Here is a 139459-nt window from a genome sequence, read left to right on the forward strand (position 1 = left end):
CCCCAACCCTGGTACTGCCTCCCTTGTTTGCTGACTTCTCATTTTCTTCTTTCTGAAGGAAACTGTTGAGCCCACTGACATTTTTTTGAGTTGACAGACAAACCACAAAAGGTATCGCTTTCCATAGTCTTTCCTTTCTGACATCCACAAACCTCAGCCAAAAGCAGGGCATCAGAAGGGGGCCAGGAGGGTGACAGGTGGCAGGAGAAAGCAGAAGGGGTCAAGTTCAACTAGACTGCCTGACTGGAGGGGGGCGGGGGGGAGTGGAGAGGGGCTCGGGCCCAGCCCCCCTCCACCCGAGCCCCTCCTCCCCCGGGCCACCGCAGCTGGTGAAGAGCATCCTCAGAAATGGACCATTGTGACCGAGAGGGTGGGGCAGGGGGGGCGAAGGACAGGCATTTCCATAAGAAGCCTTCTTGGAGTGTAGTGGAGAGGAACCTTGTTTAGAAGCAGCCTTCCCAGAGCCTGAGGAATAAATCTCCTGGTCCCAGTTCATTGACTAGCCCCACTCCCTCTCCCAGTCTGCGGTGGGAGATGGAACAATTCACTGGGGCAAAGCTCACGCCCTCTCCTGCTTCCTGGAACCTGACAGGTCCTTGGGACTCTGGCCTCCGCTCCCCGAACCCCCAGCTGGCTAAACCAAGTCCTGGGGTGTAGAATGATCGTTCTGAGAGCGGCTGTCATTCCCTGTGAAATCACAACGGCTGCCCGTTGTGGAGAGCTGACCAATTTAGCAGGCCATGGGCTTCCGGGCTGTGGGTGTTGTGTCCCCGTTTTGCAGAACTGATTAGATGTCCTGGAGGAGAGCGACTTGCCTCTGGTCATCAAGCTAGGAAGTGGTGGGTCAGGATGAGAGCCCAGGACCAAGCCGTGTTCACAGTCACGGAGATCCAAAAGGAAGGAAGAAGTGGCTGGGCTGGGTGGGACGCACTGGGGAGGAGAGGCTGGCTGGGGAGCAAGGGGCAGCTTCAGGCGCCAGAACCCCTGACCAGGCCCCCAGGCTCCTGCGGTTGGGGGACAGAGATAGCCTCCGGGCCAGAGGCCACCTCTCGCTCACATAAAGCCGTCTACACGAGTCTGAGCACAGACCTAGCAGCGCGGAGCAGTGAGCTCTGGGCCAGGGAGTTAGAACTTTCTGGAGCACCTCCCCCAGCAGGATGAGCTGAAGACCACCAGGGAGGTGTTAATGAAACAGAGAAGCTGCGAACAGACCCAGGAGGGATTCCAATCTGACACCTCCACCCCAGCCCCTGCCAGTAATGAGCCGGGACCTGTCCTTCTCCCCAGAGGAGCCCAGGGGGGTGGGGCAGCAGGAGGAAACTCCCCAAACATCCTGGAACTTCAGAGACCTCCTTTCCTATCATCGTCATCACCATTATCATTACTTCGGCTGCCCTGAAAGTGTTCACCTTTATTGAGCACCTACTGTGTTCCCAGAACCGTGCTGAGTCCTTTTTATACATCCCATTGTTTATGCTCACAACGACCCCTATGAAAGGTACTGTTCCTATCTCCACAGATGAAGAAACTGCAATTAAATCAGGTTAAGGGATGGGCCTGAGGCTGACCGAATATGTGGACCCAGGACTGTCTGACTCAGAAGTGTGTGTGTGTGTTTTGATATTCATTATTTGGCTGCGTGGGGTCTTAGTGGCTGCCCACAGGATCTCTGCAAGGTCTGCGGGGCAGCGGACAAGTTCTCTAGTTGTGGCACGTGGGCTCCAGAGCAACAGGCTCAGCAGCCGTGGTGCAATGCCTTAGCTGCCTGATGGCATGTGGTGGCTCAGTGATAGAACCCACCTGCCAATGCAGGAGACTTGGGTTTGATCCCTGGGTTGGAAAGATCCCCTGGAGTGGGAAATGACAACCCACTCCAGTATAATTCCCTGGGAAATCCCGTGGACAGAGGAGCCTAGCAGGCTACAGGCCATGTGGTTGCACAGAGTCGGACACGACTGAACGACTTCAAAAACAAACCAAACAAAGTGGGAAATTAGTTCCCCGACCAGGGATGGAACCCACGTCCCCTGCATTAGAGGGCAGAGCCTCAACCACTGGACCAGCAGGGACGTCCCTTAGAGGTGTGTTCCTGATGCTTTAGCTACTTTGCCTGTGAGAGGACCCAGGCAGTCCTCAGGAGGGTAGGTGGGGTGGAAATGCCCCCGTCTGGGGAGAGGCCTTGGGGCGCCGAGGTCAGGCCCACTCCTCCAGGAAGGGAGGTGTGTGTGCCCCAGGGCTAGCGCTGGGAGTTCCAGAACTGGGGAGGAAAGAGAGCAAGGGCCCAGCCCTGCGGCCTCTGGGCTCCCTGCATTCTCACGGGGCCTCCGCTCTATCTGTGTGCAGTGAGGACTGGGCCAGGGCTCTGGAAGGCCCTCCAGCTCTGCTCGCTGCCTGGGGGAGGGGATGGAAGGGGTGTTGGGTGGGGAGGTCTAAAGTAGTGGGCTACATGGGGTGGGGGGCTGGGGGTGGTGCTCGGAAGACCCCTGCCTCCTGGCCCCGGAGAAGGGTGCTGAGCAGCTCTGAGAGCAGAGTCCTGTGTTTGTAAACATCATTAATCAGGGATTAGCAGATGGGCATGCTAATTGCACCTGTGGAAGTCAGAGACCTCAAGGTTGATTACATTTACAAACTGTGGGGCTCCCTGGCACCCGGCCCTCCCTGTAGGAGTAGGGGGACTCTAGTTGAGGATCCCAGCCTGGGGCGGGGTAGGGAAACTGGCAATATAGCCTTCTGTATGGGGGAAAAAAAAGATGCCAGCCCTGGAGGGGGTAGTGTTCTCTGGGAACCCCACCTTCTGAGACCCTGCCTCTATTGGCTGGGAGACCCTGACAAAGAGGAGCCTGGGAATGTCATTCCAGCCCCCGCCTCTTCCAGCTCCCTCTGTTCTCCCCAGGAAACCATTGTGTCTTGCAGCTAAAAGGGGTCCTAGAGCCTCTGGGGGAAACTGAAGCCAGGGTGGTGGGAGGGCAGGGTCCAGTGTCCTGACCTCTAGGTCGGCCCCCCATGTCGGCTGTGAGAGCATCTCGAAGTCCGAGGAAATAGGGCCGAGGGCTTTACATGCACGATGCCCCCACGTGGACACTGTTGTCGTCCCTATTTACCGATGAGGAAAGCCAAGGTTTGGAGAAGTTAAGGACGTGGCCACCTTCACACCACTGCCAAGCGTCAGAGCTGGAGCTCAATGCGCACACTGCTTGCCAGCCAAGGTTGTGTCCTCAGCCACCATCATGCTCTCCTCCGGCCGCACCCTGACCCTGCTGCCCTTCGTACCCACGGCCTCAGCCGCCCCAGCTCCCGGGTGTTGAACCACACTAGCTGAGCTGAGCAGCCTCTATGTACCTGGCACCTGAGATCACGTGCAGAGAAGCAGGCCTCAGCCTTGGCCTCAGGGCCTTTCTTCATTTGGGGAGTGAGTGTCTGGGTTGCATGACAACTACGCATCTCTATGTCCTGGGCAGGTAATTTCAGCCACAGTTCCCTCTGGTTCAAGTGAACCTGTCTTCCAGAGGACAGCCAGCCTGCTGCCTGGGGGCATGAGGCAGGAAGGAGCCACCTGGGCCCCGCTGTCTCCCCGGGGGAGTGGTCCTGGAGGTGACCCAGACCACACGGACTCAGAAAGCTGACGGATAGCAGGCCCAAGGTTAGATAGGGCTCTGGACACCGCAGAGGAGTCGGTGGGCGGGAGAGGGCTCCGGACCCCGAGAACACCCAAGCCTGCTTCTAGGTTCCATGCTGGCTTTAGTTCTGGAGAGCAGAGCTCAATTCTGCCCCCCAGCATGGGGGGAGCACCAGGACACCTCAGTTTGTTTTCACCAGATCTATTAGTCTGGGATCTCCGGAGAAACAGACCCAATAGGAGAATCGGAACCTCTCTCTGCTGCTGCTGCCAAGTCGATTTGGCTTCCCAGGTGTACAGTGGTAAAGAATCTGCCAGTGCAGGAGATACAAGATGCAGGTTTGATCCCTGGGTGAGGAAGAGCCCCTGGAAAAGGAGAGGACTACTCACTCCAGTATTCTTGCCTGAAAAATCCCATGGACCGAGGAGCCTGGCAGGCTCCAGTCCATGGGGTTGCACAGAGTCAGACATGACCAAGCACGCAGGCATGCGTGTGCACACACACACACACATATGCACACCCACATATACATATACACACCATATATAAGGAATTGGGTCATGTGATTATAGAGGCTGAGAAGCCCCAAGTTCTGCAGGGTAGGGCTGGAAACCCCGGGGGAGCTGATGATATAGTGACCATCTGAGGGCCAGCAGGCTTGAGACCTGGGAAGAAGCCATGTTCCAGTTCCAAAAGGCAGGCAGATTCTCTTACTTGGCGAAGGGTCAGCCTTTCTGTTCTACTGGGGGTCCTCAACGGATTAGACAAGGCCCACCACGCAGGGGAGTGCAATCTGCTTTACTCAGTCCAGCAAATCTCATCCAAAAATACCCTCACAGAACCACCCAGGATAATGCTTGACCAAGTATCTGGGCACCCTGTGGCCCACTCAGGTTGACACATTTACCTGAACCCTCACATCCAGGTTTGAATTATGACGTGCCAGTCCTGGGCACACAGTGCTGCAGTTTACACAACGCTTTATCTTTACAACTTCCCTGTTAGGGAGAGGGTAGCTGGAGCAGGTGTAGATGGCACTATCCCCATTGTACAGATGAGGAGACCGAGGCAGGGAGGAAGCCAGAGTCAGGGCTGGAGATCCAGCATCTTCTGAAGAACCTTGGGGACAGGCAAAAGCTTGCTTGGCCCAAACTTTCAGGTATGCACTCAAAAGCACGGGTGTGAACGACTTGGAAGCAGTTGGACATATGTGGTACTCTGACAGCCAGTGATTCTCCAGCTGGCTGTATACTGGCCATCAGCTGGATAGTTCTAAAAAAAAAATACTGGTGCCTGGCTTCTTCCCAAGAGATGCTGATTCAGTCAGCCTCGTACCTCTGCACACCTGGACTATTCAAGTGACCCTCCCATTCCCTGACCCCAAGAGACTAGAGACCACACAAGGGGGACCGCCCTGGTGGTCAGAGGTTAAGACTCAGCGCTTCCACTACAGCGGGAAGGGGCTTGATCACTAGGCAGGGAACCAAGATCTCACTTACCATGTGGTGCAGCCAGAAAAAAGAAGAAAAACAAAAACACACTAGCCTCTTCGTCGAGAGAGCAGAGGTGATGCGGGAGGCAGCGTCATACACCTGAGATGGATGGAGGTCACATTTGTGTGGCAGTCAGGGACAGAGCTCAGGGAGAAACCTGTGTGATGGAGATCTATGGCGTGTACAAAGGACGGGTTCTTCCTCCTTTTTGAGAGGAAAAGCTCTGACTTTAAAGCCATCGTTGTCCCTTTTATTCATTTATAATTTACTTTTTAATTGGAGGGACTCCCTGGTGGCTCAGACGGTAGTCTGCCTGCAATGCAGAAAGACCTTGGTTCAGTTCCTGGGTCGGGAAGATCCCCTGGAGCAGGAAATGGCAACCGACTCCAGTATCCTTGGCTGGAAAACCCCATGAATGGAGGAGCCTAGTGGGCTGCAGTCCCTGGGGTCACAAAGAGTCAGACACAACTGACTTCCACTTTCACTTTTTAATTGGAGAAAAACTGCTTCATAATGTTGTGTTGTTTTCTGCTGTACAACAATCCAAATCAGCTGGAATTATACGATTTTTTTTTTTTTGGCTGCACCAGGTCTTAGCTTCAGCACGTGGGATCTAGTTCCATGACTAGGGATCAAACCCAGGCCCCCTGTCTTGGGAGCACAGAATCTTAAGTACTGGACCGCCAGGGAAGTCCCATCTTTGGCTTTTTTAAAACTGAAGTCAGTGTCTTTCTAAACTGGCATCACCATTAGAATTCGAGATGAATCCATCCCACAGAGAATACGGCAGTACTACTTACCAAGCACCTACAATGTCTAAGTTCTCCTGCCTCTCTCCTCCCTGCCACCCAGGGAGGCAGCATTATCCCCGCCCACTACAAGCAGGAAGGTGAGGAACTGGCCAAGGTCACGGGATTAGGACCTGCACCTCGGGTGGCCATCCCCCAGACCCACGCTCCCAGGCAGTGCTGCTCAAGGGCTGATTCCACCCCGCTGGGGACACAGGGCAGCGTCTGGAGACGTTTCCCGTTGTCACAGCTCAGGAGAGAGAGGGTGCTTACTGTCACCTTGTGGGCAGAGGCCAGAGATGCTGCTGAACACCCTACGATGTACAGGACAGGCCTTCACAAGTTACCCGGCCCAGAACATCAGTAGAAACCTAATGGGTCCCCGCCTGGGCTGCAACTGAAACCCAACTGGGGGAGCTTTAAAAATTCGGATGTTCGGAATTTCCCTGGTGGCTCAGCGGTAAAGAATCCGCCTGCCAATGCAGGGGACAAGGGTTGGATCCCTGATCCGGGAAGATCCCACAGGCCGCGGGGCAACTAAGCCCATTCACCGCAACTACTGAGCCTGTGCTCTAGAGCTGGGGAGCTGCAACCGCTGAGCGCTCGTGCCACAGCTTCTGAAGCCCGTGCACACAGCTAGAGCAGCCCTGCTCTCCGCAACCAGAGAAGAGCCCCAGCAGCAGTGAAGACCCAGCACGGCCAAAAAAGAAAATAAATAAAATCCTTTAAAAAAAACCAGAAAGTCGAATGTTCATGTTGCACACTGACCAATTACATCAGGCTGAGAGGGGTGTCAGCTGTTCTTCAAAGCTTGCCAGGTGGTTCCAGTGAGCAGCCAAGACTGCTCTAAGGTACTTATCCTAGTGGCTTCTGCTCCACTCATGGGAGCCTGGGAAAGGAGTACCAAATCTGTCTGGGCTGTACAATAAACGGCAAATCTGCAAGGTCCTCACCACCTCCCAGAAGCAAAAGCCAGAACTCTGGTTCGCCAGGTCCTTCCATGGAGGCCGACTAACTGGTGACTCACCCATGGTGGGTACTGGAGGGCCAGTGAGTTGATAGTTATTTGCTAATCTTTCCCCTGCCTCTCTGGGGTGGGCCACAGCCAGGAATCTCCCCAGGTGGCTCCAAGAGCTTCCCAAAGGGACTGTGGACCAAAGGGCAAGGCTGCCACCTAGTGGAGGAACTAGAGAGAAGGGGTGCCTGCTGGATATCAAGTGATGTTTCACTGGATCCAGACAACAGCCCTGGGGGTGAGAAAGATGAAGCCGTGTGTTCACAGGGTTTGAGCCTGCATTTGCACCTGTCTGGCCCACAGGAGTACCCCGGGCTTCCCTCTGCCTTCTCACACCCGTCCAAGAGGAAGAGGACCCTGGATGGGGCTGCCCGATGCCCTTCTTTCTGATGTCCAAAACTCCCCTTCACTTCCAGGCGGGACCTGGGAAGAAACAGACCCTCTGTCCCAGCACAGCGTAGAAATTAACAAGCTGCCATCTCCAACCGCAAGTCCAAAAAAAATGGGAAACTGAACTTCCTGTGGCCTCTACTGCAAAGCTCCTAGATCCCCAGGACAGTGCTTTATAAACAGAGGCCTGATACCCACTCAAGAAGACAAGAGACTCCAGCACATTCGAGGGTGTGGGTGCGTGCACCCCAGCACACAGACACCATGGACAGTCCCGGTTAGCCCCCGTCTTGGCTCTTCTTTTCTGATCCTGAGGATAGTCCTGGGTGCTGAGCCACTCTGGCTGCTTCAGATGAGGCCGAGGGATCCTGGGGGTCGTGGAGAAGTTGCTCTCTCCTCCCTTCCACTGGGAACCCCTTCCTCTGGCTGCAAATGGAGTGAAGAAGGATTCCTGCACAGACAGACAGAAGGACAAGGGTGGACACCTGGAGGAGGGGCCATGGGCCAGGCACTTCTTCACTTCATCCTGAAGAGGCTGTAGGGGGCTTCCCTGGTGGTCCACTGGTTAAGAACCTGCCTGCCTATGATGGGGACACAGGTTCCCTCCCTGGTTTGGGAAGATTCCCACATGCTCCGCAGGGCGATGAAGCCCAGGCACCACGGCCACTGAGCCTGCACACAAACAAGAGAAGCCACTGCAAGGAGAAGCCTGCAACCAGAGTGACCTCTGCTCACCTTAACGAGAGAAAGCCTTTGGGGAGCAATGATGGCCCAGAGCAGTCGAAACTTAATTTTTAAGAAGATGTAGATATGTTCCTCATTTGGCACATATAAGCAATTCGGACACAAAAAGATTGAGAAAGGTATTTAGGATGAATTGAAGCAGCTGTATGCGTGTGATCAGAGGCACAGAAGGACAGGGAGTGGAAACTCACCTGCGGCCACGGAGACGTTTAAGGACTCGAGTCCAGGAGGCAGCTGCCGGCCAGGCAGGATGGTGAGGAGAAGCTGACAGCAGGCCTGCACTGCCCGGGACAGGCCAGAGCCCTCGTTCCCTGCAGAGCAGGGGGGCCAGAGGGTTATGGAGGCCCCAGCTGGGCAGGCAGGCACTCAGGAAGCTTTCATCTCAGCAAAGGGCAGGGACATCTACCTACCCAGCACGAGGAGGGTAGGCCGGTCCCAGAGGAAATCCAAGCAGCGAGTGATGGGGATCTTGGAGGACAGGGCGATCTCAGGCCCCGGGCAGCCCACTGTGCCAGCCACGAGCCAGCCCTGCCGGGCTCTGGCCTGAAAGGGGGGAGGAGAAATCAGTCCTTCAGTGGAGCACCAGCTGGGAGGAGCCTGGCCTTGCCCATCTAGTCATCCCCTCGTTAAACCGCTGGATTCAGTCAGTAGTTATCAAGCACCTAGAGTGGACAGGCTCTGTGCTCAGCACTGGGGATAAGGCGATGAACAAAACAGGCCCAAACCCCAGCGTCGTGGCAGGGAGGTCAGGGAAGCCTCACTGAAGTGTAGACCTGCAGGAGGTGAGGGGAGGGAGCACCACACAGACACCTGGGGGAGGAGATACTCTAGGCAGAGATCAGTAAGGGCAAAGGCCGAGAGGCAGGTGCTTACCGGGCAAGCGTGAGGAACAGCAGAACAGCCAAGCGGCCAGTGGAAAGGGAGCTGCTGAGACAGGAAAGGAAAAGAGAAGCCACGGGAGGTAGGACCTCAAGGTGACTGGAAGGCCTTTGGCTTTCACTCTGAGAGAGGCAAAGCCTTTGAAGGGTTTTGAGCAGAGACGCTGTGACATGGTCTGACTCACGTCTCTACAGAATCACTCTATGTTGAGAGCAGAAGCAAGCAGACCAGTTAGGTTTCTGCAGTGACCCAGGCAGAGATGATGGTGGCTTGGACCACAGTGCTAACACTGGAGATGGTTAGAAATGGTCAGAATGTGGAAATAAGGTCAAGGTAAAAATGAAAGGATGTGCCTTAACAATGTTGATTTTACATCCTTTTCTAATCTCTGGGGCAAACCTGAACTACCCGCACCGTTGTCGTCAGCTGCATGTGCAGGACTGGACAATCACATCCTCCTAAGACAGGTGGGATGTGGGGGGAGAGAGCAGGAAGACCCAAGGAGGATGCCAAGGCCGAAACAACTGAAGGCAGGAGGAGCTGCCGTCAACTGAGCTGGCTAACTCTGTAAAAGGAACAGGAACATTTGGAAATCCTGTTTGAAATGCCCATTAGAAAAAAGAGCTGTTGAGTTGGCAACTAGATATGTGAATCTGAGGTTCAGGAGCAAAACCCAGAAGGATATATATTTGGGAGGCATTCGTATCTAAATGGCAATTTAAAACCATCAGATTGCATGTGACAAACAAGAAATAAGTATGTACAGAAAAGGGACCCAAGGACTGAGGAGCCCTGGGGGATGGTCGGGGAAACTGCTAAATACAGGGCAATACTGCCCCCTTGTGTCCAGCAAGGGAAACACAGTTCAGTTCAGTTCAGTTGTCCCTCAGTCGTGTCTGACTCTTTGCGACCCCATGAATCACAGCACGCCAGGCCTCCCTGTCCATCACCATCTCCCGCAGTTCACTCAGACTCATGTCCATCGAGTCAGTGATGCCATCCAGCCTCTGTCGTCTCCTTCTCCTCCTGCCCCCAATCCCTCTCAGCATCAGAGTCTTCAATGAGTCAACTGTTCGCACGAGGTGGCCAAAGTACTGGAGTTTCAGCTTTAGCATCATTACCTCCAAAGAAATCTCAGGGTTGATCTCCTTGCAGTCCAAGGGACTCTCAAGAGTCTTCTCCAACACCACAGTTCAAAAGCATCAATTCTTCGGCGCTCAGCTTTCTTCACAGTCCAACTCACATCCATACATGACCACAGGAAAAACCGTAGCCTTGACTAGACAGACCTTTGTTGGAAAAGTAATGTCTCTGCTTTTGAATACGCTATCTAGGTTGGTCATAACTTTTCTTCCAAGGAGTAAGTGTCTTTTAATTTCATAGCTGCAGTCACCATCTGCAGTGATTTTGGAGCCGCCAAAAATAAAGTCTGACACTGTTTCCCCATCTATTTCCCATGAAGTGATGGGACCAGATGCCATGATCTTTGTTTTCTGAATGTTGAGTTTAAGCCAACTTTTTCACTCTCCACTTTCACTTTCATCAAGAGGCTTTTTAGTTCCTCTTCAGTTTCTTCACTTTAAGGGTGGTGTCATCTGCATATCTGAGGTTATTGATATTTCTCCCGGCAATCTTGATTCCAGCTTGTGCTTCTTCCAGCCCAGCGTTTCTCATGATGTACCCTGCATAGAAGTTAAATAAGCAGGGTGACAATATACAGCCTTGATATACTCCTTTTCTTATTTGGAACCAGTCTGTTGTTCCATGTCCTGTTCTAACTGTTGCTTCCTGAACTGCATACAAATTTCTCAAGAGGCAGGTCAGGTGGTCTGGTATTCGCATCACTTTCAGAATTTTCCACAGTTTATTCTGATCCACACAGTCAAAGGGTTTGGCATAGTCAATAAAGCAAAAATAGATGTTTTTCTGGAACTCTCTTGCTTTTTTGATGATCCAGCAGATGTTGGCAATTTGGTCTCTGGTTCCTCTGCCTTTTCTAAAACAAGCTTGAACATCTGGAAGTTCACAGTTCACGTATTGCTGAAGCCTGGCTTGGAGAATGTTGAGCATTACTTTACTAGCGTGTGAGATGAGTGCAACTGTGCGGTAGTTTGAGCATTCTTTGGCATTGCCTTTCTTTGGGATTGGAATGAAAACTGACCTTTCCAGTCCTGTGGCCGCTGCTGAGTTTTCCAAATTTGCCTGCATATTGAGTGCAGCACTTTCACAGCATCATCTTTCAGGATTTGATATAGCTCAACTGGAATTTCATCACCTCCACTAGCTTTGTTCATAGTGATGCTTTCTAAGGCCCACTTGACTTCACATTCCAGGATGTCTGGCTCTAGGTGAGTGATCTTTTTTGTATAGTTCTTCTGTGTATTCTTGCCACCTCTTCTTAATATCTTCTGCTTCTGTTAGGTCCATACCATTTCTGTCCTTTATCGAGCCCATCTTTGCATGAAATGTTCCCTTGATATCTCTAATTTTCTTGAAGAGATTTCTAGTCTTTCCCATTCTGTTGTTTTCCTCTATTTCTTTGCATTGATCACTGAAGAAGGCTTTCTTATCTCTTCTTGCTATTCTTTGGAACTCTGCATTCAGATGCTTATATCTTTCCTTTTCTCCTTTGCTTTTCATTTCTCTTCTTTTCACAGCTATTTGTAAGGCCTCCCCAGACAGCCATTTTGCTTTTTTGCATTTCTTTTCCATGGGGATGGTCTTGATCCCTGTCTCCTGTACAATGTCACGAACCTCCTTCCATAGTTCATCAGGCACTCTATCTATCAGATCTAGGCCCTTAAATCTATTTCTCACTTCCATTGTATAATCATAAGGGGTGTGATTTAGGTCATCCCTGAATGGTCTAGCGGTTTTTCCTACTTTCTTCAATTTAAGTCTGAATTTGGCAATAAGGAGTTCATGATCTGAGCCACAGTCAGCTCCTGGTCTTGTTTTTGTTGACTGTATAGAGCTTCTCCATCTTTGGCTGTAAAGAATATAATCAGTCTGATTTCGGTGTTGACCATCTGGTGATGTCCATGTGTAGAGTCTTCTCTTGTGTTGTTGGAAGAGGGTGTTTGCTGACATCCTGGTGTTGGCTGAAGACAAATGCTGACGGACCAGGGCTTTTGCTAAGGTTTGACAGAGGATGAGATGGCTGGATGGCATCACCCACTCGATGGACATGAGTTTGGGTGAACTCCGGGAGTTGGTGATGGGGAGGACCGGCGTGCTGCAATTCATGGGGTGGCAAAGAGTCGGACACGACTGAGCAACTGAACTGAACTGTCCCTTCCTTCCTAGACATCAAAGGGCGGTTTTTTGGTGGTGGTGATGATGCTGCTGGTGGTAGTGGTTTGGGGGTCTGTTTTCTTTGTTTCTTCATTTGTGGGAGGGACCAGGGGAAAGGGATAGACTAGTCCTTATTCAAAGAGCCTTTCAAACTGCTTCCCTACAGGAGGAAGCAGGAACCACTGGTTTCTCACGAGTGAACATTTACTTACTAGATGGGCTCCCCTGGTAGCTCAGATGGTAAAGAGCCTGCCTGCAATGCAGGAGACCTGGGTTCGGTTCCCTGGGTTGAGAAGATCCCCTGGAGAAGGGAATGGCTACCCACACCACTATTCTTGCCTGAAGAATTCCATGGACAGAGGAGCCTGGCAGGCTACAGTCCATGGGGCCTCAAAGAGTCGGACACGACTGAGCAACTAACACTTTACTTACTAGGCAGTGAACTGAAAGTCACTCAGTCATGTTGACTCTTTGTGTCTCCATGGACTATACAGTCCATGGAATTCTCCAGGCCAGAATACTGGAGCGGGTAGCCTATCCCTTCTCCAGTGGATCTTCCCGACCCAGGAATCAAACCAGGGTCTCCTGCATTGCAAGTGTATTCTTTACCAAGTGAGCCATCAGGACGCCCCTAGGCAATGAAGCACTGAGTAAACCAGCACGAGGAGCAAAAAGTATGCCTCTGAGAGGAGTGCAGTGGAAGTCCCTAACGGCAGATTCTGCTCCATGCATGCTTTTTAAAACTCCAGATCCTTCTCTCCTCAAAGCGATTTAGATGGCTGGATGAATCACAAGCTGGAATCAAGACTGCCAGGAGAAATATCATCATCAACCTCAGATATGCAGATGATACCACTCTAATGGCAGAAACTAAGAGAAACTAAAGAGCTTCTTGAGGAGGGTGAAAGAGTGAAAAGGCTGGCTTAAAACTCAACATTCAAAAAACAAAGATCATGGCATCTGGTCTTATTACTTCATGACAAATAGAAGGGGAAAAAGTGGAAACAGTGACAGGTTTTATTTTGGAGGCTCCAAAATCACTGCAAATGGTGACTTTAACTATGATATTAAAAGATGCTTGCTCCTTGGAAGAAAAGCTATGACCAACCTAGACAGCGTTATTAAAAAGCAGAGACATCACTTTGCCGACAAAGGTCCATATAGCCAAAGCTACAGTTTTTCCAGTAGTCACGTATGGATGCGAGAGTTGGACCATAAAGAAGGCTTCAAATTGTGGAGCTAGAGAAAACTCTTGAGAGTCCCTTGGACTGCAAGGAGAGCAAACCAGTCCATTCCAAAGGAAATCAATCCTAAATATTCACTGGAAGGACTAATGCTGAAGCTCCAATGGCCACAATACTTTGGACAGGGAAGCCTGGCGTGCTGCAGGTCTGTGAGGTCGCAAAGAGTGGACACGACTTCGTGACTAAACAAACAAGAAAGCGACACCAACACGCCCCCCTCCCCCCACCCTTTCCTCCCTCAGCTGCTGGCCAGGAGGCCCTTGGAGAGACTGAGCTTGGCTCATTTCTTCTCCTTTACTGACACACCCCCGCTTCCCCCGCGCCATTACCTGTAAAAAACCGGCCAGGTCATCAGTGGAGAACACGTCCATCACCTCCATAGCCCCGGCGCTGGCCTTGCTGACTACTGGAGTGAGCGGGCAGCTGCAAGGTTTCCCCATGCCATCATATGAAGCTGGGTAACCTCAGGCCCGGTGCTGTGCCCTCCCCCATACCCCAAGGGTTAGGGGGTAAGAATTCTGGCGTCGGGGAGGCCTGGTTGAGGGACCACCCAAGGGTCAAGGTGCTTAGGAACTCGGCTGCGCCTCCAGATAGGGACGCACGGGGAATAAGGGGCGTCCGTGCCTGTTTCTCCGGCTGGTGATGACCTTATCCACTCCGAGGAAGTGAGCGGAGCGCAGCACGGCCCCAAGATTCCGGGGATCCTGCAGCCCCTCGAGGACGAGCCACAGCTGCTGGGGGTCGTCTCCTGGCCGGGCCGCCTCGGCCTCGGCCCAGGGCCGGGGTCGCAGGGGGCTCACTTCCATGCAGACGCCCTGATGAACCTGGTGACGGCACAGGGCGTCCAGCTCCCGCCGCCGTGGCCGCAGCACCGGGATGGCCCGCGCCTCGGCAGCGCGCAGCAGCTCGGCCCGCTGGCCCTGCAGCCCGGACCTGCAGGCCTGGAGCAGGAGCCGGGCGACGCGGCGGCGGGCGGCCTGCAGCGCCAAGAGGCACGGGGACAGGCCAAACAGGAGCTCCGGGCCCCCGGCCGGCCGCGGCACCAACACCAGGTCATCCAGGGGCAGGCGGCCGAGCTCCTCCCCGCCGGGCCGCCCCCCGCGCCGCGTCGCTTGGGAGAAAGGACGCGTGAGGGGGAGGCCGCAGCAGGGCCAGGTCGCGGCCCCGACGGCCGGGAGCAGCGCCATGCTCGATGGCCTGGCTGCATCCGCAGGGGCGGTCACTCCCGCTGGCGCCGTCCCCCACGTGAGCAGCTCCGCTTCCGCGTCTGGACGCCCCGCCCCCGCCCGGGAGCCGCAAGGCGCATGCGCGGAGGCCGGGCCGTTCCCACGGCGCCCCCTGGAGGGCCGGCGGAGCGACCACCATCCACCGCCGAAGCGAAGGGGTGCTCGCCGCGGAGCTGACCCGACCGCGGGCCGGGCGGCGTCGTGCACCCTCCCTCCAAGGCCCCGGGAGGCTGGAGGACCTTTCACCCCGGCGCCAGCAAAGGACACTTTAAGGCGATGTGTTGGATTTCCTGTCCAACCTGGCTGGGCGTAGTGACGCCCTCCACCACCGGGTGCTGGCGGTTTTCCTCCGGAGCTGCTTCTGCATCCAGCCCCTCCGCGACAACTCCACTGCCTGTCAAACCTCAGCAGAAACCCCACCGATGACTTCCGATCCCATGGCCCTGATTCTCTGAGTGACAGCTCTGGCCTACTGACAAGCCAGCTGATGCCCTTGGCCGCACAGGTTAAGGGTCAGACTCCTTGCTCAGGACCCAGACCCCATGCCCTCACCGAGATCCAGGCAGGAGCTACCTTTTCAGCCTCACCGTCACTCCTGCACTAAGTTCTGTGCTATTCCAGCCCTTTGTGCTCTTTGGGGCTTCCCTGCCTGGCGCGCCCTGCGGTCCTCTCTTTCTGGCCAGAAATTCCTACCCATTTTCCAGACCCAACCGAAAGGTAATTCACACTCCAGGAAGGATGCCCCCAATCCACCCACCTTCCCGCTCTCCTCTAAGAAACTCTGAGACAAGCATTCCTCATCACAGGAAGGGGTAAGAACTGAAAGACACTTTTGCAGCCAAGATTTTTTAATGCAATTTTTCTTTTTTTAATGATCACAGTGAAACCCACTTGGGAGGCAGGACCTGGTATTCTGCTGCCATAGTCAGAGTGGAGGGAGGACCCCATGAGGGGTGGAGAAGCCGCAGTGGCGCTGGAGAACTGAGATGGGGCAAAGAAGGGGCGGTGGGAGAGGGAGAGAAGGACGCCTGGAGCCCCAGTAAGCATTCAGATGGAAGGTGAGGGCTTCCCTCCGCGGCCTCATCCTCAAGGGACGGTGGGGATGGGGTTCAGGAAGATAGGGGAAAGCCCCACTTTTGGCCACAGTCCCTTCCCCAGGCCAAAGGGAAGAAGACAAGGGCAGCAGACAAAGGCCAGGGAGCCCAAGAAGGGGACTGAGAAAGCAGGAGCAGGTAAAACAATCAGGGGACACCACCTCCTCTCCCCTCACCCATTCATGGTGGAAACAATTTGACATATAAAAACCTCAAGTTTTCTAGCCCCTGGTGGGGGTGGGGAAAGGAAGTGGAATCCAGGAGTTCAGAAATCAACAGCCCCAGTCCAGGGGCAGGTGCCCAGCTGTGAGGGGGGTGAGGGAAGGAGGAGCTCCCCACAGGGCACTAGGTCACCTGCTCCGTGGGCCTCATCTGGATGTCTCCAATCTGCAGAAGGCACAAGGCTTGAGGAAGCCGGGACGCTCTCCCCACCCTCTTAAGGCCTCCCCACTCTCCGCCTCTGGGCTGGCTGGGCTCCTCCAGACAGACAGCCAAGGCCAGACTCACCTGGACATGTGGGGGCGTGCTGAGAACATAGATGACAGCCTCGGCCACGTCCTCAGGTTTGAGACACTGGGAGCACCGGGGGAAAGGGGTGAGGCGAAGACAGAATGATCCAAGATCCTCCCCCGTACCAGGGAGGTCCTCTCCAGCATCCATGTTCCCCCAACCCAGGAGAGGCGACGGGCTGGCTAGAAGGGCGAGGTCTGAAGGCCAGGGCTCCCTCGCCTTCATTTAGGGAGTGGGTGGCTTCATTGGGCCCCACCTTCATGTGTTCATAGGTGGCGGCTGCCTTCTCGGGGTCCTTGTCGTGAAGTTTGAAGGCAAACTGTGTCTCCACCACTCCTGGAGAAATGCACTGGGCCAACAGAGAGAGCCTGCTCAGGAGCTGAGCCCTGGCCTGAGGTCAGGCCTGGGGCAGCGGCTGGGAGGGAAAGGACGGAGGCCACAGGGCCCCAGCCTCACAGGGACGGCCACCCAAGTTCCAGCAGCCACCTCCGCCCTCCAAAGCTGTCACAGGAGGGTTATCAGAATGATTCCTACCAGCTACCGGGCCGTTACTAAAAGCCAGGTCAGCTTTACAAAGGGGCTTCCCTTAAACCCTCATAACCTGCTAGGTGTTTTATCTCCATTTTACAGCTGGGAAGACTGAGGCATGGAGAGGCTGAGCAAGCCACCCAAGCTCGGGCAGCCTTCCCGGGGAGAGCCCCAGTCCTGCTTTCTGGCCGTGGCCTCCCAAGGCCCATTGTGCTCCCTCAGCCTCACCCCTCCGCCCCCGCCCCCTCCTCTAGGTTCAAGTCAGCCCCTCTCCCGCCTTAAAGGCAGAGACCCGGGGGGACTCGAGGACTGAGCAGGGCCACGCAGGCAGCAGCAGAGCCGGGGAGGCCTGTGCCCGGGACGGACGCCGGGCTCTGGGGCCACGAGTGTGTGCGGCGGGAAGGGGCCGGGGTCAGGTCGCCCCTCACCGTGGCTCGGATGTGGCTCTGGGCCTGCCGGAGCTCTTGCCTCAGCCCCTCGGTCAGCGCGGTGACAGCATGCTTGGTAGCGCTGTAGAAATGGGTCTCGGCCGGGGGTGGCACTCGGTGGCCGCTCATGCTGGGCGGAGGGCGGGAAGGGGAAGCAGAGAGTGACGCCGGGCTGCCTGCTGGACCAGCTGCCCCCCCAGGCGCCTTCTGAACGTCAGGGACTGTCCCCCCGCCACTCATCTGGCTTATCCACATTGACAGCTCCTCCGGCCCCCTCTTCCTCCAAGGCCTCCCTCTGTGGACCCCAGGATTCCCTCTTCAGTCCACGAAGGCTGTCAAAGCTCTCTCCCTTTCACCCGTGTGGTCCACTGAGAGGCTTCTCCTAAGAGTCTATGGCACGGAAGCCGTGTCTCCGCGGGCGCTCCCATGACAGAGACTGCAGCCTCTGTGCCACCGGGTGAGGTTCCTGCTGCGGCCTGAGGGATGGAGAACCCCAGTCCCGGGAGGGCCCCCAGGCCTCAGCCACCAAGGGGCCGAGCTACCCCTTCCAGCCAACGAGGGGCTGGCGTTTGGCATGTACTCCTTTCCCCACTGGAGGAGGGCATGGCAGCCCACTCCAGTTTTCTTGCCTGGAGAATCCCATGGACCGAGGAGCTTGGCGGGCTACAGTCCATGGGGTCACAAAGAGTCAGACAGGACTAAGCAACTAAACAACCACAACATTCTTTCCCGCCCCCCCAGTCGTGCCATCTGGGTGTTAACTGGGTGTGAAAGCCCTGCTCTACCACCGGGGAACACTGAGGTCCAAAGAGGTCAAAGGAGCCGCGGCAGGTCACTCCGCTGGGAGGGTGGGGGCAACCTGACCCCAGCCCCCGCCGTCCGCCGCACCTGTTGATGTTGATGATGTGTCCGTCATCCACCTTCCGCTCCCGCATGGACTGGTAGGCTTCCCGCGTGCAGATGCTAAGGGCCAGCACGTTCACCTGCAGGCCGGGGTGGGGGCAAAGCGTGTCTGCATCTTTGGGCCCGTATGAGCAGGTGATGGAGCCCCAGAGCACTCTGGGGTGGGGGGCATCCCAAACAGGGCCGGGTCCTGCCCTAGACCAAGGACAGGCCAGCGCCGCGGGCCTTGCGTGCCGCTGCCGTCCAGCCACCAGCCCCAGCTGATAGCAGAGGCGGCTCCCCTCCCTGGGTGATGCCCTCAAGTTCCCGTGTATTCGGGGACAGACACCACCCCTCCCCAGAACAGACCCAGGAGCGCTCCCCATCTTGGCTGTCTCCTCTGCCTCAGGGAATTCACCCCCTTTTCTTCCCCAAATGCCCTGCTCTTCTCTGGGACAGAGTCACTGGCTCTCCTCTCTCCGAAACAGCCTAAAATCCTTCCTTTGAAAATCTCTCTCCTCGGGACCAAGCTCAGCCTTTCACCCCGCTGCTCTCTGCCTTTCTGGCCCCTCCCTCGAGACTAGAGTGGATGGGAGAAGGCTGGCCCTCTGTCCTTCCACGCCATCCTCCAACCTCCATCCCGTTTACAGGACTGGGCACAGGGGGTGCGATCACGTGTCACTGTGTGGCAAGGGGCCTCCCAAGGGCATGAGGCTTCCTGCACCCTGCCCACTCCCGCTCCTCTGGCAGAGGTGACCCCCAGACCCCAGCCTGTGGGGAACAGAGGCCTGACGGAAGGGTCTCTGCTAAAAGCGCCCACCCAGCCCCACCACTTAGGCTCGCCCAGGAGGGCAAGCAGAGATAAAACTTTCAGCGAGCCTTCACTCTCTCCTCCGGGGAAGAGAGGAGACCAGTTGGGAGGTCAGACGTTTCTCTTTATCAGGTGTCAGCGCCAGGCATCGGGACAGAACACTCCTGCTATAAACCTGGCCCGGCGTTCACGGCAGGACACAGGCAGTTTCCAGCCCTGCTTTTGGTCCTCTTAACAACGTGGGTTTGTGGGGAAGAGAACTCAGCTCCTGGGGATGGAGGGATGGAGGCTGAGAAACTAGGAGAAACAGATCCCCTTGGGCCAGGGGAGCGAATCTCCTAGATCTGGGGGTCAAGGGTTCCCTCTGTGATCACTGACGTGGTTCACTGACATGGTTGGGAGATGCCTCATAAGACGATCCTAAGAGAATGACATAATGTTCGAGCTGAATGGGGTCTTAGGGATTTCATATCCGTGCCTCGCTTTACAGTCGGGCAAACTGAGGTCTAGGTTTAGAGTGGCCCTGACTGCAGGTGAAATCCACAACTTGGATCTCCCAGAAGGCTCTCTGAGGGCAAGGGCAGGGCTGCATATCCCTGTTCAACGTTCGTTGCTCATTTCTGGTGCTATTGTGAGCACATATGAAAAGTCTGGGGCGGGGTGGGGGGTGGTGGATAGAAACATTCCATTTACACACTGCTTTCCACTTCTCAGAATTAGTTTCATACCCTCAAGGTACTGCCTCATATTACAGTCTAGAGGTTGAAAACTCATGCCCTGAAGGCTGTGCTTGGTCTACACGTGGTTTTAAAACATTCCAAAAATAAAATAGACAAAAGTCCTTGCATTCCTGGAGCTGAGGTTTTGGTGAATGGGGTGAGTGGGGGGTCTCCATGGAAATCGATGGCCCCCGCTGCTCTCAGAGAAGTCACACGACCTGGCCACACCGGGCTGTGCTTGACTAGACGGCAGTGAGGGGGGGGGGTGCCTCCATGGCCAAGTGCTTCCCTGTGTGACCCGCTCCACTCTTTGGGTTCCTACCTGGCCTCAGGGGACACTGGAATTTGTGATCCCAGACACTGATAGTCTAGGTGCAGTTCATCCCAATTAACATGTGACAAGACTGCAGTTCAGAGAGGGTGAGGACCTGCCTGAAGCCACACAGTTACTGGAGGGGCTGAATGAGACCATCATCTTCATCTCCCGCCTCTGGATTCCTTTTCTTCCCATCAGACCGCGTCCCCAAGCACAAAGCTGACACCTGGGGACATCTGACTGAAGGCAGTTTTCTTTCCTACCAATCTCCCTTCCAACAGAAGGAAACCAGCTTTTAAGCACTGCCCCCACGGGCTCAAAGGAAAGAAGAATGGGAAAGATTTGGCCATTCCTCCACTCCCTCTCCCTCTGGGGAGCAGGTGAGACTCAAAGTGCCCCAGGCAGAAACCTGAGGCTTCCTCTCCCTAGATGTCCATTTTCCTGCTTTCCTCCTGGCCATAGATGTCTATCTTCCCGCTTTCCTCCTGGCTACAGATGTCTATGGTTTCTTCCTGCTTTCCTCCCAGCTGCTGTGACCCTCTTCTCCCCACCCACAGGCCTTACATTGAACATTTCCTTCCAGCCTCTGGTGCTGCCTGAGAGCAGGGTGTCGGGCCGGGCCAGGCCAGCGTTGTTGATGCAGATGTCCACACCGCTGTGCTGAGAGCGGACCGCTGAGAACATGGAGAGGATGTCCTCCTCGTTCGACAGGTCACATCTGTAGGGGATCAAAGTCCCGGGGTAGCCTGCACTCTTACATTCAGCAGCCAGCTCCTATGAAACCCAACAGGGGTCTAACTGGGATGAGCTGCTCACTCCACACACAACCCATCCCGCGCCCTCAGACCCCACCTCCCACCGCTGTCACCGCTCACAGAGCTCTCTCCTCTGGTGGCCATCCCCACAGCCTGACCTCTCAGGTCAAAGTCCAGGGGTGAGAGCAGTCCCTGAGCGAGGGTCGGAGAGGCTGAGATCATCAGCGGAGGAACCTCCCAAATAAACTCGAGTCTTCCGTTCAAGAAGGGAGAAGTTTCTGGGGCTCTGGGGTGAGGTGAGAGGGGGTCAGAGAAGGGGCCTGGGGATCCCGGGAATGGAGAGATGTCTCTTTTCTGACTCTTTCCCAATAGGAACACACCTCCAACTCATAGCCATACTCCACCCCATGCTTCTTCCACCAGCGCCCAGAGTCACCAGGACTTCGATTTGCTTCTCTCCCATCACTCTACCAACCCCTCTCAGAAAGGCTTATATCTACATGATCGCTGTCCCTCCACAAGCTGCAGCCAGCTGGCTCAGAACCCTCACACAGACTTTTCACTTTTCATTTGAGCTCAACAGCCAGTCTCCCTTCGCCCCGCCTATAAAAATCATCAGGAGGTCAGGAGAGTCTTTCTCTATGACCCATGGGGCACCACCCTGCACCCCAGTTTCTCTGGAGACTGTGAGCCAAGCCAGGTAGTAGGTGACACTGGGCACCCCCTGGGCACTGCCAGGGCCCTAGAGACACTAAGGATCCCTGAGAGAGAAAGGCCACTGGGAGACAGGTGAGGTAAGTGGCCATTCAGAAGCATGAAGAAAACCGGCTGTGTGGTTGCTTTGGAGGCCAGTGACCGGGCACCTGAGCCTCCTCAAGGTGTCTATGGACATGTGTGGGTGGGCCATGGGTGCCAGGGCAGGGAGCTCTAGAGGAGGGCCAGCTTGGTCTCCTGCCCTGGAACACCGTCCTACAACCAAACGGGAACACCGTCCTACAACCAAACAAAGTCAGGAATAAAGGGCTTGGTCAGGTGATCTAGGAAATTCTTTTCTGCGTTAACTTTCCATGAGTTTAAGCAGGACAGCCTTCTGGGACTCAGAAGTCCCCCTTCACCCAATTTCACCTACTCAACATTTCACCTGCTCAACGACCCCCTCGGGAAACAGGGCTTCTCATTGTAGGAGGTTGGAACTCAAATTTTGTTTGAGTGTCAGTGAATGAATCCATCAACCAATCAAGAAAACCAGATGGTGGGCAAAGCACCCTGGAATTCTGCCCTCTCCTGGCACGAAACTTCTCCATTCCTCCTCCAGACTCAAAGCCCTGCAGCAAAGCCACAATGGAGGGACTGATAATACATGTCTCTCTGTCGCTGTCTTCTCGTTGCCCTACCTGTCCGCATCTATCCTCAAAAAGGACCTGAAATCATGTCAGTCCCCTCACAGATGAGCCATCCCCCCTCATTAAAGGAGTCCTCCTAGGGGGCAAGTGATCAGGCGGGGGCTCTCCTCAGGGTTCAGGGACCCTTCTCCTGGCTGGTTTGCAGTGGGGGTGGGAGTAGGAACAGAAGGCAAGAGTGGCTTTAGAATCAGAGAATCAAGTGGCCTAATCCCTGGTCTGATCCTCTAGGCTCCTGAGTGGAGGCAGGCCCTGAGCACCTCAGAACAGGAGAAAGGGAGGGGCAGTGTGGGGCAAGGGTATAGCCAGGTGACCTTGGAACCATCTAGGAGGCTATAAAGTGTACCTTTGGTCGGCAGCAGGGGAGGAGACAGGCCTCCCTCCTGCACACCTTCCAGGTCAGCCCCACCCAAGGCCTCCTCGCCCTCTCCCTGCCCCGGGGACTTTGAGCAAGGGTGGAGGTCAAGCTCAGCACCAGTCCAAACCCTGAGGGGGGGGTCCTGCCTGGGGTAAATCCAAAGTGCTCCTATGATGGAAACTGCTCTTCCTTCTTCCTCCGGGCTCCAACACAGCCAACTTCATTTCCTTTTTCTCTAAGCTCTTATTGCTCACAACCCTTGGGGCTCCCAACCCCCATTAAGAGAAAAACCAGGGAGTTCAGTTCCACGTTGCTTTGTCCCCCAAAGCGCACAGGTTCAATGCCCTGGTTTACCTGCTCAGTCCCACTTGTGACAGTGAAACTGAAAAAAAGGTCTACTTTATATATACATCCCATTTGTCCCTTATGTCCATCGAGGAGGGGTTAACCCTCACCTTCAGGAGAAGGTGGAGCTGAGTCTCTTCAGAAAAGCTCCACTCCCACTCCAACCCCACTCTCAGTCCTGGGTGAAAACTTTTGTTTGGCTTTGGGGACTAGGTCTGGGAACCAGAGGAAGCAACCCAGTAGCTAGCTTAGCCACTGAGGCCAGAAAGCTTTCTTCCCTTCTCCCTGGCTTCTCCTTTTCTCAGCCAACCTGAGCAGGCAGGTAGGGAAGCAGGAGAAAAGATGCCAGGGAGTCAGAGACTTGGTATACTAGAACAGAGGCTGTCAGGAAAAAAGCTCCCTAACGGACAAGACTTTAAAAAGCAAAGATAGAGTCCTGCCCTGAGGGATCCAAAAGCCTCCTCCACCAACTAGGCATCCACCTCTCTTGTCCCTGAGCCCGCTGCAAGTGGCTCTGGGGCAAGAGGGCGGCCTGACACCTTGGCTCCGACCGCGCCCCATCCCCCACCTGGACCCAAGCCCGGCGGAAACGACGCCCCCCCGGAGGGCCTTACCTCGATGTTGCCCACGGTGCGGGCACAACCCACCACCTTCAGACCCTGCTGGACCAGGGCCCGGGCCACGGCCGCGCCGATGCCTCCCGAGGCTCCCGTCACCAGTGCCAGCCGGTCACGCCACCGCTCCATGCCGGCTCTGGCCAGGGTCCCGAGCCGCCCGCCCACCTCGCTCTGGGAGCAGAGCACTTGGATCGCCGGGCTCCGCCCTAGGTCGTAGGGGCCCGGCCGCTCTCTTGTCACCCCCGCGGCGCCCGCCGTCGACCTGCCCGCGTCAGAGGTACGCCAGGACCTGCCTCCACTCTGGCCGGCCTCCGCCCCCTGCTCCACCCTCCGCTCCTCGGCGATCGGCCACATCCCGGCTGGAGGACTACGCGGGCCGGCGGCCCCGCCCCGCCCCGCCCCGCCCCGCCCCGCCCCTGCCGCGCGGGCACGGCCCCGCCCCATCCGGCTCTCGCCGGATCCCCGACCCCGCTCCGTTCTCCTCCAGCACGGCCCCGCCCTTTCCGGCCCTAGCCCGGAGAAAACCGCTTCTCGCGGGACTGGGCGGGAGGGTCCCGGTAGTTTGTAGTTTCCCCTCTGTGAGCCTTCATCCTTGGAAGAGAACGAGGCTCGGCGCGGGCTTGCACCAGGCCTGAGGACGCGCGTACTCGCCTCTTGCTCTGTCCGCTTTCCCTATCCTGACCCAAAGGCCAGGAAGAGAAGTTACAGGGCACTTAAGGTGACGCCTTCCTCAACCAGCCGGTGGCTGATGGGAACGGTTCAGCTTAGAGAAGGTTGAGCGTCTCAGCGGTCGACGCTGGGTGACCTTCGAACGGGGTGACCTTTCAACCCCGCCTGATCGCTCGGCCTTTCTAACCGAGGAGAACTCATGGTTAAAAATGCAAACACTTCCAAGTACACGTGTATTGGGGTGGAGGGGATTGTATCCTTAATAACCCAGTCTACAACTTCGCTAAGTCCCCCTACTCCCACTGGAGCAAATACATCACAGTGTACGCTAAAGATTAAAGCAATAGCTAACATTTATTGAGCGCTTACTGTGACAGGCACAGTAAAATATATTTTAAGCACCTCACATATATTAATGTGCACAAGAGCCCTATGAGATAGAACCTATTAACACTGTCATTTTATAGGATATACCGAGACAGATGAGGAGTCTGGCTTGGATGGCAAGCAGTCCAGTATTAGGCCAGGGGATGTGTTCTGAAATTGCCTTCACTGTGTTTCTTCACCTTGTCTCTTCTTAGGTTGTTGGTTCTGTTCAAAGTAGAAGTCACTTTGCTGACCACTAAGGATATTCCATCAAAACATGGAATACTGCCTCACTTCTGCATTCTTTATATAGCCATCCTTTCAAAGAGAAAACATCTCTGCTGGAATCCCACCACTGCAACCAATGGAATAAGCCGTGAATGTGGCTGGGGTATTCACTCAGCAAGCCCTTCTGTGTTTGGCCCCAAGGGCAAAGATGAAAACAAAACCAGCCCTTGCTTAATTTAGGAATCTCAAGAGAAAACTTGATTGCAACAGGTGGTGGAAAGAGGATTGGGCTCAGAGCCAAGGGCTGTTGGGAGAACCCTTAGTCGTTTTTTATGGATTCCAGGATGAAAGCAAACAAGGATCAGACAGGAATTACTCATTTTATCTCTGCCCTAGTCCTTGTACAACACTTTGATTTGAAAAGACAACTCAGCGGGTGGCTCAAAAAAATACCAACTACAAAAGTTAAAATCTCACTAAGCTTCTGCGGTTCCCACTTGAAATCTGATTAGAAATCTGAGTAAGTGGTAGAAAATCCAGAAGGTTCACTCCATCCCCATTGCAGAGAGGTACTGACCGTCCCACCATTTGTCTGCTGCCCACCAAGTATTATCAACATGTAGACACAAAGCTCTAAGCACATGATTTTACTGAACTATTGACTCAACCTTTTAAATGGCAGCCAAATGCTACTCCTAGGGGAATCTCACCTTCAGTACTCACAGACAGCTTGTGAAAACAGTAAACTGTAAAGCCAGAGTGACTTTATTGTTGGAAACCAGATAAGGAACAGGCACTTACACAGACCGCAGTATGGTCAGCTCTCAGCGTAGCCTTCTGCTCCCAGTTCTCTATGCACTGAGTAACTTCTGACCAGGCAACCCCTGGTTGAAATTCTGCCAAGTTTTGCTTTCACTCTTCTAGTTCAATCTGAACCTCTGAATTTAAGGTGCTTTGTGTTATGTTATCAGGGAGCATTATAAATAACAGCAGTTTAAAAATCTCACAAGGAAGTAATATGCTAGTCAGTATTTAAAGGTATCACAGCAGATTTATTCTTTCAGAACAAAAGACTGGAACCTGCTCTTCTCAGCTGTCAACTCTGATGAAGGGAAGAATTTTTGTCTTCAACAGCCTGTATCTCTCTCCTCATTTGCCATTCATCCTCTCTAACATCATCACTGGTCAAGTACCAAGACCACAGGTGGCTAATTAAAATACTGCCACACATTAAGTAGAAACATGTACACCAAATTTTACTATGCGTATTAATAAATATTCTTTATTTTAAATTTTGCACATTGCGCTTTAACATTACATCCAAACATTTCGCAAGTGGATGTCTACTTTGTAAAACCATATATTCAGCTCATTGTCATTTCTGTACAGAAGTATAAGTACAACATTACTTTTGCCACTAAGTTGCTTTTTAGTAAGTCTCACAGGAAGAGAAACATTTAATGAAAAGAGATGGCTTAAATCATATGGCAGGCCTGCGCAGCCACACAACTAAAGACACAAGCCTGAAGAAAGAACAAACTAATGAGGTTACCTCCACCGTCTCCCAAAACAAGAAAAAATCACATTGATTTAAGATAAAATTTTGCCATAAGTCACTAAAATTAAAGAGTTTTTTTGAAAGAGAAGGCGCAGTAGTCATCTTGAGTGTTTCATTGAAAGACAGAGCTATTTTATTTATTTAATTTGCTCCAGCCGTTGTCAACCAGCCACTACAAATGGGCCTCTTGTGATCATTTAAGCGGCAGTATTTATTAAATTTCTCCTTCAGATGCTGTCGGTATTGTTCTCTATTGCTGTAGAAAGACTGGTTATTAGCCATAAATGACTGTATTTCATCTTGTGAGATAAAGATTTCCTCATCTGAAGTACATTCAGACTCATCCTGCAAATTAAAGCAGTAGTTAAGACTATGACTTAAATGAAGAATGCAAAATGCTATGCTAATAGAAGACAGCTAAAAATTAAAGCAAGCTAGTTTTTAGTTTTAATTCAGTCACATAAAGCCTTTAAACAGAATGTTTACAGGATAACAAAATGTCATTCTGCCTTGGAAAGTACTAAGAATAAAATGCAACTCAACTTGATTTAAAACTCGATCTATAATTTGTCCCAGAAGCCTACAAGCAGACTACTAACACACCTTAGCCTTAAAAAGTGATTAATTAGAGATGGTTATAAATAGCTACCCAATTTTAAATAATCTGACTTTTCTCTGGCTGGTTCTATGTTGAAACATTAATCTCCACAAGTTAGGTAAAATATAACCTTTTTAAAACTTGTCAAATATACAGTATCACCAATAAACTTTACAACTATATAAAAAAGAAAAAAGCTAGTATTCTAAATATTTGTTTCCCTTGGAATCCTGTAATGACTACAGAAAAGATGCCACCCTTTTCTTTCCTTGCCCCTCCTCCAAATTCCACATGAACTATGCCCCAGGTTGCTTGGAATCAGGTATAATTCATCTAAAGTATAAAGACTGCAAATCAATTATAAAAGATGTCCGAAGTTCAGTTATGCTTTTATCCTACATGACATGAAGGTTACATGAAGGAAGTAACCCAGAAAATGGACTCTAGTTCAGATTCTATATACTTTCTTGGTCTGGAAGGTTGGCTACCATTAATTAGCACTCAGAAAGGCAGCTTGCTTATAATAACCCCCACCAAGGAGTCAGACTCTTAGACTTGATGCTAACTCTCTGTGCCTCTCCCAACTAGGCTCTTCTACCTTTCAGACAAAGGAGGACAAGGAAATGTGCTCCAGAACAGTTACATAGTGGAAGAGCAGGAATGAAGTCACCAAAAAATAATAAAATACTGCTTAAAAGCCTCCTCCCATTCCCAATGTTAAACCCTCAAATACTGTCTCCTCCCACATCTCTCCCATGAGCAATCAGTTATCCACAAAAAGATATCATGGCTTACTTACAAGGAGTTCAACTAAGCTCTTGGCACCTTTTCCAGAATCAGGAGCAAACGATGTTTCTGGAGGTTCTGCAAACTGTGGTACATTTTTCCTATGCTCAAACCAAGGCAGTGGCTGCCCGCCCTTTTCAGAGCTGCAACAGCTTTCAGGATGTGCATCTTTGGTCTTGTCACGGTGAAACACTGTGTGCACGGTATTTCCTGAGGCCTCTCGATTACCTGGATCTGTGATACAGCTTCCTAGCTTTTGGATCTGAAACCACAGCAAAAGTATCTCTCAGGTAAAAAGGCAGGTGGTGCTTGTTTAGTGGTCAAGTCGTGTCGGACTCTTTGCGACCCCATGAACTGCAGCCCGCCAGGCTCCTCTGTCCATGGGATTTCCTAAACAAGAATACTGGAATGGGCTGCCATTTCCTTCTCCAGGGGAATCTTCCTAATCCAGGGATCGAACCCAAGTCTCCTGCCTGGCAGGCAGGTTCTTTACCACTGAGCCAAGGAAGCCCCAAAAGGCAGAGCATAATAGCAATGACTATTTTTAAAGAAAAAAATGCATGCCCCGAGAGTATGTTAAGATTTCACCAGGAATACAGAACAGCAGCAACAGCTGGCAGTTACTAGGCATTTACTGCAACAGCAAACCCTATGCTTCCCAGGTGGCTCAGCGGTCAAGAATCTGCCTGCCACCACAAGAAACACAAGAGATAAGGGTTCAATCCTTCAGTCGGGACGATCCTCTGGAGTAGAAAATGGCAACCCACTCCAGTACTCTTGCTTGGGAAATTCCATTAACAGAGGAGCCTGGGGGGCTACAGTCCAGGGGGTCACAAAAAGTCAGACACAACTGAGCACGCACACACAAACACTATGTAACCCATCAATATAATCTCATTTCATCTTCACAGAATCTGATCTGACAGGGACTATTATCTCCATTGTACAGCAGGGAAAACAGATCAAGCAAACTGCTCAAGATCACAGAGCTAACAGATTAAAAACCATTGCGAAAAAATGAATTGGATTTATGTCACACATGGACTGCTGGACAAACACCCACACATCAGACACACATGCCTATAAAAATCACAGGATGAGGAACCAACGGAACTGCATAGGTATTCATTCTTTAAAAAAAAAAAAAAAAAGGCCTAGTGACTAAGGTGTGTAGCGACTAAGCCACTCCAAGGAAAAGAGCAAAGGTTTAAGAATGACACTTTATGACACTTACATGTTCATCACATTTCAACATCTTGCTTTTCTTTTTCTTCTTTTTATTTTTTCCTTTGGTGGTGTTCTCTTCTGAATTTGCCCAACATTCAACACAACTATCACCATCATCCTCTTTGTCTTCACAGTGATGAACACAGGAGTCATCACCTGCAGAAATCAGTAATTTCTTATTTATGTGCTTCTCAGCCATGTAGCAGAAATAATTGGGAAGTGTAATCTGAACCTACCATGTTCGTCATGATTACAAATGCCTTCAGTGCAGGCGACGTCTGAACCCTCCCGAGAGCCTGTTTCACTCCCTTCCATGCTAGATGAATATCCACAATCACTACCATTACAGTGTGGCGATAAGCCTGAGAACAAATCAAGTGAGTTACTATTAACATGCCAATAAATATATTGAGACAAAGGATAACCCAAATGGGGACTACTTAAAAATTTCAAAACTGATGGCTTACTGAAAGTAAACAGTACATTAAATAATGAAAATGTGACTGGAGACTTATGGTTTTTTACTCCTTATTGTTTAACAAATCAAATACCGTGTTTGACTAAATTATATGATATTCTTGGGTCTATAAAGCACTTCCTAACCTTTAGGTTACAGGCTCTCTAAAAGCGCTTGTATTTTAAAAGAAAGAAAGAATAAACTTAAGAGTTAGTATTTTTTAAACTATTTACTTACCTTTCTTTATTTTAGGAGACCCCAAAAGATTGCCACTGGTAGGACAGGTACAGGATGTATTTTCATTGGTAACAATTACTTCTACACAACTATTACCATCTTCAGTGCTGCCACAGGCTTTGCAGCTGTTTTCTATGAAGTCTGTTTCCTTTAAGGATCAATATGAAGAGACAGTAAAAATCTTTACCTCCATATGGCTATATTTTAATTTCCTCAACATTAACTAATTAAAGATAAAAATTAAAGAAAAAAAAAACTATTCTCATGAAGATCATTAATTCATTTAAAAACCAAGAACCAACTAGAACCAAGTCAAGACCTTAATGGTATCAGGAAAGTCTAGGACAACTGTTCTCAAAAGTGTGGTCTGCTGGCTCCAGGGGTTCCCTAGGTCAAAACCATTTTCATCTCAACACTAAGATGTGATTTGCCTTCTTCACTGTCTTGACACTTACACTGATGGTATAAAAGCAGTGGTGGGAAAAGCTGCTGGAGCTTTAGCACAAACCAAGACAGAAGCGACCAAAGTGTGTACCAACAGTCACTGTATTCTTCACTTGTCAAGCATTCTCATCAGAAATAAACAGGGATAAAAGGATATTTCACTTATAAATGTCTTTGATGCATGCAGCACTAAAAATATTAATTTTATTAAATACCAACTCATGAAGTAGAGGTCTTTTTATTAGTCTGTGAGAAATGAGAAGAATGCTTAAAGCATTTTTGATGAATACGAATGTATGACTGTCTCAAGAAGTACCTGTGCAATATTTTGAGTTGCAAGCTAAACTAACTAGAACACCAACTTCACTTTAAAGAGAGGATATGAGACAAACTATGGTTATTCAGACTTGAATATTTAAAAGACATTTTCTCAAAAATAAATGAAGTCAGTCTAGCTCTTAAAAGAAAAAGACAGTATGTGTTGTCACTGATAAAATTTAAACTTTCAAACTACAATTAGAATTTTGAAAACTTATATATAAGCACAATGAGACTGAAGCTTAAGACCTTTCTAATGGGAAGAACAGTGGTTTTAACATGACTGTCTGATACTATGTAATGAAATGTCAACATTGGGGAGATGTGCCTACCTCAGTGAACCATTATGTTTTCAAATGACCAGTGCATGATGTTACAGAATCATGCATGAATAAAATCTATTCAAACTGCTGATGGATTTTAAAAGTATGAAAGGTCGCTTTAAGGTGTCAGGTTCCACACTATAAAAAATCTTTACGAAATTACCACCTGTCAAGTTATAATGCCAAAGGAGAATATCCACAACTATCTAAAAAGGTTTATATTAAAATATTCCTCTCCCCTTTTCCTACCATATATGAGTGAAGTCAGACTTTATTCACATGCTCTGACCAAGCAACATATGCAAACAAACTGCATGCAGAAACAGATGAAGAGAACTTATCTGATTCTTTTAAGCCGAATGGTAAAGCGATTTGTCAAAATATAAAGTAAAGCCACCCTGCTCAAACCTTCCTAGAAAGCAGTTCTTTTTCAAAATATGTTATTCATGCTATCATTTAATAGGCTTATTATTTTTAAAAGAATTAACAAGTAACTTTAAATTTCTCCACTTTAATTTCTAATACAATAAATGCTGATAAGTATAATTCATATGAACAAAAGCTCACTAGGCACCCTAATTTTTAAGAATGAGAAGAGATCCTGAGACCAGAAGTTGAGAACTGCTCTAGGTCATGCATGGAGATAACTTTTCACATTTGGGCTTTGATCTAACAGAATACTAAGGTCAGACAGTAAGATACTACTAATTATTGAACATTGTCTTTATAAAATAAATGACATTAAAGAGGTTGTTATACAGACGATAGTAAGAAAAAAAGCCAACGTACAAGCCAGAGGAACCCATGTTCTGAGAAAGCACAGTGAAAGTGCTGAAATCTAGGAAAAAAGCCATATATTGTCAAGTCAATATTAAGGAGTACTACCTTCTCTTGGCTTACTTCCTTTTCATCTGCTGTTTGTAAGGGAGTAGGGATATCACATACACATTTGTTTTTTCGTCTATTCTTCCGTTTCTGGCGCTTCTTTTCTTGCTTGAGTTCTCTTACTCGTTCCTCTTCTGAAAATTCTTCACAAAGTTGTTCCAATCGACTAATACCCTGTACTTTTTCCACAGTCATCTATTATAAAAACAAAGCTGAGACTGAATACCGGGCTCAAACTTCTCTTTACTCTCCAAGGAAATTCTCACTTGTTAATTTTAAATGATATCACACACACAGAAACTGGCATTTCATGCTGCAATTTTGACTGGCAGTCCTCAAAAAGAATTTTAAATTTTAATACCTTAAATGATGACAGTCTTAAAATATCAGGAAATGAATGTACAACTAACTCCTATGGGAAAGGGAGACTTACACATACTCCAGTTTGAATCCAGAAATATTCTAATTTTAAATTTCAGAATTTTAACACAGCAAAGTAAACATTCATCCTATTTCTTCATACAATGAGAACACTATTTAACCTGATTAAATGATCTAGTTTCTGAAGACACAAATATACAAAGAGAAAAGGAATAAGAAGTCTTTTCGTCAAGAATGAACATACATCTCCTCAGACTCCCCAGAACAATGTTTAAAGTCCAAGGATGGGCTTTTGAAAAAGTTTATAGTTCTCATACCATTCTCAAAAGGGACAGGTGACCAGTTAAACAGTTATGACCCTGCCCTAGAATATAACAGAATATTCACTAGCCAAATATTTATATTCTACAGAGCATAACTGAAAAAAGACATTACTAAATCACAACACAAAACCCAATACCAGCATTATAAAGAGCCTTCAGTGTGCTTCTAAAAAGTAGCTCTCATATCATGGCATTCAGACAGCATTTACTTCATATTATTGGAAAGAAGCAGGCAAACTGGGACTCATTAAATGTTTCTAATTTTGATGCTTATTTTTGGGCTTTTAACTTGTCAATAGTTATGTTTCATAGCAGCTTCTCATTAAATAATCGTCAATTTCAGTTCTCTACTCTGAAAATCTCTAAAAATCAAGGCTGGCAGTGCGATAGGTTTAAAACACAAAGAAAAATCCACAAACTTGTTCTGAATTTCAGCTCTCCAGCAAACTCCTCTCCTAACCCTCCAGAGCCATGACCAGTGGATCACAGCTCTTGAAGGCAAGGTGAGAGCAGCGATTAACATTAAGATTCAGTCCACAGTTCACAACTTCCGTGGTGGTCCAGTGGATAAGAATCTGCCTGCGAATGCAGTGGACACGGGTTTGATCCCTGGTCTGGGAAGATTCCACATGCGGCAGGGCAGATAAGCCCATGCACCACAACTACTGAGCCCGCCTGCACTCTAGAGACCCGGAGACCCAACTACTGAACCTGCAGGCTGTGCACCTAGAGCCTGTGCTGTGCGACCAGAGACTCCATCACAGTGAGAAGGCCGCATGAAAAGAGCCCTCATGTAGCACAGAGACCCAGTACAATCAAGAAGTAAGTAATTAAAAAAAAAAAAAAAAGATTCCATCTTCCAACTAAGCAGCCCACTGTTCTTACCTCGAAACTCTTTCGTAAAGCATCAACACCAAGATAGAAAAGCATCTGCCATGTCTGCTCTTCTGCCCGCAGCTTTTGCCAGATTCGATGCAGTCTTTCATAAAGATGAATTCCCAAGCAGGTCAGAACTTCTTCTTGAGCTATATCTATTGTCTTAGCATGCCTTTCTCTTCTCCTATAAAGGAGAATAAATCACACATGTTTCCTACAGTTCTTAAGCTGAAACAGTAAGAGATCGATGACACCTCTCTGCAGGTTCAGGTTTTAAACATAATCTGCATATCTAGTAAACAAACTAATAACAAGACATTTATACATTCAAACTCAACATATATATAAATACACAAGCACACATGTATATTACCAATGCAAAATACACATGCAAGTAGAACTTAGTCCTAATATTGCTAAAAAAGAAGGTAATTCAGGAACTGGCCCTAAAGAGATGCTTTTTGGGGGCACAGAGACGTCACATATTTAAGTGCCCAGCTCACAGCAGGCATGACAGTTCATCTTCCAATTATACCAAATGCCTACTTGGTTTTTGTTCTTTTGATGGGGAATGGAGAAAGACAATGCTAAAGTGATTCAATCCTGGGCAAAAGCCCTCTAGTGAAAGTGAAAGTGAAGTCGCTCAGTCATGTCCAACTCTTTGCGACCCTCTGGACTGTAGCCCACCAGGCTCCTCCGTCCATGGGATTCTCCAGGCAAGAATACTGGAGTGGGTTGCCATTTCCTTCTCCAGGGCATCTTCCCGACCCAGGGATCGAACCCAGGTCTCCTGCATTGCAGGCAGACGCTTTAACCTCTGAGCCACCAGGGAAGCTAGAAATGATCACAAACTTCAGTGACAGAAGTGGTGTTTGTATTCTAAATGCCTAGCAGAAAACAGGCACTCAAATGACAGCTAATACACAAAACAGAGAGGGAGTGGGTTCGATGTATTCTGTGAACAATTTTTCCTGACTTTTACAACAAAGCCAGAGATAAAATTTTAGGTTCCTCTGTAATTTAATAATAACAGCCACAGTTCATGAATTACATTCAGTAAAATATTTCTTAAACCCCTGTTGCAAAGATCTCGTTTCCTATGCAAAAACCATCATTATAAACAAAATTTAAACATGGAAATGCATGGATGGAGGGGAGGAAAAAAAATCCCTTCTAATCATTTTCAAATGAAAATGATAAGCTATAATAATGAAAGCCAAAAAAAGCCGGAATTCCTACTTCAAGCAACAATGAGCAGACAATGGATCAACATTTTCTTCTTTTTTTTTACTCAACTAAATGCATATTTTAAAGAAAGCAAAATCTGTACAGGCACACTTTAATTTACACATATGTACTGAGGCAGAAGGATAAAATGAAGCAAAGCGCTAGATAGCCCATTCTAGCAAATTACATACTCATACCCTCCTGCGAACTCTGGCTCAGCACGACCCAGAAGATGTGCAATGAAGTCTGTCTCACAGCAAACATGAATGTGTCGCTCATGTGGACAGCACCGCAAGCCTTCATAAAGTGCAGCACAGTAGCCCTTCTCTTTGCTGCAATCAAGTTCACCAATAAGGATATTATAGGCTCGCAGGACTTTATTTTTGCAATCAGTACAAAACCTGTTGAAAAGAAAAATTTCAAAATGAAGAACTGGCTGTGTAATTATTTCATGAGGTATTTAACAGTGTGCTAGACAATGACACTCCCCTCCCATATAGAGCATTAAAAAGGCTCCACACACTGAAGTCACACACACATAAGGTAAATACACATTTAGGGACCACACAGCTATAGCTAGTTCTCCACTTATAAATGATTTTTAAACTAGAGAAACACATGGGCCTAAAAGAATGAAGCAGAAAAATACCTGTTAGTTCATAAAATACATGCCCAGAAGATATTAGTTGCCAAGGACTATGTATCTTCACTTCACAAGCTATCTGTGCAGGTCGGAAACAAAACAACAGAGGCTACCAACCAATGACTCTAGGATCCCTCTCCTTTCAGTCTCTGAAAACAGTATCTTCAACCAGTAAACCTTGATTCAAATGTTTACATTTTAATAAATACATCACTAGCTAAGTATTAATATGTAGGGTGGGGAGGGCAAGAATGGGAAAGTGTTACATGTATTTTCAGTTTACTGGTAATTTCCTAAAATGTCAAATTCTTTCCTCTAGCCACACAAAAAAGTATGTTTCTCAACACACACATAAATAATATATACAACATATATGTAGAAATGTGGTTTCAACTTAAGTGTACCTAACGTGGTAAAAGTGTAGACGAGCATGTGAAGTAGGATGACAACATTTTCTTCTAGAAACCAAACATCATTCAATCAGAAAAGAAAAAATAGAGTCTGGTCTTTCTATTTTTCAATTCCTAAAATAAGGAAGAATTCGGTCAGGTGAAAAAGCCAGGCTCACAATATTAGTAATTGGCTCTCTAAGAAGATCAGCTGTGACGGAATGAGGAAATTTTGCTGTGATTTAAATTCATCTATCCAGGTGAGCTTATCTACTCCCATAGCGGTTCCCATCAACATGTCAACTCCACAGCTCCGCTCAAGGCTCTGTCCTTGCCTGAAGGCCAGACCCATGCTGAAAAATGCGGGACAACACAGATGTCCAAAACCAAGGGCAACATGGTTCCCTTCCTATGCTCTCTTCCACAGGTGTTAAGAAATCACCCAGGATGGACCCTCAGGTAATTCCAACTCCTCCTTAGTTAATTCCAACTCCTGCTTTTAGGGGTGGAGCCAATTGGTATCAATTCTTTCTTACACTGAGGAAGGTTACTTCTTTTCAACTCCCTCTGCCCTGTTTTAAAATGCCTAGTCAATTAAAAAAAAAAAGCTTCCTAATACATTTCCCTGCTTCCACTCTTACTAGCTCTAATGCATCTCTCATACCAAAATAATTTTTTAAAACATCTCATTACCTCACTCTCAGCTTAAAAACCTCCCCACCATCTACGAATAAAGTTCAAATTCGTTAAGGCCTCTGGTGCTTTCTTCTCTTACCCAACCTACTATTTCCAGACTTTTTCCCAAGACTCACCTCTCCCTTCATGGTCTCTCTACACTACCCTGCCCCCATACACACAATATATATACAAATGGACTACTTTCGTTTTTCTTTAATTGAAGTGTAGCTGATGTACGATGTTGTGTTAGTTTCTGGTGTATACCACAGTGATTCAGATACACACACAGACACACACAGAGGGTCTTTTCCAGTCTTTTCCATAATGGTTTATTACAGAATACTGAATATAGTTCTTGTGCTATATATACAGTAGGATCTTGTTGTTTATCTATTTTATACAAAGCAATGTGTGTACCTGCTAACCCCAAACTCCTAATTTATCCCTCCCCTATTTTCTTCCCCCTCCCCTATTTTCTTCCCCCTCTAGTAACCATAAGTTTGTTTTCTATGTCTGTGAGTCCGTTTCTGTTTTGTAAGTAAGTTGATTGGTATCATATTTTAGATTCCACATATAAGGGATATCATATGGAATTTGCCTTTGTGATTTACTTCACTTAATATGATAATCTCTTGGGTTTCCCAGGTGGTTCTGTGGTGAAGAATCCACCTGCTAATGCAGGAGACGCAAGAGATGCAGGTTTGATCACCAGGTCGGGAAGATCCCGTGGAGGAGGAAAATGGTAACCCACTTCAGTATTTTTGCCTAGAAAATTCCATGGACAGAGGAGCCTGGCAGGCTACAGTTCATGGAGCCACAGAGAGTCAGACACAATTGAGCAACCAAGCACACAGTATGCTAATCTCTAGGCCCATCCATGCTGCTGCAAGTGGCATCATTTCGGTCTTTTTTCTGGCTGAGCAGTATTCCACGGTGTGTATGCATGGGCACACACATCATCTTCTTAATCCATGCATCTGTCAATGAACATTTAGGTCACTTCCATGTACAATGGACTACTCTGTACATAACTGATGCGTCCCTACTACAAAGTCCTTTTTCTTTCTGCTTCCTCCCCACTCCCCTCCACATTCATCTCCATTTGCCTAAATCATACCCATCCTTAAAAAAGCCTCTTGCAATTTAAATAACTAAAACTCAACCTTCCTATATTCCTATTATCTCTGACTTACACTCATCGTTACAGCATCTACCCTTACAATGTCATGCAATCATTTTGTCATGCACATCTTTTTGACCCAATAGCAGATAACTCTGTTTCTTGAAATGAATATTTGTTAAAACAGAAGCTCTAAGCCCACTTTGTAAACAAAAGCAATCATGTTGGCAAGTAAAGTTAAATCACTGTTTCATTAAAAAAGAGACACAGAAATATACAAAAATTAACTCAAAATGTGTTAAAGACCTAAATATTAAGACCTGAAACTGTAAAACTATTAGAGAACATGTAACAATGGAATAGGTGATGACTTCTTGCATATGGAATCAAAAGCACAAGGAACAAAAGAAAAAATAGACAAATGAGACTACATCAAACCTAAAAACTTCTGTGCAGTAAAGGAAACAATAGAGTGAAGGACAACCTATGGAACAGAGAAAGTATTTACAAACCATACACTGGATAAGGGGTTAATGTACAGAATAAGGAACTCTCATAATTCAATAACAGACAAAAAAAAGAGTATGATTAAAAAATGGACAAAGGACATGAACAGACACTTCAAAGAAGACAGGCTAGTAAGTACATGACAAAATGCTCAATATCACTAATCATCAGAGAGATGCTAATTAAAACCACACAAAATCACCTCAAGCCCACTGTATGGCCACTGTCAAAAATTAGAAAAGAGAGACTTCCCTGGTGGCTCAGCAGCTAAGACTGCACTCCTGATGCAGGGAGCCCAGGTTCAATCCCTGGCCTGGGAACTAGATTTCACATTCCACAACTAAGAGTTCACAGGCTCCAACTAAAGAGCCCTAATGCCGGAAAACAGGAAAAATCACTTTCTTTCTTAGAGCTTCCGTATAAAATTTTAAATGACTGTTTGCTTATGTTTATGCAAGGATTTGGAGAAATTGGAACCCTTCCTTGCACACTGTTGCCAAGATTATAAAATGGCTGCCAGCATGGCAAATAGTATAGCATTTCCTTAAAAAATATAGAATTACCATATAATCCAGCAATCCCAATTCTGGGAACATACAAAAGTATTAAAAACGGAATCTCAAAGAGCTTTTGGCACACATCCACGTTCACTACAGCATTATTCACAAAAGCCAAGATGTGGGAACAACCTAAGTGTCCCCTGATAGCAGGACACAGTGTATACATACAACGGGACATTATTCATCCTTAAAAAGAGATAATTCTGTCATATGTTAAAACATGGGTAAACCTTGAGGACATTATGCTAAGTGAAATAAGCTAAACACGAAAGACAAATATGGCATGATTCCACCTATATGAGTTATATGAAGTAACTGAACTCAAACAGAAAACAGAACGGTGGCTGGCAGGAGGTGCAGGGAGGGGGAAATGAGGAGTTTTTTTTTTTTCAGTGGGTGGGTTTAGCTTCAGTCATGCAAGATGAAAAAGTTCTAGAGATCCAGTGCACAACAGCTAGTAAATAGTCAACAACGCTGAACTATACACTTAAAAACTGTTAAGAGGGTAAACGCATGTTATGTATTTTTTATCACAATTTTTAAAAAGTCTTCCCCTTGGTGGGAGAAATGGTCTTAGACACAAAAATAAAATTACTTCCACATTTTGAGGCTATAAATGGTAAGTCTACAGTTTTTTAGTAAATAAATGCTTAAATATCATATAGTACCAATAATAAAACTTGAAATATTTTCCCCATATCTTACTGCTTTAAATTGTCAGTTTAATATGTTTGACTGTACATGATCATTAAGTAGCATAAATATAAGCAAACAGTCATTTAAAATTTTATACGGAAGCTCTAAGAAAGTGATTTTTCCTGTTTTCAAAAGTAACCTTGCACACAAATTTTAAAAAAAGTTTCTTAAGACAGAAGTTTCAGAGTTTCTAACACCTAATTTCTAATAATGCACTATTATAACACTTAACTGGCTAAAACGTGTTATAAAATCTTTATTATACACTGCTCAGAAAAATCTATTAAATAAAACATATGTGCCAAGAACATCCACTATTCAGACCTTTAAAAATTATTTTCAACTGACTGTACCTCAAATACTCAAACTGTACCTAAAATAAGAACTAGATACACAGGAATAACAAGGACTTGCAAATCTGGCAGACACATATTCCCTGGTGTGCTTACCATGTGCCAGATACTGTTCTAAGTAAGTCTTATTATGTATCATCAATCCTAACAAATTTAGTCTTATAAGTTCTATAGGACTACTACTATTATTTTGTCTTAAAAAAGAAAAAGACAGAAGCACAGAAAAGTAATCTGTACAAAGTTATAATCAGTAGAACCTAGATTCACTGCAATCTTCCTTAACTGCTTCTAATCATACTTCTTCCCCTGCATCCTTAAAAATATTTATAAAACGGACTCCACCTTTTCTATAAAATATGCCCCCCAAACACAGGAAATATCTACAACCAATACAGGAAATTCCAAAATGTTAGCTCTAAGAACTAGTAATTTATCACCCAAAAAAGCTCTTTTGGGCCAATTCAAACTGAATATAAGGATCAATTGATATTGAAAAAGAAAGGTATCTATGACAGACCTATACATTCATATGTTTTACGTTTACTTCCCAAACTCCAAATAACTGTCATTCGCTATTCTTTTGGGTACAATCAACCAAAAAGGCAAAAAACAAGAAAGCTTGTAATTGAAAAAAGAAAAACAGTTAATAAACTTAGTATGCAGATTAAGTCATTAGCTCATTGCCATAAGAACACCAACCTTGATAATGCCAGCTTTTATAATTTACGTATGTTTTCTAGAAGTATCCCCAAAGTAATTGTGTATATCTGTCCCAAAGTCAAAGAACACATAACCACAAACCCAACATGTGACAAACTTTTATTGAAAGAGTGCAACTCGCCCCAAGAACGCCACCTCTAGATGACTCCTTTACCGGTTTCCTTTCTACTGCACCCTCCCTCCCTACGAATTTGCAAACGTTAATGACACTTGGAAAATTCTTTGTAAAGTAGTATTCTAAAAAGAAAAATCTGAAGTTACTCTTATAATACATGAAGCACATGATTTCCAACTCTATTTTTAGCTCTTGACAAAGAAAAAATAATTGAAAATATTACTACGTAAAAGCTGCTATTTTAATTTTGAAAATGACATCATGAAACACTTCCATCAAAAACAAGGAATACAAGCATTTCCACAGTGATTAAGTACACTTTATCCGATTGACAGTTACTCTGTGTTCCTTGAAAGGCTGGCCTGGAACCAACAGGTAAAACACAAGAAGGCCAACATCATGCCGTAAAGGAACTTCCTGCCCTGACACTGAGCTCCGCCTGGCATCAGGTGTTACCCAGAAGGCTAGAGTTCCATTACAGCAAGAAGGTGACTGACCCCTAAAGCATCTTCCCACCTCATCACCATGACCTTCGGACTTACCTGTGTTTTCGCAGATAGGTTTCTAGTGTTTCTAAAAGACAACTCGAGTCAATTAAAACTACTTCATCCCTGCATTCTTGGGACATGAGTTCCCATACGTCCATCCAACAACCTCTGCAGAAAAAAACAAATCCAGTGAGATGGGGGAATATGTACTGGAAAAACATTTTAAAAAGCGGAGTAAAGGAGTGCTTGATTTTACCTGGCTGTTCCCTGGAAAGGTCCATAATGGAAAATGATCCTACACTTGCTGTCCTTCCTGTGGTCTTCACTACTCCTCTTATCTGTACTTAACTTCTCTGAACTGACACTGCTACTGCTCCCTTCACTGTAGTACAGTACAGTACAAAGCTTAGTGACACTGAGATCATCTGAAGGAATAATCTCTATAGTCTACATTAAGATCATGAACTCTTTAATACATTAAGATATATTAGTAGGGTAAGTTTGCAAATTTGTATATAATTACATATTTACTTTAACCATATTAAAATGTTATTTATACAGGAGCTCATATCTTTACACAAAAACGTGTGCTCAAGTATTACATCTACTTGATAATAATTTAACATTTACATTTATCAAGATAGTAACTGTTTAATATAGTAAGCATTTTATGAGCAGATCTACTTGGAATGCTAATGTCAAAAGGGCTGAAAAAATTATAAAATATTTTCACTTCTATACACGGATCAACTTTCCACAAATTGAAAATGCTAACAAGTGTTGATCTACTTAATGTGATTTTATAGCTAGCCCATGGCAACAAAATTCTTATCTACCTTCACATTTACAAGTAGCTGGGAAAGTCACAGATTAATCTAATTACAGTAAATAAAATTTTACATTTTTGAAAATAAAGATAGCATACTAAGATGAACACTTTACACAACCTAAATTAGTAGTACTACACAAATAATTTTTTAAAAACTTACTAAAAACTTCCCAGACTCTCCCTCCCCCACAGGTTTCAATGTGGCGCTGGTCACGCATTTTGCTTTGTTGCAGATGTGCATTCCAAGAGAAATGTGTTTCTATTTCCATTCAATGACAGTCTTCTTGATTTTTCATGATTCTGAACAACTGGCTCCTGCCTGCTCTTCTGCAGGTCTCACTAGTCCTAGAAATTCATTACCTGGGATGCTTGAGATGGAAACACTCTGAATCTTTACTTAACCTACTTTCTACGGCTAAATAGGTATTTCTCAACCACCTGCCCACCACATAAGATCAGACATACAATTCAGCTCCCTAGTCCCATCTCACAAGGGCTCAAGAAAGGGTGAACGGTCTTTGTTTTTGAAGCAAACACCTCAACTCCTACTCTGCCTTGCATGTTACATCCTTCTACTCTCATCTTCTAAATTTCGAATATTCTAATTATGCTTCAGTGATCCACATAACTCTCAAATTCTCACTATTGACGAAAAGGGCTGGGGAATGACTATTATACCATCCTAATGTGAGACCATTATTCTAAAACGACTTGAAAATTCTATAACTCAAATCAAGATTTTATCGGTAATGTCTCCAAACCAAATGTCTTTATACCACTTCTTCCTGTCAAGATCAAGCTTTCTGAAAAAGGAAGTCTTTTCACTTCTTTGTTCTACTTCCATACTTTCCACTGACAGCTTAGTCCTTTAAAACCCTGCAATGCATGCATTTTTCTATACATTCTGATCTGGATTCTGATCCATTCAACTACAGATCTGCTCATCAAGATCACCAATTATCTTGGTGTTGCTATATCCAATGGACTCTGAGGTCCTTGATAACTCAGCAACCTTCAACACAGCTGTCCAAGTCCCTGCCCCCAAAACACTCTTTTCCCGTGGTTTCCTCCTGCCTCCAGCCACTCTCTCAAGTTTCTTTAGACTTATTCGTTCCTACCATTAAACTGAAGTCCTCAGCATTCCTTTCTGTTACCCTACTTTTCCTGTAGGTGATCTTATACGGCTGACCACTGAACAACACGAGGCTGAATTGCGCAGGTCAACTTACACATGGATCTTTTTCAATAGTAAGTACCACAGCACCGCACAATCTGCAGTTACTGAGTATGAGGACATGAAGGAACCATGTATAATACATGAAGTTGCCAACTAGAAGTTACACGCAAATTTTCCACTGTGTGGAGGGTCTGTGCTCCGAATCCCTGTGCTGTTCAAGAGTCAGCGGTATATCACTCATCAGCTACAGGCCTATAACCCGGGCCTAGACCTTTCTTTCAGACCACACACTTACTCCCAGACAATAACTTAGGTTTGCTTGTGTGAATATGAGAATACTCTAAGACAGACTGAACTGGACTGTTACTATTGGTTAGGCTAAAACCTAATTAACTGTATTATACCTTCCCCTGAAGAAAATGAAAGGGGGGAACAACAGTGGAAAAATTTAAAAAGTCATAGTAGCACAGAATGGCGGTGACCATCCAAAGTGGAGGAGAAGTCTTGGCTAAGCAGACTGTACCCTCTGACCAGCTATCCACGTGACATGGGGAATAACTGAAACTACCTTAGGAGGTGTTGCTTAAGATCAACTCCACTCACACTGATTGCATAATTTGGCAAATAACCTTCCAAAACATTTGGCTTCCTATGTGGTGGGGCTAGAGCTGACACTGGATGTGAAGTCTGCGGAGGTATGCAGATACAGCTATATGTCAATTTAATGAAAGTAGATAATTGATGAAGCAGTCAAGGAGAATAAGAGAGCAGTGGAATCCAGAGCAAAAGTGGAAGGACTGGTCTTTGTAGGAAGGTAGCAATGAGCACAGATGTTTACGATGTGGGGTAGCTCTTGCTTTTCAGCTCCTCAGTGACAAACATTCATAATCAAGAAACAGAAGGCAGCCTTTGTATTGTATCAGACTACTCTGTGGTTTTAGTCAACAGGTTATTCAGATAAAGGTTACTGTCCAATGAAAATCAGACTAAATTCTGCACTCAGTCAGGAATTCTTTAAAGATACTGGTAAATCAGGTATGTGAAATAATTATCCTTAGATAACCATTTGAGGTTGTACAGAGCTTTACTGCGTTTAGAGTTCTCACATTTAGAAATCATATGTGATTCTTATGTAAATCTTGATCCTAACAAATCAGTGTAAGAAGACACGTTCAGAGAGAGTCGGTGAAACGTGAGTATGAACTGGGTATTAGATTATTGTAGTTAAGTTTTTGTTAGGCGTTATAATGGCACTGTCGTGAAAGAAAATGTCACTGTATTTAGAGATGAATGTAGCAGTAAACTAACATGATGTCTGGAACTTGCTTTAAAATACTTCAGCAAAGGAAAAGGTGAACAAATGAAACAAACTTGGCAAATCCTGACAACAACTGAGTCTGGGTAAAGGTATTTGGGGCTAACAGAGTCCTTGTATAGTCTCTCTACTTTTCTATGTGTTTGACAGTCTTCATGATGAAAGTTTAAAAAAAAATTTTTGTTCCTGAGTATGGAGGGAAAAAGAGACTATTAACATACCACCACCTGGTCATCCAGATCTTTCTATTAGGGAGGAAAATGTCAACAATACTAACGAGATGTTCAAAAAACTAACGTCTAAAATTAATTCAGGAGCACAGTTTTATAGCATCCCATTCTCCCCAAAAGTTACTTCTTAGAAACTCCCTTCAAATTCCATGACTTTTCCTTACCGCCCACCCCCAACCCCAAGCACTTTTGAAAGGGAAACTTGACACTGAGCTGGGAGAAGGGGGCAGCCTTGAGCACTGTAGCACCTAACCAAGAAGAAAACTGCAAATTAGTTACATAAATTCACACTGCTTTAACTAACTCAAGGTTTTTTTGGTAAATCCTTGATAAATTATTAGGGAGACCTAAAGACAAGAAAGACAAGAAAGATAATTTATACAACTATTACATAGGCTAAAGAATGATACCACTACTTTGAAAAAATTAATACTGGCTACATAAATTTACACAAAGATCTCAACCTCCCTTCTCTGAAACATATAGTACCAGGGAAAATAAATTTTAGAAGTCAAACTTACACTGAGACCCTATATAGACCCAATGCAAAAAGAACTAGGAGACATATTTATTTTGACCAATTATATGGTGTTCTATTTTACAGTGTAAACAATTAATGAAGTAAAACTAGCATTGTTTCTTCTCTTTTTACCAAACAGGATCAACATTTATAATCTTAACACTAACAAAGTATCTTGATAATCAATTCTACTTACCCCAAAGGTTTTGGTTTGTGCGTGTCTAAGGAGTGCAACTGACATCTCTTGTTCTTTTTACTTTTTGGAATAGCATCTATCATGTCATTTAGTTTGGACCTAATAAATAAATAATAAAAAAATAAATAAACCATTAAAGGTCTGCTTAACATTAATTTTTCTTTAGAATTTTCAAAATCTTTATGCCCTTTAATGAGAAGTATATTTAAAGTATTACAGACATATCACTTTGAAAAATTCTCTTCAAATGAACTCTAACCCAAGAGTCTATACAATTTTATTCCTATTCCATTCTCAGACTATCAGAATGTTGAAGGAGGCCTGCTCTACTCAACATACTCTTTCCCTTAGTCTGATCCATCTCATTCATCCCTACATCTCCATTGTATCTAGCAGTGTGCCTGGCACTCCAATATTTTATGACTTATTGCTACCTGACACTCAGCCATACTCCCTTATCCAAACAATAGATATCTAAACTGACACTATCCTTGACAATTTCCTGGTAGTCCAGTGGTTAGGACTCTGAGCTCTCACTACCAAGAGCCCAGGTTCAATCCCTGCTCAGGGATCTAAAATCCCACAAGCTGTGTAGTATGGCCAAAAAAAAGAGGAGGCGGAAGTTAATTAAAAATAAAATAAACGGGATTCCCTGGTAGCTCAATGGTAAAGAATCTGAGTGCCAATGCAGGAGACATGGGTTCCATCCCTGTTCTGCCAGGCTCCCACATGCCACGGAGCCACTCAGCCCATGAGCCACAACTAGCAAGCCTGTGTATAGGGCCCGGGAGCAGCAACTATGAAAGCCCACAAGCCCCAGAGCCCATGCTCCATAAGAGAAAACACTGCAATGAGAAGCCCGTGCACCACAACTAGAGAACAGCCCCACTCTCTGCAACTAGAGTAAAGCTTGAATAGTAACGAAGACCCAGCACAGTCAAAATAAAAATAATTGTTAAAAGTCCTAGCTCATATAGCTAATAAGTTTTTTAAAAATAAATTATCCTTGACGAAGAGCCTTCAACAGAAATTTTATGCAAATATAGAAATACATAATGCTAAACATCCAAACCCTGAATCCAACCAATAAGCAAAGCTTGTCAACTCTTAAATATATCCAGAATTAGATCATTTCTCATCACTGCCACTGTTATGACCCTTGTCCAACTCGCCTCTCTAGCTTAGTCAATTCCAACAGCTGGCCTCCCAAATGGTCTCCTTGCCATCTACCCTCTGCCTTTACATTCTACGTTTCACTTAGCAGCTGGAGTCATCTTTTCAAGACAAAAATCATATTGTTCTATCTCTATTCAGAAATCCTTCAAAGCTTCTTTTCTCAGGTGGAATAAAAATCCATAATCTCTACCACCACCTTCAGACAGCTTCGCTTTTCCTATTCACACCACTTACCCTTTGGTGATCACATTTCACCTCATAGATGGGTGGGTGGGTGGGTGGGTGGCTGTGTGTGTGTGTATGCATATGCTGATGACACAAATTTATGTGTGTGTGTGTGTGTGTGCATACGCTGATGACACAAATTTATATCCCTAGGCCAGAACTCTCTGAACTCTACATGCACTCCCAATTGCTACCTCAAATTAACATGCCCAAAAGTCAGCTCTGCGAAGTTGCTCCTCCTAGGACTTCCAAGGTGGTCTAGTGATTAAGAATCTGCCTTTCAGTGCAGGGGACTCAGGTTCCATCCCTGGTTGGGGAACTAAATCCCACATGCCTCGGGGCAACTTAGCCCAGGTACTGCAACTACTGGATCCAGCCATCTCTCATTATCTCTGTGGCCACTACACTGGTCACTATTCTTTCTTGCATGGACTATTGAACAGCTTGTTTCTCTGCCTTCCACTTACTCGTAACACAGAGGTAAAAGGAAGCATAACTCCAAGGTAGACCACATACTCTTCTGCTCAAAACCTTCCCAAATCTTCCCGTCTCAGAGTTAAGATAAAAGACCTCAGCATAGCACCACATAATTAGGCCTCTCAGTGCTCCTCTGACCTCATCTTTTATTACTGTTCCCTTCATTCATCTGCCTCCAGTCACAATGACTTCCTTGCTGTTCTTCAAACATGCCGGGGAAACTCCAATCTCTGAACCCTTACCCTGCTGCCCTTTCTCTGCTTCACCCAAATAACTACATGGCTCACTCCCTCACTCTATTCTAGCCTATATGCAATGTCATTTATTAGAGAGGCCTTCCCTGACCACTCTCCATGTGAGTTCTACCCACTCATTCTCTCTCTCTCTTACTGGTTTGTCTTCGTAACAACATTCTTGACAAAGTATGTATTTGCTTACTGCATGTCTCTCCCTCAAGAAAAGAAACTTTACAGTCACTGGCACACAGAAGTTACTTGTGTTAAATCTGAACTCAAGCTTTGCCCCAGTCAAAGTTACAAAAACGCTACCCACTGTCACTGAATTTAAAAATTAAGCAAACCCATTGTTTCCTAATTGATTATACTCACCCATGTACGTAAAATAATGTATAAAGCTTCTTTGCATCAGTCATGCAGCTTCGAGTTACAGACAGGACTCCCTTGGGCCCCACCGTCAGGGGTTCAAGGGCAGGATTTCCAGACTCCACAAGCTGGGAAAAGAGGCGTTCCACACTGCGACGACAACCCACACATGGCACAAGCTGAGAAAGTGCGCTCAAGACTTCACGTGATGTCACCACCATGGCAATACTTAGATCTTGTTGCTTAAGCATACTATGTCGCTGAGAAAAAAGGGGAGGAAAAATAAAGAAGAGTTCATAAAGGAAGACATAAAATGACTTTCACTACGCTGATTCCTTATCCTTGTGCCCTAAGTACAACCTGGGCAGGGCCTGCCATCTACCTGCAACTGAGTCAGGAAGGCAAGATGCGTCAGCCTTATCCATGCTGCACTGAGTTTATTCCACAACCCTTACACTGCCCTCCCCCGAGCCCAGTTTTAGAATCTCAAGTATAAAAAACTCTGCTTACGGACTTTCCCTGGTGGTCTAATAGCTAAGACCCTGAGCTCCCAGTGCAGGGGGCACGAGTTCAATCCTGAGTTGGGGAACTAAGATCCCGTTTGCTGCACGGCACAGCTAAAACAAACAAACGCTGCTTGGGATGCCAGGGCTGTGCAGTAGGGGACCAGCACAGCAAAAAGAAACCCTGCATCTGGAAATCTGTGCTTGATCAATGTGTGTATTAAGCATAGTACTCTCACTTAAAACAAAAAACTTTAAAAGAAAAAAGAATAAAGACAATGTAGCTTTACTATGTCTCCTTTTCAACCTTTAACCACACACACTGTTTAGCTGCATGAGTCAAGTTAGGATGGTGATCATGTAGGGCAGCAATTCTCAACCTGGAGGCATGAGCAGGTGTGTTACGGATCAGTGGGCGAGAACAAGGCCCATCTCACCTATGGAGGAGCCTGCAGTGAGTGAGTCGGAGAAGGCAATGGCATCCCACTCCTGTACTTTTGCCTGGAAAATCCCATGGACGGAGGAGCCTGGTAGGGTGCAGGCAAGGGGGTCACAAAGAGTGGGACACAACTGAGCAACTTTACTTTCACTTTTCACTTTCATGCATTGGAGAAGGAAATGGCAACCCACTCCAGTGTTCTTGCCTGGAGAATCCCAGGGACAGAGGAGCCTGGTGGGCTGCCGTCTATGGGGTCGCACAGAGTCGGACACAACTGAAGCGATTTAGCAGCAGCAACAGCAGCAGCGAGTGAGTAAAATGCTGGTGCATATGAATGTATAGAAATGGACAAAAACTCCAGGAAATAACTTCTACTTGGCTGGAGCTATAGTTATACTACAAGTAATGTAGTAGAGTTTACCAATAATCCAGTTTACCAAAATAAATAAATAAAGGTGAGAAAGGTAACTCCCAAGAAGGATATTATCATATTTACTATTAACCTTTAATTCAGTTTTTTCCAAAAGTTGAAACAATTTTGAAATAAAGTAACCATTTATCTTCCTTTATACTGATCATATATATTTACAGAGTATCACACCGGTTAAAAATTAAATAGGACTGGGAGTTTGGGATTAGTAGCGACAAACTATTACATTTTTTAAAAGTCTTTATTGAATTTGTTACAATATTGCTTCTGTTGTTTATATTCTGGTTTTTTGGCCATGAGGCATATAGGATCTCAGCTCCTTATCAGAGACAGAACTCACACCACACCCTTTGTATTAGAAAGTAGTCTTAACCACTGGACATCCAGGGAAGTCCCTCAAACTATTACATTTAAAATGCATAAACAACAAGGTCCTACTGTACAGCACGGGGAACTATAGCCAATCCTCTGGGATATATAAAGAATATAAAGAATGTATACATGTGTATAACCAGTCACTCTGCTGTACAGCAAAAATTAGCATGACATTGTATATCAACCATACTTCCATAAAAAAATAAAATAAAATTTAAAAAAGAGTTAAATAAAAATCAGAAAATTCACAATACAAATTTTTTTTTTTAACTGAAGAAAACAATTATAGAAAATAACAAAGTTCTCAAAGAAAAGTTGTCTGTCCTATCTTTTAAAAACAGGAAAATTAAACTAAATTTAAAATTAAACCAGTGAAATTAACGCCTTATGGACATGTAAAATGGTAACACACCACGACCAAATCTTTCGCATCACAGGGATGTAAATGTAACCGGAGCAATAGTAAAACAAAGCAACCTCACTGAACCTTAAGACCTAAAGAGCCCTAGGTAAGATAAAATGACTGCTCACACCTCTGACTCCTTAAAATACACACACACATACACGCACATGCTCATGCACACACACACCATTTAAAACATTAATTTTTAAAACTTACCTGAATGAACTGCTTCAGTTGTGCACCATTATTTTGATGCCCATCAAGATTTAACACATTGTCAGGAAATTCCATCACCATCTTAATATGTAAAAGAATACAAATCAATTATTTTACCTTCTATGAAAGCACTGATACAGACTATTTTATAATATCCTAGGACAGAAATAGACTCCCCTAAAGCCAGATTTGCTCCCTCCCACCTCCATCAAAAAGTTAAAAAAAAAAGTCCAAATTAGTTTTTAAAGCCAGAAATGGTATAGTCATTATAAGCAAGGGCACTGAAGTCAGGCAGACATGAATTCAAATGCACTTTTATTATAATTTACAGTTTATGTCACAATTCTGGGCAAGTTACTTAATAAGTCTGATTTTTAGCTGCCTTATTTGTAAAATGAGATTAAGTAGTAACTTTTAATATCTCTTATAGAATGGGTTGTGAGGATTACCTTATATTTAAAAATGTGTGCTGTAGTAGCTAATGAAAGCACTAAGTGAAATAACCTGATATCTTACATTAAAAATCCTGACATTTTCCGCTATTCCTCATAGCTACAGAATACAGTAAATCTTATCATGTAAATAACTATATATAAATATATGACTATATATATAATGACTTCACTTTACATATACACACACACACAGATACATACTCAGAATAATACCCAACACATAGCAAATGTTTGCTCTAATCATGAACGGAAAAAAATACACTGAAATATTTATTCAGTTCTCAAAATTCATTGCAGAGGATGAGAGATATATAAAGCTTAAGGCTGTTTCGGGATGTCAGACAATGGAAATCAGTAATCACCACATTTTACTGACCTGTGACGCCACTAATTTCAAGGAGTAACTTAAGTACCACTAGGTACCACTAGGTTATGTACCACTAGGAAAGAACCATTGTAACTGGAAGATGTCACCAAATGAAAGAAGTATCCCAATTTTAGAGATGTTAAATATGAAAAAAGTATGCCTTTGAAACAATGAAATAAAGTAACACATTTATATCTTAACTAGAGCATTGTTAAATGTATCAAACATACTATGCGACAAAGTTCTATTTCCAGGTGACAAGGGCCACAAACTCCTACACACTCCAAGAGACCATGTGAGGCAAAAACTAAAAAACCCTCTCAGCTAAACGTGATCTTAAAAAGACTCCTCCCTTCACCAACCAGAATCACAAAGACCTGCTTCTTTAACCAAGTGACCACTCTTTCCCCTCCACATCAGAAATGAGAACCTAAACACATGCTTGTTTTAACAGTAAACAGAGGACTAAACAATCAAGGCAAGTATAAACAACAGATATAAGACCTTTTCTTGATTTGTGAAGAGGGGACTACTGGATATGTGTGCTAGAAAGGCAAGTAGATACTAAGGATGGATGCAAACACCTATTCAACAACCCAGAGGACTTGAGTTTATTTCACAGAACCAAAACCTGCATGTACAATATGACTCAAATTTTCATGTGTGTATTTTCTTACAGAAAAAGAAAATACATATTAGATGTGGCTATCTCTAGGTGAAAAGATAGATGACCTTCCCAAATGTAACACATATACACCACTTATTACCAAGGAAAGAGCCAGTGTTCTTTGTTTCCAATTCTATATTCATCATATCAAGTTCAGAGATATGTTCATGCTTCCATCTCAATAGCTTTTACTATGCTGGAAGTTTCTTCTTCCATACATAGACTGCATGTCCACAGCTCACAGTTTTAGGATCAATTACCGAATTTTTAGGCTAACCAACTTGTCACCAGTTTTTGGTGTCTTATCCCCAAAGACTGACGGTAATAATAATAAAGACATTTAACGTAGCTTTATGTATACTAGCCATTGTTCTGAGCACTGTCATATATTAACTTTGCCAACAGTACAAAATAAAATTGGTTACTAGTCTTAACAATCCTGGTATTAGAAATCCTGGCCCATAAAAACTGAAAAAAGAATAGTACAATTAACTCACATGTTCTCTGGAATCACCACATGGTTTAAAACACAAATAAATTTAACTCATCAAGTCATAAAAAAAGGTAACTCATTAGAACACTGCAAATCACTCCAATCTACCATTTAAACAACTAATACTTTGATTTACATTTTTACTTGCTTGATCCATATATACATCATTTCACCACATATTGCCACCATTAAAAAAATAAAACCTGAGACAATTACCTATATATTTTAAAATCAAAGTTATTTAATTTACCAAATCAATGCCTCTCCACTTCATAGGTGAAATCCTAAATTCTGACTCTGTATAAGTAAATTATTTTTATTCTGATCAACTATATTTTATTGTTTTAATAATTAAAACAGAGGACTGAGAGCACACCTAAATATTAAAATGTACATGCTGACCTTTAAAATATATATGTTTATAAAATTTAATAGGGGCTTCCCTGTGATAAAGAATCCGGCTTCCAATGCAGGAGACACGGGTTCAATCCCTGATGCAGGAAGATCAAGCCTCAGGGCAACAAAGCCTGTGTGCCACAACTACTGACCCCATGCTCCAGAGCCTGGGAGCTGCAACTGCTAAAGACCACGCACCCTACAGTGTGTGCTCTGCAAGAAAGAGAAGCCACCGCAAGAAGAAGCTTGCACACTACAACCAAAAGTAGCCCCAGCTTGCCACAACTAGAGAAACGCCCATGAAGAAGCAATGAAGCAATAAAGACCCAGCACAACCATAAATAAATAAAATTTAATGAATAATACCTAATTCTCGAATCCTTTTTAAAAAGTCAATAAAGAACAGGGTTAAAATTTTTGAAACAAAACCCTCATTTCCAACCATTTCATTTTTACCTAACTAGTACAGACAAACGTAAAGATCAAGTATATTACTGTGTCTTTCCTGTGTTTCACTGGCTTGAATAATACTAAATTTTCTCTTGTACATACACAACTGAGCTTCTGAGCACGCATGCACACACTCACACACACATTCAATACCGCCCCAATTAGAAACTCCATGCTCACACTAAATAATTATTGTCCTTGCCTTTCCCTTACAACAATGGCTCTTTACTTGTTTCCTGGCCAATCACTATATCCTCTTCAATGATGACACCAAAATAAGAAAAAGAGAAAAAATAAAAAGAGGAAGATAAGAGGACAGCGGAACTATTTTCCCTCATTCTTTAAAATCACTTCCCTGACTTATTGTTCAGATTCTAGGTTACCCAAAGGAAGGCACTCATGTAAAGTACTTCAGGTGTGGTCTCACAGAGGAATCATTAGTGTCTGGCTTCATGATGAGGTTGCCTATCCCTAGGCTTGCCAAAAATAGAACAAGTCATTGTCCTGCAATTACTGCTTTATAAAGTTTATTGAATCCATTACCCACTTTCACTCTTAAGTACCTGTCCTGGTTTCTCCTGACCACAAATAATCTGTTCCTAGCGCATTCTCACAAGCTCTAATCCAACAATACTGTTTGTATTTATTAAAAATCCCTGTCCTTTTAGTTTTACTTTTTTACTACTTCATCTTCACAGCCATCTGTAACATCTATCACCTTTGGTAAATTAAAAACTTAATCAAGAATTTAAAACAGGCGAATTTCCCTGGTGGGCCAATGGTTAAGACTCTGAGCTCCCAATGCAGAGGGCACAGGTTCGATCCCTGGTCAGGGAACTAAGATCCCCCATGCCATGACACACATGGCCTAGCCTAAAATATAAAATAAATAAATAAAGATCTAAGTTGGTTTTTTTTTTTAAAGCAAACAATACTAAACTTCTAACTGATGCTAACTACCTAATCCTCAAGAGGTTACACTACATTTTTCATCTTTTTAAAATCTCAAAAATCCTTATCAGAGCTTCTAGTCCATTTAGATTGGTTTGAATTAGGAGGGTAAACTGTGTTCCACATTGTAGTAACTTGACAGTATGTATCAAGAATTTTATAGAAGATTTTTATCCTTTGATCCAGTAATTTTCCTTTGAAAAGCCAGAAAAAATTGTTAATGCAAAGTTTTATGCATTATTCATATTCTTAAGAATGTTATTCATAGCAAAAACTAGGACCACCTCTATGTCCAACAAAGGAGGAATGATTACATCCTGGAATGTCATACAACAAAGTATTACAAGGCCATTAACACTGCTTAAGAATAACAAGAGAAAATGTTCTCAATATTACATTCAGTGAGAAGAAGCAAGATATGAAGTGTTACAGAAGATGACATATCTCAACTCTGAATCTGCATGTTGCTATGATGGGAACTACACAAAATGCTGCTCTATAATCTCAGCTATCTCTGGGAAGCAGGGTAAAGGATAATTTGTTTTGTTTTGCAACTATTTTTCAAGATTATATTATAAGGAGTATATATTCTGACTATTAATTCCTTCTAAAAATACTTTAAAAACGGTAATTCTTCAAAGAAGTGTGTTAGCCACTGAGTCTTGTCCATAGACTGTAGCCCACCAGGATCCTCTGTCCACAGAATTATCTAGGCAAGAATACTGGAGTCGGGTGCCATATCCTTCTCCAGGGGATCTTCCCGACCCAGGGATCGAATCTGGGTCTCCTGCATTGCAGGCAGATTCTTTACCATCTGAGCCACTAGGGAAGCCCCAATTCTTCAAAGATGTCTTTAAAATAAAATCTGTATTCTGTCCATCTGCTATTCTATAATTCTAATAACACTGAAAAGCCTTTTGGCTACATAGCATACCATTTTCCTAAATATTCCACCAGTTCACTTACTTGGGATTTTTCTCAAACACACCTATATCAGCACTGTACTCAAGTACTCAAACCCACTGAACTGTCATGAGTCTTTTAAATGTGGCTACAACATACCACATAAAAGAGGAGGCTACTTCCTCATCTACAAGCTTGTTAATTTCGTTTTACAAATCCAACTTAAAATCGCTAGTTTACCTCAGGCTAGAGGTTTTGGCTTCTGCAAGAATAAATATGTTTAACTGACTGTAAACATTATAACTAGACTTAACACCTAGAAGTTAACAAGGTTCTAAGACTTGAAATAATCACACAATGTTTTCTCAGTGGATTACCTATAGAGTCTAGGAACAAAGATCAAACCAAAAGTTACCTTCAAGGATACAATGTCATCAAACTATCAATGACCCAGTGCTGAGCATAACCCTCTGTTGCAGGCTTGCTTCCTCCCTCTTCCTCAACAGGTGTTTGCTCTACACTCTTCCTTTAAGTAGTGTCTGGTAGAACGGTTCTGAAAGAAACTTGTTTCCCTAAATATGATGGACTCTTGACAAGATTTTACACAAACCAGCATTCAGTGACATATGTAAGTTCCATAACAAAGCAATGAAGGGTCCCATTCATTTCCTAGTGATAAAAAACCATTCCAGAGTAAAGATACATAAAAAAATAAGATGCTACTTAAGATACTTAAATTAAGCAAGCCTAAATTTTATTTGCCTGGGTCACAAGTCCACCATACAATAAAAGCAAAACTCTACCGCCAAGTCAGTCCAATCCCAACTTCCCTAGAGAAGTAAGTACAATAATAAATCACAGTGCAGGTTATATCTTTTTCTAAGGCAAATTTTGGAAATTCATTCAGAAGAGAGTTTAAAAACACCCAAAAGTTGCCTATTTTAAAAAACTATTTAATGGATATATCAATGCCACATCCATATTAAAGGTGACTCTGTGAACATAAGGAGAGACTCATAAGTGTCTTAAATTTTTGTAAATACTCAAATCTTAGGTTGATTTCCCCTGTTTTGATAGTATACACTCAATAGTAACCTTATGTCCAAATCTTTTTTTTTAACTTCAAAGATTATCTAGGACAATAAACACAAAAGGTTGATACCAAACTATATGCTCTAGAAAAGTATCTGTGTTGGAGGGAGAGAGAAGAAAGAAAATTATCAATAAATGAACTCATTAATTTTCAAATTGAGAAATCCATCATTTAATTTGATCTGAGTGCTAATTTTTTAAAAAACACTTTTTAAAATACAAGTCCATTATACTTTTAATGCAAAAAGTGCAGAAATCATGACCAAAGCATACAAGCACACTTTCTTATGAAACACAAAGTCTATGTACCTTATGTGAGCCCAATTATTCTTTTTCCATGAAAATATTTTTAAAATGCACTTAAGTAATTATAGATGCTTTCATTTAAAAAGTTCTAACAAATTAAGTCATTCAATAGCTCTTCTAATGCTTTTTAAAGGTACTGCAGCTCAATCAAGTCTTAATTGAGACTGGCAAACAGAAAGGCATAGAGTGACATCTCTACAATGACTTGCATTTTACACAAAATTTGAAAAAAGTTCAGTAGGTATTTGCAAAAAAGAAATTCAGGAACAAAACACACCAACCACCTTTGAAAAGGAAAAAAGGCAAAGGCGGTATGAAGACACTTAGTTACACCTTATCAAAACACAAATGTATAATCCAAAACTTCAGCATCATCAAAATGCACATTTCAAGATTCTCAGAAAAGGTCCATTTCATTTCTTAAGAAATTGTGACAAGCGACTGCACTCATTTCCTGTTCAGATTCAAATTTCTGCCATTTCCTTCTAAAGGAAACACTACAGCAACCCAGGGCAGAGGGTCTGTAATGCTGTACCACCATCAACTCTAAAAAGGAAAACTACTCAGAACTGGGTTTGACATTCAAGATGAGCCATCAGCCTTTTATAATGCCCTTACACATTCAATATTGTGGCTTCCTTAGGAAAAGCTATCTGTAAATTAAAGAATCATTAATGCCAAGAAAGCCCGTTTTGAAGAGTCATGGCCTAGCAATACAATCATTTCCAACAATTTTAATGGACTAGGCATATTGAGACTCTAGCGAAATCAGATCCTTTTAGTGGGATCTTTCCTGTACAAAAGCATGTCACCCTGCCCTCCGTAATTATGCTTTATGGAGTGAGAGCTGTAGTATTAAGCTAGAAAATAGACAGGTAGCAGTGCAGCTGCGACATTTCCAGGTAATTAAGCCTCCCCGAGGGTAGGTGGTTTCTGTAAGGGATAGGCCCTGGACGCCCGAGATCCTTCAGCCCCTCTCCAAGGAGCGTGCTTTGGGCAAAAGCACCGTCTCCGAAAGGGAAAGGGTGAAGGAAGAGAGAGGCAAAGGAGGGTAAGAGCCGGGGCGAGGGGCTCTCAGTGCGGGTGGAGCGCCAGCCTAGGGGCCCGCGGACGTTACCAAACGACCCACTGCAAAGGCGAGTTTGTGGGGCCTGCCAGAGAGAAGGCCTCGCCTAGGAGTTGCAACACACTCTTTTCTCCAGTGCGCAGCGCTCGGCCTGGGGGAGGGGGAGGAGGGGAAACAGCTGCCAGGGGAGCGGCGAGCCCGGCCCGGCCCGGCCCGCTCACCGTGAGGGTGTCGTCTATGTAGAGGGGAATCTGCCTCCTCTCGAAGGGGAATTCCTCCTCCCCGTCCCTGCACACTGCCACCAGTCGCGCCATCGTCCCTGACGCTGCCGTTGCCACCGTCACCACCTCCTCCCAGCTGCTGCTGCTGCTGCCGCTGCCGCCGCCGCCGCTCTTGCCGCTGCCGCCTCCTCCCAGCTCCTGCCTGCAACAGCCAAACCCCGCGAGCGTAAGCACCCGCCGCCGCGCAGCACTTTCGCCACGGGGAGGAGGCGGTGGGGGGGAGAGGGAGAGCAGCAGGAGGGGACGGGAGAGCTGGGCTGCGTTTCCCATCACCCGATTCCACACGCGCTCAGCCAATCAGCGGCGAGCAGCGCGGAGACCCGCCCCCTCGCGCCGTTCTCCCCACCCCCCCAACCCAGCCCGCCGGCCTCCAGTCAGGGTCCAAAGGAGAGGCGGAAGGGACCTGGCGGCCCCGGGGCTTCCCCTAGCCGGTCAGCGGAGTCCCAGCTCTAGGACGCCACCCCCAGCTTCCGCTCCTCAGCCCACGGCCCGCCGCCCGGAAGCCCTCAGCCCACCGCCCACACACAGCTGACCCCCTCTCCCCCTTTAAGGGCGCGCCCCGCCCCATCAGTTCCCTGGGCTGCAGTTGCCCAGCGCGACCCCGCCCCTGGGAGGGGTCGACCCCGCCTCAGCTCTGCGGAGTCCGCGGGGGAGGCACAGACCCTCCCCTCCTCACCCTTCTCGGAGGAGGCCTCCCGCTTCTGACCTTCACCGCTTGCGTGGTCGCCTCCCTGGCCCCCCCACCTCGGCTCCCCGTTACCGGCTGACGAGGCCCGCGTCGGGGCCGGCCTGGGCGGGAGCGCGGCTCAGAATGCCGTTTCCTCTCCCGGCTCAGTCAGCCGCTCGCGCCACGGGGGAGTGGGGGAGGGAAGGTGGGGGGGACGTGGGGAGGGTGGGGCGGGGCGGGGCCGAGCGAGCCGGGCGGGGGCCCCGCCTCCTCTCGCGAGACTCCAGGCGCGCTCCAGGATCGCCCCTTTCGAAACCCTGGCGGAGGGGGCGGGGTGCTCCCCCGGCGGTCTCCTGACGCGTGATCTGCGCCCTCACCGGAGTCTAGCTACTCAAATAAACCCGAAATAGGGCTGTTAGGAGGGGTGTGAAGGCCTCCCCTCAGTCCTCCGCTGTGTGGGACCCGGGAACCGCCCTCCCGAGGGCGGAGGGGAGAGGGAGCGGAGCCGAGGGGACTCCGCCGTGGGTCGGGGCCCAGTGAGGACTTGGGTAAGTGAAGTGAGGGGGGAGCTGAGACTTTTCAAAACCAGTGAGAGCAAAAGGTGGGAGTCGGGGGAGGGGAGACTAGGCTGGGTTTCCAGGCCCTTGACGCCGCTTTCCCTGACGCCCTGGTTCTTCAGAAGCTAGCCGCTTTCCAGACTCATTGAGACCCTCCGGGAGGGGCAGAAAATACATTAAGTGCTGACAGTTTTTTGTTGTTGTTACACTGTGCAGATAGTGGTTTGTGTACGCGTCCTGGGCAGAGAAACTTCTTGGGTCCGGTTAATATTAACCTAGAGACTCAGACAGGACAACAGTTCCCTTGGGCAAAGTGCTGGTGCTGGCCAAAGGCCCTTCCCTCTGATCCTCTTCGGAGAATCTGAGCTACCGTTAAGACAAATTCATGCACACTCTGCGTGCCATCGTGTACTCGGTTCTTACCTTGAAGGCGTTAGAGTCCTGTTTGTAAAGCCAATATAGTTGTCGGGAAGATTTTTTTGCCTGTAAAAAGTCTTGACGATTTTAAGACTCAATCCATCGGATGCTCTTACAACTAACTAATCCTGGTGATCTGTGTTTCCTGGTAGTATAGGCTAGAGCTGTGATACGGACTTTAAAAAGTATTTTGGTCATCACATGAAGTCTTAAGAGATTCGCAACAAAAAAAACCCATAGTGCACGCAACCCCTTAGCCATGTTGACTTATGACATTGTGTGGTCACTGTTAGAGTAGGTGACATAATAAACTGGAAGAACCATTGTTCAGTCCCAAAGGTGTGATTATCCAGTAAGTATTTATGTCCTTAGCCATGTTAGGAGAGCAGAAAAGTGTGTGGTCTTTAGCTTAAATTCAATAGGCATATAGGATTGCATGTAAGTTCTGACAAATTAGACTCCATAGCCAAAATACGGACAGTTTTAGAGAATCTTGTGTTTTATGTAAAACATCCCTAAGGAAAAAAAAAAAAGAATAAGGTGGCTTCTAAAATCTGAAAGTGCTCCTATAACGACTGTCAATTAATGTACCTATGTTATGCCTTTCAAACTTTCCTTGGATGATGGTTGGTAAAGGACATTGAAAATACAAGTTCAATGTATAGGTGTTAATTTTAATAACTTTCATGACTGAGTATACACTGGGGACTAGCAAAGAAAGAGTATTCACCTTGGGGGTTTAAATCTAAGTTTAAAAAAAGGCATTAAAACTCAGATATAAAACTTAAAATGAGGAGACTACAGCAATGTCTAAACCTGAGATTACTTCCCCTGATTTGGATTTGTCTTCTAGATCCACTGTGTAGTATCTTTGGACAGTGTTTCACATACTATTTAATAATGAACTTCTTATAAGGCTAAAAAGTTAATTTGCTTGATAAATTGCTCTTTCTCAGGGAGGTCCCTGGGTGCTACAAATAAGACAAAATCAACATATGAGGGGAAAATGCTTAGCAAATTACTTCACTGCAAAACAACTTTTTAGAATTTTTAACCTTGTATCTTCATTTTAGAGCAGGCATTCATTTTTTTCACTATTGGTCTGCAGCTATATTTAGCTGAAGCAAATATTTAGTGCTACAGCAAATGTTTCATGACTAAGGATCTGCCTTCAGAGAGCTTATCTTTGATAAAACGATTGCATTTTTTAAAAAGCCAGTTGTTGCCTTTTTAAATTTCAATACTGGCATTGTGAAGGGCAAAGCTGAAAATTTTTAAAAGCTAAGAAAAAGCAGGCAGTTAACAACAGAAGACCTTTTGCTGGTACCTCATAAGGAACAGTTGGTGCGATGGAGATGCGATATCGTATCACATTCTCCATAAAAATACCATTCTTTTTCTTCTTTGGCAGGTCCACGATGTGTGAGAAGCCAAGGGCAAAACTCAGACATGATGAGATATGACTAGTCTCCACGCTACCTGGATTTAAAAGCAATAAAGGATACTGATTTGTTCCTTATATTCTTGTATTCATAGAGGAATTCCTAGGGAGCAAAGTATGTTCTTATTTAATTTACACAACATATAGGACAAGGTGCTCAATAAAAATAAAACATTGTCATCTACTGAACACAGAACTATTAATACATATGTAGTAGACATCCCCAGTTTATAATAGTGTAAAATTAAAGTCATGGGAATGAGTCACTTTCTGAAGGTCACAGATAAGTCCTAGACTATATTCTCTCTTCTTTGCCCCTCCCTTCTCTGTCCTCAAAAATTGATAGTTGAAGATTAAAATACCTACTGTTGTTTTCACTATAATAACCTCATTGTTTATGTGGTAGTAAAATCAACAGCAAAATCTTATTAATTTACCACAGTTGTCCAGATCTGAGTATCTGTGAATTGGGTTTTCTTTTTCATGACCTGACAGTGGGAAGCTCTATTGTATCTGTCAAAAATAGGGACAGATTTTCCCCACTGTAAGAAAATTTTTAAAGGAAAAATAATGTCCACAAGTTAAAATAGAAGCCCCTTGAGGGCAGGGTGTTATTTTCTGTTGTTTCCCCAGCACCTGTATCTAGCACATTGGAACTCAATAAATATTTATTTAATGATCTCTTTCTCTTCTGTAAACTAAAATCAGATTGGTTTATTTTCTTATTTTTTATGAATGTAATTTCATTAATTTTCTCTTTCATGACTTTCCTAATTGGAGGTGGAAAAAAACATATAGTGAGAGAAGGCGATGGCACCCTACTCCAGTACTCGTCTGGAAAATCCCATGGACGGAGGAGCCTGGTGGGCTGCAGTCCATGGGGTCGCTAAGAGTCAGACACGACTGAGCAACTTCACTTTCACTTTTCATTTTCATGCATTGGAGAAGGAAATGGCAACCCACTCCAGTGTTCTCGCCTGGAGAATCCCAGGGACAGGGGAGCCTGATGGGCTGCTGTCTGTGGGGTCGCACAGAGTTGGACATGACTGAAGCGACTTAGCAGCAAAACATATAGTACATTTTGTTCTTAGTTATGATTCAGTGTCTATAATTGGCAGACTTACTGAAAGATATTTAAGACCTGGGACAAGAAGCAGCGGACCAATTAGACACATGGTCATTAAGTCACCAAATACTTTTTAAATTACTATTTTAATGAGAACAATATGGTTAGAGCCTCTTAGTCCTCCTAAAATGCTTTGAACACAACAGGAAAACCAGTCACCTTTGCTAGTCATGCTTAATTTACATACTATAATCTTGGTTAAATTTCAAGTCTTCCTTATTAATCAGAAATAAAATCTAATCTTTTGTTTTTATAGCAACATAACTATTCAATATATTGACTTTTTTAAGGGGGAAATTTCTTTCAATAGATTACCTCCAAATATAACTAACTGTAGTTAGCAAGGATAAAATGCTACCTAAGCACTAAATTAGTCCTCATCAACTTAAGAAATTTAAACTCATTGGTACAATAGTCATGTTTGCTGTTCACCCTCTCCCTTACTAGCATCTGACCCTCTGCTCCCTAGACACACAAACACTAACTCCTCATTACACCCATCTACTCTAGCTAAAAAAAAAAATTTAACCATCTGTGGGGAAAAGTTTCTTCACTCTATTGTAAAGCCAATTCTTGATTTGACACTTTTGGCAACCTATATTTCATGACTTAGCACAGTTTATAACAGTTTAATGTGTTTTCCCCATTAGATTGCAAGCTCCAAGATATCAGGAACCTTTTGCTTATCATCCCTAGCGGCTGCTGCTGAGTTGTTTCAGTCGTGTCCGACTTTGCGACCCCGGAGACGGCAGCCCACCAGGCTCCACCGTCCCTGGAGTTCTCCATACAAGAACACTGGAGTGGGGTGCCATTTCCTTCTCCAATGCAGGAAAGTGAAAAGTAAAAGAAGTTGCTCAGTTGTGTCCAACTCAGCGACTCCGTGGACTGCAGCCTACCAGGCTTCTCTGTCCATGGGATTTTCCAGGCAAGAGTACTGGAGTGGGTTGCCATTGCCTTCTCCAATCCCTAGCAGAGAGCAGGCTAAAAAAAAAAAAAAAATCTCACTGCAAAACTGTTGTCTCATTAAGCTTGTAAATCACAACAAATAATTCAATCTATTCTTTAGGGCATTTGGGTCCTCCCTGGTGGCTCAGAAGGTAAAGAATCCACCTGCAATGCAGGAGACCCAAGTTCAGTCCCTGATTCAGGAAGGTCTCTTGCAGAAGGGAATGGCTACCCACTCCGGTATTCTTGCCTGGAGAATTCCATGGACAGAAGAGCCTGGCAAGCTCCTGGGGTCAAAAAGAGTTGGACACCTGAGCAACTAACACATTCTTCTTTGGAGCATTTAGCTGTTTTATGATTTTTTAAGTATTTGACTTTAAACATTGCTTTCTTATACCGAGTCTTTTTTAAAGATTAAAATTGGAGCAGTACTGTTGGCAATTCCACAACTGAGATATTTTAATGTAAATATTATAAAATACATACAGTAGAAAATACAGAATGGTAATAGGTGATACAAGACAGAAAGTAAAAGGGGCTTTCCTGGCAGTCCAGTGGTTAAGACTCCCCACTTCCACTGCAGGGGACAAAGGTAATCCCTGTGGAGGAAGTAAGATCCTTCCTGCTTCTGTCCCCCCCAAAGAAAGATATAATGTAAAAAATCCTCCTTCCTACCCTCCAATCTTCCAGTGTCACGACTGTAAACACAACAGCTTCTTTAAAATAACTAAAATTTATAAGTATTCTAACAAGTCACAAGGCTTTGTTTCTTCTATATTGATTTGTTTTACATAGTGTTGACATACATTTAAAATATTAAGCATCACTACTGTTAAAGCAGGAATGAAACTTTAACCCTAGATCGACAGACACCCATTTTCTTCACATTTTATATTTATTCTTCCTCATTAACATATTGCTCAAAACATATACTACCCCTATTGATCACCAAAATTTTATTGTCTTATCTTGCAAGTGTAGCACATATATAATTAAGCAGTTGGTAAACATGTAGAGATTGAGCAGGCACAAGGACAACGGGGTACTGCTGTGTAATGTATCTATGGAAAGGTTGACTAGACCAGTTGTTACATTTGACAGCAAGAAAAAAAGTAACTGGTTTCTGTTCATGGCTGTGATTAAACAGAGAGTGGGTTCCTTTCTTTTGGCTTCGGAGACTATGGATTCCAAATGCTTTTTATTTGCAGTGGGTGACTGGATAAGTTTCCAAGAACATGGTACTGCTGCCTCTTTAATTACAAATTTGGCAAAACTCAAAATTATATCACCCAGTAATAAACTGCTAAGAAGGATCAGGCAAGAAGCAACTATCCAAATACAAAAAGCTAAATTGGCCATTCTTCGAGATGCTACTTCTACATTTACCTGAACTATGTAAAGAGAAATGAAGAGGCCAATAGCTGTCAATAGAATACAGTATGCTACTTTTATCCAGTCTTTGATATGTGACCTTTCTTTAAGCACATATAACCCTGTTTGAACACCAGCCATGTGTACTGCCACGTACCCCAAGACAGAGATGATTCCTTCTCGGTTGGCATTTAATAAACCAACCCTTGTGCCACTACCATCAGTGCCATACAAAATTAAACTTTTCAAGGGGGTAAAATCAAGGGCTAGCTGGTATAATGCAGTAATGCTGATGGCTACAATCCAGGATTTATTTAGGGGAAAAATAATCAAAAGCAGTGATGTTATCAATTTCACAGCTATTAAGGTAAAGAAAAAGTTCCAGTGAACACCATACTCAGTTAAATGTTCCTGATAGTCTATGGATTTTATAGCAACTAATCGCCCCATTCCTAGGAAAACTAATGGCCAAAGAGAGTACAGTGACTTTGTAAGATAACAAAGTCTGGAGCCTTTTGTATATTTTCTCCTAACCTCTGGAGAAACCATTGCAGACCCAAAAATAAAGCCCCCTACTCCATAATCCATTGCTCCTGTCCCGTAGAGCTCGGTTTTGGCATATCTTCTGGGAAACAGTGGGAAGTCCACAGCCAAAATGGCAACAGCAGTAAAGGCACTGTTAACAACACGGAAACAGGAGATGGCTGGGATGTGTTCTGATTCTAGACTAACTTTCAAGAATTTTTCACAGATTTTCTGGAAAGGCATTCTGGCATAGCAATTTCTTCTGCAGTATATTTCATAGAGCAGCCCTGCCCCAAGGATAATTGCGACAAGATACTCGAGAAGGACAAATGAAGAGAAAATGGTCAACGTGGTGACCAGGGGAACTATCAGGAACGCAAAGTCAACCAAGAATCGAGTCCTCGAGTTATGTGAAGAAGAACATAAGTGCTGTGAGAGAATGATCAGGAGCCCTCTACACAGGACGCAGAGTGCAGGCAGGCACAAGCCCTCGGTGATCTCCAGTACGCTCGTTCCATTCTGGTTACTGACAAAAGCTTCCTTCATCTGCTTTTGAGACATTTTTTCTTCTTCCTATGAAAAGAGAAAAGGGATGCATTTGTGAAAAGCAACCTTTCTGTGGGATTGGCATATAGGTGCACCTGACTGGATTTTACTTATTCCTGAATTTCAGAGCAGAATCTAGGACTTGAGATTCCCCTTCCAAGGATTGTTGGAAGAAGCCTAATATATGAAGATAAGGATGTCCTGCTAATAGAATAAAATTACTGGTTAAAAAGCTTTAGCTGCGACTTCCCTGGTGGTCCAGTGGTTGGGAGTCCACCTTAAGAGTGCAGGGGACATGGGTTCAATCCCAGGTCCCAGAAGATTCCACATGCCACAGGGCAACTAGGCCTGGGCCACAGGCACTGAGACTGGACACGTCCTGAAGCCTGTACACAACAAAAAGAAGCCACTGCAGTGAGAAGCCTGCGCACCCACAAGTAGAGAGCAGTCCCTACTCTCTGCAAAGAGAGAAAGCCCTCCCACAGCAAGGAAGACCCAGAATTGCTAAAAAAATAAACACAGTACATTGTCATGAAAATAATGTAATGAAAGTTAAACACACCTAACGATTTCGAGTCCACTATGAGGGGGAACAGAAGGCGATGGCACCCACTCCAGTACTCTTGCCCAGAGGAGCCTGGTAGGCTGCAGTCCATGGGGTCACTAGGAGTCGGACACGACTGAGCGACTTCACTTTCACTTTGCACTTTCATGCATTGGAGAAGGAAATGGCAACCCACTTCAGTGTTCTTGCCTGGAAAATCCCAAGGACAGAGGAGCCTAGTGGGCTGCCGTCTATGGGGTCGCACAGAGTCGAACACGACTGAAGCGACTTAGCAGCAGCAGGATGAGGGGGGAGGAGAAGGGTCGCGGAAAGAGAAGGTGCTGAAGTACCCTTTGGATTTGGGGGCCTCAGTTTCTGTCCCGAGCCTCTCTGAACCTCCTGCCTCCAGCACAAAATGCGAACCCTCCAGGGATCTCCCGAGCTCCCCAGGCTGCTTGCTCCTCACCTCCTTTACAAGGTGTAGGTAGAGTGGAACGGACGCTAATCACGGAGGAGGAGTAGGGACCGTAAAGTATATACTAGTGTTAATTGTTTTAAGGTTACAAAACGCCTCTACACCCCACGTCCATGTCTGAAAAGCGGCACACAGGAAGCACACATCTGTCAGTCAAACAAGACCCACCCCGAGAATGCACGTTTGAGGGATGGCCTATCGGGACCCAATCACCCGAGGAGAAACCGATCCGAACCGGCTGGCCTTTTTAAAAGAGCTCTTTTCCTGACAGACATGCGCGCCGGTCCTCGTACCTCACGTGCTCCTGGGGTTTCGGCGCCTCGCGGCACAGCGCCGCGTCACTGGGCTGCAGAGCGGGGACCCCGCCGCCGCGGGGAGAGCGGAAGCCCGCCACTTCCGCCTCGCGAGCGGCGCTTCCGGCCGCGATGGGGCGGGGCGTCCCGCGCTCCCAGGCCCCGCCCACCTCGCGGTCCCGCCCCGAAGGGTGCCCGTTTCCCATGCCCCGCCTGTTCCCCGCGCGCCTCCCTCCGGCTCTCCGGCTCAGCCAGTCCAGGTCCTGACTCCGCGACCTTGGCCGCTAGCAAGACGGTCTGTCAGAGGCGCCCGGGCGGAAACGTGTCCCGCACCTCACCACTGGCCATCAGACCCCGCGGCGAGCGTCAGGGTGCCCGGTCTCCCGGTTGGGAGACCCACAGTCCCGCGAGGGCCCCGTCCCTCCCCGCTCCCTCGCACCTCACCGCGGGCTCTACAGTACACAGTCCCGGAGCAAGCCCTCGGCTCCAGATCCCGGCGTCCCGGGCGGGCCACGTGCGCCCGGCTCTCGTGCGCCCCGCCCCCGGGGAGGAGCCGGCCGGCTCCCGGCCACTCGGCCGGAGGCCTGGCGCCCGCAGCCTTCCCGGCGCCTCCCCGGCCGGCCCCCGCCCCGCGCCCGCCCTCCGCCGCGCTGGCCCTTCCCGCCGCCTCACCCGGCCCGCCCGTCTGTCTTTCCAGTCCGGCCGGGGGGGCTGCACGCTCGGCGGCTAGGGCAGTGCGACCGGTGAGTGCCACCCCGCAGCCGGGCCCGAAGGAACCGGGGAGGCCAGCGGGCCCCCGCGGCGCTGGAGAAGGGGGCGCCCCTCTTTTCCCCTTTCCAGAGCGCGGGCTTCACTTCTTTGCCCTTTCGTTTTTGACCCTCTGGTATCCCAGGAGGAGGAAGCCCGGCTCTCTGCCTTTTGCTCCAGGACGAGGACCCTCCGGGGTCACGCCTCACCGTGCCGGCAGGGGCCGCCTAGGGTACAGGCAGGCTCCACTCCCGCTGCGCGCCTCTCCCCGCCTGGAGACCCGGGAGAGGGGGCCCGGGAGGCTTGCAGGCAGCTGCGCCCTTGGCTGGGGGGTCACGTCCACCTTCTCCAGAAGGACGGACTGTCCCCGTGCCCAGTGTTTCCGGAGCGGCATCCCAGCCCTGGGCCCGGCGGCAGCTCGCCGGGACCGGGAGTGCCCGGTTCCCGCCGGGAAGCTGCGGGCGGGGCCTGCCGGGCTCCCGGGACCCCTACCCTGCCAGTCTCGTCTGCCGGAGGCTGGGGGGCGGGGGGAGGGAGGAGTTGATAATCAGGTTGCCACTTGCCTTGCCCTGCCTAGGGGCTTTCATCTGTTTATTCCTGTCTCCCTCCTGCCTACAGTGGTCACGCCCTTTTCAGAAATTCTCGGCTGGTAATCGCGAAGCCGACAGGGAGCAAGAGCTGGGGGAACCTGGAGAAAACCGCTTCCATCTGACTTGATTCTGGCAGAAAGTGGGCTCCGTATCGTAGTAACCAGCATTTGCCAAGCGCTCTCAAAGGTACTATCTCGTTGATCCTTAACTCGGCCTTGTGAGATCTGGGTATTAGTAGTCCTTTTTGCAAAGGAAGAAACGGAATAAGGCTACAGAGGTCCTGTGAACTGCATTTTTGAGGGGTTGTGGGCTCTGGATTCTAACTACACAACCTGCTGTATTCCCCTCTGATCCCCTCTCTTAAGATGAGCTTTCCATTGAGGGAACTTTGTTGGCCTTGAGTCTCCGGAACCCTCTGCACAGCTGTCGCCTGGATGGGGTACAGTCAGTGTCCAGAGTGAATGTGTCCATCAGTCTTGATGCCCTCCTCTGCCTACATTATCCTTTTTCCTGTTTCCTTGGAGGTCCCCCATTCCTGAGTTCTTTCAAAGGCTCAATGTGTTCAGAGCCTCAAGAAAGTTTCCTCCAAGGTCAGTCCATTACCAGGACCCCTCATTCTCATCCCTCATTGCTGGGGATGTGTGGGGCCTGAAAATTCTAAGAGTCATTCACAGTTTTTCAGAGATTGGCCCAAACCCAGCCTTACAACACCCCCCTCTCAGATGGATTCTCCTCCAAAAGCTTGGCCTTCTTAAAGCTGACACTGAACTGTTCCACCTGATCAGTGCTTCCAAATGGGTCATCCATCTTTCTTACTAACAATGTTTCTCCTCTAAATGAATATTCAGATTTGGACTTTGTAGAGTGTTTTCACCTGATTGACCTTCACAGCCGCTCCCTGCAAAGTAGCTTTTATTATCTCCATTTTCCAGATGAGGAGGGAAGGTGAGGTGGCTGATCAGGTGAAAGACTAAGCTATGGTGTCTGTCCCACACAACCACTTTCCTGGGATATCAAGAATTGACTCCAGTCTTCCTGCCCCACTGAATACTGGCTGTACTAAGATGGAATATTTCTGTGTGCCTGAGAGGCTTCTCTGCCTTCCAGTGTCCTCAGCTTCCATGGCACACTGACCCAGAAAATTTGCAGCCCCACCCCAAGCCCTGTAGTGAACCTGGCCCTGAAGGAACCCCAGGAGGCTCTTGTAAAAGTTACCTTCGTTCCCTAATTGGCAGGGGGCAGGACAAAGTCTTCCTCTCTGCCCAGGCTCGCCCTGGGTCTCATTTTGGTTCCCGGTGCTCGGTGGGAGGAGCAGGACTGAGTCACCTTGGAGAAACCCTCATCACCTGTATGCGGCCCTTATCTTCTCTCTTCTACCACAGGCTCTGGGGTGGCTCATCTCAGAGATTCCTTGGGAGCTGAGCCCTTCGCAGGATCCATGCCCCAGCCTGTGCCCCCATGACCAGGTGGATAGCATTCCACGTACCCGTGACCCAGAATCCTGGCTGACCACACTGAAACAGGATGCTCCAGCAGGTAAAGTCCTCACCCTAAGATAACCCAGACCCTCAAGTATCTAAGGCAGCTCCACCTCTTTCGTTTACCCGAATGATGCTTCCACTGCCCTGACCTGGAAGGGAGGGAAAGACCCCTTTTCTGTCTTTAGAGAGGCACCTCGGTGCCCTTTGTCTGTGGCTGAGAAGCTCTTCCCGACACCTAATTTGAATACCTCCTGTTGTGGTTTTTAGCTCTTTTCCCTAGGATGGGTAAGACAAGCTGGGTGAGGGAATCCTTGGGGTGTTTTGGTGACCTTACAAGCCTGAACCTGTGAGGGAGTCCTGAGAGATGCTCCTCACAGCCTGAATTGTAAAGACAAGTTGGAAGCCTGGGGCTTCTAAGAGGAGGTGTTCTTTAAAGCTGAGCCTTAAAGAAGTAAGAGTTGGGACTTCCTCGGCAGTCCAGTGGTTAAGACTTGCACTCCCATCGCAAAGGGCACTGGTTCAACCCCTGGTTGGGGAACTCAGATCCTGCATGCCACATGGCCCAGCCAGAAAAAAGAAAGAGTAGGAATTAGTCAAATGGAGAAGGAAAGTAAGCAGTCCAGGCAGAGTCAGCCTGTGCAGAAATGTGGGAGAAGATGACCTATGTGGAAATAGACAAGAATTCTGATGAATGGATCACAGGGAACGGGGGGGGCTGCTAATGGGATGTGAAACCCGCCCTTTACTGTGGGCCTCTGCTGCTAAAGGCTCCTATGGCCCTGGGCCTGCAGGATTCCAAATCACCCTTCCCTGTGGAGCCCCACCTCCTACCTATATCATCCTTCACTTGCAGCTCTTGGTCCAGAGAGAATGCCAGATATTAGCTGAATTTTTTAATTTACTGAGTGTTGCCATTGGACCATGAAGAAGGAAATGGCAACCCACTCCAGTATTCTTGCCTGGAGAATCCCATGGACAGAGGAGCCTAGTGGGTTACAGTCCATGGGGTCGCACAGAGTCGGACACGACTGAAGCAACTTAGCAGCAGCCGCAGCAGCCATTGGGCCAAGGCAGATGTTTAAGTTGATTCCTGGACTAGTGGAGTCCCAGGCGAGTAAGGCAGGATAACTGAATGTGAAGTCAGCCAGCCTCAAGGGAACCCTGGTAGACTCTGCTGCTTGACCTCTTAATCCTTTGGCTCGTGAAATAGGCTTGAAGGCCAGAGAGAAGCAGGCAGGACAGCTGCCTACTCCAGGCTTTTTTTTTTTTTTTTTTTGCAGAGGGAACTTTTTTATTGTCCATTTTTAACTTCTTTCTCATTTAAAAAACAGTAATGTTTATCAGGGCTTCCCGTGTTGGCTCAGCAGTAAAGAATCCACCTGTAATGCAGGAGATGACAGTTCGATCCCTGGGTTGGGAAGATCCCCTGGAGAAGGAAATGGCAACCCACTCATTCTTGCCTGGGAAATTCTATGAACAGAGGAGTCAATCAGGCTGCAGTCTGTGGGGCCACAAAAGAATCAGACATGACTTAGCAACTAACAAACAACCACGTTTATCATAACTATACTAGCAGCTCCTCTGTGCTGCACTCTTGCTGTATAGTGAGCACTATACTAAGCATTTTACACATATAATTTTGTTGAGTACTTGAGAAGGATACAGTATTACATATCCAATGCCAGTATATTGCATATAGGGCTCAGAGCAGTTAAGTGACTTATTCAAGGTCACGTTCATTACAATGATGTGGGAAATACAGATAAGCAAAAAGAACATAACAATTACCCATAATTGTACTGCCCATAGATAACTGACATTTTAAAGAATATCCTAGATTTTTCTCCCTAAAAATTTTTAAAACATTTAAAGATATCATTCTCTTTGTAACCTGCTTTATTCAGTTGTAAGGAGGTAGGTTAAAGCGTCTGCCTGCAATGCGGGAGACCCGGGTTCGATCCCTGGGTTGGGAAGATCCCCTGGAGAAGGAAATGGTAACCCACTCTAGTATTCTTGCCTGGAGAACCCCATGGACAGAGAAGCCTGGTAGGCTACAGTCCATGGGGTCGCAAAGAGTCAGACATGACTTAGCGACTTCACTTTCACTTCACTATAATTTAAGGTACTATTTGGATGCTTGGGGTTTTTTTGTTTGTTTGTTTTGCAATTGTAAATGTTTCTATATAAACAGAACATTCTTATGGCCTTTACATAGTATCATGTTCTAGAAGAAGAATTGCAGGGCAGTTTTAAGGCCCTTGGTATGAAAAGTGAAAGAAAGTGAAGTTGCTCAGTCGTGTCCGACTCTTTGCAACCCCATGGACTGTAGCCTATCAGGTTCCTCCATCCATGGGGTTTTTCAGGCAAGAATACTGGATTGGGTTGCCATTTCCTTCTCCAGGAGATCTTCCCTACCCAGAGATTGAACCTGGGTCTCCCACACTATAGGCAGACACTTTATCATCTGAGCCACCAGTATCTTTTTGCCTAATTAGAAGAGCTACTTTTTAACAGAATAATAATAGCAAACTTTTGGTGGCAGAAACCAGATGTTTTTTCTAAATACTTTATGTGCTTGTTAGCATCTACGAGATCTACCACTATTCCCATTTTACAGATGAGGAACATTGAGGTGCAAAGAGACTAAGAAACTTACATAAGATTTTGTAACTAGGATGTGGTAGAATCAAGATTCAAACCCAGACAATCTAGCTTTCAAGTCCAACTCAAGAACCATGATACTCAGCTGCCTGTCTGGTTGGATCAGATCTGTTCATAAATTATGGCTGGGTGTGAGTGATTTCCTTTTTCCACTAGGGTAGAGGGATTTCCATGGACACAGTCACGCTCTGACCTCAGCAGTTAATCCTGGAGATAAGAGTCTGCCTTGTGCATGCTTTGTGGTGGGCCTAAGTTCAGAGAACAGGTAGCTTCTTTGGAAGGAAACTTATCACTGGGCCTCTCAAATGACACTTGCCACTTTTGTTGGAGATTTTTGAACTCTAAGGTTCACTGGTCTCATTAGAAACTCGCACATAGGAACTCCCGTGGTGGTCCAGTGGTTAAGAATCCACCTGCAGGGGACACGGGTTTGATCCCTGGTCCAAAAAGATCCCATATTGCCACGGGCGACTAAGCTCTTGAGCTGCAACTGCTGAAGACCGCTTACCCCAGAGCCCATGCTCGGCAACAAGAGAAGCTGCTGAAAGAAGCCTGTGAACCCCAACCAGAGAGTAGCCCCGGCTCGCTGCAACTAGAGAAAGCCCCCGCACAGCAGTGAAGACCCAGCACAGCCAAATAAATGAATAAAAATGTCCAAAAAAGAAACCCATGCATGTTATATCACAGACCCCTTCCTCCAAAAGCAGATTTCAGCCAGGTTACTGCCTGCTCCGCACACCTTCCCTGCAGCCCCCCGCGAGAAGAGAGGAGAAGTGGGATCACAGGAGGAAAGTGGGGAGAAGTTATGTAAAGCGTTGGTATCAGGGATGGGCAAGGGAGAGGCAGAAACGGCCTCTTCCCGCTGGTGCTTGTTCTTGACCTCATCTGCTCTCAAGTAGACCAGGGCAGCAGGAGCTAATTAATTAGGCTAAATTCAGTCTCCAGAGGCAGGTGATGAAGGCATGGTACTGCCTCACAGCTGATTTTTCACCTCAAGCTGATATCGTCTCTTTCAAAAAAGGCCCAAACCCTGGTTCTTTCCCTTCGCAGTACCCCCCACCTCGGGCCTCACCCCCACCAGCCCAGTAAGGCCGGGCACTGACTCACCTGAAAGCTGGAGTGCATGGCAGAGGAGAAGGGATCGCATGTATTGATTTCCTGAGTACATGCTTCCCTGATGGCTCAGCGGGTGAAGAATGCGCCTGCAGTGCTGGAGACACAAGGAATGAGAGTTTGATCCGTGGGTCAGAAAGATCCCCTGGAGGAGGGCATGGCACCCCACTCCAGTACTCTTGCCTGGAGAACCCCATGGACAGAGGAGCCTGGTGGGCTACATTCCTACGGGGTCGCAAAGAGTCGGACACGACTGAAACAACTAACACTTTCACGTTGAGTACATTCTCTGTGCCAGGCACCAAGGGCTTTGCTTTTTTGCCCCCAACATTTATTTATTTGGCTGCATCAGGTCTTAGCTGCTGCATTCAGGGTGTTCATTGCCTCGTCTGGTGTCTTTCCTTGCAGCACAGAATCTCTGGTTGTGGCACGCAGGTGCAACACTTGGCCTCTGCAGGTGTGGCCCACTGCGTCCAGAGCACACAGGTTCAGTAGTTGTGGCTTGCGGGCCTAGTTGCTCCACAGCAACATGGAATCTTAGTTCCCCAACCAGGACTCAAAAAAACACATCCCCAGCGTTGCAAGGCCGATTCTTAACCACTGCTTCACCAGGGAGGTCCCCAACTAAGTGCTTTCCATATCTCTTTCTTGTTTTTCTTCCAAACAACCTTGTGAGTTGATTCTGTTTTCCTTTATTTACAAACAAAGAAGCCACCACTTAACCTCAGAGAGGTTAAGAAGCCTATGCAGGCTCACAGGTCTAGTAAATGGCAGAGGTACAATTTGAACAACCAGACTGATCCCAGAGGCTGGTTTTCTATCTCCAGTACAAGCCCTCACCCTGACGGAGCTCCTGGCCGGTCTGAGTCCCGGCGCTTCGGGTCCTGTTTTTCGCTCCCAGGTTAATGGCCAGGGTTCAGGCTCTGCTGCCCACGGCGGGGAGTCCCTCAGGGAAGACCTGCAGGAGTTCCTGGGTGGGGAGGCCCCGTTGCAGCAGCTCGATGACCTCACCAAGGTGAATCCTGTGACACTGGAGACAGGTATGCCTCCCCCACCCACCCCACCCCACCCCAGAGGGGTGCACTTTCTCCCAGAGGGTATTCAGCTCCGCTGCCTCCAGCCAGACAGGACCTGGACAGCCAGGTGGGCTGCTCCAGACCCCCGCCTGGCGGCTGCCCCCAGGCTTCCCAACACAGGCTTTGCTCCAGATGTGGGGTTCATCTTAATTAGATCTTCCTCATACCTGCTCATCAGGGAGAGGCTGGGATCTCATGGCTCTTGGCTAATTGCAGAGGGAACTCTAGTAGGTGAGGTGTTGGTCTGTACATGTGGCTGTGTCTCCATCTGAGCCAGAGTTTGCTAACAGCACCCCTGCCTCAGTCCTGAGGTGTCTGCAGGCCCGGTACATGGCTGACACATTCTACACCAACGCTGGCTGCACCCTGGTGGCTATGAACCCCTTCAAGCCTGTCCCTCAGCTCTACTCACCCGAGCTGATGCAAGAGTACCACGCTGCTTCTCAGCCCCAGGTGAGATGCCCCGCTTCCCAGGGAATCAGGGCTCCCCCTCCTCCCCGTGGGCATCTGGCAGCTTCGCTGTCCTTATCTGTGTCTTCATCAGCTGTGCTGTCTTTCAGAGTCTACTGGGGCGGTGACCTGCCCACCAGAAGCTCACAGAAGTTTGGACACAGGCCAGGAGGTGCAAAATGAGAGATAAAGCAGTATTTGCCTAACTGATTTTGGAACCTAAAATAGAGACATTCTTGTTTGTGAATTTATTAGTCAGAAAGAATTTCCCAAGGCACATTTGTGTATTTAAAAACCACTTTTTGGGGAAAAGAAAAAATTACGTGCGGTAAGGATTGCCTTAGAAAATTCAGCACATGTTCGTCTCCACTGATTGAGATGAGGGGTCACATCTTACACAAGTGGGGATGAAGCTGGTGCAGGCAGGGAACAGCCCAGCTGATGTTAGCGTGCAGGGAGAAGCCAGAGCAGACTCGAGGGCGGGAGCAGGGTGCTGTGGAGAGAAGCACAGATGGGGGCGGGAAGGTGAGCTACTCCAGGGCTGTTGCCAGAGGGCCTGCACCACAGCTGAGAGTCCACAGAGCTGCTTCATCAGGGTGGGAGTGGGGCTGTGAGCGGAGCCCGCCGTGGGGATGAAGCTGGGGGACTTGGGTTAAGGAAGGTGAGATGAGCGGCTGAAGGGCTGGAGGCTTTGCAACTGTCCAGGTGAGAAGTAGGTGGGGTGGGGGCCTAGAGAGAGAGAGAGAGATGGTTCTGACAGCCTCCAGAACGATGCCCTCTCCCTTCAGGAAGCTGTAGGCAAGCGGTCATTGCTGGCAGAGCCGCACTGGGTCTGCATGGACTAACCTGGCTCATCCAGGGTTTGTATCCGGATGGGAAGCCAGGAGGTCTGGCCTGAGAGCCCATCTTACCGACTGCCTCCTCAAAGGCAAAGCCGTGTGATGGTCCCCTCTGTTCCCTCAGTGCCCGGCTTGATGCCCAGCATGCAGAACAATTAATCCTTGTTGATGGAAAGGAGAACAGTAACATTGGAATCCAAATCACACAGATGCCTTTATTTGCTGAGTGGCCTAGAGAAGGTTATTTAACCCATATGAACCTCAGATTTCTCATCTATAAAATGGGGTTAGTTCTTAGGCAATAACTGGTAAGAGAGTTCTTGCAAATTGCAATAACATAAGAAAAGTAGCAGAATAAAACTATTGACATAAGATAAGATGGGAGGATAACGTGTTAATGTCACAGACTGGTCAAGGCCAGCACTGCTTCCAAACAGAAGATGAACGGGTCGCACCCACAGCTGGGCCTCACATTGTTATACCAAGAAGCTTTTCTAGAGGAAGCCTCCGCCGCTGCTGTGGACAGGCTCCCCATTGCAGCCATCGCTGGATCAACCACTCCTCGCAGACAGGGGTTTGCTCCCATGACCTTTTACTCCTTGATGTTTCAGACACTGAAGCCCCACATCTTCACTGTGGGTGAACAGACCTACAGGAATGTCAAGAGCCTGATGGAGCCGGTCAACCAGTCTATTGTTGTCAGTGGAGAGAGTGGTGCTGGAAAGGTAGGCGGGCCTCCTTCCCACCATGTCAGCTTCATGACTGGCTGGACGGTCAGACAGGCTGGGCTGGGGCTCCGGGGAGTGTCACTCTTGGAGTTGGCGTGCAGCACTGGGTGGGACCTGGGCAGGAGTCAGGGGTTCTAGGCCAGCTCTTCTGCCAGCTCTGCCCTGACCTGAGGGGAGAGTCTTTCCTCTCTGAGCCTTCATGTCCTCATCGGAGGACTCTCCCAACTCTGACAGCCATTGGAAACTAAAGTCAGCAGTTGGGGGTTCCAGCATAGCGTTGAAGAGCACATCAGAACAGTATTTAGCTCTTGCAGACCTCAGTTCTTCCACGTGTAAAATGGCAAGGAGGGAAGTACTGGCACGTAGCTCACGGGGGCCTTCTGTGCACGTAAGGTGCTTGATGGCGTGCTTGGCACTCGGCAGCACTCCTCCAGAGTTGGGGTTCCAGTAAGGAAGCAGCCCGCCTGCATCTCTGATGGCAGGGGCGGTGCGTGGGGCCAGCTGAGGGGAAAGACAGAGTCTCCTGTGCGGCCATGCAGTCCCCAGGTGGCATAGTCAGTCCAGGTGACGCGGACCATTGTGCACGGATGGGTGAGGAGTCGCGCAGCTGTCAGAGGCCTGCTGGCCAGGGCCTCGCCCCCTTCTTGTCAAGCCTCACCAGCCACCCCACCCTTTCCTCCACGTTACCTTCTCAAGGGATTCTTTGGACCGTAAACCCACTCTGTCTGCAGTCACCCATGAAAGCATTGCCAAGCACCGAGGCAGGTTCTAGGCCCTGGGCTAGCCAGTGAGGAGTAGCAAGGGGAGAAACAGAGATAGCCCAGTTGGTAAAGAATCCACCTGCAATGCAGGAGACCCTGGTTCAATTCCTGGGTCGGGAAGATCCACTGGAGAAGGGATAGGCTACCCACTCCAGTATTCTTGGGCTTCCCTTGTGGCTCAGCTGATGAAGAATCCTCCTGCAATGCAGGAGACCTGGGTTCAATGCCTGGGTTGGGAAGATCCCCTGGAGAAGGGAAAGGCTACCCTCTCCAGTATTCTGGCCTGGAGAATTCCATGGACTGTATAGTCTATGGCGTCACAAGGAGTCAGATGCAATTTAGCAACTTTCACAACAGCGCTTGGCCCAGTGGCAAAGACAGACAAGAAAGCAGATGAAGACTGCACGCTCTAGGGATGAGGCTAGGACTTGAGTACAGAGGTGAACTTCGAGAGCTGTGCCGAGGCTGCTGGTGGGGTGGTGATGCTTGGCTCCTGGATGAAGCCCATTGTCCTCCAGAATTGCTCTGGGGAGCTGAGGCTGGACCTGGCCCTAGACCCAAACTAGCAATATAGTTACATACTTCAAAAATCAAGCAATACTACAGGGCTTACAAAGAAAAACAGCAGCCCTGCCTTGTGTCTCTCAACCCTGTTCCCTGTCTCAGGGGCAACTACCTTTCCATCTTAGCAGTTTGGGTATGGCCATCCATGTTTCTAAACAACGTGCTTATGTAATTAGTTACTGATTTTTCCCTTTTGAACCTTCTCTGTTCACTTCCTACTTTGACGGTGTAGCCCTGTTACCCTGCCCCCAAATGCATATCTTATGATTTCTAAGGAGGTTAATATCTATAGTGCTCATTTACAGCTATGTACGTATTGTTCACAGCCAAGCACTATAATATTCTATGATTATATTTCCTTTCTTGTATGATTTTTACTTTCTTCTTGATAACTCCTGCTTATTTTCACTTGTATAGTTTTTATATACCTGTTCTTTATTATCAAACTTGTCACCAGAACTGGGAAATGCCTGCCCAGCTGACAGGTACATCAGGTGCTTTTTTTCCCCTGGTGATGCCCTAGCTAGCGCTCTCACGTCTCCTCCATCTGGACTGGTGGCTGCCAAGGGCTACTGGGGAGCTATTACCCGGGAGCTGTCTGCCTCGCTCTGGGGATCCAGAGTGCCATCCGTCCTATGGTAAGTCCCCTCTTGTTGGAGTCCAGTGGCTTCCTCCTCTTGCTTTACTGCCTTGTTTTACTGGACCATTTTCTTTAGTAGCTTCTCGACAAAGGTTACACGAAGGACATATTTTGAGTTGTTGCACATCTGCAGATGTTTATTGTGCCTTAATTCGACATGTTGGCTGGATATTCTGATCTCAAGTTGGAAATCATTTTCTTTCTGAATTTAGAAGTGATTTCTTTATGTATTCTTCAAGTGTTGATGTGAAAAGTCCCAGTCCATAAGTGGCAGTTTGTATTTTCTTTCCAAAAGTTTTTAGGGTCATCTTTTCTATCTATAGGTGTTGAAATTCACAGTGATGTGTCTTTTCTCTCTTACTATGCTGGATACTTTGCGTAGGTCTTTTTAACCTTGAGACTCATGTCCTTTAGTTTGGGAAAATGCTATATCTAATAATTTAATGATTTACACCCCTTGTTTTATACTTCTGGAATTCCTATTAGTAGGGAGTTTGATAAATTGTCTAACGTCCTATTTTTCTTACATATTCTTCTATCTCTTAATATTTTATCCTGTCTTCTGGGAGATATTCTGTAATTTATCCTTCAGTTCTTCGTAATTTTGAATTTTTATTAAGTAGTTTACTTCTAAGAGTTCTTTCCTGTTCTCTGAGTGTAATTCTGCCCCCAGCATCTTGGTCTTACTTCCTCTCTCCTCTTTGAGGACCTTTCATGATTTTTACTTGGCTCCTGCCCTTTTCATTTCTGTTTCCTCCTAGTCCTTTTCCTCTTTTGTTGTGATACTTGCCAGTCATGTAAAAGAAGTTTACCAAGTAGTTGATGATCTTTGAATTTCTGTTCATACTGAAGAGTAAAGCCTTAAGCAACTGATTAGACTCTCTTATGTTTATGGGCAGGATACCATAAACATAAGAGATTATGAAAGAGTCTAGAAAGCTACTTCATTCACCAGGGGTAGCTTTCTAAACCTGTAGGACCCTGAATGCCCATAACTCTTCTCATGAGCTTGTTAGTATCTCCAGAAAAGATTTCATCCAATCTCTTTCCTGAGAGATGGAAACGGCAGTTAAATGGAAATGATAAAAATTAAAAACATGAACAACTCCTTTATGCTTATCAGCAGCTTAGACATGCAGAAGAATACATCAGTGAACTTGAGAGTGGGTCAATAAAAGTCAAAAAACAAAGAGGAAATTGAGAAACAAAGAGAAAAAGTGCGTTCAGGAGCTTTGGTGCAATATCAAATGGTTTACCACACTTGTAATTGGTGTCCCAGGTGAAGAGAGAATGTGGGTCGGAAGTATTCATAATATCCTAAGAAAATTACCAAAAGGTGGCAACCACAGATCCTTGTTCTTAAATGCAATTGAAAGGAGAAATAAAGTCAAAATTAATAGTTTGATATTTGTACATTCAAGTACATGTGGAATTGATAGGGACTCTCTTCTGAGCCATAAAATGAATCTCAATTTGAAAAGATTAAAATATAAACTGTGTTGTAAATATCCTTTGGGTCAAAGAAGTAATCACAATGCATGTTAGAAAACACTTTGAACTGAATGAAAAGGAAAGCACAACATATCAAAATCTGTGCTTTAAAAAAAGAAAAAGCAGTGCCTGGAGGGAGATTTGTTGTAGCTTGTGTTAGAGAGCACGAGAGGCCTGTGCACCACAACTGGAGAGAAGCCCCACTTGCCACACCTAGAGAGAAGCCCACACGGCCACCAGGATCCAGCACAGCCAGGAATGAAGGAGTTGTCGCTGCTGAATCGCTGAGTCGTGTCCAGCTCTCTGCAACCCCACGGACCGCAGCATACCAGGTGTCCCTGTCCTTTGCTATCTTCTGGGGCTTGCTCAAACTCATGTCCATCGAGTCAGTGGTGCCATCCAACCATCTCATCCTCTGTTGTCCCCTTCTCCTCCTGCCCTCAATCTTTCCCAGCGTCAGGGTCTTTTCGAATGAGTCTGCTCTTCGCATCAGGTGGCCAAAGTATTGGAGTTTCACTTAAGCATCAGTCCTTCCAATGAATCTTCAGGGTTGATTTCCTTTAGGATTGACTGGTTTGATCTCCTTGCAGTCCAAGGGACTCTCAAGGGTCTTCTCCAGCACCACAGTTTGAAAGCATCAGTTCTTTGGCTTTCAGCCTTCTTTATGGTCCAACACTCATATCTGTACATGACTCCTGGAAAAACCATAGCTTTGACTATACAGACCTTTGTCAGCAAAGCGGTGTCCGTAGTTCTTAAATAAATAAATATTTGTTTAACAAAACACTTAAGTAGAAACAGAAAAAAATAATAAAGTAAGTAAAATCAATGGCTGTCTTTTTTAAAGATCAGTAAAATCAATAACCCTCTACTCAGACTTTTTTATCGGCCATGAGGCACAGCTTGTAGGATCTTAGTTCCTCGACCAGGGATCGAACCTGAACCCTCTGCAGTATAAGCAGAGTCCTAACAACTCAACCGCCGGGGAGGTCCCCCTCTAACCAGACTTAAAGAGAGAAAAGGACAAATTACAAATGTCAGAAATGAAAGAATAGGCATAACTAAAGATCCCACAGATGAGATTTCTCATTAACTTTATTTCAATAAATTCTCCAATTTAATGAAAGAGTATTTTGAAATATGCAAACAGCTGCAGCTCACACAAGAAGAAATATATAACCTCAATATCTAAATTTCTGAGGCAAATTTAAATCATAGAACGCCCCAGACTCAGGCAGCTTCACTTTGTGGATTCTTCCAAGTGTTTAAGAGCCTGATGCTGGGAAAGATTGAGGGCGGGAGGAGAAGGGGACGACAGGATGAGATGGTTGGACGGCACCACCAACTTGATGGACATGAGTTTGAGCAAGCCCCAGAAGATACCAAAGGACAGGGAGGCCTGGCGTGATGCAGTGAGTCATGAAGAGTTGGACACGGCTGAGCCACTGAAGGGCAGCTACAACCAAGTATTTCAGAAATTAATGTTACCAGTTCCATACAGATTCTTCTAGAAAACAGTAGAGAGGGAACACCTCCCACCTCAGAGCTAGATCTAAAAAAATATTTACCAAAAGAGCAACCAAAAAAAAAAAACAACCCCAAAACAAAGCTACAATTAAAAACTTAGGTCTAGAGCAGTGACGAGATCCAGAGTCAGTATATAGAAATCTCTTGTGGTTCTCTGTCCTTGTGACGAACAAATGGAAATTAAAATGTAAATAGACCTCAGCTGATTATAAAAACAGTGGGAATTTTATAATTCGATTGCCTGAGTATAAATCAGAGGCCTATCATTTACTGAATGAGTCATCTTCAATAAAATTTAGGTTTTTCTGATGCCCGAGTTTCATCATTTAGAAAGCACCTGCATCTGTAGGGCTGGTGAAAACATGTGTGGCTCAGTAGCCTGCTCAGGTCGGTGTGGGTGGTCCTCCTCTACCCCAGCCCGTCATTTCTCTTTTTTCTCTTTGGCCACGCCGAGTCTCCATTGCAGCTTGCAGGCGTTCTCTAGTTGTGTCCCACGGGCTTCTCTTGTTACAGAGCGCAGGCTCTAGAGCACGCAGGCTCAGTAGTTGCCACTTACCAGCTTCTCTAGTTGCGGCTCTTGGGCTTAGTTGCCCCACGGCACGTGGGATCTCAGTTCCTCAACCAGGAATCGAACCCTTATCCCCTGCCTTGGAAGGCAGATTCTTAACCCCTGGACCACTGGAGAAGTTCCTCACTGCCGCCCCCCAATTCTTAAATGCATCCTCAGGAGCTAGGAGAAGCAGAAGTCAGTTTCCCCATCACACAGGTGAGGGACACAGTTGAATTCAGCTTTCAGCCCTTTGATCAGCACCATGGATGGCAGACAAGAGGGCGGTCATTGGCCCCCAGTCCCCCTGGCAGGCTCACACGTGGACGGAACATGGGCACAGCTCCCACAGGGCCGTTTCTGCCGCAGACATGGACATCCCGCTGCCTGATGAAGTTCTACGCCGTGGTGGCCGCCTCACCCACGTCCTGGGAAAGCCACAAGGTTGCCGAGAGGATTGAACAGCGCATCTTGAACTCCAACCCCGTCATGGAAGCTTTTGGTAAGCCCGGTGTCCTCCGCACAGGTCCCCCGCTCCGTCTCCTCTGGAATTTACCACCTTCCGGGCAGGGGAGCAGTGCTTTGAGACCTTCTCTTTGTGGGGTGGAGAATGACTCATCATTCACTGCCTTGGATCCAGAACCACGCCTCCCGGGTTCCCTTAGCCTCCTTCCAGCAGTGGTAGCCTCACTCTGTTGTCCCCTCCATCTCGCCCAGGCAGAGGGAGCAGAGGTGTGGGAGAGGCTCGCCCAGTCCGTGTCCCGTCCTTCTGCACAGCTCCCTGATGGCTCAGAGAAGGGGACATGTCTGAGGATGCACGGCAGTCATGTCCATGTTGGCACTCTAGATGCCGCACCTTACTGTCCGCCTCAGTAGTAACCGCTTGTTTTTTTGAGGGGGTGGTGGGGCATGCTGGGTCTCTGCTGCTGCAAATGGGCCTTCTCTCGTGGCAAGTGGAGGCTACTCTCCAGTTGCAATGCACAGGCTTCTCATTGCAGTGACTTCTCTTCTTGAGCACGGGCTCTAGGCGAGCAGGCTTTGGTAGTTGTGGCACATGGGCTTAGGTGCCCCGAGACACATGGAATCTTCCCGGACCAGGGATCAAAAACCTGGGTCTCCTGCATTAGCAGAAGTATTTTTAACCCTTGGACCACCAGGGAAGTCCCGACATCTTGTTTTTCATCCTTTCCCTTCAAACAAAAATCCCTGACTGCCTAGATTGGCTCTTCCCACTTTGCCAGGAAGTTCTAACCCAACCGAATCACACTTGCTAAAAGCCCAAGTGCCCAGTCCCTAGCCCTGTCCCCTGTGACCCGGAAACCAGTAGAGGGGCCTGTAGGTGACTTGAGGATAGCGACGTGGCCCCCGCAGACCTGCGGCCACCTTAGCCCACGGGGCCTCTGAACAGAAGCTGTGGTCCTTAGGGAACGCGTGCACGCTGAGGAACAACAACAGCAGCCGCTTCGGGAAGTTCATCCAGCTCCAGCTGAACGGGTAATCTCTGCGGCCACCCTGGCTGCTGGGGGCCGGGTGGGCTCGGGGGCAGTGCCCAGCCTGGGCAGCCGCCGCGAACAAAACCCCACCACTCCTGGCAGGTCCGTATGTGGGATGAGTGAACCTGCATGTACACTTTGAACCTGGGGAACTCTAGCTGCCCCAGCCCGAGGGACCCAGGGACAGTGCCTGTCCTGACACGTGCCTTCTGGCTTCTGCCCTTCGCAGAGACTTCTAGTTAAAACTGTCAGCTCTCGGCCACATCTCTGAGCCTGAGGCTGGGGCTAAGTGAGGCACCGAAGCCTGGGCCCTGTCCCTGAGCTGGTTGGAGGGGACTGTCCCGGCCCATCCCCTCCCCACCCCTGTCCCCACCCCAGGACCTGCTGAGTGGTCCTCCCGAGTCCTCTTGATGCCCTTTCCTTAAGTAAAAGAGCTGGGGCGAGGCTGCAGCCTGGCACACAGTCAGTTCCCAATAAATGGCTCTGGAATGAGCGGGCCACTAATGGGCCAACCTGCTTGTGCCCAGGGCCCAGCAGATGACGGGAGCTGCCGTTCAGACCTACCTCCTGGAGAAAACGCGAGTGGCCTGCCAGGCCCCCGGCGAGAGGAACTTCCACATCTTCTACCAGGTGGGTCCCAGGCGGGGCCCGCAGCTGCCCAGGTGCAGCGTGGAGAAGGCTCTGTGCCTCTCAACCTACCCGCCCCCCCCGCCCGCCCTGCTTCCTGCCTCCTGTTCGCCCGGCTTTCAGCGCTGCCACCCCACTTACTCCCACAAACCTCGCCTCACACTCACGCCTCGCCCTGGCCCTCAGCTCCCAGGGCAGTCCCAGGCCTGGAGGTGCACTCGCCTTCTCTTCCTGTCAGAGCGTCCTTGAGGCTGGGCCTGTCTCCACACAGGAAACGCTCACCTTCAGACGGAGGGCTGTCCTGGAACGGCAGCTGCCTCCACCAACCGAACAAGGCCTTCTTTCTTCTAAACCGTGCCCCCTCCTTCAGACCGGGGGTCCCCCGAGGCATGGACAGTGTCTCCCTGCTCTCAGATCGGGACCGGGGGCTCCCCAGACGGGGTTAGGGTTTCCTCCTCATGCCGCAGGCCCCATCAGTGAGTGGGTTTTTTTTTGCACCGAGTGGAGACTCCCAGAACTGTTTGCCGCTGCGTTCGTGCCCCCGCCCGCCCGTGGCTCCCTCCAAGGGTCCTGGGGGTCTTGTGGTATGGCTGCCGCTCCCCCCACCGCCCACCCAAGCCCATGCAGGCCTGGGCATCCCCAGGACCCCCGCCTCAGCCACCCGCCTCCACCCCCACAGATCTACAAAGGAGCCCATGCGGAGGAGAGGGTCCAGTGGTGCCTCCCCGAGGGAGCCACCTTCTCCTGGCTGCCCCACCCAGAGAGGACCTTGGAAGGTAGGAGGAGCCTTGCCCGGCGCCCTGGGCTGGCCCAGCAGCACCCACACATCCCCCCAGGGCCCGCTGCCCCCACTGACCTCAGGTCCTGACACAGGGCTGTGGCTTGGATTCCTTTACAGAGGATTGTTTCGAGGTGACCAGGGAGGCCATGCTTCATTTGGGCATCGATGCCCCCACCCAGAACAACATCTTTCAGGTCAGAGGAAAAGCCACACCACTCAGGTGTGGCGGCGGTGACGGGCAGCCCCCTTTGTAGGGCCCTTCTCTCAACTCGGGAGTCTCTTTCCACCTCTCTGCGCAGCGGAGCCTGCAGACAGGGTGTCAGGGTGGACAAGGGCAGAGCACAGAGCGCCGTAGAAGAGACCAGCACGGTGATCCCGGAGGTCAGAGGGAAAGTGCCTGGATCAGTTGTTGCTCTGTTAAATCAGAGCAGAGCAAACAATGCTGCCACATGTTTGTCTAGCGTGTTAAAACTTTTAAATCATCACTCTTAGCTGACTTGTTTTTTTCAGCAGTTCCATGGGTATGGAGATTATTCCCATTCCATGGTTGAGACCTGCCCAAAGCCAGACAGCACTCAGTGGTACAAATAGTTTGTTGGAGACGTGCTGGTTCCAACTTCCCACCTCCTTCTCCTTCCTCCTGGGACTCAGTGCTGGCCCAGGCGAGCCGGGCCCAGTCACCCACAGTGGCAGCCTCCGTTTGCAGGTGGTGACCCCTGCAGAGCAGTGGGGTGAAGTGTGGCCTCCATCTCCACGTGGGGGCTGCTTAGGGGAGGTGGGTCACAGCCAGTACAGGCAGCTTGGCCAGAGGGACGGCACAGGGGACAAGCCCAGGGCAAGTGGACCACCCAGGAGTCTGGCCAGGAGTGCGAGCTTGAGGCCAGAGTGAGCCCTGGCCCATCCACAATCCCCATCAGCACGGTGGTCTCCTCCTGAGGTGCTTGTGGCCTGGAAGCCGGTAGCATGTGGAGCCACCCTTTCTGGGACCAGACAGGGATGGGGGGAGAGGCCCTGCTCTACAGGTGCCTGGTCCAAGGGTTTCCAAATTGCTGAACCTGGGGGTCCTCTTCCTTCAGCCCCTGGGGGCTCCCCCGAGTGGATCGCTGAGTGCAAAGGCAAGGGAGCACCCACTGTACAGAGACCAAGCTCACAGCTCCTTCCCTGGGCTGGGCTGGGCTATCGGAGCCCACCAGTGTCGGGAAAGGGCCAAAGGGCACCAGAGCCAAGCCCCAAGCAGCCACCCAGAAGTGGCGTGGACCACAGGAGACAGCCTGCTCCTGGAGCGGGAGACAGAGGGGCAGACTGGGTGGCGTGGCGCTCCCTCTGGCTGCCCCGGGAGGGATCGGAAGTCAGACTGCCTGGGCTCCAGCCTGGGCTCCTTCTCCTTCACCAAGTGTGGGCCTTAACCTCTGTTTGTGTTGTCTCTGTCACGGGCATCACCATAGCACATGCCTCACTGGTTACACGAGACGACGCATATCAGTTGTGCAGAGTCCTGCCTGGCCGAGTCCGGGAGTAAGTGGGCAGTAAATGAGAGCTGTTGCTATTCTGCTATCGTGATTCTGTTCGGCAGGAGAGAGACCCTTCCCGGGCTGGGCTCCAGCCCTTGAGAAGGTGCCCACTGGGTGTCCTCTCCTGCCCCCTCAGGCCCTGGCTGGATTGCTGCACCTCGGCAACACCCAGTTTGCTGACTCAGGAAACGAAGCCCAGCCCTGCCCGCTGGTTGACGATGCTCAGTGTGAGGGTAAGGACGGGGGGCCTTGGTCACACTGCCCAGGAGCGAGGCAGGCCCCGACCGGAGGAGGGCCAGCGTGTGGTGGGATCGGGTGCAAGGAGGCCAGAGGGTGCAGTTTGGGATCTGTGCCCCTGAAGCTGTCGCTGTAGGGCCCTGCCCTGGAGGGGTTCCTCCTCACCCCATCTCTGCTGAGGCAGACAGCTTCCTTACAGATAAGAAAATGAGAGCCAGGTTGGGGTGGGTGGGTTATGCAGTGCTTTATCCCACTCCTGGCCATGTGGACTGGGACACAGCAGTCCTGGGTTCAAGTCCTGCCCCTGCCCCTGCTGAGTCTCTTCCCTCCCCATTCCTAAGTTTGCTCTGCCCCACTGAGGGGGTCACAGCTCCACCGTGCTGACTTCACGGGGCCTTGTGCAGAGGGCTGTTTGGACAGAGGATGTTCGTGCCTCCCAGGCTCTGTTGGGACGTCTGCCTTGCTGCTGGGGCTCCCAGAAGATCATCTGCTAGAAACACTGCGGATTCGAACCATCCGGGCGGGCAGGGGCCGGCAGGTGTTCCGGAAGCCCTGCTCCCAGGCCGAGTGCGATACCCGCAGAGACTGTCTGGCCAAACTGGTCTATGCACAGTGAGCGTTCTGGGCCCTGCCCTCCTCCCAGATGCCCGCAGTCTGGAGTTGGACCAGACAGAAGCAGACGGGTTCCCTGCCCTGTTCCCCAGCCCCGGGGGGACAGCAGGGAGTGGCTGCTGGGCTTCCTCGAGCAAAGCCCTTGGCTCGATTCCAGAGGGCTCTGCATAGGGAAGTGGCCACAGCCTGGCCTAGATTCAGCGCGTTGTTCGGGGACAGGAGCCTGCCTTCACCTTGGCGATGGGCGAGGAAGGCCTGCCTGGCTGGCCGCTGGCAAGGCTGGCCCAGAGGTGACGTGAGGTCCTCCCAGGTCCAGGCGCAGACCTGTGTGTGAACAGGCTCCTGGGTCCCTGCCCTCGTGCTCTCTGTAGTGGGGTTTTGATAGCTGCTGGTAGAGCTGGGAGTTTAGCCCGCAGCCTTGAGCAACACTGCAGGGAGTGGAGCCCAGAACAGGGAAGGTGGGGGTCGTGGCCTTTCCCTGTTGGTTCTGTGGGCATCTCCATCCTCCGGGCATGCGCTTGGGGGCATTTCTCACCCTGGGCTCTCAGACCCTTCAGGATGCCCCTGAGGGTATCTGGGGCCCAGGAGTCTCTGAAATTATGGGACAGAACACCTCTGTGTGTACGTGTGCACACATCTGAGTGCTTGGGCAGCTGGAGGGAAGTTCCCATTGCTTTCATGAACTGCTCAAGAGCTAAGAGCCTGACCAGCATCGCTGAGGGAGTCGGAACCCACCTCTGAGGGAAAGTGGCCCAGGGCCCCTGGGCCCAGACTGAACCCAGTTTAGCAAGGGACTCTGTTCTCACTCCCTTGAAGCAAATTTCAGGTCAGAATTTCAGGGCAAAGATTTTTAAAGGTTTTGTGTCAGATCACTACAAAATGGGTAGATAAAGCGTGCCGGTCACAGACACGGTGAACCTCTAACCGTGGATCATTCATTCTACACACAGCAAACAGGTCCTTGTATCACTAGGTCTCTTGTTTTTACTACCTCACATGGATATTTGAAGCCCTTATTGCAAAAATAGAAACTGTTTAAAAATTTGCAGAGCAGTTACTTAAAGAAGTCGTAAGGAAGAAAACCCTTGTATCATGTCATCCGTGTCACCACGTTGGATGGCAACCATTCCATCGTCTCAGGGGCGATGGTTGCAGAGTGTAGGGTGTCACTGTCCAGCTGGGGTGATGGGGTGCCCTCATACAGTACAGAGTAGGGGGCTGTCAGGGGGCCTTGAGCTCTGGCCTCCACTGGCCGAGGTTTGCAGGGGAGTCCAGTGAACTCAGTCCTTTATAATCCCACCCAGGCCTGCCCCTCCACCCCTTTTTGTCAAGACAGCAGCTGGGTGTCAGGCCAGTGACTGAGGCGCACCCACACCCTGTCTAGCCCCAGTGTTCCGCAGCTGACCTCAGCGATATGATAGAGTCACTTTCAGACCACCACAGTAAAGCGAGTCGCACAAATTATTGGCTTCTTGGTGCATAGATAAGGTGTATTTACACTATATGGTAGTCTGTTAAGTGTGCAATAGCTTTATGTCTAAAAGAACAACATATAATAATTTTAAAATAGCACTGTTGGAAAAGTGGCACAATAGGCTTGTTCGATGTCGGGTTGGCACAGACTTTCAGTCTGTAAACGGGCAGTAAAGGGAGCTTACTGTGATGTGCCTGCAGCTGGTCCCCTGCTCACTGTTGCTGTGGACCAGCCAGGTCTTCATGTGCCTGGGAACACACGTGACCCCAGCCTGGTGTAGGGGTCACACGGACCCCCACCCTGTCCCAGCAGGTGTAGTGGGCTGGGACAGGATGGGCGGGAAACCAGCGGAGAGGGTTTAGCCCTTGACCTTTCAGGCTCAGAAGACAGGCCCTCCATCCAAGGGTGGTACCCAGGCGGGAAGGGCAGTTCTGCCACCCTTCCAGCTCAACCAGACCCCTGTCACCCGAACCCCCCACACACCAACAGGCTGTTTGACTGGCTGGTCTCGGTGATCAACAGCAGCATCTGTGCCGCCCCCGACTCCTGGACCACTTTCATAGGTAGGTCGGGGCCCCCGGACAGAGAGCAGAGCCCGGGTCTCCTGGGGGCCTCTAGGCAACTCCTGCACCCATCCCCTCCTGCTCCACCAGTGTGGGCCAATGTTGCTTTCTCTGGTGCCCGTGTCTGGCCATCCCTAGCTCTCCAGGCAGGCTCAGCTGGTGCCCGGGTCATGAGGGCCCCTTCACCCCCTGGAGACCCAGATCCAGTCTCAGGAGAGTAGTGAGGAGCAGCGAATGGGCTCGAAGGGCCTCGGGGGGGATTTGAGAACATCTTTGGACCATGGGTGGGACAGTCAGGTAGGGGAGGAAGCAAAGTTCAGAGGCATCAGTAACGTTGGCTCACAGAACGGCGAGCATTCAACGAGTGGCCGTGACCCAGGCCATCCAGACTGGGTGGGACACGGGGTCCCTGGGGCCTGGTTCCCTCACACCTTTGGCCTCTTCCTGCTGAGTTCTGAGGGGCAGGAGGTGGCGATGGGAACCGCCTCCCTCCTTGGGGTGGGGTAGAGTACCCACTCGGTTCCATCCTCAGGCTGCCAAGGGTGAGGCCTCACCCCAGGCCCCTGGAGCCCCACAGTAACCCCCACGGGTTCCCCCGGCCCCCCAGGCCTGCTGGACGTGTATGGGTTTGAGTCGTTCCCCAACAACAGCCTGGAGCAGCTCTGCATCAACTACGCCAACGAGAAGCTGCAGCAGCACTTCGTGGCTCACTACCTCCGGGCCCAGCAGGTGCGCGGCGGGCGGCCTGCGTCCTCGCCCACTCCCCGGCCCCCAGCCCTGTCCTGGGTGCCGCTGGGCGCCTTCAGTTTCCTCTGTGAGTGCTGAGGCCAGCAGGGGGTGACCCCCCCAGAGCTCAGACCCCTGCCCTCCGCCCCCAGGAGGAGTACGCAGCCGAGGGCCTGGAGTGGTCGTTTGTCAGCTACCAGGACAACCAGCCCTGCTTGGATCTCATCGAGGGGAGCCCCGTCAGCATCTGCTCCCTCATAAACGAGGTGGGAGGGTCGCCGGAGTGCAGAGCCCCCTGGGCGGGGCTTTGGGCTTTTCCCAGGACCCCGAGGCCCACCCTGTGCCTCTCTCTCTGTCTGCTTAGCGGGTCCGCCTGCCCTGTGAGCCCGCCGTCGCAGGGGCGCCGTAATGCTGCCATGGGTGGGTTCCCGTGCCCCTCTGCCCTGCGGCTGACTGCCCGCCTCACACAGGAGTGCCGCCTTAATCGGCCAAGCAGCGCAGCCCAGCTCCAGACGCGCATCGAGAGCGCCCTGACCGGCCACCCCCGCCTGGGCCGCGACAGGTTGAGCCCGGAGCCCAGCTTCATTGTGCTGCATTACGCGGGGCCCGTGCGGTACCGCACCACGGGCCTGGTGGAGAAGAACAAGGTGAGGGCCGGGCCGTGCCCGGTGTCACCTGTGAATCCAAATGCGGAGGCGTCGCCGTACGTGTGCAGAAGCATCCACCATGTTCCCTGCCCGCCTGCACATCCTCTCGGGGTCCAGGGTCACCTCTCGGGCCCACCTTTCTGAGGTGTCTGCTACTCCGGCACAACCTGCCCAGAAACAACCTGCCTCACACCGCGTCTCCTGGCCTCCAGGCTCAGACGCAGGCCGGCCCTCCTCCTGGGGCCCCAGTGAGCAGGGCCGGCAGCTCCCCCCAAGCCCCCCGCCCTCACCCGCTGCCCTTTCCTTTCCCCATAGGACCCCATCCCCCCGGAGCTGACCAGGCTCCTGCAGCAGTCCCAGGACCCCCTGCTCAAGGTGCTGTTTCCTGCCGACCCCGAAGACAAGTCCCAGGAGGAGCCCTCCGGCCAGAACCGGGCCCCTGTGTTGACCGTGGTGTCCAAGTTCAAGGTGGGTCTGGCGGCATTGACACCATGTGCTCTCTCATGAGTGTCCAGCATTTACCGAGCACCTCTTGGGATCGGGGCTGTGCGCCCGGCGCACAGCGGAGGCCCAGAGCCATGGTCCCGGTCTGCGGTAGAGACGGGAACCGGGAACCTGGCAGATGAACTGGGCGTCTGTAGTTGACGTGACAGGAAGCCTCGGGCCTGTGGGCAGCGGTGTGCCCTCTCGCCCACCACCGATAGAATGATCACAGAAGGGCAGTGGCTGCTGAACCTCCGCGGCGGCCGGCTGCCAGCTCCCTCACTTCCAGACGGACTCTGTCCTTGGCGCCGAGGGCTACTCTCAGCCCTGCCCCTCGGCCCTCCCCTCAGCTCTGCGGCACTCTCACCCTCCTGCTGCCCCTCTCGGTTTATTCCTTGTCCTGCTTCCAACCGACCTCATCACCTCCCGGGGCAGGGAAACACCTCCCTGTCCAGCCTCAGACACGCCCGAGGGCCCACCCCGTGTCTGCGAGGCACTGCGTTGTGAGATGATGGCGGACAGCTGTGTCGTAGCCCCGGCACACAGAACGGGCTTAGTAATGACAGGAGTCGCCTGAATGAACGACAGGGCTTCTGAGACGGTTCCCTTCTGGGAAGGTTGCCCTGGTTTTATGGGGGGAGCCTGAGACTAGATGCAGGCAGATGGACAAGGTGGAGGGCCACAGGTCAAGAAGGGTCCCTGGGGGCGTGCTCTGGGTATACCCAGTGGGGGCCGCTGGGAGTCCTCCTGGGTGTGAGAGGGCCCTGGTCTCCGGGGTTGCCCAGCCGATGCCCCCGCAGCCTGAGCCGCAGTCTCTCCTCTGCAGGCCTCTCTGGAGCAGCTTCTGCAGGTCCTGCGCGGCACCACACCCCACTACATTCGCTGCATCAAGCCCAACAGCCAGGCCCAGGCGCAGATATTCCACCGAGAGGAGGTAACACTGGGCGGGAGCTGCTCCGTGGAGGGTCCCATTGTGCCGAGAGGCTGGAGGGGTGAGAGACGCCCGTCTGCTCCAAGTAGAGTGGTGTGAGGAGGGGCTTCTCTCCCCAGCTCTGGCAGGACAGTCGTGCACGGTGGTGTGGCCTCTGCTGCACAGTGGCCCGGCCACAGTGCATCTTGCTCTCTGCTCGCCAAGCCACATGCCCTGAAGGACACGCGGCCCAGAGGAACGGGTGTCTTTTGTGATTAGCTGAGAGTCTGGCCTGGTTCTGATGAGGGTGTATGTAGTTCCTAAAATTTGCTCAGAAGCACTCTGTCGCCAGCAGCTACCCTTTGGCCTGTGGAGGGATGTGGGTGAGGTGTGAGAGCTGGACGGTGCTGGAGTGGGTCCCACAGTCACATGGTTGATGTGGCCTTAGGGTCCATGGCCAGGATCATGGCTCTATGGTAAAGACCTTGGGTGGGTCCCGGAAGCGCCTTCACAGTATAACCTCCCCCACCTCTCAGCTGTGACGCACTGTGTTGTCTGCAGAATATAAAATAAATAAAAACTAGGGACTGGATTGGGCTACGTTGTGAAGCACAGTTGGAAGCAGTAAGACGGCCAGCACCGGCCTCTGCTGTACCAGAAGCCAGCCTTCACATAAAGGGATCTGGAGCCTCCGGGACCCCTTCTAGCAGGGAGAGTCTCTCCAGGTCCCTTGATTGCTCGCTGCCCTGAAGAGTGTCCGCCCTCAGGGGAGCCCACAGTTCCCTGCCAGCAGGGCCACTGATGGCATGGTGTCTGGGGCCTGTGGCCCCTGCTGCCCAGGCCATCTCCCCTCCCCACAGGTCCTAAACCAGCTGGAGGCCTGTGGCCTCGTGGAGACCATCCACATCAGTGCCGCCGGCTTCCCCATCCGGTGAGTGGGCCTGTCTGTCTGTCCGGCACGGGGGCGGGGCGGAGCGGAGCCAGGGTGGCGCTCGGGCCGTGGGCCACGGGGCCACGGCCCAGCAGACGCGGAGATGGAGCGAGAGGCTGCGCTCTATTGCTGTGCCCTGTTTTGTGGAGGCACCGGGTCTGCCCTAGAGTCAGGAGAGAAGGGAGGACGTGAGTGGGAGACGGTTACTGATCCTCCAGGTGCAAGGATGGCCTGGTGAAAGAAAAGGGGTAGAAGTGGACTGTGGCGTGGCTGTGGGAATGGGGCCTGGGCTCATGGACAGCGGGTCACTGAGGAGGGGAGCAGTTGACTTCCCGGCCACAGAAGCAACTTCCAGCTTCCATCTGAGGCAAATGGGTGATTCGGACCGTCCGACACAGGATGACCTGGGGGGACGCCCAGGGGTGGGGAGTCAGGTTTGAAATGTTGGGGCATGTGAGGGACTGTTCTTGGTGACTTTTAACAGCACGAGCAAGGAGGAGACCCAGGGTGAGGCGGGAGGTGTGAGGCCACTCCCTTGAGGGATGAGAAGCCAGCAACAGCCTGGAGGGAGTCGGGGGTAAAAGAGGAAGCGGGGCTGCGGGTATCCTGGAGGCTGAGAGCGAGTGCACTCTGTTAAGGCCTTGCGGAGAAAAGCAAGGCTCTGTCTGGGAAAGGCCAAGGCTGGCTTCCCGCCAGGGGAGCCCAGTGACCTCATCCACGCGGTGGGCACAGCAGGGCAGTGTCTCACGGGTGGTCAAGCAGAGTAAACAGTGAGCCGGCTCCCCGCTGGTCACTCTGATTCTCCTTCCGCCTGTCTCGGCTTCCAGGGTCTCTCACAGGAACTTCATGGAGCGGTACGAGCTACTGAGAAGGCTCCGTCCTACTACAACCCCCAGCTGCCATGGCCCATGTCTGGATGGAGGGCGCTCAGGTGAGGGCACCCACTGGCCAGTCATCTGTTCACCCAGTTCCCCGGGCACCTACTTGGACCATCTCAGGGCGAGGGCCTGGGGCCTCAGAGATGAGTAAGACACAGTCCTGCCCTCATGGCTCTTGGTCCAGTGGGAGAGAGACTAAAAGAAGGCAGTTAAGCAGTGAGGAAAGTGGTGAGACAGATACAGGATGCTGTGCGTGGTGTAGAGAGGTATGAACCAGGAAGGCTTCCTGGAGGAGGTGGCATCTGAGGTGGGGTGGGACTAGCCAGGTGAAGGCACTGCATGGACAGGAGACAGCACCTTGTGTGTGAGGAGCTCCAGGCTGTTGAAGCTTGCTGGCTCCTGGGGATAGAGGACAGTGAGGCGAGGCTGGGGGCAGGGCAGGCCCCAGTCCCAGAAGCCGGACATTCTCCAGATAGATAGGAGGCACTTCCAGCCTGGAGCTTTCTGGAGGCCACCGCAGGGTGGGGCCCTGAGTGGCCAGAGAGGAGAGAGGCTCTAGATGTGGGCACAGTTGGGAAATGTTGGGAAGAAATTGGTCGGACTTGGCTAGCATTGGATTCGACGTAGGGAGGAGAGGAAAGGATTAGCCAGGCCTGGCCAGTGGGGGAGAGTAGTCAGGAAAGGGCTTTCTTTCTGGGACAGTTTCGTGTCAGGAGAGGCCTGCTCTACAGGGGGTTGTCTGTCGCACTTGGTGTCACTGAGGCTGTGAGAGCAGGTGTGAAGACCCTGGACAAAGGCCTAGGACGGGGCAAGTCCCCTTAGTACACCCACACACACAGAGACACAGACACACACACCTGGGCAAAGGCCAAGGACAGGGCGAGTCCCCCCAGTACACACCCCCCCCACAGCCTTCCCCCAGGGCCCTGCACCCACAGGCACAGTTCTGCTTTGTATCTCCCATCTCTCAGGCAGTTTTCCCACTCTCCTTTCATCCTTTCTCCCCACCTCTCCCTGCTCTCCCTGCGGTGTGCTCTCCTGTTCTGTCTCTTGCCCAAAGCCCCCCGGGCCCCTGGTCGGCTTTGCTGCTGTTTCTCATCTGCTGCGTCACCTCTGGCTGCCGCTGTCTCCAGAGAGGCCCTGGGCAGCTAAAGGTGGTCAGAGCCCTCAGGTAAACCCTCCGTCTGCAGGAGCTGCCCCACCAGGTGTGGGGGGCAGGCAGCGCCCCCGCTGGGGTCTGGGGGTCCGTTCTCTGCTTTCCATCCGGGCCGGGAGGGCTCGGGGGCAGAGGGGGAGGCTGGGCTGCCCCGTGTGGCCCTCAGCATGTTTGGGGCCTTGGAAACAGGCTGGCGAAGCAGCGTGGGAGTCTAGGCGCCAAGTGCCCCCTGCCCGAGGGGACCTCCAGGGTGGGGGCTGCCGGCCAGTGCAGGGCACAGCCTCCAGGGGGAACTTGAGATCCCTCAGGGCAGCCTGGGGGACAATGAGAAGAGGCCCCCCTCCGGCCTCCTCCCCAAAAGGAAGGGAGGGATGTTGAGAAGCAGGTGCAGCGGGAAGGAAGCCTGTGGTGCGTCTGGGGGACGCTGAGGGGATGGTGACACGCTGACGGGCCCTGTCTCCATCCTCAGAGCCCCCTCTGTGCACTGAGCCGGCCACGCTGCGGGGCCTCCTCCAGGAGATCCTCCACGTGCTGCCAGCCCCACTGCACTGCGGCAGGACCAAGGTGTTCATGACCGACTCCACGGTAAGCGGGCCTGGGGTGAGGAGCTGGCGGCCACAGGCCCGGGTGGAGGACGGGGAGCGCAGGAGGCTGAGGACCTCAGCGGACGCCCTTCCCCCAGCTGGAGCTCCTGGAGCGCGGGCGTGCCCAGGTGCTGGAGCAGTGTGCCCGCCACATCCAGCGTGGCTGGAGGAGACACCAGTGCCGCATGCAGGCCAGGCGGAGGCGGGCAGCTGTGCTCATCCAGGCAGGTAGGAGGGGGGCCCGGGGCACACAGCCCGCACTCACAGCCAGCAGGTGGGCCCAGGGGCGGCCATCTCTGCAGCTGCACATGACCCCGCAGGATACCTTTTCCCCTTGAAACGCTGCTCCTAGAGTCCCCACAGACCAAAGCGGCCTGTGTCCCAGCCTCTAGGTGTTAACTGCGTGACCCCGTGGTGCTGGGCCTCCAATTCCCTGTCCAGCTCACCCAGAGCACCCCCAGTTCAGTGCACACCACATCCCACCCCAAGGAAGGGTGCTCCATAGGTGGCAGAGGCTCAACAGTCGCCTTGAATCCCCCTCCCCCAGTCCTAGCTAGCTATGTTTGTCATATTCCCCTTGACGACAACTCCCATCATCACCTGGGTTCCTGGGGCTTGTTGCGCTTAAGAAGGTAAAAACCAATAAGATCTGATGACACAAGGAAGCAATGCATGAACCATGACACAGCCTCACTTTGAAAAGCAAAAATACTAGAAACAACCCAAATATCTGACGCTGGTGGAGGCATGGCTACATTATGGACCCATCCTTGTGACCCAGCTAAGAAGTGTTCTTGAAGAATATTTTTAGTTTCATGGAAACCCCACTTCCAATCTGACGCTTAAACCTGGATGATACGCTTACACAGCAAGGTGGTGCCACCTCCCTAAGGGGGGTGTGTGTGAAAAATAGGAAGGGTGCTGCAAAACCACCTGGGTTGATAACAGGAGACTTTCATATGTCTTTACCAAATAGCCTTTTTCTGAGTGACTGTACCAAGAAATCAGAAAATGCGTATTTCAAAAGGAGAAAATGAAAATTGCCCCATGATTGTCTCCCATCCAGTAGCTATGACCTTCAACCAGGTATGGGTGTGTGGTGGCATCCTTCACGGATTCATCAGGCGAGCCAGCAGATTCAGATGAGGGCTTCCAAAAATAGAGGTCATTTTAAAAGGTGCAGACAGTTGAGACCCCTCGTGTTCCCTGGGCGCTGCCCAGGGTGGGAGGTGGCAGCTTCCCCTTGGCTGGAGGCATCTGCCTGCAGGTCTGAGTGCTATTTTTCAGAGCCAGGTCCGAGTCCCGTTGACTCGGTCCCTGACCTCACACGGCTGCCGCCGTTCATTCCCACGTTTACGGCAGCTCTGGCGCTGGTGTAGCCTGGTTTACCAAGAGCTCTAACCGGCATGTTAACTCTCGTTTCCTGTTTCTGGACAAACCCCTCAGCTGTCCGTTCCTGGCTGACTCGGAAGCACGTCCGGCGGCTGCACGCGGCTGCCACGGTCATCAAGCGTGCGTGGCGGGAGTGGAGGGTAAGTGCTGAGCCGGAGGTCAGGGCAGCCAGTGTTGGGCCCAGGCTGGGGACTGGCCCTGCCCACCCGCGGGGCAGGTGACTGCAGGGCCTCACGAGTGATGTGGGCACCGCGCCAGCCATGTGGCAGGACAGCTGTGACAGAAGGGTACAAGCCACTCCGGGAATACACTAAAACTCAACACAGCCGTACACTTTAAAAGCATGAATTTTACAGTATATCAATTAGATCTCAATAAGGCGGATTTTTTTTTAAGTTAATTTATGCTTTTATTTGCCAGCATAATTAACCACAGTGGCCTGCAGGCTTCTTTGATCTAAAAAAAATACATTTTATGTCACAATCCAACAAACACACACACATATATATGTATATATACATAAAAGTGAAACAAAAGTTTTGCCTAAAGTGTCTACCCCGAGTGTTAAATTTTTTTTGGAGATCTTTTTCTTTTTTTAAAGCAGTTTTAGGTTTACAATAAAACTTGACAGGAATGTACAGAAATTCCCCACATACGGCCTCCCCTCACATGAACAGCCATTATCAACAGAATGGTGCCTCTTCTCTCTTTTTAGACCAAGGATGACTGCACTGACACAATCAGAACATCCCCAGTTCACCTTAGGGTTCACTTCAATGAGCAGAGCAGTCTTGCATACTCTGTGGGTTGGACAAAAGTATGACCACATATATCCATAATGTCGCTCAAAGTACTTCCACTGCTCATGAAAACTTCTGTCCTCTCTGCAAACTCCTGACAACCAGTGGTCTTTTTATTGTCTCCACAGTTCTGCCTTTCCCATACAGTTGGAATCTTTCTCCTTGAAATGAGAGGTACAGACCCTTTATGAGACCACTCCTGGCCCACCCAGGCGTGGACTAGACAGGCTCCAAGTGGCAAGCTCCCCCGCTACATGCTGCGGCTTTCCTTCCAGTACTGACCCTGCCCAGCAGCCACGTGGAGGTCAGGGGGACACGTGTTGGGTTTCTGTTCATAGGAAGGCCACACATTTTATGCCCCTTGTCACAGTGAACCCAGATTCTTGTCGGGTGTGTTATAAACAGACGAGCCATTTCTTCAGGCCCCCTGCTCTGAGCACACCCCAAAGGCTGTTATTTTTTAAAAGAATGGGAAGCCTCAGCACAGCCGCCGTGGGTACAGGCTTGTGCTGCATCCAGCCAGGTGCCCTTCAGTTCACCTTGTTAAGGGCGAATCACCGAAGAGCCTTTTGGTTTCTGTTTTCCATTAAGAGAAAGCTGTGATGTGGTGTTCTTTTTTAAGATCAGAATGGCCTTCCTTGCTTCTGAAGAACTGGATGGTGTGGAAGAAAAACACTCATCTCAAGCTCCCTGCTCCCCGAGCTCCAGCCCACTGCCCCTGGCTCAGACCAGGCTCCAGGGCGCAATAACCCGCCTCTGGCCCCTGGGACTGGCCCTGGCCAACGCGGCGGTGGGTGTTCACGGCTTTCAGAGGAAGCTGGTGGTCTTCGCCTGCCTCCAGCTCCCCGTGGGCAGCCCCAGGAGCTGCGCCGTCCAGACGGCCCAAGAACAAGCTGGAGTGCTGTCCATCCGAGCGCTGCCTCAGGTGGGCCATGCGATGGGGCTGGCATTCTGACTGGGGTGCGGGATGGGGGGCAGAGCCAGGGGTCGCAGCAGGAGCAGGACTGAGGCTGAGATGAAGGCCTCCGAACCCTGCGCATCCCAGATCATTACAATTAGGGTTTTCCAAAGCCCTTTCACTGTTAAAAAGCTGCCTCCAAGTGTTGTAGCATCTCTTCTGAGTCATCTTTAAATTAGTCCTACTTCCAAAAAATGGGTCATGGTAACAGCAGCTTTTTCCCCTCCAATGGCGCTGGATTTAGCACCACGCGTCCCCCTACTTGGGCTTCGCTGGTCACTCTGACGGTAAAGAATCCGCCTGCAATACAGGAGACCCAGGCTCGTTCCCTGGGTTGGGATCCCCTGGAGGAGGAACTGGCACCCCACTCAACTATTCTCACCTAGAAAATCCCAGGGACAGAGGAGCCTGACGGGCTACAGTCCATGGGGTGGCAAACAGTCGGACACAACCTAGCGAGACTAACACACACTTTCCCCTCACTTGTATTCTTTGGTTTATCTTATTCCTGAGAAGCACATGAGTCAGTGGTTCAAGGTTTTATATTGTGGGCAGCCGCCAGGGAAAGAGGCAGCGAGCACCGACAAGGGCTAATACCCGCCTTTTACAAGGATCAAGTGACACAAGGCAGAAGGAAGGAAACACTGCATTTCCTACCGGAGGAATTCCTATAGGACATAATCTGGATAAAATCGCCATGACAACAGACAGGCCCGCCAGAGCATAAACAGAAGTGCAGCTCTTTGATCTTCCAGCTTTAAGCAGTCCTAAGACTGGGACAGATGATGTTCTTAGCAGGAGAGAGCGCCCTCCTAGCGTTTCCTCATCTATCTCATGCTGCGTGGATGTGACACTTTGTCTTTAGTACCGTTTTGGACTTTGCTCCCATTTTAGAGTAAGGAGGAAAACCACACTAAGTCAGTCTGCCACTGCTGCGACTCCAGCAGGTCCTTGGGTGTCCCTACCTCCCTGCATTCCTAGCCTTCGCTCCAAGAGGTCCCTTCGACCTCCTGGGAGCTGGGGCTGAGCTGCATCTCTCTCCCCAGGGCTCAATCAGGTTTCACTGCAGAAAGTCTCCGCTGCGCTACGCTGACACCTGCCCTGGACCCTCGCCTGACAGTGTTACTGGCTTTAATCAGATCCTGCTGGAAAGACACAGGCCAGGCCACGTGTGACCTCTTCTCCCCTCCCAGCCTCACCCAGCTGGGCCATCCCCTATGCCTTTGTTTCCACAAGGCCTTTTCCTGCCAGTGGCCTCGCCAGAGACATGTAATCAACACCCGGCTGCCAGATGACTCCCACAGCGACTCCGAGCGCACTCAGGGAGCCATGGCTCCAGCCTGGAGGCGGGCCAGCGGCTGCACCAGTGGCCTGGGGCGGCAGTCTAAGCACCCCCTGCCCCCACACCCTAATGGGTGTCAGGGTTGGCAGTGACCAAACCAGGATTAGGAAACGTCAGGGACTTCACTACCTTCACAGATCCAACTCAGCGGTGCCAGCCATCACTGCAGCGGGCACCCCACTCTTCCAATGCCACAGGCAAACTCAGCTTGAAATCAGCTCTAAAATTGTGACTGGGGGAAACTTTGCCTTGAGTTCCTTTAAAAGGAACAAAACCTTACTATTTACGTATTTGATTAATTTAATGTCAAGCAACTAGATTATAAATCAAGAATGATCAATGCAATATACCAAAGAAACACCACACCAAAATTTTATTTAGAAACACTGAGCAAGTTTTTACTCAAATGGGTGTGGAAACTCAGTAAATATTTATGTCTTAATTGTACCAAAAATAAAACACTTAAAAACCACCATTTAAACATCGAGTTCTCTCTCCATATGGGTCTGCCACCGTAAGTACCTCCACCTGCCTGCGCCCCAGCCTGCAGTGCTGGAAGAGGTCTGGGGGACCCACCTGATGTCAGCCACTAAGTCCTGGCAGCGCCACCCCTGGGCAGGGCCCCCCACGTGACAGCCTCCCAGGAGGAGCAGGCAACATAGTAATCCACTTTAAGGATCCTCGTTCTGAGACGGCTCCACGATACTCAAGCAGCAGTCAGCAAACTCCACAAACAAGGGCTCCTGCATGCAGGCTCGCATAAGCTTGGCCTTATCGTCCGCCTGATCGAGGTCGACCATCAGCTGTCTGAGGTGCGGGTTGAGCAGTAAGCTCCTCAGTGCTGCAGACTCCCCTTAAAATGAACAGAGAGGAGAGCCAAGCTGAGCTCAAGTGGGTGCGGGCAGAGACGGCTGAAAGCCAAATGTTCCAAACGTAATAAACACCAAGCACGCTGCACCCCCGACCCAGCATTTCAAATGAGGTGGGGCTTCCCAGGTGGCAACAGTGGTAGAGAATCCACCTGCCAACGCAGGAGACACACAAGATGTGGGTTTGATCCCAGGGTCAGGAAGATCCCCTGGAGAAGGGAATGGCGACCCACTCCAGTATTCTGGCCTGGAAAAGTCCATGGACAGAGGAGCCTGGTGGGCTACAGTTCAGGGGGTTGCAAAGAGTCAGGTATGACTGAGCATGCATGCTCACGTAAGGTGAGGTCAGCACATCAGATGGCGTCCAAGTTAAATGCTGTCTGAATCTTTTTCTTTATTAGACCTATAAATATCTTAATGCCATTCACCTAAGAAAAAGTTATTTTACCTGCACAGACAGCTTAAAAATTGTCTTATCTGGAGACTTACCTAAATTCTTTAAATTCTGCAAAGACACTCGGTCCTCTTCCTCATCACTATTGAGAAAATCAGCCACAGAGTCGTCGTCATCATCTAAGAAACATAACAGTCACCTGTTTATGACTGCAAAGGAAACCTAGGTGCCAGATTTTAACAACTCCAGTAAATAAAAAATGTGTGTGCACACACACGACAAGAATAGAGAGAAAGCAAGAATAGAGACGAAACAACCACTTCTGAGGGATCTGTGGCTACACTAACACTCTATTTTAGGAAAGTGAAGAGCTGGTGACTTTAACAAATGCCTCCTAGTGTTCACACACAAACTATGTCTGGGCTTGGGGCCTTATTTTCCAATTCTTCCCAGCCTACCTCTGCTCACTATGGCTCCAGCCCTGTCTAAAAACCCGCAGACAGGACTCCCCTGTGTTTTCGGCATGGGCGGAAGCTTCTGAACCCAAGGAAGTTTCTCAAAGGGCAGAAGCGGGCCATCCCCTGGCTCTGACTGCTCAATACCTTTTTGGTGGCACTGGGAGGGGCTGTCTTCAGAGCCCAGCATGATGCACGGTGCAGAGGAGGCATTAAAGAAAGGGTACGTGGGGCTTGCCTGGTGGCCCAGGGGTTAAGAATCTGCCTTGCAATGCAAGGAACACGGGTTCAATCCCTGGGCTGGGAAGATCCTGTATGCTGCGCCACAACTATGGAGCCTGCGCTCTGGAACCCAAGCGCCGTCCCACTGAAGCCCGCTCATCCTAGAGCCTGTGCTGCTCTCTGCAGCTAAAGAAAGCCAGCACACGGCAACCAAGGCCCAATACCAGAAAAAATATATATATTTTTTAAAAAAGGCTAGATGGATGGGGAGGACACTCGCGCTGCAGGCTCTGAGGGCCACCAGGAGCAGCGAGGCCAAAGGCCGCGTGCCACGTGGGTCCAAGTCAGTTGCACCCCCGCCAGGCCCAGGGAGGGAGACCTGAAGCCGTGACTAGAGGAGGTTCCTGACAGCAGGGTCCACCGCTCACCCCAAACCACGGCTGTGGCCTTTCCTCCCCGCCCCCTGTCCTTCTCCTGCATCTTCAGGCAGCCCCACCTCGCCACCCGTGACGACGTGTGCTCCCCAGTGCACAGGGCTGAGGAAGCTGCTGCTCCCTGGTGAACCTGACTCCTGGCCCCAGTCCATGAGTCTCTTCTCCTCTTTCCACATATTCCATTTGAAAGCCTTTTCTCGGTTTGTGTGTTTGCAGTCAACCAACCCACCTTCGTTTTCCACAGGCTTTTGAGTTTTTGCAGTAAGAGCTGATCTTATTTTTTTCTCGACAGGACCAGTTGCAGGCTTGCACTGCTCTGAAAAGACACAAATCTCAGGTGTACGTCTGAGTGACAAGGCTGCACCAGTCCCCCAGGCCAGCATCCAGCATCTAGGGGGAAGCCTATGTAGGGGGTAAGGGACCGGGTAGGGGGTGAAGGAGCGGAAGTGAGAGAGTCCATCAAGGGGCAGGAGAAACCTGGGCCCGGCAGAAGGGCTGAGGAAGGGCTGAGGAAGCCCGCCTCACGCTCCCCTAGGGCCCGTCTCCATCCTCCCTGTCCTGCCTGATCCCAGAGACTTCACCACGATGCAGTAACACACTGACTTCAATTAGCCACAAACTATGTTCTCAGCGGTTTCTTTCAGGTACCGAATGTGCAGCTTCCACGTGCCACTGGGAGTCCACACATGAAACTCACCGGGCCCGCCTGGGAGGGGTTCCGCCTCACAAAGGACAGAGAGATGGACGAGGTTAGGCGAGTCGAATCCGAGTCACCCAAGAGGGTGGGGAGACGAGGGGGAGGTGCTGCCAGCTGGAAGGAGCATTCCGGGCAGCAGGAAAGGCCCGTGGCTGGAGCGGACCCTTGAGCAAGTTGAGCCAGGTGCAAAGACATGGTGACAAGCAACTGGCAGCTGATGGGCAAAGCAGGCCTGGCAGGAGGATGGGGCACAAGAGGAGGAAGCCGCCTGCAAGACGCCAGTCTGTCTCATACCACACCACCTTAATGTGGAATCTAAAATAACACAAATGAACCTATGAAACTGCAGCACACTCCTGGACACAGAACAGACTGGTAGATGCTGAGGGGGAGGGGACTAAGGGAGAGATTAAGCAGGAAGTTTGGGTTAGCAGATGCAAAATATTAGGAGAATGGATGAACAAGAAGGTCCTACTATATAGCACAGGCAACTACAGTCAGTATCCTATGATAAACCACAATAGAAAAGAATATAAAGAAAAAGGAATGCTATGTATGTGCATAACTGAGTCACTGCTGTACAGAGATTAGTAACACTGTAAATCACCTCTACTTCAATTAAAAAAAAAAGATCACCAGACATTATGCACCATCTATAGCTGTGCCTAAGACCACCTGTAGTTTTGCCAGAGACTGACCCTGAGCTCTGATCCAGTCTCTAATCTGTCAATTTGTAAGAAATAGAGGACTGAGGAGTATGCCTAACCACAGCATGAGCTTGCAATCAGCAAAACCCAGACTGTGGGGAACTCTGCAAGTCAAATGGCTTGAATTCTTCCACAGAGAAATTGTTTTTTTAAAAAAGGTAATAACAGAGGATGGAGGAGCAATTTACAAATTAAGAGAGACTTAAAAGAAATATCACATTTTGGGAGAATTCCCTGGCAGTCCAGTGGTTGGGACTTGGTTAGGTTAGGTTCAATCCGTGGTCAGGGAACTAAGAACAAGATGAAACAATACTCTTTCAGGATACATACCTGCATAATAAAACTGAAAAAGCAAAGATGTGACTGCTAAAAAGGTCAACAGAGTGGTCATTTACAGGAAGTGAGAACAGTGGGTCAGGACAGGGCATGTGGAGGGGTTTCTGGATTGGATGGCAAAGTCCTATTTTCTTTTTAAATTTTTTTTATTTTTGGATGTGCTGAGTCTTTCTTGCTCCAAGGGCTTATCTCTCCTTGCACCAAGCGGGGGCTACTCTCCTGCTGCAAAGCACAGGTTCTAGGGGCACAGGCTTCAGTAGCTGTGGCACGCGGGCTTAGCTGCCCCGAGGCATATGGAAACTTCAGAGACCAGGGATGGGACACACAGGCCCTGCACTGACAGGCAGTTTTTTTAATATTTTTAAAAATGTATGATTTATTTTTATTTATTTTGGTTGCACCGGGTCTTTATTGCTGCACACAGACTTTCTCTAGTTGCAACAGACAGGGGCTACTCTCAATGCACGGGCTTCTCACTGCAGTGGCTTCTCTTGTTGCAGAGCAGAGGTTCTAGAATGTGGACTCAGTAGTTGTGGTGCACGGGCTTAGAAGCTCCGATGGGTAGAACCCGTGTCCCCTGCATTCACAGGCAGGTTCTTATCCACTGAACCACCAGGAAGTCCAAGTTTTATTTTCCTGACCTGGGTGGTGTTCACCTTATAATAATTCAGTAAGCCAAAAAAAAAAAAAAAAGAATCTACAAATAATAAATGCTGCAGAGTGTGTAGAATAAAGGAACTCCTCCGAAAAAAAAAAAAAGGAACCCTCCAACATAGTTGTTGGGAATGTAAATTGGTGTAGCCACTATGGAAAACGGTATGAAGATTCTCTAAAAAATTAAAAATAGTTACCATAGCCCTCAATCCCACTCCTGGGCATATATCCAGAAAAAATAAAACCTCAAATTTGAAAAGATACATGCACCCCAATGTTCACAGCAGCACTATTTACAAAAGCCAAGACATGGAAGCAACGTAAATGTCCATCAATAGAGAAATGAATAAGGAAGACGTGGTGTATAGATATATGGTGGACTACTCCTCAGCCATAAAAATGAAATGATGCCATCTGCAGCAACATACATGGACCCAGAGATTATGATACCTAATGAAGTCAGTCAGAGAAAGACAAATAATCCTGATATCACTTATACAGAGAATCTAAAAAAATGATACAGATGAATTTACTTACAAAACAGAAACAGACTTCAGACACAGAAAACAAATTTATGGGTCCAAAGAGAAGGGATGAGGAAGGATAGATTAGGAATGAGATTAACAGAAACACACTACTATGTACAAAACAGATAAACAACATGGGCCTAAAACATATTATTGTTTCATTTAGTTGCTAAGTTGTAGCTGACTCTTGTGACCCCATGGACTGTAGCCCTCCAGGCTTCTCTGTCCATGGGATGTCCCAGGCAAGAATACTGGAGTGGGTTGCCATGTCCTTCTCCAGCAGATCTTCCCAACTCAAGGAATTAACCCATGTCTCCTGCACTGGCAGGCAGATTCTTTACCACTGAACCACCAAGGAAAGTATATCATAGGAACTATATTCATCACCTTGTAATAACTTATAATGAAAAAGAACCAAAAAAGGATACAGATCACTGAATTGCTTTGCTGTATACCTGAAACACTGGAAACCAACCATCAGTTCAGTTCAGTTCAGTCGCTCAGTCGTGTCCGACTCTTTGCGACCCCATGAATCGCAGCACGCCAGGCCTCCCTGTCCATCACCAACTCCCGGAGTTCACTCAGACTCACGTCCATCGAGTCAATGATGCCATCCAGCCATCTCATCCTCTAGGAAAATCCTTTCTTCCAGGGTCCCTGTTCCCTGAGCTCCTTGCCCCTGCCCCCAGTGCAGACCAGGCTCCTGGGGGCAAATACCTGCCTCTGGCCTCTGGGGATGGCCCTAGCCCATAATTCCATGAATATGAGAAGCCTTCAGAGGAAGCCGGTGCTACTGGCCTCAGTGATTACACTGTCCAAAGGGTAGGACACAGCTGGACTGGGGTCACATTCATCAGAGCACTGCCTCAGGGAACGTGTACATGATTGTGGCTCCACCTTAAAGGCAAGCAGCAAAGCCCAGAAACCCACAGGGAAAGCTGGGACAATGGGTAGTCTCTAACTCTGCTGGGCCTGCCCTTCTGGGCTGTAGGCTTGGATTCAGTTCAGTTCAGTTGCTCAGTCGTGTCCGACTCTTTGCGACCCCATGAATTGCAGCACGCCAGGCCTCCCTATCCATCACCTACTCCTGGGGTTCACTCAGACTCATGTCCATCAAGTCAGTGATGCCATCCAGCCATCTCATCCTCTGTCGTCTCCTTCTCCTCCTGCCCCCAATCCCTCCCAGCATCAGAGTCTTTTCCAATGAGTCAACTCTTCGCATGAGGTGGCCAAAGTACTGGAGCTTCAGCTTTAGCATCATTCCTTCCAAAGAAATCCCAGGGCTGATCTCCTTCAGAATGGACTGGTTGGATCTCCTTGCAGTCCAAGGGACTCTCAAGAGTCTTCTCCAACACCACAGTTCAAAAGCATCAATTCTTTGGCGCTCTGCCTTCTTCACAGTCCAACTCTCACAGCCATACATGACCACAGGAAAAACCAGAGCCCTGACTAGACGGACCTTAGTCAGCAAAGTAATGTCTCTGCTTTTGAATATACTATCTAGGTTGGTCATAACTTTTCTTCCAAGGAGTAAGCGTCTTTTAATTTCATGGCTGCAGTCACCATCTGCAGCGATCTTGGAGCCCCAAAAAATAAAGTCTGACACTGTTTCCTCTGTTTCCCCATCTATTCCCCATGAAGTGATGGGACTGGATGCCATGATCTTCGTTTTCTGAATGTTGAGCTTTAAGCCAACTTTTTCACTCTCCTCTTTCACTTTCATCAAGAGGCGTTTTAGTTCCTCTTCACTTTCTGCCATAAGGGTGGTATCATCTGCATATCTGAGGTTATTGATATTTCTCCCGGCAATCTTGATTCCAGCTTGTGTTTCTTCCAGTCCAGCGTTTCTCATGATGTACTCTGCATGTAAGTTAAATAAGCAGAGTGACAATATACAGCCTTGACCTACTCCTTATACTTCAATTAAAAAAAAATTTTTTTTTTTAATAAGAACAAAGCAAGCAGGGTTTCCCTGTGGTCCAGTGTTACGAATCCACCTGCTAATGCAGGGGACACCAGTTCAATCCCTGGTCTGAGAAGATGCCACGTGCCATAGGGCAATGAAGCCTGTGGGCCACAATTACTGAGCCCATGTACCCTAGAGTAGACGCTCCGCAACTAGAGAAGCCACTGCATGAGCCCAAGCGCTGCAGCTGAAGAGGAGGACCTTCGCACCGCAACTAGACAAAGTCCCTTAGCAGCAAACAAGAACCAACACAGCGTGCCCCTCGCCCCTCAAAAAAACACACTAACAGAGAGGCTGGAGTTTTCAACACAGGAGTGAACTGCTCAAATCTGTGTATCAGAAAAACTACCCAGATTGTGCTAGGGGGTCTTGGGAGGGGCCTCACAGGGCTGCAGGACCAGAGAAAAGCATTCCAAACACAGCTCCCAAACTATTCCAGCAAAGCAGTTCTACTTCGTTCCTATCTTGAGTAGAAAGGGGTTTTTTCCAAAGTGTTCCAAAGACATTAGGATTAAAAAAAAAAAAAAAAAGCTGGAGCGGGGACGGTGGTGCTCGAAACAAACAGCTGTAAAATGAGAGACTGGAGGGGATAAAACTAGAGGCAAACCACCAGTGAGGAACTCTTAACAGAAAAGTCACTGAGAGAGAGAGGGCGTGGGAAAGTGTCCCTGAAGACTGAGAAGAGGCGCCGATAAAAAATGACATAAAATGTAGCCTTGATAACAGTGACAGCCAGGGTTGCTGCTCCTTACCACAAACTGGTGTTACCTCCCCGTTTCTATCAAGACATCACTTAAAAGAAAGAAAACGTCGTTAACCTCAGCCAGAGCAGCTTCTGCCAAAAAACGCGGAGCTGAAAACTAAAAGGAAGGCACAGCTAGGAGAGGCTTTTGTGGCAAAAACCAAAGACTGTTTAAAAACAAAAACAAAAAAAAGATGGCACGCAGAAAGGAAAGTGGAGCAGAGGAAAGGTTTTTGATTGTCCGTAAAGCGGAGGCGCATTCGCAGGAAGAGGTATCCGTCTGCCCACGGTGGGTGGGACGCGGTCCCCAGGTTCGGGCGTTGCAAGGCTGATAGGCTGATAGCCGGGCCCCGGGATTCACGTTCCCGAGACCGCGGCGGGATGAGGGCGCTGCGGTCCACGAAGAAGGGGGCCTTACCTTTGTGCTTCCGGAAGCAGGGCAAGGAGCAGCTGCAAAAACAAAGCCACAGACTGCGTCAGTCCCGAGGGAGGCGCGGAGCCTCCCGCCGCCCCGCCGCCCGCCCCCTTCCCCGCGACCCCCGGCACTCACTAGGGCACGCGGCAGGCGGGGCAGCGGTATTTGGGTTTCTCCAAACAGACAACGCAGACGGCAGTACCGCAGCTGAGCGACGCCATGGTCTCTCCCGGGACGCGCCCTCTGCCTGCGCGCCAGCCCCGGACCCCCGAGGCCCACGTGCACGCCCTTTCTTCCGTTTCCTCAACCAGGACCAATCAGCGCGCAGCACTTACTGGTCGTCAAAAGCAATCGATTGAGCCCACTCATCGTTCCAGGCCTGAGAAGTAGAAAGTCGATGCACTCGATACGCATCCAGAGCCCATTGTCAAGGTTACTCCCTGATTAGGGCTTCCCTTGAGGCTCAGTTTTAAACAATCTGCCCGCAATGAGGGAGACCTGGGTTCGATCCCTGGGTTGGGACGATCTCCTGGAGAAGGGAACGGCTACCCATTCCAGTATTCTGGCCTGGAGAATTTCATGGACTGTATATAGTCCATGGGATCGCAAAGAGTCGGACACGACTGAGCGACTTTCACTCCCTGATTAGGTCACGTCGTGGAAGAACTTGTTATATAGCCCCGTGCCTGTCCCTACGCGGCTACGTGACTTTCAGCAAGTCATCGTCACTCTCCGGCTCTGCTGCCCTGCATATACCCAAAGAGAATAGGTGGGACTAAATGCCCTTTATCTTCTGCCTTGGACTTTCTCAGTGTTGCATGGGTATTGGGTTCTCCCCACACATCTCATTTGGGCTTCCCTGGTGGCTCAGCTGGAAAAGAATCCGCCTGCAATGCGGGAGACCTGGTTTCCATCCCTGGGTTGGGAAGATCCCCTGAAGAAGGGAAAGGGTACCCACCCCAGTATTCTGGCCTGGAGAATCCCCATGGACAGAGGAGCCTGGCGGGCCACAGTCCATGGCATGGCAAAAAGTCAGGCACAACTGAGCGACTAAGCACAGCAAATAAGAAGTCCACACACTGGCCAAACCAGACTCAGCTAGACCACGTGACACACAGGTGCCCTTCCCAGCCATTTTTCTCACAGGAAAGGAAGACAAGCCTTGGCCACTGACAAATGTTTATTGGGCTCTAACTATGAGCCAAGTTCTTCCCAGACGCTGGGCTGGGAACACCCAGGGATTAGCAGGCACTGTCTCTGGGAGCTTAAGGCTTAGAGTGAAGGCAGGAGGGAGAATCCCTGGGTGGAACTGATTGGACAGGGAACAGATGAGTGGCCTCTGGCCCAAAGGTGGAGATCCTGGTCCAGAAAAGGGCTTGAATGCCACCTTGGGCTTTAGGAATAGACAAAGTCATATTTTATTGGGAGCCCTGCTCCTCTTCAAAGCACTGTCCAGCTTTACCAGGCTTCCCCCTCCACATGTGCGGTGCTGTCTTGGGGTCATAAGTCACCCTCACCCCCTAACCCTAACCCTAAGCCCCTTGTGTTGATCCATCAGCCCTCAGGATCTCCTTACTACAAGGGTCCCGCTCCAGGGTCACAGTCTGTAGGGATGAATCTGCTACATCCCCAAGCAGCACTTCAAATCTTAGCTCAGACCCCTTGCTGGCTGTGTGACTTGGAGAGACTGGCTACCCTATCTGAGCTCCCTTGTCTGTTAGAGTAGATGTTCCTACTTTCCTGAGCTATTGCAAGGCAGAGAGGTGACTGTAAAAAGATTTGCGATCTGCAGTGCTACAAAGGGTTATTTATGTGATATCTAGAGTCTATAACTCTTTTGGAGGTCTGGTCCCAACCCCATAAGCCCAGGTTCCAGGCTCCGAGTTCCTGGAGGCTGAGGTCTTGGAGCTCAGGCCCCTCTAAAAGGGTTCCACTACCAGCCTCAGTGAGCGGCACTGGGGTTGGGCTGGAGTGACCAGCCGTCACTCCTTTGGCTTTGCCAGAACTGTTGAGGATGCTGTCCAGTACTCAGTGCTGAAGTGGCACTGCCCCTCTGGTTGCCTAGCTGCCCCAGCATGCAGCTGCCCCTGCCTCCAGCCTCCTAACAGAACTCACACAAAATTCCAATGTTTTCCCACTGATCCAATACTCTGAAGCATTCTATGCATCCCTCAACAGTTGTGACCACTGCTGGTTTGAATCGGAAGTGTCCCAGAAAGTCCGCGCTTAACAGGGAAGAACAGAGGTCAGTGACTTGAATCCCATGCTCTGGCATCAGTACCAATTCCCCCACTATGGACATCACCATTGCCCACCCAGACTTTTCCTGTGAGTTGTGTTTGGAGGCTGAGGCCATGCAGACTTTCCACAATTTTCAGGGGCTCAACCTGACCCCATCCACATCCATACCATGCTGACTCCCCTACCTTCAGGTTCAGAGATGGTGACTCCAGAAAGAAAAAAAAAAAAACACTTCCTGGAATTCCTCTCCTGCACATTCCATTCAGTAGAAATACCTCTTCTACTCCGGGGGACCCCCATCTTCCATGAACCGACCCCTCCCGCTCCAATATCCAGGAAGGGCGGTGGCTTAACTGTGACAGCGGGGAGGTTGGGGAAAACCGAGAAGCAGAGACAGAAGCCTGGTACAGCTCCTCTGGGCAATGGCTAGTTCAGAGCAGAAAGACAGGAGTGACGCTGGGCCCAACAACTAGATGTCCACACTGATTTGCCCTGACTCTCTGTGGTCCCCCATCACGCCCTCCTAGCAGCTAAGGCTGCCTCGCGTCTTCTCAGCGTCAGCTTGAGGCGCAGAGCAGAACCTGGAGAGAGGAGAGGTAATAAAGCAGAATGGTTTCCAGAGCCCCGCTGCCTGGCAGGCGCTGTCCAGCACATTCCAGACAGGCCCAGCCCGGCGCCGACACCGAAGACTGGAGACGCTGTCTTCCGGCACCTAGCACCGCCAGAGGGCGCCCCAGATCGAGATTAGTCCTGGCGCGGCTGGCGCCTGAGTAGGTTTGCTGCGCCTCTCGCCCCCGACTTTGCACGTTGCGTGGGAGGCAACATTGACCACGCAGGGAAAAGCAAATCCAGGCTTGGCCTGCACAAGAAAGAGAGTCAAGAGTGAGGAGTTGAAACCGACGACCTGATGGGCAGCAGTGACTCTTCCATGAAAGCAAGGCCCACACCAGGCCAGCCAAGAGCTCCAAATGCGCCTGGCTGGCTGTCCAGCGAGAGTTCCCGGGGTTGTCCCTCGGCCCGCGCCTCTTGGCAATCCCTGGAGTAGAGATCCAGCTGGAAGCTGGCCACCCCATATTAGCTTCATGAAAGCTTAACAGTACTTCTGGAGCTTTCAGGTTACTAACTAGGGCGCACCCAGTGCCCTGTGTCTTTCCTGATGCCATGATGGGGTGGGCATATAGGCTGCATGATGCCCGTATCCGAGGCCAGAGGTTGATAAAGCTGGGCTCCCTGTGGAGCTGTGCTCAATCTCAGCTTCTTTCTACAGTCCTAATACCTCTAACCCTCCACTCTCTTGGTTGCACCAAGTGTCTACAATGGTGTGTTTAGGAACCTATACTTCCTGGTTTCATCTCCTTCCTTCCACTTACTCTCTGGTATCTGAGAGAGCGCTTCAGAAATTAAAGGGGGTGAGGTTGTTTGTATGAATCAAATAAAGACAGCCTGATATTCTGGTGGCGTGGTTTCCAAGTTATCTGATTTCAACTCTCACTCATGTTATTTTATCTTGCAATGGCATTGATTCCCCAACTCAAGACAGTGACAGTCTGACCTTCTGTTAGACTCCAAGGAGAACTACCAAACAACAGAAGACATAGGGGCTTCCCTGCTGGGCCAGTTGTCAACAATCTGCCTTGCAATGCAGGGGATGTGGCTTTCAATTCCTGGTCAGGGAACTAAGATCCCACGTGCTATGAATCAATTAAGCGGATGCACTGCAACTAGAGAGTCTGTGTGCTGCAACCAAAGAGCCTGTGTTATGCGACTAAGACCCGACACAGTCAAAAATATAGTTTTTAAAAAATTTTTTAAGAGAGAGAGTAATTGCATTATCTCAGCAGAACTGATAGAAGAGCACAGACCTTAAAGGTCAAACCCCACACTTTCATTTTCTCACCCCTTCTCCCCCTTGCAAGTCAACATACATACATCTCTCACCATACATTCCATAGAACAGAGATCAAAGGAATCAAATAAAAATTAAAGCCTTGAGACTCTTTCATCAGCAGATCTCCACAGGAAAGTTATTCAGGCAATAGGACAATGATATCAGATGCAAATTAAAATCACAATATAATACCATAAGCATACTAGAGTAACTAAAATTACAAAGATTGGCAATACCGAGTGTTGGCAAGGAGGCTGCTATGAATTGGACATTTGCACCCCCTCAAAATTCATATGCTGAAATCCCAGCCCTCAATATGATAATATTAAGAGGTGGGTGGGGCCTTTGGTAGGTGACAAGGTCATGAGAATGGAACACTCATGAATGGTGTTGGTGCCCTTATATGTGACACCCAGGGGGTTCTCATGCCCTCTTTTCATGAATAGCAGTCTGTAAAGCAGGCGTCACATTTGGTGACACCTTGATGTTGGACTTCCCAGCCTCCAGAACTGTGAGAAAAAAAGGCTGATGGGACTCCCTTGGTGGGTGAGTTCAATGCCAGATCAGAGAACTAAGATCCCATGTGCTGTGGGCCAACTGAGCCCAGCACTACAAGGAAGAGCCCGAGCACAGTGATGAAAAACCCCACATGCCACATACTTGCATGCTGCAACTAAGATCCAACACAAATAAATATTTTCCTAGATGTTTCCTGTTCAAGCCACCCATTTTATAGTATTTTTATTATAGCAGCCCAAATGGTTTAAGGCAGAAATCGGTACCAGGAAGTAGGGTGCTCCTGTAATAAGCCTAAAAATGTGAAAACAGCTTTGGGACCTGGTAATGATAGAGGCCGGAAGAGTTTTGAGATGCAGCCTAGAAAAAGCCTACACTGCCATGAAGGGACCTTCAAAAGCAATCTGAGTGTGGCCTTAGAGGAGGAGGAGAGCTGTAGGAAAGCCGTAATCGTCTTGCTGTTGTTCAGTTGCTCAGTCATGTCTGATTCTTTGCGACCCCATGGACTGCAGCATGCCAGGCTTCCCTGTCCTTCACTATGTCCTGGAGTTTGCTTGAGTCGGTGATGCCATCCAACCATCTCATCCTCAGTCATCCTTTTCCCTTCATACCCTCAATCTTTCCCAGCATCAAGGTCTTTCCCAATGAGTCAGTTCTTTACATCAATCTTCTTAGAGAACAGCTAAGTGATGGTGAATTGAATATCGGTAGAAATGTGGGTTGTAAAGGCCATTCTGATGAGGTCTCTGGAGGAAATAAACAACATTGGAAATTGGAGGAAAGTTGATCTTTAGTAAAAACTGGCAAAGAACTTGGCTGAACTGTGTTCCTGTTCCCAAGTTCTGTGGAAGGTGGATCTTGCAAGTGCTGCCACTGGATGTTTAGCTAGATTTCTAATCAAAGCATTGAAGGTATGGCTTGGCTCCTCCTGACTGCATTCAGTAATATGCAAGAAGAGAGAAATGATTTATAGGTGGAACTGCACAGCAAAAAAGAGCAGAACTTAAGATTCTCAGCCTATGCATTTTGCCAAAAAGGAGAACACTAACAGTGTGGCCAAGCAACCATGTGATAAGGAGAATGGTGTGGATCTCAGAAGAAATCAAGCCTTCTTCCAAACAGCCTGTGGAAAACGAACATGGGCTGGTTGACTTAAACTGCAATGAGCAGCCAGCCTTACTGTAGAAGTTTGGATACGTTAGACTTCTTCATAAAGATTACGTCCTAAAGGCAGCACAATCCATAGCTTGGAGAACTCCCTACACTTTCTAACAAACAGGAGGAGCTAGAACTGGGGGCCCAGTAGCCCCACTTCCCTCTCAGGCTCTGTTCAGGACACTCACTCAGGGAACTGGGAGGAGACAGGGAGCCCAATTTACCTGTGCCTTTTGAAATTCTTTCTTTCCGTCTCTGTCCCTCCTTACCTCTGTCTTTCTTTTTCCTGTTTCTTTTTGGTGTCTCTTTAGTTTCAAGCCCCCAGTTGAGTTTGTCCGTAACCTCTCACAGCTCCAGCAGGCATCAAAGAAGCACCATGCGGAACCACAGCCGCATGCTTCCCTCCGCCCCAGACCCCATGCCCTGCACGAGCCGTACCTGAGCCTGCAACTGTCCTCATGCTTCTCTGCTTCCCCGGTGACTCTGACATCACCCACCTAGACACTGGTGTCACAGCACCCTGGGGCAGCAGCTGTTTTATCTGCATGAGCGGTGTGGCTGCTATTCTAGTTAGAGAATGTTCTGGAAGAGAGGTTTCAGTTTGACACCCTTGGAACCTAGAGGCCATCCCAAGAGCAGGAGGCTAGAGTTCCTTGTGGAGCTGTAATGACCAAGGTCACAAATGTGGAGCCTGGTACCAAGATCACGGGGCAAAAATCTCTGGAACTGACCGAGCCCCATAGCAACTGTTGCCATGAGCCTCCTGATCCAAACGGGCCAGTCCCCTGATCCCACACTAGGTAAAATACCCACCCTAGTACTCACCCTGTAGCATCCTAACCACTCACCTAATGCCACCCTTCCAGCAGGGATTTTCTTTGTCTTGAGGCCATAAAAATCGGCTGTGTTGTGTTTAGTCACTCAGTTGTGTCTGATTCTTTGAGACCTCATGGACTGTCGCCCTCCAGGCTCCTCTATCCATGGGATTCTCCAGGCAAGAATACTGGAGTGAGTTGCCATGCCCTCCACCAGAGGATCTTCCCAACCCAGGAATTGAACCCAGGCCTCCCAAATTGCAGGTGGATTCTTTACCAGCTGAACTACCAGGGAAGACCCCAAGTTGGCTACTAGTCCACAAAATGGGTTGGCTCTCCTGTGAGCCAGCCCCAGCTTCTAAGTGTCTCTAATAGACTGCTAGCTGCAACTGCTGAAGCCCCTGCTCTGCAATAAAACAAGTCACTGCAATGAGAGACTGCACAGCAACCAGAGAAAGCCAGCACACAGCAAGAAGACCTACTGCTACCAAATAATAATTAAAAAAAAAAAATCCCCGCTTGCTTAGTAGCTCAGTAGTGTCTGACCCTTGTGACCTCTTGGACGATAGCCCATCAGGCTCCTCTGTCCATGGGATTTTTCAAGCAAGAATACTGGAGAGGGTGGTCATTTCCTCCTCCAAGGAATCTTCCCAGGGACAGAACCTGCTTCGCCTGTGCCTCCTGCACTGCAGGTGAATTCTTTACCTGATGAGCCATCAGGGATGGCTCCCCTGCTCCCCAAGAAAGAACCTATGCAGACAAATAAAAACAACAGCAAATACCTGGAGACAGCTGGTGTCTGTACTTCTTCTTCCCAATTAGGTCCAAACAGTGCTGGTTTTCCTGGCAGCTGTCAAGCGACAACCCTCAGTCACATTCTCCACTTATGGGGACCAGAGGAACAGCTGGGGGCTGAGAACCGGCCCCCCTGCCTCGTGGCCACAGCAAACCCCAGGACAGCATCCAAAAACAAACATGAGTCTCCTAGGACCCTGAGAGCTTGTCCAGAATGTGCAGCCGTGACAAAGGCGGGAGTGATCACTGAGGGTCCACGAGTACCTAGTGGCAGGCTAAGTTCCGAGCTGCTGTTCCCTGGTTTTCCCCATGGGTTATTACAGTTGGAATGATGTTCCCATGATGCTTCAGGTCCTACCCAGCACTGCCCCTCCCCTGCCTTGCTGTGTGGCTTGGGATGGTTTGTGGCACAGGCGAAGCAGGTTCTGTCCCTGGGAAGATTCCTTGGAGGAGGGAATGACAACCCTCTCCAGTGTACAGTAGGTAGGAGTGGGCAGGAGTAGCAGTAAGTGTTGGTGTGTGTGCAGAGCCGGTTGTCCCCGTCCACGTCACTTGCATAACAAGTCCTGCCACTGGGGTCAGACGGATGTGTACCAATGGCTGAGAACCAGTGTCCAAAAACAAACGCAAGGCTCCCAGGACCCTGAGAACTTGTCCAGAGTTTGGCTGGGTCAGGTAACAAAAGCTCCAGGCTCTGTTTTCCAGCCCAGGCCATCCTCCCTGAAGAAAGAAGGGTGAGGCTGGTCTCCTGACAAATATTTATGGAATATATACGTGCCCAGAGGGGCCACTGGGGCCATGGAGAGAAGCCTTTCCTGGGGATGGGGGTAGGGTGGGGAGACGGAGAGGGGTGCAAACCAGTGACCTGCCCTGTGACCTCTACACCCAGGGTGCGTAGTCCAGGATGAGGGGTCCCAGCTGGGGAGACCTAGCCCATTCGGAAGGAGCCTTCGGGCATGGACTGGTTAAAAATTAGTCCCCTTAGAGGAGTTGTGATCAGCCTAGAGCAGCCAGGCTCAGGACTTAATCATGCTTTAACAGGAATCCTGCATCTCATCTCAGCCTCAGAGGGGATCCCAGCCTCCTCAGGTTTCTTGTGCCAAGTACACTCGCCCTTCGAGCCTTAGTTTGTCACCCTCTTTGCCTTCCCTTCTTTGGTCAAATCGATGGCCTGCACTAGGGCCAGGATGCCTTGCCCCCCTCCCCCGCCCCGCCCACTTCCCCCGCTCAGAGCCTGCCCGGAAACCCAGCCCTTTCCTCTGGGTGAGTTCTGGTTAAGAGATGACACTTGTTCCCGTCGGGCCCCACCCCACTGCTCCGAAGGCGCTGTCCAGCCCACGGTGCTGAAGCGTCCTGGGCCCCGCCGACCGAGAACAGACAGCAGTCCTGCCTGCAGCCGCCATTCCCATCCGGGCAGGCTCTGGCCTCGTTCACACTGGCCTAATAATCCACAAGGATCCTTGTCTGCCTAGCGGGTTTAAACTGGAATCGCGTCAGAGGCCCGAGTTCCTTGAGAAGGCCCTGGGAGAGTCTATGTTCGCCTGGGGTGGGGGTGGGGGGGTGTCAAACGACTCCAGAGTGGACAGTAGTCAATTTTTGTGCTCCATCCTGAAACCAGTAGAACTATGGGCATCTCCATGGACCCCTTTAGACTTGGCCTATGAGTTCTATGGGGAGACTGGGCCCAGAGGAGGGTCCACTCACTTTGAAGGAACTCAGTTCTTCCCACTTGCATCCAAACCCAGCAAGCCCTACTACCTGAGAAGGGTAGGGTGAGACAGACATACCCATTCCCTGCAGTAAAGATGTCTCTCCTTCCACTCCAGATGACCTTGACTTCTGTGGGTGTTCACAGCCCCTCCCCTCAACCCAATGTCCAGACACATAGGCGAAATCAGGTGTCCCCAGTGGAGAGCTCTGCAACTTGGAGTCCCAAATCTTGTCCTTGAAGGAGTAAATGACTCAGTTGCTTAGTCACTTGAGTGTAACTGTGATGGCCGTGATACCGGGCAGCATGGAAAAGCTGGCTATAGGGCAGAAATTAGTCCAGAACAGAGGGCTGGTCAGTTGGTGAAGGAGCAGCCCCCTGGTGCCTAGGACCAAGCCCACACTGGACCTACCATGCTCTGGCTCACCCTGTGACCCCACAGGGTCATCAAAGCAGCCCAGAACTCAGTCCTACCTCCTAATCATCATCCAAGCCTCTTTTCAGGCTGAGAGAAAGAAGTAGAAGTCTAAACACGAGAGTTTTGAGAGGACGCTCCAAAGGAGCTGAGAGTGGCCAGCATTCATTTGGCAGAAGTAAATATCAGGTTCTGGTCTCCTCAGATTCATCTAAGGACCCATGTCCAGTGCCCACAACTGCCAGGCAACTCCAGTTTAAGGCTCTCTGGGGCATATAGTACATTTTGGCTAGATGTAGCTTGAAGAGCCCCAGGAGACAATGCACAATGGCAGGGCTGAGTTCACACCAAGAGGAAGGGCAGGCAGCATCCTCAAGACGGTTGAGTCATCTCAGAATGAGGATTCTTAAAGTTGGCTATTGTGCTGCACGGTGAATCAAGTTGCTTGACCCCCTCTTTATTCGCCCTGGATGAGTGCCTGAAAATGGTTGTGTGGGACAGGAGGGAACAGCCACCCACAGAAGGAGATGGTCTAACCCCACCTCTCAACACATGGGCTCCCTACTGTAGCCCCTATGGCTGTGCTAAGTCACTTCAGTTGTGTCTGACTCTTTGTGACCCTATGGACTGAGCCCGCCAGGCTCCTCTGTCCGTGGAATTCTCTAGGCAAGAATACTGGAGTGGGTTGCCATGCCCTCCTCCAGGGGATCTTCCCAACCTAGGGATTGAATCTGTGTCTCTGCTGTCTCATGCTTTGGTAGGTGGATTCTTTACCACTGGTGCCACAAAGGTAGCTTGTCGGCAATGAATTAATCACTAATGTTGTCCAGGGCATCACAGTGACCCCAAGAAGTAGACAAAGTGGACATTACTAACCCATTAGGTAGATGAGAAAACAGGGGCAGAGGAGGCATGGTGCAGTCCCCAAAACCCCAGAGAAAGTCCAACTTTTTTTTTTTTTTTTGTCGTGGGCAGTTTGTGGGATCTTAGTTCCCCAACTAGAGATTGAACCTGGAACCACAGCAGTAAAAGTGCCAAGTTCTAATAACCACTGGACCACCAGAGAATTTCCCCAACTTTCTGCTCTTCAGCTTAGTGCAACACCCTCCTTCCTGTCCCCAGATCTCCGCTTCATCCATCAAGGAGCTGATGCTAATGGAGGTCCCCTCCATCAAAGCCAAACAGCTCTGGTTACCATGGTAACAAACAACCACTTCAGGCTCTCAACAACATAGTCCTAGGAGGACACAGGGAAGGCTTCTGTGGCCCGAGGGCCAACATGCCAGACGTTGGGTGAACATGCCTACAGCCACGGCAAGGACATGAACAGCATCCAAGAAGGAAGGGGGCTGCTGGGTAGACCCTGGGGAGGGGAGGGGGCCTGGAGAGAGCTCTGGCACCCCCTGCATGTGCTGGGCCCTCGGGCAGTGAGCCAAAACTGCTGTCTAAGCTGCTCATTGCAGTAGTTGAGTCATAGCTATGCCAGGCTCTTGGGGAAGAATGTGAATATATCCAGCAGGACTGGCAGAATGAGGGAAAGTGAGAGGCTACTGCAGGGACTTCCCTAAAGTCCAGCGTGGTAGGGATCCTGCCAAACTGAATGATTAGGCATCCAAGTGAGCTAGAATTCCACTACCTGAATTACCCAGGGGGAAGGTTGTACAAACTGGGCAGTGTACAGAGCAACAACAACTCCCTTACACATCTCCAGGGGGTCGCCATCCCCTCTTCTGCCCCCATCCCCAATTCTGTATCCCCTCATCCCCGCAAAAACAGACAGAAATGGAGACTAAGGTTGAGAAAAATTTCCCAGAAAGGAGATTTACAGAATAGATTTTTAAAAACAGCTAAGAAACTTAGATGATTAAACTTCATTTTAGTAGGAGTTATAGAAGAAGAAAATGGTAGGACTGTTTTTTTTAACCCCCGTAATGGAAGAACATGAGTTGGCAGGTTGAAGGGACTCACACCGTATCACACACAATGGATGAAAAATACCACACAAGGCACGGCACGGACAATGGCTTCTCCAGCGGCTCAGTGGTGAAGAATCCACCTGCCAACGCAGGAGACGTGGGTTCAGTCTAGGTGGGGAAGATCCCCTGGAGGAGGAAATGGCAACCCACTCCAGTATTCTGGGCAATCTCATGGACAGAGGAGCCTGGCAGGCTACAGTTCATGGGGTCGCAAAAGAGTTGACCAGACTAAGCCACTGAATACAGGAATACATAGATAAAGAAGTCCTAAAACTTTCTGCAAAAAAATTAATCAGACACTAGGGACTATGAATTGTTGTAGCACACGAGAAGAAAACTCCAACCTTTGGGGGGGAAATTATCTCCAACTTAGGAATTATCTCATTCAAATATCAACCAAATGTGAGGGTAGAAAGAAAATATCATTAGATGTTGAAGGTCTCAAAAACTTACCTTCCATGTACCTCTACCAGGAAACTGCCAGAGAACGTGCTCCACGAAAAACACCAAGAAATGAACTAAGGGAACTGCCCTGGTAGTCCAGTGGTTAAGATACTGCCTTGCAATGCAGAGGATTCAGGGTTTGATTCCTAGTTAGGGACTAAGATTCCATATGTTACAGGGCAATTAAGCCCACACACCACAACTACTAACCCTGCAAGCTCTAGACCCCATGCTCCTCAATAAGATAAGGCCCCACTCGCCCCAGTGAAGACCCAGAAGAGCTAAAAAAAAAAAAAAAAAAAATGAGCTACGTAGCAGCAGTACCAGGCAGTTCCCAATCCAGGAGCAGGAGGTCTAGGAGCCTCTGGCATTCTGCAGGGTAAGGAGGTCAGAGGCACTTATGAGCCCGTCATGATCAATGGTGTTTGCTGGCTCCCGAGGTCAGATCGGGGCTTAATTAATAATAGGCGTACAGAAATGGAATAGAGAGCCCGGAAATAGGCCTACACTATATGGTTAACTGATTTTTTTTTTTTTTTTTGGCCACATTGCAGGACGTACATGATCTTAGTTCCCCGACCAGGGACAGAACTCTTGTTTGCTGCAGTGGAAGCATAGAGTCTTAACCACTGGACCACCAGGGAATTCCCAGTCAACTGATTTTTGACAAATGCACCAAAGCAATGCATTGCAGGGGGGAGGGGGGAGGAGGGTCAGGCAGGGGGTGGGTGAGGAAACAATCTTTGCCATATGCACCCTCCCCGCAAAAAATTCAACTACAATCCTACACTACATAGAAAAGGTAACTCAAAACGGATCATGGACCTAAACATATGGAGTGACATTCTAGAAGAAAACTTAGGAGTGATAAAGCATTTGGGAAAGACTTCTGAAATATGGCATAAAATGCGTGAGCTACAAAAGAAACTAAGCAAGTGAAAAATAGGTCAGCTATTAACTATAGGAAAAACAAAATATTTTACAAAATAGGAAATGCAATTCTATTGCATAACAAGGTTCTGTTGTGAACAGTATTTGCATGCTTATAATAACGAAGGAATAAAAAAAAAAAAAGAAAGGATGGGACATCCCTGATGATTCAGTGGTTAAGACTCCAGGCTCCCAAATGCAGCAGGTCTGGGTTTAATCCCTGGTCAGGGAACTAGATCCCAAATGCTACAACTAAGACCCAGCACAGCCAAATAAATAAGTATTTAATAAAAATAATGAAAAGTAATTCGCTGGCGGTCTCAGGGTTGAGACTCGGCAGTCTCTGTGTTTCTGTGTTGGGACCCAGGTTCAATCCCTGGCCAGGGAATGAAGATCTGAAAGGCAAGCAATGTGGCAAAAAAAAAAAATAAAATAAAATACTGAATACAGTTGCCTGTGCTACACAGTAGGACCTTGTTGTTTATCTATTTTATATATAGTAGTGCATATATGTTAATCCCAAGATCCTAAATTATCCTCTCCCAACCCTAGATAATGTGAGGTTTAAATTCAGTTCTGCCAGGACCCATACTGGACAGGGGGAAGAAATATAGGGAATGAGGCCTTGCACTCCTGATCCTGACAGATCAGGGAAAGGCCAACACAGTCTCTGAAACAGGGAACCCCAGCCTCTACCTGACTTGTCCTCTGCATCCTTGGATGGATACCAGGAAGGGTGTCTGAATCTGGCAATAAGGAGCTCATGATCTGAGCCACAGTCAGCTCTTGGTCTTGTTTTCGCTGACTGTATAGAGCTTCTCCATCTTTGGCTGCAAAGACTATAATCAATCTGATTTTGGTGTTGACCATCTGCTGATGTCCATGTGTAGAGTCTTCTCTTGTGTTGTTGGAAGAGGGTGTTTGCTATGACCAGTGCGTTCTCTTGGCAAAACTCTATTAGCCTTTACCCTGCTTCATTCTGCATTCCGAAGCCAAATTTGCCTGTTGCCCCAGGTGTTTCTTGACTTCCTACTTTTGCATTCCAGTCCCCTATAATGAAAAGGACACCTTTTTTGGGTGTTAGTTCTAAAAGGTCTTGTAGGTCTTCATAGAACCGTTCAACTTCAGCTTCTTCAGTGTTACTGGTTGGGGCATAGACTTGGATTGCTGTGATATTGAATGGTTTGCCTTGGAAACGAACAGAGATCATTCTGTCATTTTTGAGACTGCATCCAAGTACTGCATTTCAGACTCTTTTGTTGACCATGATGGCTACTCCATTTCTTCTAAGGGATTCCTGCCCGCAGTAGTAGATATAATGGTCATCTGAGTTAAATTCACCCATTCCAGTCCATTTTAATTCACTGATTCCTAGAATGTCGATGTTCACTCTTGCCACCTCCTGTTTGACCACTTCCAATTTGCCTTGATTCATGGACCTGACATTCCAGGTTCCTATGCAATATTGCTCTTTACAGCATCAGACCTTGCTTCTATCACCAGTCACATCCACAACTGGGTATTGTTTTTGCTTTGGCTCCATCCCTTCATTCTTTCTGGAGTTATTTCTCTACCGATCTCCAGTAGCATATTGAGCACCTACCAACCTGGGGAGTTCCCCTTTCAGTATCCTATCATTTTGCCTTTTCATACTGTTCATGGGGTTCTCAAGGCAAGAATTCTGAAGAAGTTTGCCATCTCCTTCTCCAGTGGACCACATCCTGTCAGACCTCTCCATCATGACCCGCCCATCTTGGGTGGCCCCACACAGCATGGCTTAGTTTCATTGAGTTAAACAAGGCTGTGGTCCATGTGATCAGATTGGCTAGTTTTCTGTGAGTATGGTTTCAGTGTGTCTGCCCTCTGATGCCCTCTCGCAACACTACCGTCTTACTTGGGTTTCTCTTACCTTGGGCGTGGGGTATCTCTTCATGGCTGCTCTAGCAAAGCGCAATGCATCAAATCCCTTATGATTATACAGTGGAAGTGAGAAATAGATTTAAGGGACTAGATCTGATAGACAAAGTGCCTGATAAACTATGGTTGGAGGTTCGTGACACTGTGCAGGAGACAGGGATCAAGACCATCCCCACGGAAAAGAAATGCAAAAAAGCAAAATGGCTGTCTGAGGAGGCCTTACAAATAGCTGTGAAAAGAAGAGAAGTGAAAAGCAAAGGAGAAAAGGAAAGATATAAGCATCTGAATGCAGAGTTCCAAAGAATAGCAAGGAGAGATAAGAAAGCCTTCTTCAGCAATCAATGCAAAGATATAGAGGAAAACAACAGAATGGGAAAGACTAGAGATCTCTTCAAGAAAATTAGAGATACCAAGGGAGAATTTCATGCAAAGATGGGCTCGATAAAGGACAGAAATGGTATGGACCTAACAGAAGCAGACAATATTAAGAAGAGGTAGCAAAAATACACAGAAGAACTGTACAAAAAAGATCTTCATGACCCAGATAATCATGATGGTATGATCACTCACCTAGAGCCAGACATCCTGGAATGTGAAGTCAAGTGGGCCTTAGGAAGCGTCACTACAAACAAAGCTAGTGGAGGTGATGGAATTCCAGTTGAGCCATTTCAAATCCAGAAAGATGATGCTGTGAAAGTGCTGCACTCAATATGCCAGCAAATTTGGAAAACTCAGCAGTGGCCACAAGAGTGGAAAAGGTCAGTTTTCATTCCAATCCCAAAGAAAGGCAATGCCAAAGAATGCTCAAACTACCACACAATTGCACTCCTCTCACACACTAGTAAAGTAATGCTCAACATTCTCCAAGCCAGGCTTCAGCAATACGTGAACCGTGAACTTCCAGATGCTCAAGCTGGTTTTAGAAAAGGCAGAGGAACCAGAGATCAAATTGCCAACATCCCCTGGATCATGGAAAAAGCAAGAGAGTTCCAGAAAAACACCTATCTCTGCTTTATTATGCCAAAGCCTTTGACTGTGTGGATCACAAGAAACTGTGGAAAACTCTGAAAGAGATGAGAATACCAGACCACCTGACCTGCCTCTTGAGAAACCTATATGCAAGTCAGGAAGCAACAGTTAGAACTGGACATGGAACAACAGACTGGTTCCAAATAGGAAAAGGAGTACGTCAAGGCTGTATATTGTCACCCTGCTTATTTAACTTCTATGCAGAGTACATCATGAGAAACGCTGGACTGGAAGAAACACAAGCTGGAATTAAGATTGCCAGGAGAAATATCAATAACCTCAGATATGCAGATGACACCACCCTTATGGCAGAAAGTAAAGAGGAACTAAAAAGCCTCTTGATGAAAGTGAAAGAGGAGAGTGAAAAAGTTGGCTTAAAGCTCAACATTCAGAAAACGAAGATCATGGCATCTGGTCCCATCACTCCATGGGAAATAGATGGAGAAACAGTGGAAACAGTGTCAGACTTTATTTTGGGGGGCTCCAAAATCACTGCAGATGGTGATTCCAGCCATGAAATTAAAAGACGCTTACTCCTTGGAAGAAAAGTTATGACCAACCTAGATAGCATATTCAAAAGCAGAGACATTACTTTGCCGACTAAGGTCCATCTAGTCAAGGCTATGGTTTTTCCAGTAGTCATGTATGGATGTGAGAGTTGGACTGTGAAGAAGGCTGAGCACCAAAGAATTGATGCTTTTGAACTGTGGTGTTGGAGAAGACTCTTGAGTCCCTTGGACTGTGAGGAGATCCAACCAGTCCCTTCTGAAGGAGATCAGTCTTGGGTGTTCTTTGGAAGGAATGATGCTAAAGCTGAAACTCCAATACTTTGGCCACCTCGTGTGAAGAGTAGACTCATTGGAAAAGACCCTGATGATGGGAGGGATTAAGGGCAGGAGGAGAAAGGGATGACAGAGGATGAGATGGCTGGATGGCATCACAGACTCGATGAATGTGAGTTTGAGTGAACTCTGGGAGTAGGTGATGGACAAGGAGGCCTGGAGTGCTGTGATTCATGAGGTCGCAAAGAGCCAGACATGACTGAATGACTGAACTAAACTGGACTGAGGAAGGGTGTACAGGGACTCCAGATACCCACTCAATGCCTGTTGAAATTAATTGTAACACAAAATAAGTCTTAATCAGTAGTCTGAACTCCCAACCTGGATCTCTGCAATGGAGAGCAGGCAGAGACAGGAAAAGTCCCCTTACTGCCGGGCCTGGAAAAGCTTCAGCCCCTCAGCCCCACCCTCCAAGTCCTCCCAGAGTTATGGAGGGAGTCTTGGGGGGAGGAACCAGCAGGGAGGGGCTGGAAGAAATCACTGGAGTATTGGGGGTGGGGGTCGCGGGCATGCTCCTTGGCAGAGACAGTGGGGCAAACTTCTGCCTCTAAATATTCTGAATTAGCAACAAACATAACAAGTACAAAACATTCCTGTATCACAGATGACGCATATTCTCCTCTGGCCTGGTATCCCCAGTTCCCAGATCTCAGACACGGGAGCCCAGGCTCACACCAGCAGGAGGGTGGGACCAGAGTTTCTGTGGACTTTCCAAGTGTTTATTTGCATTCTTGTGGGTCCCTGAGGGCCCAGCTGAGGTTCCCAGTGTCTGCCAAGGAAGAGAAAAACCAGGCTTTGACAACCAGAACTGACCTGATGTTCACGGACCTCAAACACTCAGAGCCAGGTCTCTGGCTGGACATTTCACATTCTTCTGTTGGACATAAATAATCCCAGAATACCAACCTCACACAAGTTACTCTGAGAACATGATAAAATGAGACACGATAAAGCCAGTTCATAATTTTGTCCAAGAACCGACCAAAATAAGGTCACTGTATTGTTGTTTAGTCGCTCAGTCGTGTCAGACTCTTTGAAGCCCCATGAACTGTAGCACGCCAAACTTCCCTGTCCTTCACTGTCTCCCAGAGTTTGCTCAAACTCACGTCTACTGAGTCGATGATGCCATCTAACCATCTCATCCCCTTCTCCTCCTGCCCCCAATAAAGGTCTTTTCCAATGAGTCACTGTGTTGCCACCCATAAAATATTAATCTTAAACATACTCCTCTTATGGCTAAAATTAGTGACTGCTATATTTTTAGAAATTGTATTGAGATATAATTCACATACAAGTCATCCATTTAAAGTGTACTTTGACATGAGACAGTTCTGCATCAGAACACTGGACCGGCCACTACTAAGTAGGTGGCCTCAGGCAAGTCCCTGAACCTCTCTGAGCCTTGCATTCTTCATGTATAAAATGGGGTGATACCACCCACACTGCAGGGTTGTAAGAGTTAAAAAGTGACACTGGGAATACTAGGCCAATGCAGTCACACTGAACCAGTCCAGTTAAAGGATTCCAGCTGTTTGCAGTCCGGTGCTGGGAAATGTCAAAACAGAGTTTTGTTTCCAAGTTTCTATTAAGAGGGCTGGAAAATCTGAAGTTATAGGGGAAAAAATTATTTTTAATTCATTGGCATATAGAAAATTTTTTTCTAAGGTCAAAGGAATAAAGGAGAATCCTTTCTTCCAGGGTCCCTGTTCCCTGAGCTCCTTGCCCCCGCCCCCAGTGCAGACCAGGCTCCTGGGGGCAAATACCTGCCTCTGGCCTCTGGGGATGGCCCTAGCCCATAATTCCATGAATATGAGAAGCCTTCAGAGGAATCTGGTGCTTTTGGCCTCAGTGATTACACTGTCCAAAGGGTAGGACACAGCTGGACTGGGGTCACATTCATCAGAGCACTGCCTCAGGGAGCGTGTGCATGATTGTGGCTCCACCTTAAAGGCAAGCAGCAAAGCCCAGGAACCCGCAGGGAAAGCTGGGACGATGGGTCGTCTCTAACCGTGCTGGGCCTCCCCTTCTGGGCTGTAGGCTTGGATTATTTGTATCAATACAGCTAGGAATTTTCCAGAGCCCCCTTACTTTTTTTTTTTTTTTTTTGCCACACCATGCTGCTTGCAGGATCTCAGTTCCCCCACCAGGGATGGAACCCTGCCTCCTACAGTGGAGAATGGGGTCCTAATCGCAGGACTGCTAAGGAAGCCCCCCTCCCACCCCACCCTTCTTCTTTAAACCTGCTAGCTAAGTGTTCTGGCATCTCCTCTGAGCTTTTAATTAATTTCCCTTTCAGAGAATTGAGTTATTTGTTGCCAGTTTGTTCTCTCAGACGGCATGGTATTTATTAACTTTTTGCTATTGAGATTTTTGTTGTTGTTGTTTCAAATCTTACTCGACTCTGTCCCCCTTTCAGCTGAGGAAATGGTGACCAGGTGACCAACGGTCACCGTATTCCAAGGTCACCGTTTTGTGTATTATGAGCAACAAAGAAAGAGCAGGAATATGCTTGGAGGCAGAACCCCGGAGATCAGGGGTGTGGAGATGTGTTCAGGAACCGAGATCCCCAGCCTTGCCTTTCAGCACCGGAGGGTCGGTGGAAAATGATTTCTTTTGAAAACCACTGCTTCGATATCGACACTGAAGGTGGTTATAAGTGAGTTTTAGCGACGGTACCAACAGCGCCTGAGAGCCTCAGGAGGGCCTCTGAGTGAGGCAAGGAGGCGCCAGACTGCGGACGAGCTTGAGATTTCGACCTCATAGCTGTGAGAAGCGAGGGAAGCCCCGGGCCCTGCCCAGCATGAAGCACTCGCCGAGCTCCTGAAGACCAGCCGGCGTACCTGGGCTCCGAGCACGCAGGGCGCCAAAGAACGCCCGGTCCGCGCCGGGAGCAGCCAGAGCCGCGCCAAGCCCCGCCCACTTCCCCGCCTCCGCCTCGCTCCTTTCCGAGCCAGAGCCAATCAGCGCTCAGCGACCCTGGGCAGGGAGACCAATCGATCCGTCTCGCTTTTCACTCAAGACTAGAAGTAGAGCGTCGTGCACTCGATCCGAGGTAGTCCCGGGACCGAGGCAGAAACTTGGCTAAACTGGAGGACCTCGCTGGCTGGTTGCCTCATGGGTGTCTGGGAGGTCGAGATTCCTTCACGTGGAAGGAAATTGTTCTCGAACAATTCAGTTCAGAGAACACTATCCTAGGCCCTTTCCTTACCTCGCCGTGCGGCTTCGGGGCAGATGTCTCTTCTATCTGGGTCTTATAAAATGAACCAGTGGAACAAAAAACACTCTCTACAGTCCCTCTTTTATCCTGGCCCAGCAAGCCCAGGATCAGCGCCAGTGTGGCTGATATCAGTGGTCTCACCCTGACCAGTGCCACCTGAAGCTTTTCCAGCAGTAATACACTGCGGCTGCTGCTAAGTTGTTTCAGTCATGTCCGACTAGGTGCGACCCCGTAGACGGCAGCCCACCAGGCTTGGGTGGGCTGGGATTCTTCAGGCAAGAACACTGGAGTGGGTTGCCATTTCCTTCTCCCATGCATGAAAGTGAAAAGTGAAAGTGAAGTCGCTCAGTCGTGTCCGACTCTTAGCGACCCCATGGATTGCAGCCTACCAGGCTCCTCTGTCCATGGGATTTTCCAGGCAAGAGTACTGGAGTGGGTTGCCATTGCCTTCTCCAGTAACACACTACAGCCAGGTTACCCCCATTTCAGTTTTCTGGGGATGGAAAGTGATTTTCTCCATCTGTTCACGTTTTTTAAAAAAGAACTTTGACATTGGCCCTCTGCTACTTTGCTAGGTGACCTGGGAAAAATCACAGCCCATCTCTGGGCCTATAGTCCTATCAAAGAAATTCAGAACACCTGAGACCATTCCTATGTTTGCATTCAGGTCCCCTATAATGAAAAGGACATCTTTTTTGGGTGTTAGTTCTAAAAGGTCTTGTAGGTCTTCATAGAACCGTTCAACTTCAGCTTCTTCAGTGTTACTGGTTGGGGCATAGACTTGGATTGCTGTGATATTGAATGGTTTGCCTTGGAAATGAACAGAGATCATTCTGTCATTTTTGAGATTGCATCCAAGTACTGCATTTTGGACTCTTTTGTTGACCATGATGGCTACTCCATTTCTTCTAAGGGATTCTTGCCCGCAGTAGTAGATATAATGGTCATCTGAGTTAAATTCACCCATTCCAGTCCATTTTAATTCACTGATTCCTAGAATGTCAATGTTCACTCTTGCCATCTCCTGTTTGACCACTTCCAATTTGCCTTGATTCATAGACCTGACATTCCAGGTTCCTATGCAATATTGCTCTTTACAGCATTGGACCTTTCTTCTATCACTAGTCACATCCACAGCTGGGTATTGTTTTTGCTTTGGCTCCAACCCTTCATTCTTTCTGGAGTTATTTCTCCACTGACCTCCAGTAGCATATTGGGCACCTACTGACCCGGGGAGTACCTCTTTCAGTATCCTATCATTTTGCCTTTTCATACTGTTCATGGGGTTCTCAAGGCAAGAATACTGAAGTGGTTTTCCATTCCCTTCTCCAGTGGACTACAATCTATCAGACCTCTCCACCATGACCCACCCATCTTGGGTTGCCCCATGGGCATGGCTTAGTTTCATTGAGTTAGACAAGGCTGTGGTCCTAATGTGATTAGATTGACTAGATTTCTGTGAGTATGGTTTCAGTGTGTCTGCCCTCTGATGCCCTCTTGCAACTACCATCTTACTTGAATTTCTCTTACCTTGGGTGTGGGTATCTCTTCACGGCTGCTCCAGCAAAGCACAGCCGCTGCTCCTTACCTTGGATGAGGGGTATCTCCTCCCGCCGCCCTTCCTGACCTTCAACGTGGGATGGCTCCTCTAGGCCCTCCTGCGCCCACAGAGCCACCACTCCTTGGACATGGGGTTGCCCCTCCCGGCCGCTGCCCCTAGCCTTGGGCGTGGGGTTGCTCCTCTCGGGCGCCACCCCCGACCTCGGACGCCTTTGACTGTGTGGATCACAATAAACTGTGGAAAATTCTGAAAGAGATGGGAATACCAGACCACGTAACCTGCCTCCTGGGAAATCTGTATGCAGGCCAGGAAGCAACAGTTAGAACTGGACATGGAACAACAGACTGGTTCCAACTAGGAAAAGGAGTACGTCAAAGCTGTATATTGTCACCCTGCTTATTTAACTTCTATACAGAGTACATCATGAGACACGCTGGACTGGAAGAAACACAAGCTAGAATCCAGATTGCCGGGAGAAATATCAATAACCTCAGATATGCAGATGACACCACCCTTATGGCAGAAAGTGAAGAGGAGCTAAAAAGCCTCTTGATGAAAGTAAAAGAGGAGAGTGAAAAAGTTGGCTTAAAGCTCAACATTCAGAAAATGAAGATCATGGCATCTGGTCCCATCACTCCATGGGAAATAGATGGGGAAACAGTGTCAGACTTTATTTTTCTGGGCTCCAAAATCACTGCAGATGGTGATTGCAGCCAGGAAATTAAAAGACACTTACTCCTTGGAAGAAAAGTTATGACCAACCTAGATAGCATATTCAAAAGCAGAGACATTACTTTGCCAACTAAGGTCCGTCTAGTCAAGGCTATGGTTTTTCCAGTAGTCATGTATGGATGTGAGAGTTGGACTGTGAAGAAGGCTGAGCACCGAAGAATTGATGCTTTTGAACTGTGGTGTTGGAGAAGACTCTTGAGAGTCCCTTGGACTGCAAGGAGATCCAACCAGTCCATTCTAAAGGAGATCAACCCAGGGATTTCTTTGGAAGGAAAGAAATTTTCAGCTAAAGCTGAAACTCCAGTACTTTGGCCACCTCATGCGAAGAGTTGACACATTGGAGAAGACTTTGATGCTGAGAGGGATTGGGGGCAGGAGGAGAAGGGGACGACAGAGGATGAGATGGCTGGATGGCATCACTGACTCAATGGATGTGACTCTGAGTGAACTCTGGGAGTTGGTGATGGACAGGGAGGCCCGGTGTGCTGCGATTCATGGGGTCGCAAAAAGTCGGACATGACTGAGCGACTGAACTGAACTGAACTGAACTGAGACCATAAGATTACCCCACCATGGCATTTTCATAACACTGCCAATACATCCTACAACCAGATAGATCCAAATTGGGGCCAGCAGTCGGATCAGGGAGCAGTCATTTCACTGAGACTCTCCCTGGGTGATCCTGAGCCACTGGCCCTTAGGCGCTCACCTTTCCTCAGTCCATGCTATCCATGCTGAGTAAAGCAAGACAAAGCTTGATTGACAAATACTTGTGGGGGCACCTACTGTATTCTACTGTGTAGTGCTGTTATGGGAGAAGCCAACCTAATTCCTGACTCAAGGAAGCTCAGGGCCTTGTTGAGAGAGACTGACAAGGGTAGACAGGAGAGTTCCGCAGAGTAACATTGGCTACAAAAGCAGGGATGGAGATGTTGGAGCTAGCTAGGACATTTCAGGCCAAAGAGGATGTTCAAGCCTGACTGGGTAGTTTCCCCAGTGGGTGGAATCAGAAATTTCAGGAGATTGAAATAGTGAGGACTGTCTGTAGAGTGGATGTGACCAGGGGCCAGTTAGACAGTGGAGTGTAACAGGTGCCTTAAATGCAAGTTCAGGAGGTGGGGCGTTGTGTCTAGGTGGAGTCACGTTTAGTGGGAGCCCTGGGTTTCATCCTGGCACTGGGATGGGGAGGAGGAACTTGTTAGGATTCCCAAGTCACCTGTGCTCGCCCTTCCAGAGCCACAAGTGGCCGCCCATCGCAAGCACCTCCCCCTCCGCCTTAGCCCGCTGAGTCCCGGGGCTTCTCTCGGACGGGGACAGACGGGCCCCGGAGGCGCTGGTGACCATTCCGCTGCAGGGAGGCCCAGGCAAGAGGTGTGTAATCTGAGCCTTACAAAGGGCCAATTACACGGTTCCTGGAAGTCTCTAACTTCTCTCGCGTTTACCAGGTCACCGCTCTGCCTCTCTCCCCTGGAATAGCCCTTCCACACCTTAATTCCCCTTCAAAAGGTGCCCTTATCTTTCCTTTGACTCTTGGGCGGAAGTGGAGGCTGCACACCTAGGCCTGCGAGTGCCTGAGGTTCTGTTGTAAAGAGCACCAGAGTCAGCGTCCACACTGGAGTTCCAGGCGAACTGGAAGGAGGCTCCAGGGGAGTGACTAGGATCTCCATCTTAGGCTCGGGGGTTCTGGTACACCAGCTTTCCCCCCTAGGTCGGCTCGGGCTCCCTCCCCGCATCCTTCCCTCTCATCGCGGACCTCAAACTGGGACCCTATCCTCTGAACACTGCTCCAAGCCCCACAAAGCCTCTGGGACTTGAGATCAGGGTCCAGGAGCTCGGCCCGGCCCGGAATGCATCTCCGTCTGGCCTCCCACCCTAAAGCTTGCGGTGAGGGATTGGGGCTCTCGCCTGGGCTATTGGGTTTAGGCCTGCAGCTCTAGGGTGCTGTCCATCCCACGGTGCTGAAACTACCCCCGACCTCTGCGCCCTAGGAGAAACCGCGTCCCCACCTCACGGGGACGCCCAAACTCCAGGGTGTGTTCACACTGGTCCAATAACCCTCATGGGTAATCAACTGCCTCAACAGTTCAGACCATCACTGTTTTGAACTGGAGCCATGCAGGGGCTCTGAGGAGGCTCGGAGAATGGCCAGACCCAGGGATAGTGGGAGTGGTGGGCAAAACTCCAATCTCTTGCTCTGTCCTGGTGTTAGTAGGAACTCACACATTGTGAATATAGCCCCTGCGCACTCTAAACCTGTCTTGTGAATTGTTTGGTGAGACTGGGAAGGCCTCCCTCAATTTTCAGGGATCAGACCCCCTTATGAGCATCCAAGCTGTGCAGACGCTGCTACCTGGGAGATAATTTTTGAACCAGGGGCTCTGGTTCAAAACCTGCGGCTGCTGGTCCACAGGATCTCCGAGACGCCTTTGGCCGGCTGCTTCCCCGCGCCCTGGAAGGGTGGATTTCCAGCGAGAAGACTGCGCATGACCGCCCCCAACAAGCAAGCAGAGTCCCTGGTTCAAAAATTAAGGACAGAAAAATCCCTAGAACTTCCTCCCCTTCAGCTTTCACACAGTGAATATGCCCTCCTTGGACTCTGGGTGACCCCCAGCTCGTGTGTGTGTCCTCCATCCCGTGCTTCCAATGTCCGAGCAAGAAGGAAGGTGCCAGCGACTCCCCAGGTAGAGTAGCGCGACTTCCGGTCCAGAGGTTTTGCCCTTGAGGGTATAGATGGAGAGATTGCCCAAAGAGCTAAACGCAATCGCACTGATGGTAATTTTGAGAAGCCCGAAGAAGATGGGGCAAATTCAGAAACCAGGGCTCAGAGGCACAGTGAATAGCCAGGACGCGGGGCTCACGCGCTCCACCGAGCCCCGGGAGGGTCCTGCCGCGCCTCCGCGTCCCTTGTGACTCTGCACGGCCCTCCAGGGCCGCCCGCAGCTCAGGAACTTCCCGCACCTTCTGATGACCAGCCCCGGGGGCAGTGTGAAACCAGACTGAGGCAGAAGTTTGCAGAGCAGGTGCTGTCCAGCGTGTTCCAGGCGAGCCGAGCCTGCGGCAAACCGCAGCACTACCTCCCGGTGAAGGCTGAGCCGGGTGGCCAGTGCTCGGGTGCGAGTGGCGAGTGCCTCAGAGTCACGCGCCCCTGCACACAGCCGACTGCGCTCCGGGACTAAGCGAGTGTGCAGCGTTTCCTGCGAGAAAGCAGAACCCGAGCCAGCCAAGGATTCCACAAGCTGCTGCTAGTCCACGGGCTCTGCGGCGCGCTTGCCCGGCTGCTTCCGGGCGCCCTGGGAGGGCGGAGAGCCAGCAAGAAGACTGCGCATGCCCGCCCCCAACTCGGATCTGCAACAAAATAGAAACGCAGAAGCCCCTGGTTCAAAAACGAAGATTTTCGAGAGGGCAACAGCAGAACATTAAATCAAGTGCAGCCCGTGTGCGACTCGGCAAGTCCCATGCCCTTGAAGCCAGCCCTGCTCCTACCCATCCCACATGAGAGTCATTTAATAAGCTTTACCCTGCAAGGTTAAGTTTGGGGTTACTTACTAAGGCAGAATTACTGCCCCCTTCCTCTGTTGCCATAATAAGGGAAGAGCCTGGGCAGATTGATCTGACTCTTCCACAGGTACCTACCTGTAGCCCTAATCAAAGGTGGGAGGTGAGTTATCTTTGCAGCCTTGCTACATCTCAGCTTCTATCTGCAGCTCTGACACCTTCATCCATTCTCTGGGCTAGAGGGAGCCAGAGCCAGGGATCACTTCCTGAAGGAAGGGGCTTGGGCTGATCTTCAGAGGACCAGAACTAGGTAAGCAATCTGCCTCATTCTGAATAACCCCTGCTATTCTCTAAAGGAAAGTGAACTTGCCATAATCAGTCTGGTTTTGTTGTTTTGTCTAGTATTTTGTACAGCTCCTTGGAACTCCGTTAAATCTACTAGATTGGATGCCCCAATTAATAGTCACTGAGGGACTTCCTGGGGTTCGGTGGCTATGACTCCATACTCCCAATGCAGGGGGCCCGGGTTCAGGGAGCTAGATCCTATATGCTGCAACTAATAGTTTGCCTGCCACAAATAAAGATCCTGCATGCTTCAGCTAAGACCCAGCACAGCCAAATAAATAAATTAAAATTTAAACATAAATTAATCATTGAATAAAGCATAACAGGTCTTTAAATTTTACTCAGCTAAACTAGTTTTTATCAAAGCTAAAGATCTGAGTATCAGGTATAGGGTGGACCTAAAGAATTGTTTTTCAACTCTTTGAAAGTTATTTTATTTCACTATCTTACTGTGTTCCCCAGAACTGAAAAAGAAACACTAGGGAAAGACGGACTAACCCTGGTTAAACAGGAGGAAGAACTTCTAAACTGTAAAGGGCACAGAACTGTTGGGGTAGCAGGGACAGCAGAGGGCGCTGTTGTTGTGTAAACACACCCATAGGAAGGGGCCCCTGCTGCTACTGGTGCTGCTAAGTCGCTTCAGTCGTGTCCGACCCCATAGACAGCAGCCCACCAGGCTTCCTGGTCCCTGGGATTCTCCAGGCAAGAACACTGGAGTGGGTTGCCTTGTCCTTCTCCAATGCGTGAAAGTGAAAAGTGAAAGTGAAGTTGCTCAGTCGTGACCGACTCTCAGCGACCCCACGGACTGCAGTCCACCAGATTCCTCCGTCCATGGGGTTTTCCAGGCAAGAGTACTGGAGTGGGTTGCTATTGCTTTCCCTAACCCTAACCCCTACAGGCATGCATTTTTTTCTCACATGTCTCTGCAAATCTACACAGAAACACATTCCTTACCCCCTGATCTGTGCACCACCCCGCCCCCTGCCCATATTCCCTATCTTACAGGTACTTCAGCAATCAAAGAGTTAGAATTTCTGATTAAGATTCTCTACCTGGCCTCTAGGGGTCCCTTGGACCCTAACCCTATCTCCAAACTATGTTCATAAGCTGATGGTGGTCCTTCAGAGAGAGGAGCTAGGGAGAGGATCTGGGAACCCGTTTCCTTCTTCAGCCTGTGGCCCTTCCCATCCCAGTGGGAAGATGTTCTCTGCAGTGTTATTTACAATGGAAAGTAAACTGATGACCCAAGCTGTGAACATTGTGGAACCACAAAATGACAGTTGCGGAGGCTGTGAGGTAACAGGGATGCATGTTGACACTGAAAGGCGAAAGTTAACAAAGGATACTAAATTGCTCACTATGCCCACAAGGTTTTGCCTGTAGATAAAAATGGAAAGGGAAGTTGGAAAAATGAAGCAGATTAAGGTGGGAATGACTATTTTCTTTAAAATATTTTTCCTCAGAAACACGTTAAAATTGTAAAATGGTTACCTCTGAGAGATAAGGTTATCAGCAGTTTTTTCCCCCTGCTTCTTTCCAAATACTTTACAATGAGTAGGTATTATCTGGATGGCCAGAGAAAAAGAAGTTAACAGACACACATCCGCCTAAGAGAGGCTGTCTCTTCATGTTGGCATAGCGTTAACTATGCCCTTTCGTCCACAAGGCTGCCTCCTTGGCCCTTCCTTTTCCCCCTCTGTCTGGTACCACCCTCATCACCCTCTCTGGTGGTCCTTCCACCATAAACCAGAACATATATGAATACTATGTGGGAAAATCCAAAGTGGCTCTGAGCCCAGCCTCCAGCCGGTGTGACCTGGCTCCCTGGCTGAGAGGGGAGGAGCAGCCCTGGGGGAGTTTTCCTGAGGCCTCTGCCGGGCAGACAGAACATATGGCATCTCCATTGCTGGATTGTTCCATGCTTCTTGCTGCTACTATTTCAAAATGTTCAGGGGCAGAAGTTTCTGCCAAGCTCTCTACCAAAGAGGGCCATACTCCCGTCCCTGTGATAGCTCTCTCTCTGCTCCCTTCCCGGGTTCCCCCTGCAGACCAGAGAAACTGGCGGGGTGTGGAGACCAGGGGAAGGGGACTGCAGCTTCCTTTCCACAGATGCTGGCTGGATAGGCACCTTCTCGTCTCTGTTGGAACGTGGCAGAGGTTCAGGTTCAGGCATGGCGGAACACACTTTGCATGTGCCTGCTTTGCATGTGGCTTTAACCTCAATAGCCAAGGACAAGAAGCTGAAGTCTGCAAACATTTCCCTAAATCATCTGTTAATTGAAGGGGACTCTGCCCAGGACCGAACACAAGGGGAAATGGAGGCTAGGGGTTCCAATGGCAGGAAAGAGTGTGTCGGGGAGGATGAGATGGCATGGAAAGAGCCCAGGTTGGTGGTGCGGGCACGGGGGGGAGGTGGAGTGGTAGGCTGTTGTTGACCCACGAAAAGACGCCAGGATTCTTGGCCTCCAGAGAAGAATTCAATCCAGGGCCAGAGACTAGGCTTGATCGCTCAGAGCTTTTGTGAAATAAAGTTTTATTAAAGTATAAGGGAGATAGAGAAAGCTTCTGATATAGGCATCAGAAGCGGGCAGAAAGAGTACCCCCTGCTAGTCTTCAGCTGGATGTTATATAGTCACTGCTGCTGCTCCTGCTAAGTCGCTTCAGTGATGTCTGACTCTGCAACCCCATAGACTGCAGCCCACCAGGCTCCCCCATCCCTGGGATTCTCCAGGCAAGAACACCGGAGTGGGTTGCTATTTCCTTCTCCAATGCATGAAAGTGAAAAGTGAAAGTGAAGTCACTCAGTTGTGTCCGACTGTTAGCAACCTCATGGACTGCAGCCTACCAGGCTCCTCCATCCATGGGATTTTGTAGGCAAGAGTACTGGAGTGGGGTGCCATTGCCTTCTCACTAGCAGTCTGTTAATGAAAGAAAGGAATGTCTTAAAACTCAGAATGGCACCAGGCCCCTCATCCATAAGATGCATTTGGGGATAATCTTGGCACCAGACAATTTATCCAGGGCCATAAAATGATTGACTTGACTCTTGTAGAAGGGCAGATCACCATACAAATAGTTTCTCGTTGACACAGATCAGGGGAACAACGTGTGAGTAGAACGTACTGGTTTGTCAAGTAGGTTCTGAGCCATTAGGCTGAACCGACTTGAAGACAGAGTTTGGGGTAAATGCATAGTACATTAACATAGCTTTAGACAAACATTTCCATAAGAAAAATGCATTGGTTAACTCAAGGTTTGAGATTAGTTAATTTCAAGTGAAACCAAGTATCATTATGGCAACACAGTGTTTTAAGAGAAACCTCCTTTTAAATTTGTACAGAGAAGGGAAAAAAATATCGCTAGTTTGTTTCCTCCTGCCGCTTAAGAGAGATAAAAATGTCTGACAGTTGCAGCCTATTTCCTCCATTTGGAGACCCCTGGCCTTCCTGCCTGTTACCCTCTCAGGGGCAGTGGCAGGGGCTGGGCAACAAGGGTGCGTCGCTGCCCTCTCTCAGCCTCACTTCTTCTATAACTCAAAGAAGTAGCTGACCATCTCTGTTGCTCCTATAACTCAAAGAAGTAGCTGACCATCTCTGTTGCTTTCTACAACCAAATGAGATATTTCCCATTTGGGAAATCTGGGATATTTCCTGGCCTATGAAATCGGGATCTTGATATCTACCCCTCATCAAAGGAAAGATCAGTCCAACTTTCTAACCCCAGTAGACAAGTCCTCCTTGTCTGGTGCCAGATAACCCTCCAGCCTCATCCTTCAGTACTCTCCTTCTTGCCTCACCAATGTGTCTCAGCTTGAGTCTTATCTCCTCCAGGAAGCGTCCCCTAGCTCCCACTGGCTGGGCCAGGTAGCCCTCCTCTGGGCTCCCATAACCTCATGGGCGTCTGCTACCATTACCTGTAATAGCTATGCTTACGGCCGAGCTTTATTGAGCACCTGAACCTCTGCCAGGCCCTTTACCCAGCATCCTCTAGTTGAATCCTGACTGCACCGGTGGAAGGGAGGCCCTGCTTTCATCCCCATTTTTCGGATCCGGACACTGAGCTTGAGGGAGTGCAGGGTGAGTGGGAGGCAGGGATGTTGGATCCAGGGAAGTGTTGCTCCAAAGCCTGTTCTAATCTCCTGCCTTAACCATTTGCCCACCTCACCCCCTGATCACAGGCCTCCTGGTCGTTTCCTGCGAAGGGCTATATCCTAGGTCCTCCTCTGACCTCCGGACACCAGGAGTGCAGCGTCTTGCCCCCTTGTGCCTCTACCCGAGGCCCATCAGAGTCCTAGGAGAGGCTGAATCCAAATCTCCCTCTTTTGGGTCCCCGAGGCTGGAGTTTCCCACCTTGCCCCTCAGCCTTCCCCACCCCTCCCGAGGTCTTGGGAAACCAGGAGGACCCGGGATGTGGCCGAGGACCCTCTCTGGGCCGACCTCAGTATTCTCTCCATCCAACGCCACATCCATGCCTGTTTAGGATCACGTTCAATCCAGGTAAAAGGACCTCTGCTTAGAGGTCATGGTGACTCGTGCTAATGTGCCCAGGGCTGGGTTGGCCCTTCTTAGGCTTTAGTCACTGAATTTTCATAGTGAATCATGAGAATCAGAAACCTAGGAGGAAGATGGGGATATGGTTTCTATCTCACAGATGAAGAAAACGGAGGCTCAGCTGATGTCACAGAGCAAGTGGGTGGGGCCAGGAGTGATCCAGGGCTGTCTGACCTTGAAGCCTCCCCAGTGCCTCGCTCCTGATCCAGGCAGGGCCGTGGCACGAAAACCCCCAGAGGATGACAACTGTGATTCATTTCTGCATCTTCAATGTGCCAGCAGCTACACCCATGGCACCAGGAGGCTGGTGTGGAAGTCTGGGCTGGGCAGGCTCTGGCCTAATAACTTGTTTATTGACAGTGGTCAGCAGGGCAGGGTTATCCTCCCCACTTTATAGATGAGGAAGTTGCAATTAGAGAGGAGCAGGAAAGTTGCCCAAGGTCATCCCTGAGTCAAAGGAAGACCGGGGAGTTGAACACAGGACACTCGGGGATCCTGAGTGGAGTAAGAGGAAGGAAGCTGTGACGGGCTGGCACTGCTGGGCCCGAGGCTGGCAGCTTTATGGGCCTTTTAAGTCACTGTGATGTGTTAGGGCCTATCCCTTCTCTTACGATTCCTGCTGTAATGGGGTGGTTTTGTCCCCTCCAAAGGAACTAGGACCAGGGTGACCTAGACAGTGAAGGGTAACAAGTTTATGGCAGCTAGGACAGGGGTCCAGGCTGGAAGATAAGGCTGGGTGACCTTGGCAACCCAAGGTAAGCTGCTTTGTGTAACCCTGGAGTCAGAGATGATAGATAGAGCAGGAGCTACCCCCGACCTTGAGTTCCTGTGTCCCAGATGGTGCAGTCTCGGTGGTGCCGGTGATTAAAGAAAGAGGCAGCCTTGAGGAAATGCCCATCCTTCACATCCTCCGCCTTCACCTCCTTATGCCTCAGAGGGGACACCCCCCCCCCCAGGGGCATGGTTCTCCTCCCTCAGCTCAATGGTCCTACTAAGTGGAGCCCTGACTGGAGGGGAGCAGGATTACTTTGAAATCAGCTTCCTCTTCCCAAAGGGACTTTAAAGTGCCTCTGAAGTC

At 48.9% G+C, this 139459-nt stretch overlaps 6 protein-coding genes, 1 long non-coding RNA gene and 1 other non-coding gene across 26 annotated transcripts; 2 read left to right on the forward strand and 6 right to left on the reverse strand.

Moving 5' to 3' along the window:
• Nucleotides 1-6138: 6138 nt before the first annotated feature.
• Nucleotides 6139-14681, reverse strand: MRM1 (mitochondrial rRNA methyltransferase 1). Its single transcript, XM_040244118.1, has 5 exons — nt 14089-14681; nt 13794-13887; nt 8458-8590; nt 8239-8358; nt 6139-7754 (listed from the first exon to the last, which is right to left on the reverse strand). Exons 1-5 carry the CDS (start codon nt 14649-14651, stop codon nt 7582-7584), a joined length of 1083 nt encoding a protein of 360 aa, XP_040100052.1. The 5' UTR covers nt 14652-14681; the 3' UTR covers nt 6139-7581.
• An 839-nt stretch (nt 14682-15520) lies between these two features.
• DHRS11 (dehydrogenase/reductase 11) lies at nt 15521-23873 on the reverse strand. 2 transcript variants are annotated; one of them, XM_040244119.1, is made up of 7 exons: nt 23451-23873; nt 20543-20752; nt 18139-18233; nt 17251-17380; nt 16551-16643; nt 16292-16357; nt 15521-16171 (listed from the first exon to the last, which is right to left on the reverse strand). In XM_040244119.1, exons 1-7 carry the CDS (start codon nt 23805-23807, stop codon nt 16130-16132), a joined length of 993 nt encoding a protein of 330 aa, XP_040100053.1. In that variant the 5' UTR covers nt 23808-23873; the 3' UTR covers nt 15521-16129. The 2 variants fall into 2 exon arrangements, with proteins under 2 accessions (XP_040100053.1, XP_040100054.1); XM_040244120.1 differs by lacking the exon at nt 16551-16643 and having other exon boundaries at nt 23451-23843.
• A 2097-nt stretch (nt 23874-25970) lies between these two features.
• Nucleotides 25971-58102, reverse strand: GGNBP2 (gametogenetin binding protein 2). Of its 12 annotated transcripts, XM_040244138.1 has the most exons (15): nt 57842-58009; nt 57106-57307; nt 49739-49819; nt 47379-47632; nt 44893-44991; nt 40882-41007; nt 40680-40793; nt 34548-34757; nt 33139-33313; nt 31550-31744; nt 29580-29727; nt 29122-29247; nt 28893-29041; nt 27672-27920; nt 25971-26619 (listed from the first exon to the last, which is right to left on the reverse strand). In XM_040244138.1, the coding sequence occupies exons 2-15, from the start codon at nt 57196-57198 to the stop codon at nt 26416-26418; spliced, it is 2223 nt and encodes a 740-aa protein (XP_040100072.1). In that variant the 5' UTR covers nt 57199-57307; nt 57842-58009; the 3' UTR covers nt 25971-26415. The 12 variants fall into 12 exon arrangements, with proteins under 12 accessions (XP_040100072.1, XP_040100073.1, XP_040100075.1 ...); XM_040244139.1 differs by lacking the exon at nt 40882-41007 and having other exon boundaries at nt 57842-58019; XM_040244141.1 differs by lacking the exon at nt 40882-41007 and having other exon boundaries at nt 31565-31744; nt 57842-57998.
• A 7-nt stretch (nt 58103-58109) lies between these two features.
• On the forward strand, nt 58110-65303 carry LOC120866421. Of its 3 annotated transcripts, none has more exons than XR_005721653.1 (3): nt 58110-58256; nt 60218-60362; nt 64441-65303. It is a non-coding gene; the product is annotated as an uncharacterized LOC120866421 (long non-coding RNA). The 3 variants fall into 3 exon arrangements; XR_005721652.1 differs by having other exon boundaries at nt 58132-58380; XR_005721654.1 differs by lacking the exon at nt 60218-60362 and having other exon boundaries at nt 58132-58380.
• On the reverse strand, nt 62748-66555 carry PIGW (phosphatidylinositol glycan anchor biosynthesis class W). Of its 2 annotated transcripts, none has more exons than XM_040244144.1 (2): nt 66512-66555; nt 62748-64787 (listed from the first exon to the last, which is right to left on the reverse strand). In XM_040244144.1, exon 2 carries the CDS (start codon nt 64773-64775, stop codon nt 63264-63266), a length of 1512 nt encoding a protein of 503 aa, XP_040100078.1. In that variant the 5' UTR covers nt 64776-64787; nt 66512-66555; the 3' UTR covers nt 62748-63263. The 2 variants fall into 2 exon arrangements, with proteins under 2 accessions (XP_040100078.1, XP_040100077.1); XM_040244143.1 differs by lacking the exon at nt 66512-66555 and adding an exon at nt 66073-66168.
• A 197-nt stretch (nt 66556-66752) lies between these two features.
• MYO19 (myosin XIX) lies at nt 66753-99864 on the forward strand. Of its 4 annotated transcripts, XM_040244125.1 has the most exons (26): nt 66753-66815; nt 67438-67595; nt 68792-68945; nt 73566-73704; nt 74045-74193; nt 75641-75754; nt 81657-81789; nt 82712-82781; nt 83308-83410; nt 84087-84183; nt 84306-84382; nt 85836-85926; nt 86377-86548; nt 88512-88585; nt 89193-89314; nt 89464-89577; nt 89782-89958; nt 90274-90426; nt 91268-91375; nt 92212-92282; nt 93110-93213; nt 94786-94901; nt 94999-95128; nt 96347-96432; nt 97715-98017; nt 99097-99864. In XM_040244125.1, exons 3-26 carry the CDS (start codon nt 68934-68936, stop codon nt 99223-99225), a joined length of 2844 nt encoding a protein of 947 aa, XP_040100059.1. In that variant the 5' UTR covers nt 66753-66815; nt 67438-67595; nt 68792-68933; the 3' UTR covers nt 99226-99864. The 4 variants fall into 4 exon arrangements, with proteins under 4 accessions (XP_040100059.1, XP_040100062.1, XP_040100060.1 ...); XM_040244126.1 differs by lacking the exon at nt 66753-66815 and having other exon boundaries at nt 67353-67595; XM_040244127.1 differs by lacking the exons at nt 66753-66815; nt 67438-67595; nt 68792-68945 and having other exon boundaries at nt 73642-73704; nt 74031-74193.
• Nucleotides 97408-97537, reverse strand: LOC120867486. Its single transcript, XR_005721914.1, has one exon. It is a non-coding gene; the product is annotated as a small nucleolar RNA SNORA11 (small nucleolar RNA).
• ZNHIT3 (zinc finger HIT-type containing 3) lies at nt 99740-108099 on the reverse strand. Its single transcript, XM_040244149.1, has 5 exons — nt 107946-108099; nt 107814-107845; nt 101996-102082; nt 100751-100834; nt 99740-100245 (listed from the first exon to the last, which is right to left on the reverse strand). Exons 1-5 carry the CDS (start codon nt 108029-108031, stop codon nt 100064-100066), a joined length of 471 nt encoding a protein of 156 aa, XP_040100083.1. The 5' UTR covers nt 108032-108099; the 3' UTR covers nt 99740-100063.
• Nucleotides 108100-139459: the final 31360 nt, after the last annotated feature.

The sequence above is a fragment of the Oryx dammah genome, unplaced genomic scaffold (assembly GCF_014754425.2).
Source record: "Oryx dammah isolate SB20612 unplaced genomic scaffold, SCBI_Odam_1.1 HiC_scaffold_8, whole genome shotgun sequence".
NCBI lineage: Eukaryota > Metazoa > Chordata > Mammalia > Artiodactyla > Bovidae > Oryx > Oryx dammah.

Coding starts and splice junctions, on each gene's coding strand:
- MRM1 (XM_040244118.1), bottom strand. CDS start 14,651: ATGGCGCTGCTCCCGGCCGTCGGGGCCGCGACCTGGCCCTGCTGCGGC. Junction 8,591..13,793: donor ACCTGGCCGGTTTTTTACAG/GTAATGGCGCGG, acceptor CCCCCCTTTCAG/GCCAGAGCCCGGCAGGGCTG. Junction 8,359..8,457: donor GCCTACCCTCCTCGTGCTGG/GTAGGTAGATGT, acceptor CCTGCTCTGCAG/GGAACGAGGGCTCTGGCCTG.
- DHRS11 (XM_040244119.1), bottom strand. CDS start 23,807: ATGTGGCCGATCGCCGAGGAGCGGAGGGTGGAGCAGGGGGCGGAGGCC. Junction 20,753..23,450: donor GCACCGTGGGCAACATCGAG/GTAAGGCCCTCC, acceptor TGGGTTTCATAG/GAGCTGGCTGCTGAATGTAA. Junction 16,644..17,250: donor AGAGCCACATCCGAGCCACG/GTGAGGGGCGAC, acceptor CTGTTGGCCCAG/TGCATTTCTCCAGGAGTGGT.
- GGNBP2 (XM_040244134.1), bottom strand. CDS start 57,435: ATGGGAAACGCAGCCCAGCTCTCCCGTCCCCTCCTGCTGCTCTCCCTC. Junction 40,794..44,892: donor CACAAACCAAAACCTTTGGG/GTAAGTAGAATT, acceptor TTTTTTCTGCAG/AGGTTGTTGGATGGACGTAT. Junction 29,248..29,579: donor GTCTCCTAAAATAAAGAAAG/GTAAGTAAATAG, acceptor ATTTGTTCTCAG/GCTTATCGCCACACTGTAAT.
- PIGW (XM_040244144.1), bottom strand. CDS start 64,775: ATGTCTCAAAAGCAGATGAAGGAAGCTTTTGTCAGTAACCAGAATGGA.
- MYO19 (XM_040244125.1), top strand. Junction 82,782..83,307: donor ATCCAGCTCCAGCTGAACGG/GTAATCTCTGCG, acceptor GCTTGTGCCCAG/GGCCCAGCAGATGACGGGAG. Junction 85,927..86,376: donor GCTGGTTGACGATGCTCAGT/GTGAGGGTAAGG, acceptor CGTGCCTCCCAG/GCTCTGTTGGGACGTCTGCC.
- ZNHIT3 (XM_040244149.1), bottom strand. CDS start 108,031: ATGGCGTCGCTCAGCTGCGGTACTGCCGTCTGCGTTGTCTGTTTGGAG. Junction 102,083..107,813: donor CTGCTTCCGGAAGCACAAAG/GTAAGGCCCCCT, acceptor GTGTCTTTTCAG/AGCAGTGCAAGCCTGCAACT. Junction 100,835..101,995: donor AAAGCCTGTGGAAAACGAAG/GTGGGTTGGTTG, acceptor TATGTTTCTTAG/ATGATGACGACGACTCTGTG.